Source organism: Perna viridis, chromosome 8 (assembly GCF_037379345.1).
Source record: "Perna viridis isolate PV_CMFRI_1.1 ecotype Kerala chromosome 8, ASM3737934v1, whole genome shotgun sequence".
NCBI lineage: Eukaryota > Metazoa > Mollusca > Bivalvia > Mytilida > Mytilidae > Perna > Perna viridis.
In genome coordinates, this window is record NC_142452.1 from 7,142,185 (window position 1) to 7,256,191 (window position 114,007).

At 32.8% G+C, this 114,007-nt stretch overlaps 1 protein-coding gene and 1 long non-coding RNA gene across 6 annotated transcripts; one reads left to right on the plus strand and one right to left on the minus strand.

Annotated features, from left to right (window-relative positions):
- The first annotated feature begins 26,255 nt into the window (after window positions 1-26,255).
- Window positions 26,256-70,945, plus strand: LOC148609141 (uncharacterized). Of its 3 annotated transcripts, none has more exons than XM_088540384.1 (4): window positions 26,256-26,486; window positions 59,114-59,243; window positions 64,624-64,901; window positions 68,583-70,945. In XM_088540384.1, exons 1-4 carry the CDS (start codon window positions 26,408-26,410, stop codon window positions 68,648-68,650), a joined length of 555 nt encoding a protein of 184 aa, XP_088396510.1. In that variant the 5' UTR covers window positions 26,256-26,407; the 3' UTR covers window positions 68,651-70,945. The 3 variants fall into 3 exon arrangements, with proteins under 3 accessions (XP_088396510.1, XP_088396511.1, XP_088396512.1); XM_088540385.1 differs by lacking the exon at window positions 26,256-26,486 and adding an exon at window positions 54,156-54,354; XM_088540386.1 differs by lacking the exon at window positions 26,256-26,486 and adding an exon at window positions 58,503-58,620.
- Window positions 70,946-76,084: 5,139 nt separating this feature from the next.
- On the minus strand, window positions 76,085-90,053 carry LOC148609142 (uncharacterized). Of its 3 annotated transcripts, XR_015914657.1 has the most exons (5): window positions 89,945-90,005; window positions 87,326-87,504; window positions 79,738-79,846; window positions 79,168-79,271; window positions 76,085-78,704 (listed from the first exon to the last, which is right to left on the minus strand). It is a non-coding gene; the product is annotated as an uncharacterized LOC148609142 (long non-coding RNA). The 3 variants fall into 3 exon arrangements; XR_015914656.1 differs by lacking the exons at window positions 87,326-87,504; window positions 89,945-90,005 and adding an exon at window positions 80,878-80,938 and having other exon boundaries at window positions 76,087-78,704; XR_015914655.1 differs by lacking the exon at window positions 87,326-87,504 and having other exon boundaries at window positions 76,088-78,704; window positions 89,945-90,053.
- Between the last annotated feature and the right edge of the window lie 23,954 nt (window positions 90,054-114,007).

Here is a 114,007-nt window from a genome sequence, read left to right on the forward strand (position 1 = left end):
CGTTGAGAGCTGGTATGTAGCTGCAAATAAATTGATTCTTTAAAAAAATATTAATAAAAAATGTATCGTTTGTCATATATTTTTATCCAGAGTGAAGGTCTTCAAATGATACACAGGAAGCAGTGTCAGTAGTCACTTTAATTATTGATCTGTTGAATATGTGGAATCGTTACCTAAAACAACAAACTTGTCAAGATTTTTATTCTAGCTATTGAATTGTGCTTTGTGAATTCTTCTTTTTAAAAAAAAAATAATTCAAAAACATTTCCTATTTTTTGAAATCTGCAACTGTATGAAATCAAACAGAACATCGAACTGGTCACAAAAGAAATTGATAAGAATGTTCTAAGTCGGCCAGTGGTGGCCATTTTTTTTCACACGTTGGAGCTGACGTAACCATGTATATTTAAGTTTTTTGAAGATCCCAAGCGTTTTGTTGGAATGATATCAGTATAAAAATTTGAAATAGTATTTTATTTGACCAATGATCCTGATCGAACCATTTACATCTTCCAGGTTTTCGATATAAAATATGGGTATGATAAAACAATTCCAAATAATCTTATGTTTTACGGTGGTAATAGTTACCTGGGCTTCTGAACCGTAAGTGTACATGACTCGTGGTAATGTCTGAAACATTTTTTTTTTAATTTTATTTCATCCTCTAGTGATTTTGTCTTACAATAATTTATATATTCATATTCCACTGATGACAAAATAAAAATACGATCTTAAACGTTTTGAGCACTTTCACAATAAATTAATTAGCATTAAATAAACAAATAGTTAATATTTTTTGCAGATTGAGCTTACATAATTTTCTTGGTTAACACCTTTATTTTATTGACAACAAATTTGTTAGGATAACATATCAATTAATAGTACACTAACTTTTAAAAAAGTGTGATATATCTCATCTTTTAAAATATCATCTACCAATCTCATACAGTCTCAAATTCTTAAACATATCACAACACTTAACATTATCAAAATCTTTTAAAAATCTATAATATATGTGACAGAGTCATCAAGGGAACAAAAATTGTTGCGACAATCGAGAGCGCCATTCAGGGACAAAGGCCAGATTGGAAAACTGAAAAACACAACAAAGACCTTAACAACATAAACAAAATAATACGAACAAAATGTTTGAATTCTTTATAGAGGTGCTTTTTCATTACAGATGATATAATTAACTTAAGGTCAGTAGTTCTTTAATTAAGTAAATCTATCGGTTTATGTAAAATAACGTGCTTGTCACATAAAAAATATCTAATCAAGTTTCTGGACTCTAGATAACATCGCTTTTAAATACATGCATTGTCAATTTCGTTGTATAGTCCAATTATAATTTTCACGATCCTGATATTATTTCTTATAATGAAATTGGCTACATTATTGTTACTACTTACTAAGGTAGACATCATCGGCGAATTTGGCTAATTCTAATGCCACTGATGAGCGATGAACATTAATTGCGGTTTTTGCAACTGTACTAGTAATTTGGTGTTAATGGGTTATTTACCTATTATTGTTATCCATCAATGAACAGGTAAACTAAAACAATTACACAAATGCTGTACCATTCTGATAAATGTACTTGTAAGAAACCTTCCATGCTACTCGTTAAAGGTCACATCCAGTAAAACAGAAAAAAAATATCTAGTGCAGACGATGCTGTACCATAGAGTAACATTTTAAAGTATAATGAACCTGAAGCTATTTTATATTAATTGAATTTTCTCATCGCGTCTGTTTTTACGGTGAAGTCTTATTCATTAAAATGTAGATTGTACAAACGTTCAAGGCGCTATCATATCATTGCCTGTTTTTTGTACAGTTCTACAAAATGCCTTAACCATTTTTCGTTAGAAATTGTTGTTTTATTATAGTATTGGGATTTGATACTTTCTTATTCACTGATTTCCATTATTTAATTGGACTTAGTTATGCAATTAATGTTTTACCTATCAAGTATTGCTTTAACGCTTTTTGTTTCATTTAATACAGTTTTCTGAAATGCTTCATATAAAATACATAGAAAAAATCTCTATTCCATTTAAATTTAAATTTAATAAACTGTAAGTCATTAATCGGAAAAGGAGTTAGAACAGGTTTTAATCGTTTTATAATTTATTAAATCACATTTTTCGGAAAATATAAATGTAAATAATACAAATAATATCCGAGCACAAAAAGGCATATTAGAAAATCAATAACAGTTGCCTACCAAGAGGTCTCAGACACGGAATTGTTATTCCTCTTTATAAAGGCTAAAATAAAGACAAGTCAAACCCTAACAGTTACCGTGCTGTGACACTTACATGATCAATAGGGAAGTTATTCAAAAAGGTTATCCTGGGTCGTATTCAAAACCATTTAGAAATATCTAAGCTTATCATACCTCATCAGCTACAATTTGGATTTGTAAAGGAACAAGGAGTGATTCCAGCTTTATATGCATTAAAAGAAGTGATTTGGTATTACAGAGAAAGAAGCTTTTGTGCTTATGCAACTTGTCTTGACAATGAAAGGTGTTCAATAAGGTGTGACAAGATGGCCTCCTGTATAAACTTTAAAACATTGGGATGAAAAGAAAGATTTTAATTTGTATACAATGAATACATTGCTTTGTTTGTACCACAATTAATTCTGTCCCTTAAACATCAAATATGCGGCTATGGAGGAAATAAAGATCATCAACCAATCATTCAATCAATCAATCATAGATACCAAGCACAAAAATCATGTTCAAAAATCAACATCAGTTGTTCACTTTTGCTTTTAACAGTCATTGCTTTTGAAATACTATAGTTACTATTTTTCATGTATAATTTATTATTTGTTTCTTGATGTAAATTCACAATCATGTTTGATACCAGCTCAATATTTTTAGTTCAAGCTCAGTGTACTTTTCGATTCTACCAATGTCTCATTTAAGTTGTGTATATCATACATTATGTTAATGCGTGATTTAGAAATATTGGTCTAGATACAGAACGACCTCATTTGTTTCAATGGTACTTCACCTTTAAGCTATAACTTCTTGCTCTTAATTTTTTACATTGCATTTACATGTTCGCGACACGTGAAACTATAATAAAACACTTGTTTTAATTTCTTAGTAGATGGATGATGACATATAAAAGTGCCTTTTTAGAGATTATCATTGACTGGAAAACTGCCTAACATATAAGCTTCAAACATTGCATATCAATTCTAGTATTTATGTTTCATTGCTGAGTGTTAATATACTTTGACATTTCTAAATGTATTGATATGAATGAAATATTGCTGTCCAACATATATCAAATACAAAAAAAAACCCGTTCTTGGTAAAGCCTCTGATTTAATTAGCGGTGCTGTTTAATTAAAAAATAAAGTCAATAAAATTCACCAATTACCTATTTAAGTGACAAAATCAAACAGTCCACTTAATAACGTTATACTTATATTCAATGAACTACAATATGTCCCGATCAGATTACATTGGTTAACCGCTTTCTTTCAATTACCCAACGCCAACACAGAATTATTTCTCGAATTGTTTCACTCTTTCGCACCATCCTATCCAAGAACTGTTGAATGAGTGTTTTAACAGGAGTGATAAAGCGTTATAATTCTCGTATGACTCTAGACGTGGTCTACGTCTCAGTTACCTGACATTGACCCTAATCAAACTTAAAAATGGTTTTTAATTCGTAGTTTCCTTGACTTTATTTTGTAAATCGTACATCCTTGCTGCATTTTATGACAAAACTCTCCTGTAACTACTAACAGAGTCGTTCTCCTTACAAGCATGTATTTGTCAGAACAGAATGCGTTTATATTGCGTGTATAGACTGTAGGACCTTGAAAATTGGCTGATTTACCTATTTCAATATTGAATATACATTATGTCTAGAATTATGGGAATCATTTAAACTTAAAGATTAAAAATACATTTATAATTTGTATCATAATAGGATTGGTTTCAATGAACGAACTGTTACTTTCTTAACTCCCTAGACGTGCGGAGTATTTCTGAAAAAAAGTTTAGACATGATTCTGGGCACTATTTTTCGGACTTTCATGTTTTTGCAATGTTATCGTTATTTTATTTTGTATTTTTTTTTCACGAAAAAAATCTGTAGATACGTTGAAAGTGGACATTCAAAGATAGGTCTATAATACAAAAATCATATACATATTGCTAATTTCAGTGTGCTGTACACATGGTTCTTCTCATCAGCAGCATTAAAACCAAATACAAAGCTCTATATCCAAAAAAAATGATTGTATACAAGGAGAAGATGATATTATAGTAATTTGTGGAATCAAACAGTTCAGTGTCTTAAAACGATCGTTGGTAGAACAATTCCCTGCAATACTGTGCTATGCAATTAACGCATTTATTTTTAAATCTTATCAAGATTACAGATAAGTATCTTCTATTTCCAATGTAACCAACTTCGTCTGTACTAGATATTTTTTCTATTTTACTGGATGTGACCTTTAACGAGCAGCATGGAAGGTTTCTTACAAGTACATTTATCAGAATATGCTCAATCTTCCGAAGCACCTGCGTTTACTCCCTGTTTTCATGGGTGTCATCATGGTTTGCCTACTTTTAATGAAAGGTTTTAAAAAGGTTTATTGGAGGTCATGTTAGTTTCTTTCTAAAATGTAGGTATTTAAGCAGAATTTGCATATCGTTTTCAGTCGTAACCCAAAATATGGTTTTAACGCTAAACTTAAGCCCTACTGGACCACTGAAGTCAAAGCTGCTCACAAACATAAAAGGGCAATGCGTCGAATCTGGTTACCTAAAGGCAGACCAAGAAGAATGCTTCACGAATCATACAGAAACCACAAAAAGCTTAAAACAATTTCCGAAACGTTCAGTGATATGCATCCGAAAAGTTTGTGCTAAAATCATTAGATGATATCAATGAAGCAGCAGACTGTGATATTCGTCTGTTTTTGGAAGATAATGAAATGTTCAAGGCCTACATCGAAACGAATTTACCCTGAAATAGTGTTCAGTGACAAACTTGGTAATACTCCGGAAACAGTAATTGAAGCTTTCAAGGAATATTTTACAGACTTGTATAGCAAAAGTGAAAATATGAGAACTTTGACGCTGAAAACAAACGTAGGGTAGAAGAGACTTATGAAAACATTCACAAATCTCTAGTGCGTGGCGACACTCTTTCAGGTGGTTCTATCACAGAGGATGAGGTAGCCAAAATAGCTAAAAATCTTAAACGAAGAAAAGCTAGTGGTATATTTTGTACGGTGGTAAAACTATTATTAAATTCTAACCTGTTTTTTTTTTTCAATACTATTGTTGAAACCGCTGAACTACCTACAGCTTGGAAGCATGGACTGATTGTTCCATTGTATAGAGGCAACAACAAACCGAAATACTTACCAGATAGCTACAGGCCTATTAGCCTTCTTTCCTGTATTCTTAAAATATTTGAACGTGTCTTATAATCTCGAATTCAAGATGTAGTTTCAGAAAACATTACCTTTCCCAACCCTCAACAAGAGGGGTTTCAAATAGGGCTCAGTTGTCTCACTGTATCATTTAATTTGCAAGAAACTGTGTATTTTAACTTAGAATTATCAAGTAAAGTGTATGTATCCTTTAGTGATAGTCGAAAAGCCTTCAACACAGTATGGCGAAAGGGGTTATTAGTCAAATTAGATAGATTAGGTATTAAAGGTAAATTATGGCAATTGTTAGATAACCTTCATAATAATACATTTAGTGCAATTATTGTACATCAATGTCAGCCTGACTTTTTTCTTGTCAATGAAGGTGTTCGAAAAGGTGGTACCTTTCAGGTTTACTATATGTAGTGTTTATCAATAATTTGCTAATTGATCTTCAGAATGTAAACTCAAATATTGGGGTTAATATTGTTGTAAGTTGTACCCCATCATTAGCTGACGATACTGCTTGTATTAGTACAACCCCCTTTATGTTACACCGTATGCTTGATGCCTGTTATAAGTTCTCACGAATGTGGTGATTTACATTTAACGCACAGAAGTCATACATAGTGATATTTACTCTTAACCCGAGGTCGACTACATCCAACTTTAACTGGACTATAGGACAGGAGTATATTCCTATTTCAGACAACGTAACCCAACTTGGTAAAATCCTAAATGCTTACATGAAGACTCACGAAAGAACTAATAAAGCCTGTCAAAAAGGAAAGAACTCGTTTTTGCATTAAATGGAATTTCTTCGGATACAACAAACCCGAGTGTTCTTGTTACATTATATTTCGATGTAATCCTTCCATCTACATTGTATGGGTGTGAACTTTGGTCCAACCTCAAAGCGCAAGACTTGTTTAGTCTTAACCGATTTCAGCACCTGATAGTCAAAAACATTCTGAAACTAAAAATTAATACTCATTCGGATATGTGCGAAAGTATTCTAGGCTTCCATGCTATCACAAGTGAGATTGATAAACGCAAATTATTCTTTCTTCAAAAGCTGTGCACTTGGACAACAAACGTTTATCTAAAGCAATCTTCCTGAATCTATTATTTTCATATTTGATTGACCCAAGTCGTAAACATCTTGGTTGTGTTCCTGATGTAGTTACTTTACTTCATAAATATAGTTTATATGAATATTTACTTGGATTTATTCAAGATTGACACTTCCCCTAAAAACAAAAATGGAAAAGAATCATTAAACAGAACGTGCCTAACGTACAAACCAGCGAATGGTCTACTCGCATAAATAACGATAGTGACTGTTAAATTTCGCGAAATACATAATACTGTCACATTTGCAAAATATAACTCCAAACAGTAAATGAAATTAAAAGGTCATACTTTGTAACAAAATTATTGACGGACGTTCCCAGTGGTTCACCAATGATATGTTTAATATGTACTAGACAATACGTAGACTTTTTTGCCATATTTCTTGTACATATTCTGCAACCAACGTCTTGAGACAAATCTGGTGGGACTTGATAATCGAAAACTTCGACCTAGAACTGTTTACAGAACTTGGCTCGTACTCCCAGGATGATCTTTTTATTATTCTATTTAGGAAAATACCAAACACTATACAAAGCAGCAATCAACTTCACTAAATTGTGCCACGCTCATGTTGTACAATGCGCCGCAGAATACAACCGCCAATTTAGACTTGTTCGTGATAACGTTAACGTGGAATATACTAATACAGATATCCTCAATTGCATGTTTCATGAAATAATTGTAAATATTTGATATCTTTTTCCATTTTTTACATGTAATAATGTTTTGTTACTTGCTATATATATAAATTGTTTATATATATCTCATGTATTCGAGGAAATAAATGTATGAATGAATTATCAATAACAAAACAGATAAAACGTATTAAAATTTGTTTAAGTATTTGTTTCTAACTAATTTCAAAAAATGTTTACTTTTTGTTCAAATATGCAACAAATGTGCAACTCATTTGGGAAAATATGATAAAATTGATACAAAATTGAGCTAAATACACAAAACTTAAAAGATGAAATGAAATTAGTAGTACCTTTTTTATTTTTTTTTATTTTTAATTATATATTTTTTTTAAATTAGATTTTGTTCAAATATATCTTATTTTCAATTACAATGAATTTTACATTTGAATATTAAAACATCAGAATCTTTAATTACCTCTTTAATATTCTCATAAAATATGAACAGTTACAAAGGAAAAAATTAACATAAAGTGCATGTTAAAATAACCGTGCATGTATTGAATTTACCAATCGTGATAGCGAGCACAGCAAAGAGGTTAGAGCTCTACGGTTATTACGTGTGCTTTCTAAATTTCCCTTCAGGTTCCCCAATTTACTAACGAAAAAAAAGTCATGTCCCGGAAGTAACAAAAAGTGATTGACCTTACGGAGAAAGTTCATCATTTCCTTCAATCAAACAAATAAAAAAGATATAGGTTAAGATTACATTTCAGTAAAAATAAATTCATCTTTTCGGATTGTTTTCAAGTCCTTTTCTATTTTTTTTTACTTATTTAAAGAAGTGAATGTGATGTTTTCAAGAACTCCGGGAAACACGTGGATGTAGGTACGTGTATCTCCGCTGTTCCACTGTTGCTGTTGTCAAGAACCTAACCCGCCTTGGAAAAAAATATAACTCCAATTGTATTATCCAAATCGAAGCATAGCTTTTCTAAGATAGAAAAGACAATCATTTCTTGTTTGGAATTTGCAGCTGTCGTCAGAATTTAGTTTACGTCACATGATATGTGTAAAATCTTCCCACCATCCGTGGAGAACTGTAATATTTCCGGTATCTGTACATATTGATCTGACCAGCCAAAACTGAAATGGATGTTAATGGAGATGCCCTCAAGGGATAAAAATGTAAAGTATTGCAAGTGCTATAAAGTTATCGACCATTTTGAAAGCGAGCTGAGAGGGGTATGGGGTTGGAAACTTGGGGAAAAAATTCAAGTTATTCATTTATTGAAAAAAAAACTATCCCATTAATTAACAATACAGATATTGAAATAGAAATATTGATTTCGCTTGCTTCTTAAATATAAATTGAAATATTGCACTTGCGGAACAAACAGTTTAATACGGGTCAACCCCCACTCTTTGGAATGTCCTTCATTATTTTTACGAGTCTCGCACAGACGGTATATGTATGGTAAAGCTCACGGTGCTCGCTGATTTAGGCATTGTCTACGCCATATTAATTAACATAATCTGAATAATACCAACTCACAAAATTGCTTTTAAAAATGCCTTGCCAGTTTGTTCAAGTTTGTTGAATTCCATTTAAAAAGTATAAGCATTAATAAAGGAGCTCCTGTAGTTTTAAAGCATTAAATCCAAGTATGACAAATGCTTAACTTCAAGCACTTCAGTACATCACGAACATGTTGGCGGAGAAAATATTACTTTTGGAGTTTATTTGATAGAATGTTTAACGTTGTTACATGTATACTTTAATTATGCTCAAATAAGATTTTTTGTAATTATCTTATATGCTGTTACATGTATATCTATTGTTAAACATAGTGTAAGCAATTATCCCATATAAGTATACACAGACACATACATTATGACACCTATAATTCGGGAAATTCATGGTCAGTGAACCCTCTGTTTATTTAGTTTATATATTACTGATTGATGATTGGGGTAATTAAATATAGAAAAAGCAGGATTAAAACTTCTTATTTTTCTTTTATTTCCTACGTTTTTTTTTTTTTTTTGTTTTTTTTTTTTTGTGTTTTTTTTTTTTGTTTCGCTTTACATGTGTTCTTTCAATATTTTGTTCACGGTTTAATGTTTACAATAATTTTATTTTTCCCTTTCATTCTGTCATTGTCCTTGGGCTTCCGAGCTTTGCAAAATATAGTTCTAATCTTGGCTTGACATTATTTCACTTTTGATTTATGAATTGTGCACTTTTCAGATGCAATTAATCAAGAAAATATGAGTCGGTTACATAACATTGATTCGTATTTTAAGTAAAACCAAGATTTTATTCTGCTTGCTTTGCATTTCTGTTTGACTTAGTCCTTGAACAGTCAACAGTACGCTTGGAATTGATTTAGCTTTTAACCTCACATGCCAATACTGACGAGGATTAAATAATGAACTCCACCAGTCTGTTTGTTTGTTGGTCGGGCATAAACTGACATGAATATTTGTAAACTTTACAAAATGTAATTGTGAAATTAGTAAAAAACAAATTCCAGACTTTTTTATTGTTGAGTTTTTAAAAGACGATTATTTTTAGTTTTTGTACTATAACTTAGAGCCATAAGGAACTGGTTTAGTATATTGTCATCATGTGTCGACTGCTAGTGGTAGAATTTAAATTATTTCATAAATAAATATATAGATTTGGTACAATTTGTAAATTTAACTTGTAAATTGAAAGTTCAACTGCTAAACTGTACAAGGCAAATCAACATTCATAAATGAAATCACGCTATTTGTAAATGTTAAAGTCATGATATTTGTACTTAGTAGTCTAATATTGGGTAAGATCAATAAGATGTGCCATGAAACTAAGCTGAACTCATTCAGAAGTGTTTTGTGACAACTTATAAATAAATATGATTTATCTACTTTATTAACCATTTTGTTTCCATCCTTTTGGTTAGAAATAACGGAACCATTGACCATTTTGTTTTTAATTTGAAAAATATTTGATAGTTTTTTAACTTTTTATGACACGTTTATTTCATCCCACTGATTACTTTTTGTTGTTTTCCTTTATGAAAAGACAAACCTGTAAACTCTTGTAGAGTTTTAACATAATATCTTTTTGTATAAAAAATGAACTCTTATTTTAGTTAATTGAACATAATCGAGATTTGATATGCACACGTTAATCATACAAACTGTTGTAATCACTCCCATTACCATCCGTATCACATACATATTTTATTTTTTATACTACGTGATAAAACATGGCACACATTTGTAGGTTTACCCTCTCAGAATGTCTAGTATACACTTTGGAGTTCTATATACATTGTTGTAAGAATTTATTTTTGCAGAAATAAGAGGACGGAATAGTGGTTTCTGCCAAATTGCCATTATTTTATTTAACTTAAAGTTTTTTTTCTTCAATTTGTTTTATTTTAGGATAAAGAACTTAATGCAACTGATATATGAATAAAAAACAGGAAAATATCAGTCTGTGATAATATTATGAGTGTTTGAGTGAGTGAGTATGTGAGCATCACGAACGAGTCAAAACTATATATATTCCGTCGACAGTGGGTTGATAGGTTGATATTTTTGTATATTCATATTTAGGTATTATGTTAATCATACTTCACACATAACGATGAGTTCGTATTAAATCGAGGAAACTTCATGTCTAATATAGCTGGGTGTATACTTACTGTGAATAAAATACATGCTACAAAGTATTTTGATAACTGGTTAAATTTAGTTATGTATAAGCAGGATATGTTGGAAGATAGAAATCGAAGTCATAATGGATATGTTTAAAGTGTGATTTACCTAGGTGTTTATTTTAAATTATAAAATGGATGATGTATTAAATAGAGAACGCGCACGGCATTACGTTTTGTCAACGTCATAATACGATGATCTCGTCACGAGCGTAAGAAAAGTTGTCTAAGAAATCCACACCAATAAAAAATAATAAAAAAATAAAATAAAACAAAAATAATAATAATAATAATAATAATAAAATAAACGCGAGATAAGTCTTTCGCGCGTGTTTTATTCGTGTAATCTTTATCATTTTCATTATTTATTTCTTTGCGGTGTTGATTAATAAACTTACTTTCTAACGTGACTGCTATTTTGCTTTTGTAAGTCTACGTGCACTTTGCTATCTGAACACGTGAGTAGCATGATTTACACAAGTGTAAGTTATAACGAGACATATCAATCTCGCATGATATAATCCCTAACTGTCCATTACAGTTATATTTGTCTTGGCCAGACTGAAAGTATTAAGTTATACTACAGGTTACATTCACTATTACATAATTCAACGAAAACATAACAATCAATCATTTCTCACATAGAACAGAAATATCGGATAAATATTCGCTGTATGAAAATATGGTCTTATCTTATCTATACTGTTAGTGCTATCAGGTCATTTAAATTTACGGGGTCAAATATTTCTTGAAGACTGGACATGAGTCGACCAAATAGATTTTCGGTTTTTGTCTATATATGCACTTATTTCCAATCATAAATTCTGAATCAACATAGGTGCATTCGTGAAGTATCTATATGTCTTTCACTGCTTAACATATAAATCGAAATTAAAGGAAATACTTTTCGAGTACATATTATATAACCATCATGAAAACAAATTTCATTATGCAGACCTTAAGGACGATTTGAAATCGCACTAGTGCATATATTGGTAAGTATCATTTGCTTCCGTACACATTAGTTGATAATTTACAAAAAAAAACATATCAAGAAAAAATGTAAAAAAAATACCAATCATAAATATTGCGAATTTCGATATGCTGTACACGTATTTCAGTAAGTATCCTCTCATCAGCAGCATTAGAATCAAATATATAGGAAGATATCAATCAAAATTAATTGTATTCAAGAAGTACATTCAAGTAAATTCATCCCTGAGAGGTTCTACCTTGTGCATTACAAGAAATAAAGCCTCCGTGTTATAGGATCTGAAATATATCGGGTGGGTCAGACAAGTCTTACCACCGGGAATGTGAATACCATCGTGGACCTTAGGTCCACCAGCAGTGGCATCGATCCAGTGGTTATAAAATACAAAAAATACCAACCACATGTAATTCAAATCTCGATATTCTGTTAACATGATTCAAGTAGTAACCTCTAGACAAGTCTCACCACCAGGAGTGTGAATACCATCGTGTACCTTAGGTCCACCAGCAGTGGCATCGACCCAGTGGTTATAAAATACAAAAAATACCAACCACATGTAATTCAAATCTCGATATTCTGTTAACCTGATTCAAGTAGTAACCTCTTTAGTAAATTTGTATGTATGATTTCAGTTACTTTATGTTCTTTGTTGTGTATGTCTGTTTTCCATGTCTGGTATTTTTGTCCCTGGATTACATTCTTTTGATTACCGCTATCAACTTGGTTCCCTTGATTATTCCAAACTAAATTCAGCTAACGCACGATATATAAAATATGAAGGATAAATTATATCCTGCAAAAAAAAGAAATCGTCATTAGCTATAACGGTAAAGAACTGTAGGAAAAAAAACTCATGTTCAATGTCTATCACGGTGTTTATTTACAAGATATTTCTTTTTTTGGATCCTGATATCGGGTCTGTATTAGAATATCTACTTCGAGTTCAACATTTTCTGATTGATCTGTAAAATACATAAAATAAATGTTTAACTGTAAAGGGGTTGCTGCTAGGTTATATTTTTTTTACAAATGTTATATTTGGGACCATACTAAACGTTAATCATTATCCACTGATTACTCATATCTTCACCTACACATAGAGATCGATGGATAAGGAAAGCTATTCTCAATATACACAGAATTAACTGAACAAAAATATGTCCAGTATTATTTAGTTATTCGTTGCTCAATCGTTTCGAAAATTTGGTTCCTACATATATTGTAACATTTAAATCTTTTTCATGCAATCTGGTTAGAGTTTTATCAAGTTTTAATTATATTTAACTTCAGTTTTATCTGTTTTTTTTTTAAGTACTACTCCATCTAAGAATCAGGCAAAATGTATAAAAGGTGTGGCACATGAAGAAAAAAAACGCAGAGAAGTGTTTGTAAAATTTGCCTTTTTAAGATATTGATAGGTAAAATTTTGTTGAAATGCACTATGGAAAAACGGCTTGAAAATTTTCCTGTTTTGTATACGTTTCTGTATATATGTAATTGTGTTGTTAAGCGCCTAGAGTAGTTCTAAAATTAATTTGGCGCTGTACAAGTAGTGTTTGATAAAAAAAAAACTACTATTATTTACAGTCATTGTTATATCGTAACATTCGTATACTGAGTTTACTTTGTTACAATCCTTGAATTTGAAAAAAAAAACTTCATGTCACTTGCTTGATTGGAATATATAAGGTGGAATCTAAGTTTGGAACTTGATGATTTTAATGAATATGATAAATAATTTGAATCAGTAATGGACTGATTGAGAATCTGTTTCACCCTTGGAATGGAGAAAAACTTAAATTTTAAATGACAGGAAAACTCTCGTAGAAATCTTATGCGGTGGTTAAAAAGTCAAATACATTTATATTAATCGGCTTTGAATGGGAGAAATGTTAATTCTATAGGAGAAATGTTAATTCTATGGGAGAAATGTTAATTCTACTCTTATGTCGATGAATCAGAAACTTCACAGCTTGAAGAATTTTTTTTATTTAGATGAAATGACACACATATAATTAATTTTCTCATTTTCAGGTTTCCGTTGTCGCTACACATACAATGATTAATCGAGTTATAATTCTAATCATAAGATTCTTCATGCTTGTAACCATTTTTGATTGGTCGAGAACGTCTTTGCCAGAAAGTTCATACATGCATGAACTTCCCCAGATCGTTCATACTTGCATGAACTTCGCCAGATCGTTTATACTTGCATGAACGCCAGTCAACTTGAAACCAATATGGTGGCCGTGGTAGTTCGAAAGAGTGAGTGTGGCAACGACCTAAATGGCATATAGTCGTAAGAATAGATTATTACATCTACGTTGATTTTACCAGTACAGTTTGTTTACAGAGAGTAATTTTAAGCTCGGGGAAGAAACTTATAAATGCTTAAAAACTACACGTAAATTTACCCCAAAATTAAATTGTCCCACAACTAGATTCTATAAATATATTTACCGGTTCAAGACATTTCCAAAAATAAAAATAATTCCCAAATGTCTGGATAGAATTATAAGGATTAAAACAGCTATTTTTGGTCCATGCATGTATGAACGGATCTCTCCAAACCCAAACATTAGATAAACGGACTTTCAAACGCTTTTATATCAAAGTTTTGGCGCAATTCTAAAACCGATGTGTACGTTGGACCCCATGAAATTGTCAGCGTTTCAATTAAATATTTACATTATACATATAATTGATATTTTCTATTTCAAACAAGATGCATAGACATCACTGTGATATTTAGTTTCAGAATTAACATGAAGATAATTTTGTTTGTTTGTTTGTTTGTTGGGGTTTAACGTCCGAGCAGCAATATTTCAGCTATATTCAGACGATAAGATAATTTTGACAACCTAAATAATTTTATCATTTCAAAACATACAATATCAAATATCGAACGATATACTATTTCCTCTATCATTTTATCCCGTATTTGACACTATAGATTGTTAGTTTAAACATATTTTATCTATAAATATCAAACATGTACAAAAGAGATCAAACAAAGATTGACAAACAGGATTCGGAAACAAGCGCTAAGCTTTTATTAATCCGTATCCGTATCAATACTGACAATTTATACATTTAAATATACATCAAGCATGCGTAGGAAATAAGAAACAGCATGTACTACTATGTCATACAATATAGATATTGATAATGAAAAGAAATTATATATATATATATTTGTGTGTCTCAGAATGTGACGACTCTATTCGCTACACTGCTCCATCGGATCAAATTGATACAGGGAAGATATGTAAACGTATAGAAAGGTCTGAAAAATTCCCAATGATGTTAAGACTGTCAAATTTGCGATGCAAATTTTTTATCGTTCCCTCCGCGGGACTCCAGTGACATCTATGACAACACCGCCTGCACAAAGTCCAACGCCCTAGACCACTCGGCCAGCTAGGCTATATGAAAATATAGCTTTCGTTGGCCGGGTCATTCCTCCTCGTAGGATTAATCTAGGGCTGTAACTTAGTACACGAAGTATGGTAGTACGGGACAGTATATATATCTGACCCATACAATAACAAATTTATATCGATAGGATAATTAAGTGCAGATACGTTGAAATGCGAAGCTGGTAATACTTTTGACACTGAACAAGAAAATGGTAAGTTGATTCGAAATGACCCCAAGAACAGTTAGGAGAGTCTACAAGATTTCACAGGAACAAATGCTTGTCAAGAGAGCTGCTGCCCGTGCAAAGCATTGCACGTAGAATCTGTCCTTGGCTTGTCCCTGTATAATAATATTTTGGACATGAATTTTTATGTGTTTCTAGTTTTCTTTTAAATATGCTTAATGAAGCAGACATTCGTGTTTCCAATTGCAAACTATTCCACAGGCGGATAGTCGAAGGCAAAAAGTATTCAGAGTACAAGTTTATGCGTGTACGAAAATGAACAATGTTATGATCACCAACTGAACTAAGAAGAAGGTCACAAAAATAACCTGAGGATTCTAATGACGTTAATTTTGTCCCTCCCGTGATGATGCGCATAGGTACTACCTGAACAATCTCTAATTTGTTAACTAGATGTTGGGTGTGGGTTTGCCAAATGACGTCACCATATTCAAGGATAAGTTTGATATAAGAAAAGTACATTTTCTCCAAGACATACCTGTCATGCACAAAACGTACCTTAGGCAAAACATTTACTCTCATAAAAGCTTTCTTAACAATATAATGTGATCATGCCAAGAACCATTACTTGAAATAAAAATACCCGGGTGTTTATGAGAAACAACCGCTTGAATGTCAAGGCCATCCATAGAAACAGGCCAATAAAATGGCTTAACGGTTTTACGAGATATGGTTATTGTTTCCGTCTTGTGCGTGTTAAATTTTAAAAAACACTTTTTTTACCAGTTATGAATCTTTTCAAGATCTCTATTTAGTATGTCAGCAGCGATTGCGGTAGTGTCAACTGTTATATATATGCTCGTGTCATCTGCAAACAGTTTAGCACAGGCATTAATATCTTCTACAATATCATTAATAAATAACAAAAACGCAAGGGTCCTAATATGGAGCCCTGGGGAACACCAGCTTCAACGGATATCCAGTCAGAATTTCCACCATTAAGAACCACCCTTTGTTCCCTCCCGGAAAGACAATTTTGAACCAGGTTATCAGATCCCCAAAAATACTGCAGTTTTGGAGTTTAAATGAGAGATCTCTATGCCATACGCGGTCGAATGCCTTACTAATGTCAGAAAAGACAACTCTTATTTCTTTCCCATTATCTAGAGCTTTCCCGATATCGTCAGACGTACATATTAACTAGTTAATGGCAGAGTCGCTTCTGGTAAACGCCGACTGGCTGGTTGTAATTATTTCATTTTGTATTAAAAAATTCATATACAAGTTTGTAAACACATCCCTCCATATATTTTGAAAGAGTGATCAAGGGAACCAAGTTTATAGCTGTAATCAAAAGAATGTAATCCAGGGACAAAGACCAGACATGGAAAACAGACATACACAACAAAGAACATAAAGTAACTAAAATCATACATACAAAGTAACAAAAGTAAATGAGCAACTCGGACTCCACTAAAATGGACCAGGTGCACCGGTAGGGTAAGTGTCCTTTGCTTTTCTAGAAACACCCGCCAAGTTGCTCATAAAAAGTCAAATCCGGGGTAGACAAACGAGAAAAGGAAAACTATGACCCGTTGAATAAATCATTTTTCATGGTGCAGATGGATACACCATATCGATCCACTAGTTCATGATGACGACCATAAAACTTCTGTAGTGATGACTTCAATCTTGTAGCAACATAACTCTGTTCCACAAGCCTATTTGTTGGAGTTCTAGCGTGGTACAAAAAGTCACAATCCATATGCAGGTGCTGAAGGGATGTTGCCACAGACGAAAGGAAAGTTGACAGTTTTGAATGAAAAGTCATCACGCTTGAAATGACGTTCAGTAATGAGATCGGTCTACAGTTTTTGACTTCGCCCGGAGAACCATTCTTAAAAACTGGTGTTACGTTCGCCCTCTTCCATTCATTCAGGAAGTAAGACGAAGATAACGACATATTTAAAAGCTTACAAAAGGGTTATTTTAAAGTAGACGACGCCTCCCTAAGAAGTCGAGGATTTATTGAGTCTGGTCCAGAGGCTTTGTTAATATTCAAAATAGAAAGTATATCTTCGACATCACTTTCATTTAAAACTATATTTTCTAATTTATGTTTTCGATTGATTGTAATGTAAGGTAGTGTAGCTTTTGTGTTATCTAATTGTGTCTGCAAAGCAAAGTAGTCATTAAGACTGTTTGCTCTGTCGACGTCGTCGAAAATTAATCTATCACCAATTAGTAATGGTGGTACGTCTGAATGTAACGGTTTGACACCGATACCTTATTGCAGATTGTCCAACCAGATTTGAATGAGCATCTCTCTGCTGATAAACGACTAAGAAAACCTGAACGATATTTCTCACGGGCGAGCCTAAGTTTTGACGTCATATGATTTCTTATATTTTTAAATATGTTCCTGTCAGCCGGTCTACCAGAACGTTTTGATTTAGCATGAATATGGGTTTTCGACCTAATAAGTTTTTTTTAGATCACCCGTAAGCCATGCAGGACACGCTTTCCGAATAGTTACAAAATGATTCGGAAAAAACGCGTCCGCTGCATGTAACATACATTTGGTTACATCGCTAACTATAGATTGTTGCATTTAACCTTATCCACGAGCAACTCGTTCATAATTAATGTTTATCTATTTTCTTGTTGTGGTCCCTGTCTTTTACTTAAACATAGTCTCCTTGCTTGAACCTTTATAGAAGTTAGAGAATCATTTATTGCTTATCGTGAAATGAATATCAAACAGTTTTAACAAGAATTTACTTTTTTAGATGACCTTGAGAAAACCGTCGGATTAGTTAATACCTGATATTATATTCAGACATCTAGTATAGTTGCCTTAAATAACCTTAATGCTTGATTTGTGAGATTGAGTTAGCGTTAATAGCTCTTTTATATAATCAATATTCATAATTAATTAAGTATAAATGACACGGCATTTGAGTAGATTCAGGAATTGATTTTTCTAACAATTCACTTTTTCCTTACGTCAACCACGACAGTACACATTACGGCTAAATATAAAACGCATTACATAATGAAAAAAGATTTGTGCATCCTGCCTTATTCGGTGTACAAATTTGTTTCCAGTGTTTTTATTCTCACTTCACTTACTTTATTCCTGATGTCGCAACTGACACAATAAGAACGAATGAAATATTTGATTGTCCATGTTTTTAAGGAAATAGCAGAGCGGTGATGCGTTTTGCTAGAATGAAGTTTCTTACTTCTTCAGCGTCAAAGACATCATCACATTGTAAATTATTCTAAACAAAGCCATGTTAGATCAACCTAGAGTTATGTCCATAATATGCATGTTCAACAATGGCGTCAGAACCGCAAGCCAGATGGCTGACTCTGTCGAAATATTCTGTGCTATGTAGCTATTTTATCGTCCGTCCAATTGAATCCACAAAAAAAGTTAACTGGATATTTTTTTTTTTATTTGCGCTGTTTTTGTGGTAGATATTTAACATGAATCCTCTATTCTAAGGACCATATAATCATACATTGGGATCAGAAATTAGAACTCCTAGAAATCGTCTTGTTGGTCATTACTTGACTGATGAATCATTAAAAAACAATAACAGCATGATTTTATTCCAGATATTTTCCTGTTGCTTTTGGTGATGGGATGATGCATCTTTAGTGTCATTTTGTGCAGTTCCAACCCCTTTCTAATGCTTTATTTCTTAAAAAAGATCTACCATTGTGTACAACAAAAACACCGATTCTAACTGTAAAAGTACGACAAGTAACTAATATATACAACTGTGTATTCAAGAACCATGCACAGCTTGAAAAGCATAAACTTCGTAATGGAATTGCAAATGAAATTAAACAAGAAACCAATGTAAAGCCAATCCTATAATTTGCACTATTCAAATGGCAATAGTCTAGACGAGATGTAAGAATAAATGATAGAGATGTCATAAACTGACGGCAGAGCACCTAGCAGAGCATAAATTAATTCTTTTGTGCAGATAATCGAAACATCATCAAGAAAAAATAACATCAATGTAGAATATACGATCATGAATAGGAAATAACAAAAATATATAAGAAAACAAATTCTCAAATTCTTCGAAACTTGTGTGAATACGCGTTACGTCTGGATTCTAACAAACCTAACCACCTAAAAAAGGAAGCATTTAAAATAGTTTACCATAAGCTGGAATTTTGTAGAACTATATAGGATTAATCAGTCCTTTTAAAACACTTTATTGTCTGTTTGCCAACATATGAGCCAAGAACTAAGGATTAAACAAATAGTAAAGGTGGTGAGCAATTGAATCGCGATATTTTGGAAGATTTAAGGAGGTAGACCTAGGGTAAGGGACACACAAAAATCATTGGAACGTTTGTATTCAGCATTTAACATCAATCTTATTTAAACACCTCATTAACTTGGATTTATTTTATTCTGCTTCAAATGAAAGCTTGAGAGGCTTTAGTGAAATTGAATATGATACAAACATATCACTGATTTCATGAGTTATGCCCCTTACCCTAGGTCTACCTCCTTAAGATACCTGTTTGATAATAAAAATTAAAATTTCATTCAAGATTTTTTTAAACCATTGAAAATTGCAATTATCAAGATTTGGGTTGATTTATGTTTTAATGTTTTTCTTTTTCTTTTCAAATACAACAAAATTTCGAAAAAGTAAAAAGGAAAAAAAAAAAAACGCTGAAAATTTTCGAGATGACTAAAGGTAAGGTTCAATTCAGATCAGTTTAGATGACTACCAACAAAATGGTCTATTATAATTTACCACTTGTGTTACTATGCAGTAGATATTTTGTTAGGAAAATATCAATTCGATATAAGCACATTTCTACGAACGCTTGTTGAAAACTCATATAATAATTTGTAGCTAAAATTCTTGATATATGAGGCTATCAATTAAGTAAAATAGCATGAATGTCGTTTTATCTATTCTTTAACGGTTATATATTCAGTGATATCATCAAGGACAAATTTGCCGTTTATGATTGGTCGTTGTGAGATTTTGATACATTGTCAATTAAATTTGATAAATCTGAGGCGATGTTGTGACGTACTACTGGTGACGTCATAAAAGAACGATAGCTTAAATTTTCGTCATGGCAGATGCGGATAAATATTTCAAAGGAACATAGGGAAAACAAACTCGTGAAATTTGAATATAACAAAGTGTAAGTTGGCGTTATTTAATTTCAACATAATAGTCGAGGCTCGTTTATTATGTTGAAACTTGGATTGATATTGTTTTATATCCAACTTTTAATTGATATGAAACACACTATAATCAAAGTTTACTTGATATCACAGTGATAGAATAAATGTGCTGGATCGTACTGGGAATCAGTTGTATGAAAAGCATAATTTTCTTTTCAATAATTTTTTTATTAAAATGATAGATGAATCATATGTTTTATATCTAGAGTTTCCCTGTTAGTTCGGTAAATTTTTTTTACCCATCCATAACATATTTTTGTATTGTCGTAGCTTATTTTTGAGTAAATATCATTGTGAGGTAACCATGATCATATTTGATGTCATAGCAAAGCCACAAAGCCATCCCAAAACGATGAATAAACAAATATTCAAAACATTGATCTTTTTCGACAGTTAGTCACAACTTTGTTCTATGAATAAGACTTACATGTTTAATCAGTCATTATTGATACACCAAAATGTATCAAAAATTTTTTTTTGTTTATTTTAGGCATATTTGAGTCTGATAAATCAAACTTGTATATTTATCATACTTATATCATTTTTTAATGGGAGTATGTTTTCTTCTGGTGTCATTTCTATACACGTAAATCATTTAAAATATTCCGGTGGAAGCACAATTTGAAATTATTGAGTTGAACGAGGCGATGGTCAAAAGAAAAGTCTGTATAAAAAATAGCAGTGTCAGGGTAAAAATCGGAAAGTTTGAAATGTGGAATGAAAACAATTTCGTTTATGTTTTATTTTGTTTTATCACGTATTCTATTGAAATTACACTTATTCTTAATGTGCTATAAATAGAAGCATTTTTCTCTGCATGGTACTGCCAGTGCAAAAAAATTATGAAAGCAGATAACATGTTATCAGCTCCCTTTTGAGCTTTTATCATTTGATATTGTAGATTTTGTTTCAGTATAACGTCAATAGCACGCGATAGAAAATATGAGGCATCATGATCAATAGGGAAACGATCAGTTACCGGTGAACAATTGTCAGCTGTTTTAATGGAGAAAGCAATACTGCTATCAGCACAGAGAAAAGTCGAATACAACAGAAAAAGGGGAATCAACAGAATACACCACAGACTTTATTCACTAGCCTTAATTTTTTTCAAAAGAAAATATTGGTAAATAATTCATTACTAATGCAAATATACGTGATAAAGATTAATACATAGCCATTGTCTGTTTGATACTTCTCTTGTTATCATACCGAAATTCTGATCAAACCCAGGGCTTTAATGATGTGTTCATCTATAATTATTTGTATTTTATTTGTATTCAGTCCCTTTAGAATGTGGTTCTTTTATTGTTTACTTATTTATTAAATTCGGTTATAACTTCCCTTTGCTGTTTCTATCCATGAATAGGTCAGCATCATATCTTGACCTAAACTTAGAAATCGATGGTAAAGGAAAACTATTGACCAATCTTTACGACAAACGTGATGACTTTTCATTCAAAATTGTCAATTTTCCTTTCATCTGTGGCAACATCCCTTCCGCACCTTCGTATGGAGAGTTCATATCACAACTCATACATTATGTGGAAACTGAGATCAAAGGATCTAGCCAAACGATATTCTTTCTTTCGGATCAAATCAGCTATAAAGTCAGCCTCATAAGAATGAAGGAACAGGTCAGCAAGTAAAGGACCACAATTTGTTCCCATTGGAATGCCGATCGTTTGTTGAAAAACAAGTCCACCACACTGGACAAATATGTTGTCGATTAAAAATTCCAGCATTTTGTAAACATCTTCCTCTGTATATTTGGAAGATGATTTGGAATTATTTCTCACAAAGTATGAGGAATCTCTACCAAGAACTATATATTTTTATCTAGGTGTACCATCGATGTATAATGTTTTTAAGTCGGGATTTTAACTGAGTATGGGGAATAGAAATATACAGTGTTGAAAAATCATAGATTTTAATGCTATTATATTCGGATAATAGTCTTGAACTGATTGTCTCCAAACGATCTTTCGAATTTTTCAGGATCCACATAGAATTAATACCACTACGGGAGTAAAAAGTGTTGTGGTAGGACTGCAGAACCTCTTTGGCAGTTGTGAGTATAGAAGTTAAAAGTTTTGAAAGAGGCTGGATTCTTGTGGAGTTTAGGAATCCAGTACGTAGACGGTAAATCACAATCATCGTCCTTGGTAGAGAGACCAAAAGAGGATAACACTGATTTATGGTTTTCCACAATCTCTTCTTTGAAGAGTGTGGTAGCAGTATAGGTCTTGTCACTGCTATTATTTTCTACGTCTACCTCTGATAATCAACATTGGATGTACAACGTTTTGCAGACAAAAACAATGTTGTTTTGGGTTTTGTCTGCTGGTACGACAACATGCTTTTCATGTATAGTAGACAATGTTTTTGCTACATCGGGGTCTTTGAAAACTGATGTAGCCTTGGCACTCATTGACCTACTTAAAACTTTCATTCATTTCAAAATTAAAGACCTCACGGCCTTTAACCACTCTGACAGAGAATCAATGTCTTCTTGTTCTCGTTTTATCCATTTTCTGCATAGTCTTCGACGGCATCCATAAGAACTTTAAAATTATAATTCCAATTTATAGAGCGTGGTTCTCGGTACCTGGGACCTTTAGAATGGGTATTACGCAGAGATTCGTTTTCGATGATGGTTAAATCTCCCGTAACGACGTGACCAGAAGGACCATATTTGAATGGAGAGCTTTTGCAAGAATAGACAGGTGGTTTATCCTTGAAGTCCTCAATCTCGAGGTTGTGCAATTACCTTTTATAATTGAAAATTTGGATGCAATGGGCGAAGTAAAGGAATATGAAATAATTGGTATGGATATGTCTTTGAAATATGGGAGAATTTTGTTGGTAACGTTTTTGTGATCGAGGATGTTAGCCAAATTAATTGCACCTATACCTTTGTTGACAAACGGTAGTGGAAGAAATGATCGTTTTTCTTCATCTTGACTTTTCACACAAACTGGTTTAAAGAGTCTGTGGAAATCCAAAATGATGGCAACAAGTCTGTATAATGGTGAGGTGGGGTCAGAAACAGGAGTGTCAAGACTTGTTTTGTAAAGGGAGTGAAGTAGAGTGAGAGGTATAGAATAAGGTTTGGTTCTAATGTGATGAAGTCCAAGAGGTTTTTGTATGAAAGGAAGGAGACCATCTATGGAGACATCATGTAACTTATGTGACGTATAGTGGCGATGGCCATGACTCCTTTCCCATCTTGGATTTTTGTCAAATAAATTCATCACATTTAGGCTATTGTTATATTGGCTTGAAAGGTTTCCTATACTTTTGATGTTGTCATTGCATCACGATGATTCTGCACGTGAATATATTTTGACAATCAAATGACGATATAAAAGTTCTGCAAAAAATATACCATACTTTAGGAATCTGTAGAGTTCTCCAGTCAGTTCATGGGAAAGTACTTTAACTAATATGTACTGCAATAACATATTCTCAAATAGTTCAAGAACATTATTTTAAGCGATAACAGATTTTAATCTTAAAATGCAAAATAAAACACATAATATACGCATTGTCTGATTGTTATCCGATAGCACTAGTTAGTTGTGGAAGCTCTTACTGTTTTCTTTACGATGATCGCACGAATACTCTTGATAAAGTAATGCAGGTTTTACTTGGTTTTGACCAGAGATAAGATAAAAATATCTGTTTGACTTTGCCGTCGTATAATACATGCTGTAGTCCTTGACAAAATATTAGCAGTCGTTTAAGTGGATCATGCTGGCGTCAATGTCAATATTGCATCCCAAGGTCTCATACCAGAAAAAAAAGGCTGAGATTGATATTGATTTTGGATGAGAGGCATGAATCGTGTAGGCATGAAGGGTCGAAAATAGACCAGAAACAAGCATTTCAATAATGTCCGGGCAATAACTTTATCTTATGTTATTGAATCTCTTTGAAATTGAAACACACGATTTAATACCACAAACGAAAGACTGGGATTTATTTTAGGGGTTGTTAGGACTAAAAACAAGCATCTCCCCTATGAGCCAACAATACCGAGACCAACATAATTTTATCACAAGGTTCCATACCTTCAAAGGAATTGGGTCAAAAAGGGCCACTTTAATTCTGGTCAAATCCTCTCTTGTGACAAATATTTGTAATCACAACTAAAATTTACAGCTGTATCGAGCTGGTATGGTGTGTCCATACTTGCTCTAAATGTTCAAGGTTCAATGTCTGTGGTCTTATCTAACTGCTTTATCTTGGCGAAGCATTTTTAAAATTTTGGAATCAGAATTAAATGTATGTCCTTGCTATGGTTTTGTAGATTTCAAATATTACAAAAATCCATTTATGAAATTTATACAATTTAACCAACTACGATAATCAGTAAAATCATATCTTGTCCTCCCTCTGTTTTGTTTCCCTACTACTCTACTTCAAAATTTTGAATCTCTGAAAAGAATTTTAGCTTGTGGTTTTTTTTATTACACTTGAATACTTACATATTCGAATGTAAAACACTAAAATATTTGTGAGTAGATTTATGTTTAAATAAACGATACAAGGCCTTTAAAAGATATATATCTATACGATTTGACAAGTGACCATAAACAATTGCTCCATTCAAAAAATGTTTTTATCATATTTTTTTTACAATGCATGAACATTATTTTAATTAATTTAGTTATACAAAAAAATAATTAAATGAGTCTACGATGTGTTTTTTTTATCAGAATTGACGTGCCATTTTAAGGCTAATTTGAGGATATGATCAGCCGGGATGGTATCGAATGGCATAGATATTCGAGTTATTCCGCCCAACTTATAAAGTTTTCAGGTACGGGTTTGCGGCAGGGAATTCATGTGTACTGAAAAGAAAACCTGACATCCGTTCATATACATCATATATGTCATGATTTTGTGTTGCACTGTATTAATCTGACATCTGAACATTTCCGTGTTAGTCTTTATTTGACTTAATAATATTACTTGGGGTTTCGCAATATTAAAAACAGCTTACTAAAAAAGATATAAAATACTGCTGTCATATATTTGGTGATTAGCAGTTGTTGAAATCTCAAGGAAGGTGTAGTAATTACTGTAGGTAAACACGTTTTATATGTCTTCGAAAAATAATGTATCATTCTCAGTCTTTATAGAAGTCGGTTAATATAATCCAAGTTTAGCTGTTTCAGCGTTTCTTTCAGGTTATCATAAGATCAATCACAGACTGTTAATATATCGACTTTTTTCAAGTAACAAACCTCCCCGGGTATAATTACCTAATTAAGGACAGTAAAAGATTTAGCCTCACCTTCCATTTCAATTCAATTGATTAGCAACAATATATATACACATTTCAAAGCATTACAGTAAAGCTAGTGTCGCAGAAACTCCAATCGATGAGTTGTCTATTGCAGTAGAAGCTAAAGGAAGCTCCATTATTGACTGCTAGCAGATGTTTTGTCGCCCACATTTAATTAAGATATACATTACAACAAGGCTCATTTCAAAATCATCTTTTAATTGCAGCTCGGGAGTGAAAACCTTCACCATGAAACAGCTTCTATGTGTTCTGTTAAATCGGTATTTAATAGAAGCGAATAGGTTGTGATTTAACAATAATGCTTACAATACTATGAAAACTGAATCGAAGGAAAATGAACATATTTAAAATGACGAATGGGTCAATGTAATGGATTGTCTATGGAATGTGCCCACGGAATATTAGTTATATTTCTTTGCTGTAGCTTTGTTAATGGTGAGTGTATTTTATTTATATTTCTTAAATGTCATAACGTGTTCCTGATTTCGGTACATTTAACATTTTCGTAGTAAACGACATGATTTTTGTTTCCATGCTCATAATTCATTTTCAGGTTACATACAAAGACGCAGATAGAGTGGCTATCCAAAGTTAAAAAAACAAACACACACATCCACAAATCTGTTTATAAAGTTGCAATAAGGACGCTTTCTATCATTTTCTGTGCCTCGACAAGTCAAGAAAAACTTCTGGGTACATGTTTCTTTAACATGATGGGAGACACTGAAATGACTAAATCCTGGAAAATAAGCCATTTTATTTTCTTGCAAGCAAGATGATTCAGACTTTTGTATTGTTTTGCACTTGCAACATTGACACTTTAATGCACATTCAAACGACAAACGACCTTTGTCATAGATAGGCAACCTATTTGACTGGACTCTATGAAAAGAACAGCGGTTGTCACTTCTTTGATGTCGACTGGACTCGACGAATAGATGAGCGATTATCAGTTCTTTCACTTGACTCGACAAATAGAACAGCGGATGTCTGTTCTTTGACTGAACTTGAACAATTGCAAAGCTGTTGTCAGCTCTTTTGTGTTGTACTATTATTTTTCCAATATTCTTTGTTGCTATGGCGACATTTTTATTCGTGGATTTTCCCACGTTCAAAATACTTTTAACTGGGGTACGAAAAAGTATAAAGAAATGAACTACCCCCCCGCCCCCCCAAAAAAAAAAATAAATAAATAAAAATAAAAGCAAAACAAGACAAGAAACAAAAAACACTAGATTCATTTGCACTTCCTGATCAAACAGTTTATAAAAAAAATTAAAGATATTAAAGACATTCCATCTTATCACGATGTACGACACATTCGTGATCAACTTCTAAATCAGAAACGAACGAACGAAAACTCAGCATCGAAACATTAATTTGAATAAAAATTGAGTGCATAAGTATCAGTAGACTGTCCATAACCACCTGAGGAAACGTTATATTCACTGCTGTTGGTCGTTTTTGTGAACGATTTCAAATGTTTTATCTAATTACAACGCTTAAGCGTATTGGTCACAAGCACTGTCAGAATATATAAATAAATCACTGCTTGTTTATGTAATAATTATTTCTAGACTGTTGACGGTCAACCTCATATGCTCATGTGCTAATAAAGCAAATCACATTGTCACTGTCAGAATAGTGCTATTTTAATTTTAGAATTCATCCTGCCATATTTTAATAAAACCAAAACAAGAGTTTCAGAAAGAAAGATATGACTCTCCTTTTAAAGTTTGAAGGGCTCATATTAGTTTCAATGTACAGCTAAATTGAATGTATTTTTTAAAAGTATACAAGACAATAGACGATTGATTAAATGACCCGTGTGTCTAGGTATTTTGTCTGAAATTGCAGAACGTCTATTCTACTTGAGACGTTAAACGTTATCACATTTCTGACTAAACATTAAATCTTGTTAGTGATAAAATGAAATTGTTGTTAATTGATTCAATGATGAGTAGTACACACCATATCACAACTGTCTCTGTTGATTAGAAAGATAAAGTATTATGTGCTTAATATATGGACCAGAAAAGTACAAATGCATCGGTATTTCTTCCGTGTTTTTTTCCTTGTTCAAAACTCAAACTACAAATGCTTTATCAACATAATGACCTTTACCAGTAGGATATTAATAAAAGTGTTTGATGACAATTACCAGAATTGTTTTGTCTTTAAGTAAGCAATTAAAACTGTTGTTTTGTCTCTTCTATACGGAGTTAGACTATATAAACACCTATTAGTAATCGGCTATCGTGCTGCTTACATAAGTTTAAGAACGTAATACTTAAGTTCATATCGACATCAATCTACACAACGTAAAGAAAGACTCTTTACGTTACAGCTGCATCCTGTTGATATAAACCAGTGATGAAACAGTCAACCTCTGTTACAGTTTATTCTACCGGCTCATTTTGTGTCATGCTATATCACAAACTTTCGTATTTTTGTGTTTTTGTGAAATAACTTCTACATTTTTATTATTGGGATATTATTCTCTCTTGCTATTTTTTGTTATTTGTTTTGTTTTTTATTTTGTTTGTTTTACGTTTGCATCGGTTAGGTATTACTTATTTAATTAAGACTCGCCACAAAAAGTGTCGACCTCAAGACGATGTGCCGCGTTCCAGCATTAGTGGCCTTAAACTTTTACTTTAAAATTAAATTTGTGTTTTTAACTTCCTTCGTGTATCGAAGTGTTCGTTTTGTAGCTTTTTTGGTCTTCCAGTGTATTCTTTTTTTAATTTTGGTACAACTGGTCGTCAAATTGTGTTTCAATCAGTCAAACCAGTTTTTTTTTGTGGTTCAGGTGAACTCTTGTGTCTGTGGTTCAATGGCCTATGAGTGTGAAATAGGAAGAAGAAAGAAAAAAGAAATGAACAAATATATATATAAGTTATATTTTTTATCTGGCCGAGTGGTCTAGGACGCTGGATTTTGTGCAAGCGATGTTGCCATAGATGTCACAGCCGTACGAGTTCGAGTCCGCGCCGAGTGTACGACCAAAAATCTGTATTGCAAATTTGACAGTTCTAACATCTTTGGGAATTTTTCAGACCTTTATATATATATATGCACTATTGATCTGCAAGTACTTTCTAAACTGATCATGATGTACGACGTGTTCGTGATCAGCGACATATTCAGAAACGATTGAAGCATCTGCAATACATCATAAATAAAATATAAACTGCGTTTTTTTTTTATATCTGTTGACTGTATATCAACACCAGAGAAAATGGAATACTTATTGCTGTTAGTCGTTGCTATCATAAATTTCATAAACTTCTCAATGCCGCCTTATCTAATTACCATCAATTAATATATTGGCCCCAAGCGCTAAGTTGGAATGCTTTTTTGTGTAATCATCATTTAAAGATCTTTTTTTTTATTTACTGGTCAGTCTCAAACGTGATATGAACTCAAACACCCTTGACACGCCTTCAAGTTCAAATAGATTGAACTGATACAGCAAATCACATTGCCACTGTCAGAGTTTTAAATTGGAAAGATGCTGCCATATTTTGATAAAACAAAACTTGTGATTCAGAAAGGCGACTCATAATAGTTAGATATTTTTGAAATTGAATGTAATTTCTTAAAGTAGAAGTATCTCTAAATAAGACAATAGACGATTGGTTCAACGATCCGCATTTCCAGGTATTTTGACCGAACTTGAACGCCTCTATTCAAAAATATATTATTCCACTTGAAATGTTAAAAACTATTGCATCCGACTAAACTTTTAATCTTATAAGATATTTTTATTAAGCGATTTAATGATGAATAGTACATGGCATATCTACAATTGTCTATTTTATTGCCTAGAATGAAGTGTACTTAATATATGGGCCAGAAAATGTACAAATGCATCGGATTTTCTTCTATGTTGTTTATGACCCTTTCAAGTAGGGTATGACCAAAAATGTCAGAGATCAATTAACAAAATATTTTGTCCTTTTGTGTGACTGAATAATTGAAGTCATACGATAGATGCAGTTAATGAATCATTAAGACATAGTGTATCAAACCACAATATAATATTATTTTATTTCAGTCACTACCCTTATTGTTAAGCCGTTGTTTAAAAAAATGCCTTAAGCATGATGTATGTATCAGCTCTGAAAATATACCTAACTTATCATAAGGTGATAACCTTCGTTTAATGTTGGAATAAAAATCATAACATTCACGTAAGAATTGCTTTGCAATTTATTTCAAAAATAATGTAAATCTAGAGCTTTTATGTGATAGAGACAGGTTTTTGTAGAACTCATGGGATTTTATTTATTTTAACCAACAAGTGTGAAATGTATATGCAGTAACACTTAACTTCATTATTAAGAACAAGCTCCCCACCATGAAACTAGACTATCTAAACTGATATTTATTACGCAAGTTTGGAATGTCTTAACCAGCTGTCAAAACTATCTCAGTAATGACAAGAAGAACAAAGTTGTTATCCAAGAGATCAAAGCACTAAGATACCTTATAGTCACAATGAAATAGGTACACTAGAACGTTTGTCATTATAACATATCTTTGAAGTCGTGTTTTGCATTCCTCGTCGTTGGTGATTAAAAAAAATAACTTTAGACATATCATGCTACTTTATCGAATTAAAATGTCTATTCCAACAAATATACTAGAAATTAAAATATTTTATTTGTTAAATGACAAAAAAAAAAGGAAAGAAAAAAAAAACAGAAAAAAAAGAAAGCAAACTTAAACGATTTAAGAATCCAACATATACCAGGTGTTTGGGTAGTGTATTTTTGTCTCGATTCTCTAGAAACAGTCACATATATAGATACTCCGTTATTTTGTTCGGCAGATTAATAATGTTAACAAGAGGTTCCCCAAAATAAAGAATTGGAAATTGCACGAAGGGTTTGGTTCTCTCTCACATTTTGTATGACTTAAAATACACGTACATGAATTGAAAAGAAAAAATCTAATTTTTGTTTGTTTGGTTTTTTTTTGGTTTGGTTTTGTTTTGTTTTGTTTTTTTTTGGGGGGGTATCTTTTGTTTTTGTTTTTGTTTTTGTTTTTTGTTTTTTTGTTTTTAAATCTACCATACCATTTTGAAAATTAGAAGAATAGAATTGAAGGATTTTCAGACTTCATTTGTTTGACGCTCTTTATATTTCGTAATATGTACTTCAGTTTTCGGTACAACTGAATCAACTTTAGATAAGTGAACTGGATAACAGAAAGTATTTGATCTCTAAGACTTTTTTTTTGGATTTAATGTGAATTTGTTTAAAAGAGTAATCAAGGGAACCAAGGTTATTGCGGTAATCAAAAGAATGTAATTCAGGGACAAAGACCAGACATGGAAAACAGACACACACAACGAAGAACATAAAGTAATTAAAATCATACATACAAAGTAGCAAAAGTAAATGAGCAACTCAGACTCCACTGAAAACTGGGAGCATGGACCAGGTGCACCAGTAGGGTAAGAGTTCTTTGCTATTCTAGATACACATGCCGACATGCTCATAAAAAGTCATGTCCTGGGTAGACAAACGAGGAAAGGAAAACTATGACACGTTGAACAAATCAGTTTTCATGGCGCAGATGGATACATCGTAACGATCCTCGAATTCATGATGACGACCATAAAACTTTTGTAGTGATGACTCCAATCTTGTAACAACATAATCCTGCTCCAGAAGCTTATTTGTTAGAATTCTAGCGCGATACAAAAAGTCTGCGTAGTCTCGACAAGCTCTGGCATAACGTATGAATTGCGATATGAACATTCCATACGCACGTGCAGAAAGGATGTTGTCACAGATGAAAGGAAAGTTGACAATTCTGAATGAAAAGTCATCACGTTTGTCGTGTTTAGTTAATAGTTGTCCTTTACCATCGATTTTTAAGTGTAGGTCAAGATATGAGGCTGACTTCACACTGGACAAATATGTTGTCGATTAAAAATTCTAGCATTTTGTAAACATCTTCTGTATTGGGAAGATGATTTGGAATTATTTCTTACAAAGTATGAGGAAGAACACAAGAGAAGTAAACTGTGATTCAACTTAGTTAGTTTCCTGATGAAATTGTTATCAGCTAACTATTATGTTTCATGCTTTAATAAGAACTAATTACTCTTATAATTTATAATTAAAATGCAATACTTTAAACGAACCTCGGCATCATCTTTTTGACTTCCTAAAAATAGCACAACTGCAATCGATATTACTCTTTAATCACTAGTTATCTCAATTGTTATTGATTCCATGATATATGCATATAATGATGTCTTAACCATATGATATAATAGATGATAAATAATTTGCAACCCAGTTAAAGTGGAATTATATCATCATAATGCAGGTTGTTCCCCTGATAAACATAGATATTGCGAAATTTTCATTTTTGTATAGAAGAAAAACACCTATAATAACCTTAATTGTTGTCATTAAAACTGGCCATTGATGGTGCGTTGTTAAAACTTTACAATACGTATTTCATCCGTTTTTATTACCCCGCTGAGAGACGTTGAATACGTTACGCCACATGACTTGATGAATTCATGAAAATGGGTTCTTTACTCCAATTTAAAAGAAAGGAACTGTTTATTGAGAAACAAACCTACAATCTGATGAATGATTGTGTGTAAATACGATGATATTTTATATCACAATTAGTTATTTCTATACAGATAATTTCTATTAATTATGCATCATATTAATGAACCGGATGTGGCAAACTAAATACAAATAGGCTGTAGGTTTTAATGTTTTCAACAGAAGAAATACCGGATACAAAAAGAAATCGATACTATACTTATAGACCATACTCAACGGGTGTTTTAAAATTGAAAAAAAGGAAAATAAACATTTTTTACACGTAAACGAAGATATTCCCATCAATAAGACTAGAACATTTTTTGGCGACATTAACCACGAGGTTTTTTTTTCTCTCCTAACTTTGTACCAAGCACTTGGTCTAGTTACTTTATTTTCGTAAAAGACTTCAAACGCAACTCATAATATGTATCAATAACTTAAGTTAAGAATTCATGACTTCAAAGTATGAACTTTGTTTGAATAAAATCCTGCTGCAAATGTACACATTTTTGAAAAAAGGTCACATATTTAAGAATCACGAAATGATAATAATTCATGCATGAAATCCAAATTGCATAACAAATACATAGGAAGTTGCGTAACGTTAAATTCTTGAAATATATTGGATGAAATAATACTTTTATTATTGTTTGAAAATTTATAAATCTCTAGACGACTGCATATTCTGTATTTTGGCCTAAAAGAAATAACCGGAGTATTTTCGTTGGATAGGATGAGTTCTGTTATCAATCGGAACCAATGTATTTTATCAACAGAACTATTTATGTTCGTTATTGTAGCGGTAACAATTGTGTTTTTTAGATACCACCACTTTCATGGTAAGTACAAGTAGTCTGTGGTGAAAACGAGTGCATTTAATCTAATCACATTAAATCTAGATATACAACAATGGATTCTGATTTATTTACATTTTTTTTAAAAAAAAGCTAACATAATTTGTATCAAAAGAAACTCTTTCCTGCATTCTGGAATACGTGCTTGTTATTGTAAAGAACACACGTTAAGAGTCTTTTCTTGGTACACAAATTTACCTATAATGTATTCTGTCTTTCTTAACTATTTGCTGAAACAATTTTTAAAATAATATTGACAACTTATGGCGACAATCAAAGGGTATTGTTACTTGAAATGTGTAAACACAAGTCTGAATAAAATCCCATACTAAGAATACATTAAACAAAATTACATAAGTTGCATGTCCTTGGGTAAACAAGTGGTCTCCTCATCCTTCTCAAAGAAATTAAAACTGATGTTTTGTCTATTTTTCTTCTTTACAGAGTTAAATAAGCTAACAATCCTGTTGCATAAGAATATACAATCGCATATAGTACTGTTTATATTAGTTGCAGAGTATGTTACTTACGCTTCTACGGACAATAATCAATGAATAGAAATACACTTAACGTTACAGATGTATCTTGTTGATATAATCCAGTGATGAAACAGTCAGTTTTTGTTACAGTTTTTTCTAGCGATTCATTTAAAGCATTGAACTTTAATATATACAATACTATTTGATTTGGTGTAATTACTTTTACTTGTATATGATCGAGTAAGTCGTCACCCTTGTTTTTGGACGTTTTCATCATAAGGTATTACTTTTTTAATTAGGACTCACCATATACATTTGTAAAGTGTCCATAACAAATTTGTCTTTCAATATGGATTTTTGAACTTGAAATGTAAATTACCTCAAGACGATGTGCTGCGTTTAAAGATTAGTGGCCTTTAACCTGATATTTTGACTTTGAGGCTACACTTCCTCGGTGTACCAAATATTGTCCGTTCTGTTACATGTTATTATTATTATTATTACTATTATTATTATTATTATTATTGTGTGTTTGTTTTGTTTTTTATTTGGTCTTCAAGTATATAAAAATTTAATATTTGAAATGATGGTACAGAACTTTATGATGACGTTCTAGAGTTCGTGGCCATATATTTTACACTTAAAATGTTGCAGTTGACCTTTTCCTAATAAAACAATTTGTGCTTTGGTAGTTTTTTGTTTTTGTTCTTGTTGTTGTTGTTTTTTCTTTTTTGTTAAAGTTCGATGTCAGTTACTTTTGTAGACAAACTCAAGTGAATGTATCTTTTTATGGGTTGTTGACTTTCGACTTCCTGATTTTTGTTTTTGTTTACATATTGTATTTGTTTTTGTATTGTAATATATCGTGGATTTTACTGTTTTATATTTGACAAGCTAAGCTGGCCTTTTGGTATTGGACATAAAGTTAGAAAACTTCAAGTTAATTTGTCACTTTTCATGTTTGGTGATTTTTTACTATGAACTGTAACGTTGAGATAAATTTTTTGGGTTTATAACTTTGCATTTTTCACTGTAACTTATCGTATGCTGTTTGTATTATCTTTTGTCTGTAAAGCCGTGTGAATAAATACTTCCATTACACTTTGTCGCATACCAGTGGTAGTGACCTTTGATCTTGAGCCTCTACATGTGCACTTTTAGGTCAAATTTCCAGATTTTGATTTTTCGTGTAAAATATAGCGTCTATACTATAACTATAACGGTTTTATCTTTGAAAATAGTATATAGAAATTTGACATTTTGTTTGTTGTGATAAAGCTGTCTTTACATTTTCAATAACAATTTCGTCACGTCTCCATAATTTAATAAAGAAGGAGCCAACATTAATTTCATGAAATCTATTTAAAACGGTTTAATTAATCAAGTACTCAGTGTATAAGTCTTTATCCGCCCATTTCTTAGATTGAAATTTGAAGTTGCAGATTGCTGTGTGGTTCATTACTCGAGGTATTACAATTATACTGAAGCTTTCATCCTCTTACTTGATATCAAATGCATAATTTCAAAACGCCTATTAATTTAAGATAAATTGTAATTTGTGAACATAATATAAATAATTGAACACTAAAGATGTTTTCGATGGGTGAAACACAACACTATGACTTCCGGTACATTTCAGCAGAACTTCGATAGATTCACATACGATCGTCTTTTCCTTAAGGCCCTTTTTGAATAATAAACCCTTATAGTATTTGATAAAAAAAATTGATAAAGTTTTAAAATCATTTCAAAACAATGTTTATAGTATATAGTGCGTGTGCTTTTTGTTTCCATTATTTTATTCTACAATTTTTTTATAGATTCTGGATGTTCAAATATTTCTGCTCATTTCTTAAACACCTTGTATTTCATAAATTTCATTTCAGAAATGTTCAAACCATTGTTTGATGATTTGATAATTTTATTGGAGAAATATTCGTATAAATTAAGTTAAATACAGTAAGAATCATTAACTGGTAGAAACCATGGTGATAATGGTGATCGGCTAAACAAATGACATATCACCGGTAAGAATTATGGTAATCTAATGAACCTATTATTTTAACATGTATTTGTATAGGGTAAAACAAAAATAGTAATATATCTTACTACGATAAAAGAACATGTATGGCAAGTGCATCCTGCAGGCATATATGGGTGACTTAATTCTTTTATGTATAAATTTTGCTTACAGTCAAAATTGATAAGTCGACTATATCAGGTACCGAACCTTTTACTTCCGTTCCAGAAGAGAAGCACCCAAATCTCGTTTGGTACGAGATTGGGGAAACGAACACATACGTTAAACTTGTTTTAATTTGTTACCAAATAAAATAACATGTTTTTTTCATCTTTGACAAGAACTTTACGTACGACATGTTGCGTACTAACAAGAAATATTGGTACTTCTCCACCAGTACTTTCATTACATGCATATCCAATCTCCTTTGTTCAAATTAAAATGAAGCATTTAGATGAAAGTAGTTAATTTGTAATTCTGATCAGGCTTAAAACAGTAATTGTGATCGGCAACTGAAATCCCTATATAAAACGGGTATTTTGCAAATTGTTGCAAAGATATGAAAATGTTAAACTGAAAGCATTGACTCTGATAATTTACTCAAGTATGCTGACGATATGATTATTTTACAGAATATGTAGAAGGTCTGCTAAATATCCTGAATGTTTTGTATGAAAATAACAGAAAATGGAAACTGTCCTTAAATGGTAGCAAAACAAAAATTGTAGTTCTTTTTTTCTTTTGAAATGGTGGTAAAACCATAAATCATGCAATGATGAAATGGTGGTATTAATTAAGTTACCTATTTAGGTGTTAAATTTAATTACGATGTCACGAAAAAATGTCACTGAGCAATGCATAGTAAAAGTATGTTTGCTCTTTTAAGAAATTTTAAAAAATCATCATAAAACATGTATGTGAATAGTGTATTGTGGTATTAATCTGAGATATGGGAATTTCACAAAGCACAAGATGTCGGAAAAAAAGTCATTTAAAGTTTTGTAAAAGAGTTTTGAATGTAAAGTCAACGACATCTAATGTTATGGTTTATTATGAACTGGTGAGATATCCATTATATGTGTATAAAAGGGTGCATATTTTTATTACTGGTTGAAATTGTAATCTGTCTAATTGTTATAAATTATTATTTGAACAGACGATAGAGTATCCTAACAGTAAGAATAATTGGGTGTGTTCAATAGGAAATGACCTATGTAAACTGGGCCTTAATGCTATGTGGAATAGTGGAGGTGGTGTTAACTATATACATATTGTAAAGCAAAGATTATATGTTTGTTTACAAGAATTTAATGCAAACTTAAATACTGCTAGCATGATTTGATTTCTACTTCTTGTCTTTAACCATATTATAAACCTACACTATTTATGTATAAGAAATTCTTAACCAAGATGGGGTTATGTTTTCATAGTCTTGCAATCGATGTCAATAAATGAACTAATGGCAATAGAAGTCTGGGTATGCCAATGTTTTTTTTAATGATATTAGAGACAAATTCCATTCTATACTTGCATGTCCTTTTTAAACCTTATTTTTTGATAAAAAAAACTTTGTGTTTGCAAGTTACTGCAACTGTTTAATTCTATAAAGTATCAGACGAATGTTGAATCTTGGAAAAATTTAAAATTCGAAATGATCTTTACTTGTTACCTTTGTACTACATTTACTGCCTCTACTTGGTAGATAATTAAACTGTATATATACACGAATAATTCATGTTTATATGTTAAAATTTCATATCTGCTTTAATACTTTTGTCATGCCAATTGATCTATATACTGTATGCCATTTGGTATAATATGGACACAGCGTCTAGAAAAGCAGAGGACGCTTACCCTACCGGTGCACCTGGTCCATGCTCCCAGTTTTTAGTGGAGTCCGAGTTGCTCATTTGCTTTTGTTACTTTGTATGTATGATTTTAGTTACTTTATGTTCTTTGTTGTGTGTGTCTGTTTTCCATGTCTGGTCCCTGGATTGCATTATTGTGGTTGCCGCTATAACCTTGGTTCCCTTGATTACTCTTGCAAGAAAAGACTATATCATAGATATGTTTCTAAAATCAATATGAGTAGACAAATTGCACTAAGTTTATTTTGTGATTAGATTAGACTTAATACAGCAGCTGAATCATGTATTGACTGACTACTTCGATTGCATGTTCAAAATAATTTACTGTGTACTAGATGATGTCATACTATGATGTTCTACCACAGCGATCTTCGTTGAGTTAAAAATAGCTGAATGGAACAAGAGCTTGTGGGAAAAGTTAAATGTAAAGCTTCATCAATGAAATGATTTATATTCCCAAAGCAAAATCTCATAAATTTACGACGAAGGTTGTCAATTGAATTAAAGAATAACCTAGGGAACGAAGATTCTAGCGGAAATCGAAAGAATGTAACCCAGGGACAAAGACCAGACATGGAAAACAACAAAGAACATAAAGTAACTAAAATAATACATACAAAGTAACAAAAGTAAATGAGAAACTCTGACTCCATGGAACATGGACCAGGTGCACCGGTAGGGTGTATATTATTTGCTTTTCTAGAAACACCCGCCGAGTTGCTCATAAAAAGTTAAAAGGAAAGAAGAAAGGAAAACTATGACACGTTGAAAAAATCAGTTTTCATGATGCGGATGGATATACCGTAACGATCCACGAGTTTATGATGATGACCATAAAACTTCTCTAGTGATGACTTCAATCTTGTAGCAAAATAACCCTGTTCCAGAAGTCTAATTGTAACAAGTCTAGCGCTATACAAAAAGTCTGCGTTGTTACGGCAAGCTCTGATATAACGTGCAGGTATGAGTTGTGATATGTAAACTCTATACGCACCGATGAAAGGAAAGTTGACAATATGGAATGAAAAGTCATTGCTTTTGTCGCATAATTTGGTCAATAGTTTTCCTTTACCGTCCATCTCTAAGTGTAGGTCAAGATATTGCAGTCTCTGCAAATGGATAGTGAATGAATATTTGATAGTAATAATATTAGTTTAAAAGAGCATATATATTATGGAGAGACTTGAAGCAAGTATAAACAGAAGCTTGAATAAACCAGAAAATGTAAGACCAAAAATAGTGTTCAGGCTAAGCCAGGCAACCAGAATATCTAGGCCAAACCAACTCTATTTTGTGTTTGGCCTGACCTAGCCAAATTTAAGACCAGGCCAGGCCATGATCTAGAGTATGCCGAATGCCAAATGTTTTTTTTTTCTCATAATAATATTGTTTTAATCTTTGCCTCTCTTTTCATCTCCTTTTAATAGTTTTGTTAAAAATTGGTCAGATTTGAACTGACACACTCTTAATTTAGAAATATGATCGGTACGGTAGAATTCGTCTGAACTCTAGAATGAGATAAAAATGTTTCTTTTAAGTCTTGATTTGTTGATTGATTGATTGATTGATTGATTGATTGATTGATTGATTGATTGATTGATTGATTGATTGATTGATTGATTGGGTTTAACGTCCGAGCAGCAGTATTTCAGCTATATTCAGACGATAAATATGAAATGGATGACATGGAATGATGACGAAATGAAAATTGGGATGGGACACAAGGATAATAGGGTCGACAACTTTTGATTGCCACTAGAAAAAGGGAGGGATGGGTGAGGTCGGGCAATTTAGCTCATGTGGCGGAGCGCAAAGGTTCCTACTATATAATACCACAACAAGGTTCTTTAGCGTGCTAGGAACGTGGCATCTTTCCCAACACGGTGCACCACTGTGGTTTGCGGTCAGGTTTTCCGTATTATAGCCTGACAACCCCAGCATGCAACACGCAAGGGGTATCCCATTCCACCACCTGGCGCACACAACCCAGTTTTTCTATGGGCAGAGCACCTAGCCCCCAGCTAGGTTCCTGAGCACTATTTAGTCGCCTTTTACGACAAGCTTAGCGCTGCTGCAGGCCTATTCTTTTGACACCCGGACCTGCACGGGACGTCTTGATTTGTCAATTCACTACAACTCTTATATAATTGATTTGCTATGGCTTAGGCTGTTCAGTCTTAACTTATTTCAAGCCTTACACAAGAGATATACTTGGCATAGCTTGCAAAATATTGCAGGCTACATGATAAAAGCAAGGTAATGGTCATGTTCTATGAATCGCGATATAATTAATAATTATAATTAGTAAGGGCTTAGGACAACGTTTTCGGTATTTTGTTCACTGAAATGCGTTCACATGTACCCCCCCCCCCCGCCAAAAAAAAAAAGAAGAAGAAAAAAAAAATTAAACACAAAAACAATATCGTGCCAGAGTCAGGCTCGAAATATTAACCTTTTCATAAAATAACAATTGCATAGTACGACTGGCAAACCATTTGTAATGAGTTACATAACGTTTCCTACTTTCGTATTTTATTATTTAACCATAACGTTATTTTTTCAACTAAAAGCACCTTACCAGTCATCTTTGTTCACTGTGTCATAATTTCCTTTTCTCTATCGTCTATCCCGGGCGTGACATTCGGTAGGTGTTTCTTGAGAAATTGGTTCATGCTCCCGGCTTTTGATAATTATTTTCTTTTTGTTGTACGTGTTATTTCGTTTATTTCATGTGTTTTTTTGTGTTTGTCTATTTTCTAATTTTCTCATCGTTATACTTATTTCCCGTTGACAATTACTGTAATACTGTACATTTTTTCACACTAAGAAGAAAGTAATTTTCTCCGATAAGCATTTCTTAATCACAACCGTGGATTGAGACAGGACACATGAGCTGTTCAGTTAAAAACTAACACAATAGACTGAAGTATTAGTGCAAGAGAATAATGTTAGAAACGGAACAGAACAAAATTTTGATTGGGTTTATTTAGTTCAATCCAACACAATAAATAAGACAACATACAAATGTGCTATTACAAACTAAACATTATAAATCATATGCAAAGTTTCATTAAGGCATACACTAGTGATAAGCTATAAAAATTAGAATGAAAGTGCGTAAATAATAAGGTATTATTAAAAAAAAGTTAGGTATTAAAAATTTATACCGATATAGGTCAAAATCTATCGCCACATAGGACCAGTGCAAATAGCAGTAGGACAGATACTTTTTTAATGTAATACTTTTTTTGGGACACCACTTTTTTTACTGATAATATCCATAGGACACATATTTTTTTTACGAACAAATACTTTGAACTAAATTTTTTAATAACTTAAAAAAAACTATAATAAAAATAGTCTACATTATATAAATGCAGTAGAAAACACAACTATTTAACATAATTCAATGTAATTGGAATAACTATATGTATTAAAATAGAAATAGCTTTATATCAATACCTCATTGGTTAGATCTTTAACACTAGTACTGTATCTGTTAATATATTTTCAAATAAAAACTATATACGATAACCATGATAGGACACCCAACTTTTTCTAAGTCAGATAGCCATGGAATTGCAATTTTTATTTAGGCTCTTATTTTTTTGCACCGGTCCTATGTGGCGATAAATTTTGACCGGTCCCAATTTTTTTATAGGTACATTTGTACTTCCACTATGATTTCAAAACAGGCGTCAGTTTCACAAAAAGTGGTAAGTGTAAAATGGATCGCAAGTTATGACGTAACAATGCTATTTTCTGTTATTAAGTCATTACTTACGATCAACTTCACGCTTACGACTTTTTGTGAAATGGTCGCCGTTTATTCTGATGGCGTATTCATTTGTTATGTTCTTTATGCTTGTTCGGAGGAGCTTGGTCTTCTTTCTGTTGATGTTTAATCCAACCGTTGATGAAATGTCTGCTACTTTGTTTTTTTTCAACTGTATATCTATGAAAGGAAAATAAATGGTCTTTTTTTTTTTGGTCGTTTTGGGAATAAGACCTTGGATCCTGTGAGGATTTTAATTTCTCTCTAAAGTGACACAAAAATTCCTATTTTAAGATGTTCGAAATTTCATTATCTCACCCACGCATTGAAACAGAACATGAGCGCTTGGCACAAATTAACGATACTATTTTACCAATATCGAATATGTTTTTTAAAATTCTTTTAAAATAATATTTTATTGAGCATAAGCGGTGGTTGGTTGTTTCTTACAGTTTGTTTTATTATATACTGGTTTGAAGTGACTTCAATTTCACACCTGGTCGAAACTTATCACTGGCCTGATACGACACGATCAGCTGTTAAATGCTGGTAATATTTCATTCTAACATTGTGTCGGAAAAGTAACTCATTATGAGAAAAAGAATTAAACATCCGCTTTTCTCATGCGATTGTGAAATCACATACATCTTTGGATAAATGAAATTTAAGAAAACCCTCGGGTGGCTGAGATTTCCCTATCTTGCCCTTGTACAGGTGTAGATTCTTAATATCTCACCCATATGCGCTTTCCCGTCATAAATGTATAGAGAGTGAAAGATTATATCTTACCAATTTGTGTGAAATGCGATTTTTTAAAATAATAATTTTATCAAGAATAATCAATGATTGATTAGTCTATATTGATTGTTTTGAATTGACCAGTGTTTTACAACCAGTCATGGCGTATCACTGGCTATATAGGCTTTTTTTAAATGTAGGTCATTTCAAATCGAACATTTAATCGAAAACAAACTCGAATTTAGAAAAAAGCAAACACCAACTTTTCTCTTGCAGGATTGGGAAATCTCAGACATCCGAGGGTAAGATGGGGGAAATCTCGGACACCCGAGGGTAAGATTAGGAAATCTCGGACACCCGAGTAAGATGGGGAAATCTCAGACACCAGGGGGTAAGACTGGGAAATCTCAGACACCCGAGGGTAGTATTATTATTGATCATCTTACCAAAGGTTGTCTGAGATTTCCCAATCAAACCCTTGGGTGTCTGAAATTTCCCTATATTGCACTAGTGCTTCAGTTAAATTCTATATATCTCACACAGGTTCTATTGGTTTTTATATTGTGAATTTTTTCAGCCCTCGTTTTTCATTAAGCTTATATTGCTATAAATGTAAGACCTTGATATTGAGGAAAAGATCAGGCAATCATTTTACCTAAATAAATTATGTACATTTGTAACGAAAAAAACCAAACTGAGATGTTATGTAATGATATAATTCTGAATGAAATGTGTTTCTTTGTTTTGTTCTTTAATAGAAGATCGATTTTATTCCCTCTGTAATTCTATTAATTGAGCTCTGTCAAGAACAGTTCTACAATTTTCGTCTACCAATGATATGTGATACGTAGCTAGAACTGTTTGAGCTACAGAGATGTAAATTGGTTCAAAACTATTTACATATCGGTAATAAAACTGTTGTCTTTACCATTTAAAAAAGATATTTGAAACTCTATTTTATGCATGTATTCATTCATTCGCATAGAATGGTTTCAGTTTAGACTGAGGCTATAGCACTGTCGTCGCTTGAAAAATCTTACAAGTTTCATATCACGTAAAACAGTTCATAATTCATCATATCTTATCAACCGATATATATTATTAACACTGCAGGAAACCAGTTACTGAATTTGTAACAGTATAATTTTTGTATCCTCCGCCAATATTTAAGTTGATTTTTTTTGTTGAAGAATTATTTCTTACAATATTATCCATACATTTTAATCCATAAGTGATATATAACAAATTGTTTTAAAATTCGAGGAATTCTGAACTTTTTGCATTATTTATGTTAAGTTAAATTCTAGAATCCCGTAGCACTTACATATAGAGCCGTTAATGTACATGTGCATGTCCAAAAACTGTTTTATATACGACTTCGTAAAATTTATGACTTAAACAAGATGCTTCCAGGAGCATGAATCGCTCATCCGGTTAAATTTTCCCCCTTTCAAGGGCAATAACTCTTACAAGGAGTTTTCTGACAATTTTGACTACAAGAAGACTTTGTAGGACTTATTATAAGGATCATAAGGACAATAACTCTGACATGGAGCTGTCTGACAACTTCGATCCCTAAAGACTTGTAGGCCTTATTATAAGGATCATTTCAGCAATTGAAAGATATTGGCTAAACCTAACGGTTTTGGATATATATGCAAAAAACTACTGTCTGACCTCTATCTTATATTTTTAATAACAGCGGCCTTTTTCTTCAACAATCTAAAATCAAAATGGTCATTTTGTTCAGGATGCCATAATAAAAACCAAAAAATCCAACTTTCATTGAATTCTGTAGATTAGTTTCAGAAGAGAAGATTTTTTTAAAGTAATAACATCAAAAACAGCGAAAAACGTCCAAAAAAGGGCAATAACTCCAACATAGGTCAACAGATTTTCACCAAAATTTGAAATGTTGAATACTTTGTCCATGTCATTTTTTGGTTAAACCTAACGGTTTTGTAGATATATGCAAAAATTTACAGTCTGACCCCTATATTCTATTTTAATAACGACGGTCATGTTTTTTACCCGAGCAAAAATCCAAACGGTCATTTTGTGCAGGATACTCTAAGGAATATTCATCTTAATTTTCATTCAAATCCATTCAGTAGTTTCAGTGGAGAAGATTTTTGATAGTAATAAGATCACAAACAGCAATAAACGTCCAAAAAAGGGCAATAACTCCAACATGGGTCAACAGATTTTCACCAAAAACCACAGATAGAACTCATCATGTTGACTACTTTTACCCCGTCAGAAATTTGTTAAACCTAACACTTTTGGAGATATATGCAAAAATTTACAGTCTGACCCCTATGTTCTATTTTTAGTAACGGCGGCCATGTTTTAAACAGATAAAAAATGCAAGCAGTCATTTTGTGCAGAATACTCCAAGAAACAATCCTCTTAATTTTCATTCAAATCCATTCAGTACTTTCAGAAGAAAAGATGTTTGAAGAAATTGTTAACGACGACGGACGCCAATTGATGTTTATAGCTCAGCTGGCCGAAGACCAGGTGAGCTATAAAGTTGATCACATGTCTACTCTGTAAATGAATTTAATTCTTATATTAAATATTGTTTGATCTCATTGGTTTGTACACATAATAGGTCTTTGAAAATAAATATAAAAAAATCTTTTTTTTTCTTGTCTAAAACATTTTTCGAAAGTCTAATAAATGGCAAAATGAGCAGATGATTCTCTCTTTGTTGATAAATTAACTCGGACAGATTCGGGTTTAGAACACATAGTTTTAGCTGTTTAAATCTGTATTAGTAATGTATTTCAGACAGTAAGAGCTTGTCTTCCTGTATACTTGAATACATTAAACTTTGAATTTAAATTGAATAGTAAACTTGATTTCTCTGCATCTTTTCCTTCATTGATTTAATATCTTCTAGTAACCTTGATATTTTTTCTATCATTTTAAATTATTGCAAACACATATTTGAGTCAAGTTGTTTGTTTAAATGATTTTTGGAAATGCCATGAATGACAAAAAAAAACCAGATTATTTCAAAAGATAACTCAACCTATTAACTTTTCTCTTCATTCATTTATTTCTTATCATTGATATAAGATTTTGTTCTTTAATCTCTGATCTTGCAGAGAATCTATCTAGGGTATAGAGCACCTAATTTAAGCTTGCTGATCACCATACAGTTTGTCCCCTTTGTACATCAAAAGCGTTATGTTAATATCGAATCGAGATGTAGCCTCGGTTTCTCTTCACATCTTTTCCGTAATTAGTTTGATGTCCATATGTTTAATAAAGGATAAATTGAATTTGTAATCTCTTTGACATGAGGTAGGTGTCATGATGAAGTCAATGTATCTGCATAGAACACTATTTGAAGTCATTATTGGCGACATAAAAATGTTAACTTACACTTCGCGTTTCTCTAGTTTACACTTGAGTTACGTCCTTACCTCCAAGGTCTATCAACTCATTTGGGTTAAGAGCATATATTTAAACAGGTTTACATATGTCATAAATTTCTTCTTCCAGACAGCTGTAATATTAGGCCTTGTCCTCTTTAGATATCTGAAACTTTTCCATTGCTTTTTCTTAATTTCTCATTATTTTTTTTCAATAATTGGTTTGATCTGGCATTTTTACTGGAAGGCATTACTCATCTCACTCTAAATTTTAGATTAGTATCACTTTAAAATATTGCAGTTTTATATGGAAAATGGAGTCAAAATGTTCATCTATAATATATCATACACACACAATATAACCTTCCCACAACGGGAATCCAATTATATAAATTTAAACAGTGCCGATAGTAAATGGTTTTGTTGTATTTCCTGCACTAAATTGGTCATTTCAAAAGGACTTGATAAGACAAAGTACGAGTATAAAATCATTTTTGTATGAATTTTTATACAATTGTATTCCACATTAAATAATCCTAACTTCGTAAACGACGTTCAAGATATCTAGCCAAACGAACTTGAGCTGACTAAGTCTAACGATGATATTACTCGTACACATTTTCTTGCCTAAGAATTTAGATTTTAATGCACGCAACAAATTCCTCTCGGTAAAGCTTTTGCACCAGGGATATCGATATCACGAACTTCTTAAAATATTAATAACTGTTTTTTAACGTTACAAAAGTTTTATACAAAACTGTAATAGCAGTTGCAGGTTTCAATGAAAAATGGTATTTTACGGAAATATAGTTTATAACGCACATTCTTTCAAGGAAAATGCATTTGGTTTTATTGACTGTCATCTATAGATTTATGGGTAGAAGATCTGATTTTTAAACTATTGACTTTTCTTTGAACCTTGATTCACAAGTTAGGATATTTGTCCACTATATACCTACGTTTTTTATTTTTTAGAATTAGTTTACATCGAATCTTGCCTATGTTTTTTTTTTTGTTTCTATTCATTTTTGACCTAACATTCAAAGGGTTATTACATGTAAGACCTTATAAAACTAGTATAACCACAGACATGCACCTATCCATATAATCTACATAATAACACCTAGATGAACTGTCCCGTACTACCATACATCGTGTACAAAGTTACAGCCCTAGATTAATCCTACGAGGAGGAATGACCCGCCCAGCAAAAGCTATATTTTTATATAGCCTAGCTGGCCGAGTGGTCTAGGGTGCTGGATTTAGTGCAGGCGGTGTTGCCATAGATGTCACAGAGGTACGAGTTCGAGTCCCGCGGAGGGAACGACCAAAATTTGCGCAAATTTGACAGTTCTAACATCGTTGGGAATTTTTCAGACCCTTCTATAAGTTTACGTTATCTTCCCTGTATCAATTTGATCCGATGGAGCAGTGTAGCGAATAGAGTCGTCACATTCTGAGACGTTGTATATATATATATATAATGATAAAGAATATATGAACATAGTTTCCATGAAAGCATAGGTCAATATAGACAGAAAGTTTTGACAAATTAAAAAAGTCGTGTCCTCAGTAATGCCATTCAGGAATTGTTGTTGCTATCAGAGACAAGTAATCTTTAGAAACTGTCGTTTTAATGACAGCTTGAAGGTATTTATTTCAATAGCTGCACTGAATGTGATCAAAAGAGTAATCAAGGGAGCTAAGAGCGGAAATCAAAAGAACAGGAACAAAGACCAGACTTGGAAAACAAACATGCACAACAAAGTATATAAAATAACAAAAATAATACATACTAAGTGACAAAAGTGAGAAAAGTAAATGAGCAACTCGGATTAAAAACTGGGAGCATGGATCAGGTGCACCGATAATGCAAGAGTCCACTGATTTTTTTAGAAACACCCGCCGTATTGCTCATAAAAAGTCAAGCCCGGGTTGACGAAAGAGAAATGGAAAACTATGACACGTTTAACAAAGCAGTTTTCATTGTGCAGATGGATACACCGTTACGATTCACGAGTTCATGATGACGACCATAAAATTTCTGTAATGATGACGTCAATCTTGTAGCAACATAACCTTGTTCCTGAAGACTAATTGTAAGAAGACTAGTGCGATACAAAACGTCTGCGTAGTTACTGCAAGCTCTGGCATAACGTATGAGTTGTGATATGGAAACTCCAGAGGCAGGTGCTGAAGGGATGTTGCCACAGATGAAAGGAAAGTTGACAATACGGAATGAAAAGTCATCGCGTTTGTCGTATAGTTTGGTCAATATATTTCCTTTACCATCGATCTTGAAGTCTAGGTCAAGATATGTCTGACTTCACAGTATCTGTAGTATCCTTTATCTCAAGTTCTTTGAAGATGCGATATATCAAATCCCAGAAACTAGGATTGTTTAATGATATAGCGGAAACTGAGATTAAAGGATCTAGTTAATGGTGTTGAATATGATTTTTGTACTAAGGAGCTTCCATAGATTTTCAATTTCTAAAGTTCAATGCATAATTAACATTTAGTATAAGAATTTAATATTACGATATCAATAACAAATGATTATATTGAAGTGCATGATTTTTTGTTTAAAATAAGCGCTGTATAAATATTCTGCGACTGGTATTACTACGTTACTGCACAGTAGGCTGTTCTAGAGATATGCTAAGGGAAATTATAGGTGACTACTTATAGACAAACAGAAAATTGAAATATAAATTTGACAATCAACGCACAACTACTTGCAAACATGTATATTATTATGAACATTGTATGTGCTTCACTTTGAAATATTCAAATCAAAGGGAAATTTTCCAGACTTGATACGATTGCCAGCAGAACGTACTTATAATGGGCAATATTTCATAATTAACCTAATGTAAATACTTGATTGTAATTAAGAACATTCCAACAACAAAACGTCCGGCTCATGGATAGGTTTATGTAATTATTGGGGCATGTACTACGTAGCAATGCCCTACTGAAAAATGTTGATTGATACAACACAATATACTGGCTTGAGAATTTTACTGAAAGAGTTCAGATTTTTTTCAATAATATACTTTGTAGATATAAAAAAAACATTCCACTGGAGCTAGAATCTGGTTTTTCTCTAGTGTTTCCTTTGTGAAATGATTGATAGGAAAGAAATTAATGGTTCAGTTTCTGCTGAAAACAAACCTTAGAGCAAATCATTTAAATAATCACAGAAAGCTGTATGTTTTAATATTTAAGGTTCATCAAGTTACTTGATGTTGTTCATACTGTAATCTCCAATCATCGTTTCGCCATCCTAAAACTAAACATTATAATTTTACTACTTCGATTCAGAACTCATAGCGCCCCGTGCAGGTCCGGGTGTTAAAAGAATAAGCCTGCAGCAGCGCTAAGCTTGTCGTAAAAGGCGACTAAATAGTGCTCAGAACCCTAGCCGGGGGTTAGGGCGCTCTGCCCACAGAGCAAATGGGATGTGTGCCCCAGTTGGTAGAATGGGGTACCCCTGGCGTGTTACATGCTGGGTTGTCAGGCTATAATACGGAAAACCTGACCGCAAACCATAGTGGTGCACCATGTTGGGAAAGATGCCACGTTCCTCGCACGTTAAAGAACCCTACTGTGGTATTCTCCCGGAGTAGGAACCATAGGGCTCCGCCACAGGAGGCTAATTTGCCCGACCCTACCCATCTTTCCCTATTTCCAGTGGCAATCAAAATTTGTCGACCCCATTATCCTTATGTCCCATCCCTTTTTCATTTCATCATCATTTCATGTTCATTTTATCATCAATTTCATGTTCATCGCCTGAATATAGCTGAAATATTGCTGCTCGAACGTTAAACCCTAACAAACAAACAAACAGAACTCATAGCCGTCCCATTAACGCAATTTAAAAAAAAAAATCAATTTAAAATAAGATGTATACCAACAAAACGCACACCTAATTAGTGGTCATAAATAAGCAAAATATAATCACCATTGCCAAGGACACGTTTACCGTCGTCTAATGTTAATATAACTATAGGTGTCATCTATATTAACTGAGTTAAGCAATACTGGCGGTGGTTATCAACTTTACAAAAACATATCTAATTAGTGAGAAGCTCGAACCGACCTGCAACGTGTCAGTTTTATCTTGCTAGTAAAATGTCCTGTAAACTTCGTTAACTGAGAATGCTTATATATACGTATATGTACATCAACTAGATGTATTTCAAGTGTTGTGCATTTGTTTTATCACTCTCATTGTTCTGAATGTGTATACATGTATGGTGTTCTGTTGGTGTTAAATAAACGCATAAACTGAGTTTATAACGGGTAACAGACAAATGGTGTTATACACTACACGTTGACGTACTCCCAAGTTATTAGAGATGGGAAACGCTCTCGGACCCACGTGGGGTCTGGGAGTAGGCCAGAGCGTCAACACAGCAGCCCAGCCGCTAGTAGGACATACTCTGAGTTCTTCGGTCAGGTATCCCGAAGGCTTGGCTCCGCTACCTTCTACTACTAACTGGCATTACTAACAGAATCCCCCGTATAAGGGGCGGTCGTGCGAAAAAAAAACCAATCATCATGGTGTTATAATCCACAACAGTATCAATTGTCGGTGCAAGTTTGTGCTGTGTAGAATAAATTGATATAAATTCACTGTTCACAGTCATATTTATTTTTTCTTACATTTTTTTTTGTCAGCCAACTAAACCAGTTTTAGTTAATTACATCCACCAAAATGACCATTATATATCCCTTATCAGTTATCACCCATAATGAGTCAGACTTCCTCCATCATCATCTCGACATTAAACCCACTGTGGAAAAAACTTTTGCAGAATGTTATAATGACAGTACCTCGCTATTCAAAGAGTAATCAAGGGAACCAAGGTTATAGCGGTAATCAAAAGAATGTAATCCAGGGACAAAGACCAGACAAGGAAAACAGACACGCACAACAAAGAACATAAAGTAACTAAAATCAAACATACAAAGTAACAAAAGCAAATGAGCAACTCGGACTCCACTAAAAACTTGGAGGATGGACCAGGTCACCGGTAGGGTAAGCGTCCTCTGCTATTCTAGAAACACCCGCCGAGTTGCTCATAAAAAGTCAAGTCCGGGGTAGACAAACGAGGAAAGGAAAACTATGACCCGTTGAATAAATCAGTTTTCATGGTGCAGATGGATACACCATAACGACCCACCATAACGATCAAAATGTCGTCTTCAATCAACATAGGATAATACTCACTAGACTTACAAATACACCTCCTGAAAAGTTCCCAATCCCACTCACACGAAACACACGAAACACCTCCACGAAGCACGCGATATACGAAAGACACACGAAACACGTTGCACGAAGCATGATAAACGAATGATCGAATCCGCCGGAAGTATTCTTCTCAGTAATTGGTATATTTCGAAAACTAACTTGCAAAACGAAACACATAATAATTCATGATATACAGTGTACGTGTTCGTCGTATTTTATTGATTGCTAACATCTTGCATGTAATTTTACATCACTGTGTATTATACTTTAATAAACACATTCGATATACACAATTTCTAAATGTCTATAAATGTTTTGATATAAAATCACGTTAATTTTCGTTATACATCGTATATTGCGAAAACATTGTCATTGGTCTGGAAATATGAAAATGTTGAAAGTTTTTGTTTTAAATTGAAGGAATATTCTAAAAAAAAATTAGCAGATAAAGTATTTTTACCATACAATCATGTTGCTTTGAATATGAAATTGTGAAAACATTTTGACTGGTCTCAAAGTATTAAAATTTTGAAATTTCAATAAATTGGGGTAAAATATACTCAATTTTAAGATAAAAGAGTGTTTTTTTGCATATGCGATAGCATCTTATTGCTCTAAATATGAAAAGAAAGTAATTTTTTATGTGAAAAATGTCCATATTTGTTGTCCATGGATCATTGGAAACACATTTTCCTTCTTCAAGGAAAATAAAAATACCAAAATTTCATAAAGTATTGGTAAAAAGTACTCTTTTCTTAAATAATTTAGCTATTTCTACTTATGTGATACCATTTTATTTATCTAAAAAAGAAAATAATGAATTGTTGATATGAAAAATATCCATTTTATTATACATGGTACATTGCGAAAACATTTTCATTAGTCTCTGAGTATGAAAATATTAAAATTTCATAATATTAGGGTAAGATATACTCAATTTTTAGATAATAGAGTGTTTTTTGGTTATGCGATTCCATCTAATTGCTCTAAATATGAAAAGAAAGTAATTTTTATGTGAAAAATGTCCATATTTGTTGTATATGGATCATCGGGAACACAGGAGAACAAAAATACAAAATTTCATAAAGTATTAGTAACAATACTCTTTTCTAAAATAATTTGTCTATTTTAACTAATGCGATACCATTTTATTTATCTAAAAAAGAAAATATTGCATTATTGATATGAAAAAAGTCCATTTTATACATGTAATACATGGTACATTGTAAAAACATTTTGACTGGTCTTGGAATAAGAAACCTATTAAAAGTTCAGAAAATTGGGGTATGCGATACCATCTTATTGCTCTAAATATGAAAAGAAAGTAATTTTTATGTGAAAAATGTCCATATTTGTTGTATATGGATCATTGGGAACACATTTTCCTTGTTCCAGGAGAACAAAAATACCAAAATTTCATAAAATATTGGTAAAAAGTACTCTTTTTTAAAATAATAAAGCCATTTTCAACTAATGCAATACCATCTTATTAGGCTAAAAAAGAACATTACATTGTTGATATGAAATATGTCCATTTTATTATGGATGGTACATTGCAAAAACATTTTCATTGGTCTGGGAGTATGAAAATATTGAAATTTCATGAAATTTTAGTAATTTATACTCAATTTTTATTCTCAAAAGACAAACTATTACCACTAGGGAATGATCGCCATGAAATCATAAAGTTATAGTTCGGGAATTTTTTCCCCGATCATTCAGGAAGGCCATTCAAATATTTACAGTGTTTTATTATTTGTACAAATAATGTTCGAATGTTTGAAAACAATTAATATCTACAAGTATTGATTCCTGACAAAATATCGTTTTTTTTTTGTTTTTTTTTTCAATGAAAAGGAACATTGATTTTGGCATAGAAAACGAAATTACAACGATATTCCGTAAAACTGATCTACCATAGGAGCTATTTTTATCATCCAATCAGAATACAGAACTGTTGCACGAAGAACGTTACACGATACACGAAGAACGAAGCACGAAGTGCTCACACGAAAGGCACACGCACACGAAGCCCATGCTGCACGGTACACGATTCCACGAAACACGCACACGAAGCACACGAAGCACGCTAAAATGGGAATGTTACACGTTTCAGGAGGTGTACATGTATATAGGTTCATATGTTAACCAGAGAACACAAAGAGATGGCCATTATTTGGCTTTTAAAGACAGAAATCTCGCGCATCACGACCCTCTTCTAGTATACACAGCACATTTTTAGGGTTGTCAAAAACGCTAAAGTCTACGAATGGTCAGCATATTTGATGCAGACTTTAGGAACCTGAAAAATGAAGGTCATTCGTCACTTAAGCAGCTTCTGCAAAATAAATCCGGAGAGGTTAACTTAACCTTTTCCCTCTACATACATTGCATTTTAAAATAGAAAGCCAATCAAAGGCCTGCATAATATGTATAATTAAGATTTTAGCTATATCCGACAGAAGCAGTGATAAAGACGTACAATTTAGTTGATTGGTTATGACAAGGAAAGAGCGTTTTGATAAATCACATAAATTTTGTACTTGTTAAGGATGGGACATGTAAATCAATAAACCTGAGATCAGTTGAACATTCACATGTTGCGCTAGTTAAAATATATAATAAAGACAATGGACAAATATCGTCCTTGTCTGTAAAATGTGGTTTATCATTTTGATTTACTCTAATAAACCCGAAAAAGAGATAGACAACGATTATGTATACTTAGATCGAAGTTCTGTCAAAGGTATTAAGTTGTGTTTTTGTAACAGCTTCTCATCTGGAGACGACAGCTGCTGATATTTACCGTGGTGGTATAATTATGTTTGCATATCTCGTCTCATCTAACCCTTTAATTGACGTTTTCCTGAATTGAAATCAATTTCTATGATGAAAGACCTATTTATAGGAGATTTCCTAGCGAAAGTTAAAAATATTGCTGACACGGAATATTTTCTAAGTTCATAGGAGTAATGCTATCGCCTGTTGATTTCAAATTCAATAAATCAATATGAGCATCGGTCCTGTTCGTCTGGAATTTAATGAATGGCTCTCAAATTGAGATCAATTAGTTAACTGACTCCGGAAATTCCGATATTGTGTCGCGTAGTATCGTACTAATTGCTTAAATCTATTTACACCTGTAAACAGGTGTGCTTATTTCCATATGAATAAACGTTTTATCTACATGGGAAGCCAAGGTTCACTTTCTATTCGAAGTATGGTTTGACACATTAGGATCATATAATGATTCGGAATAAAAGGTGAATAGCAGAATCACACACATGGAATATTTGCAGTTATTATATGTGTTACTGTCAATCCTATATTTTGCCGGTAAGTGAACTAACGATATTTTACAGGTACGCATTATAACACATGTACTATAAATTGTGATTGTAAATGACAGGTTGACATATATTTAAAACATTAAATGTCGATACGATCGGAAGCTTTGACATATGTTATAAAACAAAAAAATACAGTCGTTTTTTATGTTTTAATAATAAATTCTTAAATCTCGTGTGTGATCTACACCGAATAACGTTTTGATAATCATCTCCCATGTAAAATAAACTGAATCATAATAGTAAACAAGGACTAGTATCAGCTCCTCATTTTTTTACAACTTATCCAGACTTTGAAATCGGGTATCTGCTGAACCTACATTGTAAGTTCAGTCAGTTCGATCTTTTGTGTGGGTTCATGTTCATATATATATCCGGGTGGTATGTACTAAATTGTTGAGCACCGAAATAATCCACGTGTTAATGTTACATATTCATTAGTATATAGCACGCATTTTTAATATGATTTATTTTCAAATGTGAACAAATATATTGATATGCCAACACATTTTCTCTCGATCATCTAATACGAGATTGAAAAAGTAGAATCGATTAATTTCTGCCTCTCCGCTATTTTATTTACCCACTGTCGACAGACGTCTTGACGTGAATCATGATTATGATAAATGGAAAAGCCCCCAAAAAAGGGGGAGAAGAATATTTCGTTGAAAAACATACTACAACCATATAAAATCTGGCACCGGATTTCAGGGTAAAAATAATTAAGAAAATACTTACATGTACAAAAGTAAAGTTGAATTAGTCTTAATTTCATTATTTTACTCTAAATATTTTAAAACTGCAGATATTTCTTAGCTAAGGGAAACTGAATAACTTTTAGAAGTAAACTTTTCAAAACCGTTTTAGAATTATAAAATGGTTTGCTCATCACAATATATTGATTATCAATATTAATATTACAACCAACCCTGAAAATTTTCAGACTTTAATCTTTCGTAATCTCGTATCTAAATATTTGAAAGGTTCATTTATAGAGATATGGCGTAACTTTAAAACCTTAAGGCATAGAATCCAATTTGTAAAGTTAGGATTTTTCACTGTTCATGGGTGAAATTCGACATCGGATAATATTGTTATGAGTTCTGTATAAATGTCTGATTAAAGATGTATTATGAATAGATTAGTTCGCCAGACACGGTCAAACCATGACATTTAATTCAATGGACTAACCTGTTTATTAAGTATACATGTAACTAAGTTAGATGTAGAGAAGAATGTGGGGCGGGCGGACAGGAAAATGCCTGTTTATTAAGTATACATGTAACTAAGTTAAATGTAGAGAAGAATGTGGGGCGGGCGGACAGGAAAATGATATTTTGAAGAACTTTGTCAAAAGTTGAACAATAGTTGAGTAAATGACGTTTAATTTGGACGTCATGAACGAATGAAACCTTGTTCTGAAATTGCCAGGTTGTCACCCACTTCGGATCAAAATCTTCCTTTTTTCTTCCCTGAAATACTTTTAATTAGCCAAATTACAAGAACAATAACAGTAAACCTACGGATTCGCTCTGGTGAAATCATTTCGACACATGCACATATTGTTCTATGGTCGGGTCACAGCCAGTGCGTAGCTGCCTATACGCAAATACGCAGTTGCGTACTTTCGGAAAAAGTAACAAAAATAAAAACACACATTTTAAAGATGAAATAAAGGTTATTTATCACATATGCATACCATGAACGTAGTATAGGCTCTGAAAAACTGGCTCCAAAATCGTTAAAATTCAGGAGTTTCCCTCAATTATGTACGCACTCATTATACGAATTTAATATATGTTCTTAAGTCACCACATCTCCCTTTGTAATACATGTATATGTACTGCACACACAATTGATAGATAAGGAAATTGACAAAGCTAAGTTCATACTATTTTTGTCAAAAATACATATCTTCTCATTAATCGGAAAAGTTCAAATTGTTTGACTTGACTTAGTCCTGCAAGTACATGTATTACTGGACTGAACCATTCTTACCGAAAAATAAATATAAACTAGATCTTAGACTGATATATATTAATTTTATTTCCTTCATTACGAAGATATACAGTGTTCAATACAAATATATATTTGATATTGCACTATCTGTTCATGAAAACCAGTGATCAATACGCTCTAATAAAGTAATTCCAGTATATGTAAGCACCTACAGTTCATGAAGACCAGTTATAAACACACCAAGTTGTTCATGAAGACAAAATATACAATAAATCTAGAAGCGTACATGAAGACTGGAAGTAAGACACACATTTTAAAAATATGAATTGTTCAAGAACATCATGTTCAAAATATATACTCCAATATGTAAATGCAGCAACAATCAGATAGATAATTATATAAGTATTATCATCAACCTATTCGTTCATGAAGACCCTATATACAACACAAAATTATATTCAATATTATATCTAGTACAGACATATCACACGCATGCACCATCCATCCATCACATACACACACCGCCACCATCACACACACTGTTCATAAGGACCAAAAATACTACTGCATGTATATACACTCACTGTGACGAGATACCATGCCTTAGCAAAATACAGACTGAGAAGTAAGGTATAAAAACCAAATTACGTTCATGAAGACCAATGACGTAACATTTTAAACACTTATGTCATACAAGTTCTGTTTAAAGATGACCTCCTAGGTTTAGTGTTCAATCCTTGAAAGTTCTGCACATCTTGTTAATGTTTGTAATGATCAGCTGCATACAAAATATAAGCCTGGCCGTCCAAACGTTTTCAAATCATTGCTTCGGACCAGCATATTTCCGGAAGAATGAATATATTTTTTGTTACAAAAACTTATTCATGGAGAATGCAGTCGATAATTATTTACTGTAAACATATGTACACTGTACATGTAGCAAAACTACTCCAAATTTGGGACGGATCACTTATAGTTTCTAGACTAAGTTATCACAATTTATTAAAACTGGAAAAATTAGATTACCTAATATACGCATACTGGTGTCTTGACATTGATGGTACATGTACTTGTATTTTCAATACGGATATCAAATTTTGATTGCCACTTAAAACTTATACATATTATAAATATTCATGTTTATATATGATTTTTTTTCTGAATGAAACTTCCGCATCTTAAACATGTTCAATATTCAGTAAGTAAAAATGCATTTTCCCGAAAATTTAATTTGCATGCATTGTTTACTTGGAAAACCGGAAGTGGCGCTCCCTTATGTTGAATTGTCCATTTGTGAGTGACTGGGGTCTTGTCAGGGTCACACGTGTCATATCTAGTCTTTTGTTGTAAAATAATCAGTTTTACCCTAACTGTCCCTACTATCGTATAATCTCATAATAATAGGGACGTAGTAGATACAAATGTAGTGGAACATCACAACTTAAGCATTGTCTTGAGCCAGATTGCACGGTTGGATGTATTTTGAATCGCAATACGACTGATATGAGTATTAAGGTTAATAATTACTTACCATATTTAATCTATGAATTGGAACTACTATAAACGATTTGAAAAAATATTGAATTGAAAACTGAAGAAGACTGGCCTCGGCAAATTATATAGATGGTTCATTTTTTTCCTTTCAATATCGCATACCTAGTTTAGTTGGGAGATAGGAGTACCTAATATAAATAGGCTAGGTAAATATTGGTTATCGGCTTATCATAAAAGAAATTTTAAACTTTTTCTGTAAATAGGCAGTAAATTATAACAGAATAAATAAAGTCTAGTCACACTATTTGAGACATGAACTCAAAAATGCACGTATTGAAGTTACACCTTTTAAAGGTATTACTTCATATTTATGAAAAAGGAGATACCTATGTCTGCATAATAGTTTTAACACCGCTTGATTTATTCAAAAAGTATACCAAACTTTTATAGTAAATTTTGTTTACAATTTGGATGTTTAGTCAACAAGATTTTTTCACACGATTTTATCTAATACCGGAAGGATGAGGTGATTTTATCCACTCAAAAATATATGTTTACCATTCTAATTTTTGAGAAAAAAAAATTCCGTAGGAGGACAGTATTTACAATTCACATGTAATATAGATATTAATGTACAGGTAAGTGTACATTCCAAATATGTACACAACAAATAATTAGTCATTGTTCCCATTCAAAGTTCATTTTGACTTCAGACAGGAATGAATAATGTTGATAGAGTCAAATATGCTGCTGGGTTTTGTGGCTAAAGTTGTGTTTCTTTCTCTACTTAGTTGGAGAATGGGTAAGGATTTCTACCTCATGTTATACTACTCAGTTTCCATCATTAAAAATAGTGTTAAACATTAATAATTTTGAAAGGAAAAATTATAAGGAAACAATAGTGAAAAATATTGAACCTATTGTACTCTTTATAAATACAACGACATTCATTCGTGGTCCTTTGCACTTTATTTTTGTGAACAAGCAGACAATTTCACTTAAAGAAAGTTGAGGAGAAGGATTGGTTTTAATGTACACGTTGATTAACTGAAGAAACAAGTATTTAAACACCTCTCTATATATATACTTAAGATGCAATATGGAATACCAATATTGGCTTGTTGGTCTTATACCGTACATTATCTTATAATATATAATATATTATATATATCTTATAATACAACAAAGAAAACTAAACACCGCTCAATTCCAAAGATGTAGAAAATTCACATAAATTAAATAACTAAAAGAAATAATATGAAAACTACTCTTAATTTTGGTTTTTATTTTCTTAGGTGTTGATGCTTGTAGAAATTGTACACAGAACAATTTTATGACGATCCAAGAAGCTTGCAAAGACAGTAACGAAAATCTAAATAGGGCACAGTCAACATATACAAACAAAAATGAATCAAGTTTATGCAGGTAGGTACAATAGCTTACAGTGTTTCCTAGCAACGAATGTAATATTAAATATATTTTGCGTTACTTGATGACTTAACAAATCAAACATAACTGTTGTTCATAATTATTATTACTAAAATTGCGAGGCAAACAAACAAACAAACAAATAAACAAACAAAAAATCAAACAACGAAGCAAACAAAAACGATTAAATAAAGTTATTTCAAGGAAGAAGTAATATTCATTCTTATTAAACCAAGAAGAACTTGATAATTCTTCATTTCGATTTGTTTTTAACCATATATCAAATTCTGTCAAAAATATAATAACAGTTTGTAGTGCAAATCGCTATTGTAATTATGATGGAAGTACAATACTAGAAAACTGTATAACGACCTCTTCAGATAAAAGTTGACCATATGTATCAATTCCTTCCGTCGTTGCATTCAATGATGATCTTAACCTATGAATAAAATGGCACATTTGCACAATGGTGTCTACGAATGCTTACTGCAATACAGTATCCTCAGGCTACACACAGTATTTGCCATCCTCCATTTAATTGAAATACGATGGCAATCTCGCCTTCATACTGGCTTCTAATAACGTCAATAATAATTTTGTTATAGTAAGAAAACTACTAAGCTATTTTCCGTCACTGAACAAAATTATCTGTTGTGTACAATACATGTATGTACATGTAGTTTATAACATATATGTAACATGCACTAATTGTGCCTGTAAGTGTACAAAAAGTGGCTTAACATGATTTCAAATTGTACAATATTTAACCTCATCTTGAGTTTATTGCGGTAAAATAGAATTTCAGTGTGTATGTAAATGTTATACTTGTCAGGTATATATAGATGTAGTGTCTTATCCACATGATACTGAAAACACAGGAATAATGACACCCAAAACAGACTCTAGATCTGACATAAAACTCGTGTTTTTGAGATGAATATTTTTTTTATAGAGACAAAGAATACTACATCCAACCTACCAACGGCTTTACCCAAAATAAATGAATAGTCATTGATAAACAACATCTTATCCCATTTAAGACTATATGTACACTTATTACATGTAGTAAAATAGTGATGAGTGATTCAGATGCCCTCTTTTCCATCAATTGCAAACCCAATAAAAGGCTATGTTTTCATGTAACCACACTAATAATGCAATTCTTGAAAATCTCATAACTCGGATTAAAAAAGCTTGTTAGACGATAATCATGTGAATAGGCTTTCTGGTTGGTTGATATATATGTGAATAGGCTGTCTGGGTTAATATTCAGATGAATAGGCTGTCTGGTTGGTTGATTAGCAGGTGAATAGACTGTCTGGTTGGTTGATTAGCAGGTGAATAGGCTGTCTGGTTGGTTGATTATCAGGTGAATAGGCTGTCTGGTTGGTTAATATTCAGGTGAATAGGCTGTCTGGTTGGTTGATAATCAGGTGAATAGGCTGTCTGGTTGGTTGATTATCAGGTGAATAGGCTGTCTGGTTGGTTGATTATCAGGTAAATAGGCTGTCTGGTTAGTTGATACTCAGGCAAATAGGCTGTCTGTTTGGTTGATTATCAGGTGAATAGGATGTCTGGTTGGTTAATATTCATGTGAATAGGCTGTCTGGTTAGTTGATATTCAGGTAAATATGTTCTTTTGTTGGTTGATAATCAATTGAATATATGCTTACTGGTTGGTTGATATTCAGGTGAATAGGCTGTCTGGACGATTGGTAATCAGGTAAATATATGCTGGTTGATTAATAATCCGGTGAAATGACCGACTTCTGGGTTGATAATCAGCTGAATATGCTGACTGTTTGATTTATAATCACATAAGGTGAGTAAGCTGTCTGGTAGGATGATTATCAGGTGAATTGACTGTCTGGTAGGTTGATAATCAGTAGAATATATGCTGACTGGTTGGTTTATAATCACATAAGGTGAGTAAGCTGTCTGGTAGGATGATTATCAGGTGAACTGACTGTCTGGTAGGTTGATAATCAGTTGAATATATGCTGACTGGTTGGTTTATAATCAGGTGAAAAGGCCGATTTGTTGGTTGATAATCATGTGAAATACTAACTGGCTGATAATCAGGTGATAAATCTGACTGGTTGGTTGTATAAGTGAAAAGGTTGTCTTATTGGTTGATAATCATGTGAATATGCTGACTGATTGGTTGATACATAAAATAAAACGAAGAAATAAACAACTGTTACCTTTCCAATCTTTAGGTAGGGATTGAAGTATGTGATTCATTTCAATGAATAGACCTTATAAAATATAAGAGATATTTAGAGATAATTCGATCTAAACGTCTCCTTTGCTATACTGGGTGTATCAGGTGATCATTTGAGCCCCAATTGCAACGCTATGGGCGCAGAAACTAAGTCGGTTTAGGACTACACTACATCAAACCTTTTGATATACATGTTTATACACTGTTCCATCGGATCAAATTGATACAGGGAAGATAATGTAAGCATAGAATGGTCTGAAAAATTCCCAACGATGTTAGAACTGTCAAATTTGCGAAGCAACTAGTAATGTGTAGTCGTAATTTACAATGAAGACTAAACGCATATACGAGATAAAAAAGTTAATTATTGTTGATGAAATTAAGTTACAGTTAAAAAACTTTAAAGTGTGGGAAAGTCCCTGGTCCAGACAACGTTTGTAATTTATCGATGGATTAATTCAACTTCTTGTAGAATCGAAAAATGAGTTACAATGTACTTATCAAAAACGTACACATTCCTGGTATATTATTAGCTGATGACACAAGTTAATTATTGTTGATGAAATTAAGTTACAGTTAAAAAACTTTGAAGTGTGGAAAAGCCCCTGGTCCAGACAACGTTTGTTATGAACATATTATTTATGGCGGAAAATGAGTATTAGAACACTTGTGTAAACTCTAGAACATGATTATGTTTTCTAAATGTATACCGGCTTCGTCACGGTATTATAATAACTCTGTACAAGAGAAATAATAAAGACAGAACTTTACCTACCAATTACAGTTACGCTTACTTCGGTCCTCAGCGAATTATTAGAAAAAATAATTTTAAACCGTATTCAAGTGTATCTAACTCAGCAGAACAAAACAATGCCTCATCCTCTTCAATATGGTTTTGTCAAAGACCTCGGTTCTATACCAGCAATTTACACGATAAAAGAATCTGTAATTTTGTACACGGAACGAAACTCAGTAGCATATTCTGCATTCTTAGACAACGCAAAAGCGTTCGACCGAATTTGGCAGGATGGCCTGTTGTACAAAGTTTTGAAGTTAGGAATATTTGGGAAAATGTGGAGATTAATATATGTATGATACAAATTTGCAAGTGCTAATGTTCAATACAAGTCAATATCTAGTGAATCATTCAAAATTTGTTAGGGAGTAGGGCAGGGACGTGTTATTTCTGTCTGGCTCTTCTCGTTATTTATCGATGGATTAATTCAACTTCTTGCAGAATCGAAAAATGACTTACAATGTACTTATCGAAAACGTACACATTCCTGGTATATTATTAGCTGATGACACAACGTTATTAAGCTTTTCTAAAAAGGGACTATAAAACTCGCTTTACATTGTCCACAAGTATGCGAAAAAATGGCGTTTGAAATACATATACAATGCTTGAAAAGTTTACTTCTAAGAGACAATTAGGTTTTCAATTTGGTGATCAAATTATTAACAGGATAGACAGTCACATATGCTGGAACTCTCATAGACTGTCATGCCCGAACGTTTGATAGAACTGATAATGCATGTAAAAAACTGAAACGTAACTTGCACTCACTACATACCGTAGATATAAACTCGAATGGCATGTCATCAGTGGCAAATACCGTTGTATGGAAACGTGTAATTCTAAATACAGCTCTTTACGGATGTGAACTTTGGGGTCATCTGAACAAAACTAAAACATCTATGTTAGAACAGACTCAAAGATACTTTACTCGGTTTATATTGTGTTTTGACAAACGTTCACCAAGTGCTTCTTCTGTAAGTAACTTAGGACTGTGGTCTATAGAGGGGTTGATAGACAAGTTTAAAATGATATTCTTTGATCGGTTGTGTAGAGCGTCTGTAATGATAACTCATAAACAGCTATTTATTCTAACGCGCGCTAATGTAATTTCTGGCAAACCTGACAAGTCATCTTTGACTTACAATCTCGTTATCTCTCGTTACGAACGTTATTGAAAGATGACATGTCATCATTTCTTGAGCACTTCATTGAAGAAACTTTCATTTCGGACAAGAGACTGGTCAAAAGTCGTCAGTCAAACAATAACTATTTATGAAGAAAGCAAATTGAAAATTGGTACAACAACGACCTGACCTTTGGCGATTTTTCAAAATCCACTATTCTTTAACAAAACACAGATTAGTTAAACTTTGTTCCAAACACCATTGCACACGCAATGAACTCATGGTATTAACTTATCTAGGGTCGCTAGCTATTATAAGTGGACAATGCTCTCTTTTTGACGGATTTGCAGACGACATAGTCAAACATTCCATACTTCATTGTGAATTGATTATGAACGATAGAAACTCAATGTTTTACGGCATTGTAAACTTAAAAATAAAGAAAATCAATCAATTAATCAATCAATGCGAATTACTTGCAATTACAATTAAAACAAGCTCAGAGAGAGGAATTTTCTTAAGATCGAAAGCAATTATATGTAGACTGATATATTGTTGTCAAATAGTATTAAAAATGTCGATATGCTGCTTATGTGTTTCAAGAGGTAATCTCTTATCAGCCGCATTAGAATCAGATATTTAGGAAGCTATAAATCCGAATATAAATTGTATACAAGAATTACTCAAAACCCAAAACTACCGAAATAGGAAGCCAAATCCATCACCAAGTGGTTCGTTCTACCATGTGCAATACAAGGAATGAAGCCTCGATGATTTAGGTACTTTGAAATTTGTTGTACTGTAAATTTTGATAACTGAATTCAGACCAATTATATGATTTAGACACAGTCTACTATCGAGCATCGTACTTACACATTGTTTACGTTTGTTAAAGTCATTGGAAAAAAGGATGAAAAAGAGTAAACTGTCCATTAAAAAAATAATTAAGCATACAGGTTCACACAGTATAAACATTTTTTTAAAATTATTCTTATTAACTGCATATTTTAATTTCAAATCAATTTAAAGGCTATTTTCACTTTGAATTTACTTCCCTGGCCCATTTCTGCGGACTTGTCTGATACCTTTCCGGTTGTCTGAACGTATATCGTTAGCCTTGCGTCTGTTCAGTAACCATGTAACGGTCTTATATCGTTGTCGAAAGTAATATAGAACAAATGTATACACTATAAAATTATTAGTATGACAAAACTCTTTTTTTCTTTTCAGCTACTTATTCGAGTTTTATTTTTGTGTCGGGGAACATGTTCCAGCGTGTTTAAGTAAAGTAACAGAAGGGTACGCCAGTTACTACTCCTCGCCTTACGATTGTCATCCTCCTCCAGAAGTGACATTAAAATTACAAAATTATGTAAACAAGGCACGGGATTGCTCAATGAAACCAACAAAAGATGCCGAAACAACAATCGAGTACAGTATTATTACCTCTACTTTAAATCCTAGTCATGCTGAAAGACGGAATTCTACAAATAGTGCTTATTCACATGGTAAGCAGTTTATATTTCTATACATAAGTGTTTGAGAGAGTAATCAAGGGAACCAAGGTTATAGCGGTAATCAAAAGAATGTAATCCAGGGACAAAAGACCAGACATGGAAAACAGACATACACAACAAAGAACATAAAGTAACTAAAATCATACATACAAAGTAACAAAAGTAAATGAGCAACTCGGACTCCACTAAAAACTGGGAGCATGGACCAGATGCACCGGTAGGGTAAGCGTCCTCTGCTTTTCTAGAAACACCCGCCGAGTTGCTCATAAAGTCAAGTCCGGGGTAGACAAACGAGGAAAGGAAAACGATGACCCGTTGAATACATCAGTTTTCATGGTGCTGATGGATACACCATAACGATCCACGAGTTGAGATTTATCATTTTTATTGCCATCCCTTGGCGTCCGTCGTCGTCGTTAATAATTTTTCAAAACTCTTCTCCACTGACACTACTTGACCAATTAGAACATAACTTCGTCTGAATGTTCCTTAGGCTATTTTGCATAGAACTGATGTGGGCATTTTTATCTCACGAAAAACATGACCATTGTTACTAAAAATAAAACGTAGGTGCCAGACAAGTTTTTTGCGTATATCTCAAAAACCGTTAGTTTAGCCAAATACTGACATGGTAAAAGTATATATCTTCAAAACTTTTAGGTTTAGCAAAGTTCTAGCCAAGATTAAAGTGCTTAGCATGGTGAGGTTTTTTTTGTAAATCTGTCCAGTCATGTTGGAGTTATTGCTCTTTTTTTTACTTTTTTTCTCGCTATTTTAAATGTTGTTTCCTTCAAAAATCTTCTCCTTTGACATTGATATGATTGTTCCTTAGGCTTGAGCGTTAGGAATTTTTATCCAAGAAAAATATGGCTGCATTTAAAACAAGAGGCTCCCTGGAGCCTGAATCGCTCACCTGGTTGTATTTTGCCTTTCATTTAACTAGATATTGTCCAACAATTTTGACATTGGTAGGACTTATCATGATCAAAAATACCTACATCAGTTCTATGCAGGATACCCAAAGGAACATTCATACCAAGTTTAGTTCCAATTGGTCAAGTATTGTCAGAGGAAAGAGTTTGAAAAATTGTTTGCAAGGAAGAAGACGGACGCCAAGTGATGGCAATAGCTCACCTGACCATAGGCCAGGTGAGCTAAAAATAGAATGTTACCTATCGAACAAGGTAAGCGATTCAGGCTCTTTACAGCCTCTAGTTTAAACCCCTTGCCCAATTTCCAGGACTCGATTTTCAATGTCAGTTCACCACGCTTCATGGAAAAGCATTGGCTGTTCCAGGGGGTGGGTTCTAGCAGTTGAAATCTACATTTTTATCCATTTTAATTCCATGCGTCTTTAGGGCAAAAATACACTAAAAATTGCCTGGAAACTCCCTTTTAAGCTCACCTGGCCAAAGGCTACGTCCGGCGTCCGTCGTCGTCGTCGTCGTGGACAAATTTTCGAAAATCTTCTCCTCTGAAACTTCTAAAACCGACAAGATGTAAACTTTGCATGATGTTCCTTAGAGTATTGTGCACAAAATGACCGTTGGAATTTTATTATCCGTGAAAAAAACATGGTCACCGTAACATCTGTACGTGTATCCGTTTCTCCGCTGTTAACATGTGCTATATTGGAATTTCCACAAAAAAACGAGTGGATGTCGGGTAAATGATGTCAACCATATACTCTTCTAGAACATTAGGAAAATGCAACAGTACCAATATACAGTACACGCATTTCTACCATGGAAGTACGCATGTATACACTTGATAACCCCAAGTAGAAAAGATCCATAAAAATATGAAAATTTACGATTCCACTTTCGGTGTGTTTGATTCAAATTGATGCCAGGTTATAAACAAATTTTAAACCTTTGATGATGGAGTAAACAGCTGCTACTGTGGTAGTTAAACCATAATTATCATTATAAGTTAAGTAATGAAATTCTGTTTTTATGTAATCGAGCACACAGATTATCTCCTATGTTGACTGACAATGTATTCAGAAGAAACACTACTTGTAAAACTGATACATTTATCGAAGTATTTGATATCTTTATAATATATCATTCTCATGGTAAAAAGCTGGCTTTTCAAGTGCTAATCCGCGAATAAAAAAAACTAGGTTTTCTATGTAAATAATGCAGTGTTCTAATTACTTCATGAGCTACCGAACTGTATGATTTTAAAAGAAAACAAAATTGAATAACTTTTTATTTAATGAACACAGATTAATAATTAAAAACCGAATATACCATTGTGTCCACGAATGACTGAACCTTCAATATGTCCAGATACAGATTCTTTTATTCCTTCTAGTGCATGACTTTTTTCATTAATTTATCTAATTTTAAAGGACTAAATGCGATAAAAAGTTTCGGTATTGGCATTGTGTATTGTAATACCATTTGAACTTGGTTTCAGAGAATCCCGTTGGGGATAAGTAATTCCTAGAATTCTTGGTATTAAGTTAATGGAGAAGCATTGATCATGATTTCGACGTCTGTCTTTTTCTCCATAGATCGAGATTTTTCTACTTAATGAAAGCTTAAAGGTTTTATTGCCTAACACGACAATTTGCAATCTCTCCATTCCATCATTCCTAATATCGTGGTGTGTGGTCGCTGCACACATTTTCCTCGGAGAAATATTGCCCCTTAAAATGCTGAACGTGTCGAGAAAAAGTTGACTTTTTTAATACGGGCGCCGAATGGGACCTGATCTTTTTGTAATCAAAATCTATTTTGTGTACACTAAATTGAATTCTGTCATAACAAAATCATTTTGTCGTACAAAACTGTATTATACAGGCTTGTTTTATGATCCCTTCTATATTATTATGACAAAATTCAATTTTGTTGACAAATTCAGTTTTGTTGACAGAATTCGTATTTTGTCAAATAGGGATGCAAATATTAACTTATTTGCATGACTTTTGTTAACTGATTTTGAAATTAAATAACAAAAGTTAATCTTGTGAGACAAAGTCAAGTTTGTATGCAAATTAGTTAACAGAATCCTTTGGATATGCAAATGAATTCTCTCATCACGATTTTGTATTTGACTTTATTGACACCTACCGTCGTTTAAATTGTCTTAAATGACGTGCTCATTCGTTTAGCCAAACAGCTTCTCCCTAAACATTGAATCGTTAAATTCCGGTCAGATTTTAATTCTCGGTGCCAATATTTATATTGTAAAAAGTCGGCCATGTTTATAGTGATCGGGTTGCTAGGAGATGTTGTTTACATTTAAATGGTTTGTCCAAAAACCGAAGAACCCAGAATGCATTTCGGCGTTATTTCGGATATCTCGGATTTATTTTACTCGAACAATGTACAATACCGAGAAGTTAATCAAGCAGACGATTGTCACCGGAGTTCGACGGGAACTTACGAACTTCGTTTGTAAACAAATCGTCCCGTAGAAACCAACATGGCGGATATTAGTATGGGATTTTCCCGTAAGGATTTGTTACGCATGATTCAAGCTAAAAGCGACTTGTTCAGGGAGAAGCCGTTTGGCTAAACGAATGAGCAAGTCATTTAAGACAATTTAAACGACGGTAGGTGTCAATAAAGTCGTAGAAAATATTTTTATTCAAATTTTAACAGTATGTTATTTATGTGACGCCGAGTATACACAATTGATAACAGTTTTTTTTCCTTTCAGATGTGAGAACTGGAACATTCCTGATAGTATTTAGTTCTGTCCTGTCATGGTATCTTGACAGTTTATAACAGCAGCTGACGTTATGTCAATTACTTCACTATCAGTAACAATCAATCAACTAGTCTTCAGAGACTTCAAGTAACGGCTCATGGAGCAGGTTGAGATTTCCAAATGCATGAATAGAAGCCATTTGTCCAATCTTAATTATTAATTCATTCTTTATATGGGAACACGATACATTACTATTCTTTACATTGGATATTAACACCAGTATGCTGGCCTAAGATAAAAGTGTTTGTATTCAGTATGCTATTTCCTTCTTGGTTTAAAAGCTAAGTAGATTATACAGCTGGTGATTAAATGTCATTATAGAACCATATGTCTGCTTTAGATCTTCCTTTAATACATTTGGGTACGATATTGTAAATGCTAAGAGTGTAGAAAAATAAATGAACAAAGCTCAAGCCAGAGTCATCATAATACTTACTTTGACTTTTTTTAATTTTTAAAATGTTGCTTTGATTCTGGTTAACAATATGTATGGTTGTGCAATGCCAAAACTGCCTGTTGTGGTTTGTAAGCAGTGTGTTCATTTTGATATTTTTCTTTACAATTTTCTTTTAAAAGTTTCCTCTTCTACATCTTGTAGTACTATTCGCCTAATGTGTTTTGTTATACTATAACCTATAAAATAATTTCACGTTTAAGTTCAAAATAAGATTTCTGTGTCCAGTGAATTCATGAAATGTTGAACATTCCAGTTCATGTACGTGTACTTGTTCATAGTTATATATGTCAATGTTCGTCCAATATTGCCGCTTCAATCAAATTCAAATTGTACATGTAAATAGTTATTTTCGTAATATGTAAATGTTTTCGCAGTATGTGATTGAATGGTGTTTGCATGAGTTATCCCCCTTTTACCTCTTCAAACAATGCGATTCATCTTAAACTAGCTAAACAAGATAGTGCTAATCGGTAAAAAATGATACAAAATTAGAACCAAATTAACTTCAAGTGAGGTGGTTTTTTTTCATTACTTTTACTAATTTTGGTTACAGTGTAACTTAAAAAGACTGAACCGCTTTTACTAGATGTATTTGTCAGCATATTTCGTAGAACTTTCTCTCCCCCTTTTTTTAAGAAAATATTGAGTTAACGTTCTCGTAAAAAAATAAATTGTCCTCAATTTACCTCAATGAAAGGCTCCCAATTCATTCATGAGTTATGTCTTACGGTAATTCATTCATCAGTCACAACATCAGTCCTGATTTATATAGTAAGGGCAAACTATATAAACTACATGTACATGTATTATACAAGCTATTGTTATGGTGTATGTTTATTGAAAGTAATATGGATTTTTTATTAAAGATCCAGCTCTGTTATGATCTAATGAGAGAAAACCAGTTGTTATTGTTGATTACATGTACTTTTGTAATAGTGTTTATGAAAGGTAGACTATATCCTATTCCATCTCATATACTGAGTAGATTTCTACAATGTATGTCAAAATACATTACATACAAGGCACTTCAATATTCGAGGATGGTGTATATCTCCTTGTTACTTATATCCCCCCTCAAATCTGCTGTTGGTACTTTATTTTGGAGAACGAATAAATTTATTAATAATCATACACTGTTATTAGGGGTTAGGTGATCTACCTATTATATGTTATAAATGTCCATTTGGTACTATTACATGTAATCAAATCCATTCAATTGATATCTTAAACTATACCGATGCAAATTGCAGAATAATGTGTACCATATTGTCACAGGCCATTAGAACAATGGAAATCACTACCTGTCGTAAACATCTCCACTTTTCTTCTGGAAATACATCTACAGAATAAAACGATAATGTCATGAACTTCACATTTCGATGCATTATTTACTTATTCACATGCTAAATAAATCTCCTTTCGTTTTTTTCACAACTATATGAATATGTCTTATATTTCCAGTCTTTCTCACCCAATTCTTTCATGACTGACTTTTTCACGGTTTCGTAGAAGGGAACTGGTTCAAAATCTCTTCATTTTTTGTAGAATACGTACAATTTAATTTACTCAATGTTGCCATATCCTTCCTATTGCATTGTCTAAATGATTTTCAGCATAATTTTCATAACACTTTTTGTGATGTGTTCAGGTTGAGCGAAATATGACGTGGGATTGTTTAACAAAATACCCGGCATATAACATTGTATGCTTTTTTATATCCCCCCCCCCCCATTGATATCTAGTGCTATATTGTGTGTATGTTTGTGACGTTTTATGCTATTGCCCCGTGATTCTGTTGATTATTGTTCAAATTTTGTTTTGTTAATTATTTTTGTAATAAATTTTATGCAGCAATGATGCCATTTGACGTGTCATTTAAAACCAGTATAGAAGTCATACGGCAACAAACATAACTGAACTGCCTATGAAAACAACAAATATAGTTTTAATGATTTTTTTTTTTAAAAATCGGGCTAAAAATGGAAGCTTATAAAATACTTGAGTAAATGTGTGGACATTGAATCTCCGTCGTTACCATCAATAGGTTAATACTACAGGTACAGTAAACACATGTTTGTTTATTTAGTGATGCTAAATAGTCCTTTTATGGCCATTTGCAAAGTTAAAAACCGGAAAATGTATGGATATGATTAGTTTTTTTTTATATTGACTGGATACCATAAAAATAAGAGTTCTAAATAACTTCAATGTTGACAGAAAAAAACAGCATAATCATAAAACTCTAAGGGGAACAACTCTTATAGAAATCATGATTACGGAATTTCGACCAAATTAAGATTACTATAGATCATGAAACTAATATGGAAATGCCTTGATAATCGTCAGTTAGTAATGTTCAATATAGTCATTTCTAGGTTATTAAGATTATATGACTGCTCATTTAGGTACGGTAGGTACTTTCCATTGATTGCTCATTAAGGTACGGTAGGTATTTTCCATTGATTGCTCATTAAGGTACGTAGGTACTTTCCATTGATTGCTCATTAAGGTACTGTAGGTACTTTCCAAAATCTAAATCAAGTTGACAAATTTGCTTAGATAAGGATAGTGTCTCGGTAATTGAATGTAAGTCAATTGATAGTTTCTCTTCGTCTGTCTTGGTTATCGAGATTAAAATAGAGCAGCAATGATTGTCGAAGTTGTGCTTTCAGATATACTAATTCCAATAATTCTTTAACAATTTCTACCTAATTGATGTTTACATGTATGTATGACTGGTGTTGAAGATCGCTAATTTTTACTGAAAATTTCTTTAAAAGATCACATCGTTGTGGAATAATGATCGTAAATGTAAAAGTAAGTGCAGTAAGAGTACTTAAGTGTCGAATAATAAAAGAAAACAAAACAAAACAAAACAAATGGGTAACACCAAAAGAAAAGAAAATACGGACACGTCATGCATTTTCTAATGAGACGAACAATAGGGCAACACAAAACTACAAATCCGGGCAAAATCTCAATCTTGTCGAAGTTCGCTAAGCCTTTCCTAGACACCATTTTATGTACTCTATACGTTGGGCTAAACGAATGAGCAAATCATTTAAGACAATTTAAACGAGGTAGGTGTCAATAAAGTCGTAGAAAATATTTTTATTCAAATTTTAAAGTATGTTATTTATGTGACGCCGAGTATAGTCACTCACAGAATTTTTCTCAATAAGGTCTATATACTTTGTAAAAAAAAAACAGATATCAACCAGCATGGTATGTAGTAACAATAGCTGTTCTGGCGAATTGAGCAAATCATTTAAGACAATTTAAACGACGGTAGGTGTCAATAAAGTCGTAGAAATTATTTTTATTCAAATTTTAACAGTATGTTATTTATGTGACGCCGAGTATAGTCACTCACAGAATGTTTCTCAATAAGGTCTATATACTTGGTAAAAAAACAGATATCAACCAGCATGGTATGTAGTAACAATAGCTGTTCTGGCGAATTGAGCAAATCATTTAAGACAATTTAAACGACGGTAGGTGTCAATAAAGTCGTAGAAAATATTTTTATTCAAATTTTAACAGTATGTTATTTATGTGACGCCGAGTATAAACGATCATAACATTATCAATCTTTTGAATACTGATTTTACCAACTTTGCCCGGTGGCAATTTTACACCTTGTTTATATAGCGATATACCGGAAACAACAAACCGGAGACGGTAGTTTAGAAACAAAAATCTGGTTTAATCGGAAATACCTGTATCAAGTAATGACAATTACATGTACTATTGTTTCCAAATTTCTGTTTTTTTTTACCTTGAGATAGCCATTTTCTTTTTGTCTTTGTGTCTATTTTTTGAAACTACTGTTTATTAGTTCAGTAATTTTGTAATTACCATTCTTGATATAAAAAAAATTATTTATAGATTGATGGTAACCAAACCCCAAGAAACAAAAGTGAAGTGTTTTGTTTTTGTTAGTGCACTTGTATAACGGTATTACTCAGTATTATTAAAGCGTATAAAATGCACTTTATCAGAACTATCTGGTTGATCTTTAAATATTTTTGTAGGTGTATACTTTGCATAAATCTACAATGACTGTAAAACCGTAATCCTTCTTAGATACGAAGGCAAGACTTCTCGCTTTTCTTCTGAATCAGGAGATTCTTGGGAAAAAATCCTATAAACTTGATATATTTACATGTTCTCTATTTCACTGCTTCATAATGCAGATACAGCCCTAAAAATAAATGTGAAAGAAGATCGATATCATTTCTTTAGGGCAAGTGACTCTAAAGAGCCAATTTTAAGGTAGAAGTTCTACTAGAGTCAGCACTACGAGAACTGATATACGAGCGCTAACTGTGCGAGGAAAAAACTTAGAGCTGTCTCTGCTAGAACTGTCAGAAAGCTGGCTTTACCAATGTCCCAAATGTGTAAAAGAATTATTCTTCTAACACGTTGATGACGTTTAGAAATGATATCATTTAAACTAATGACGTCATATATAGTGACGTTAAATCCCGGCAAAAATAAAGCTTCATTAATAGGACAATTCAGTTACATCAAAATCTTACATAGCCTAAACGTGAAATCGGTAGTCAGAGAAAATCCTCATGTATATACACAATGTAACAGAGAAAACAAGAGAGCACACAAAATTTAAACTATATGTACTTATTAGCAGTACTAGCAATTATGAACTTACACAAAAAAATCAAAAGTGACATCAGGTTTCTTCTGAAGGGTAACCATGCCCTGCGTCGCCAGAGGCACATATCACATTGCAAGTGAATAAAAAAAGTGTAAATGTAATAATGGAACTCCCTGTACATGTCCTCTGTCGAGGCGGAGTCACATGGAAGTCCCATCAATTACTATGCTGCTTTGTAGGCGATTCATATTTTGGCAGTATCATTATATTCAACAAAGTTTCAAGATGTAAATAATATGGAAATGTCGGAAAACCATCCAAAATAGACAAATTAAATGTAGAACATCAACAATCTCCTGAATTCATAGGACTTTAGAAAAAAGAATTAATAATCAGTTCATCACTGTTTTGCTAAATTGTAAGGTATTAGTTTTCTTTTAGTTTCAGTAGTCCTGACATAAATATGTCAGTTTTACAAGCGCTGCAAAATTTCCTTTCGGGGCTATATTTCGGCGACGTGCTACGTGACGTCACATATGTTGTGTAGCTGTGATACACATCATTTGAAGAAAAATCAGTTAACTATGACGGTCGCGTTTAAAATTTGCAGTATAATTTAGGGATTCATTCATTCTAATAGGGTAAGTTACTGTATTTAATCATTTTCCATTGTAGACAAGACAATATTGCTAGTAGTTAGCCATTATTTCATACGCAGTAAACAAAGAGACGGTTATTTGGGTCGTCAAATATTCTTACGCTGTTGCTTGTATGTCACGCGAGGACATAGAAACTAGCGATAATTTTCATTCTCACTCGACTGGCGTGAGATTGAAAATTATCGTATAGCAAGATCAAAAGGATTTTAAACAAAATAGCGATAATATGTTGTGATCATGTTTATCAAGTGTAAGACGTTCGAGAACAGTTCACCTTAAACTTGATAATAAACCATGAAAAAATTAGCTAACCTAGTACATGTACCAAGAACTTATTCTAGCAAAAATAAAAATTAAAATTACATGTACCCCTGACTTTGAAATTTACATTTGTATTTAACAGTAAACGTGTTCTATCTAAACGTTTGTCATCAAGTTTTGATTACAACCGTTCTGTATCATTTATGCATAAGTTCAGATCTAAGTATGAAGCAGTGGGTGTTTTAATTGTCTCTTTAATTTCTGGAAACTATGATTATTAGGAAGAAAAAGAAGAAGGAGAGGAAGAAATAGAATATTTAGATTCGGCATGTACATAACATATTAAACAAATAATCTTTAGTGAACCTTTAACCCAATACAGACAACACTTAAAACAGGATACACGAAACAATGCATGCAAACACTAAGGCATATCAGGACATAGCAAAGCATAGCAAACAAAACAAATAAGTTGTATTTAATGAAGACGGGTATCCAGGTGACACAGCTTCAACAGACAAGTTAATAAAATATACAAAATTATTGATTGAGAGGTACCGTACAGAGTAAGTGTAGATTGATGAGAGCAGAGGCCCAGGCGGTAAGCGCCACTCTGTGATGTCACTGCCATCTACATACAACATGAAACAAATAGCAATAGAGTAGAAATACAAATACATATTCTAAAAGTAGAGCCAAATAATAACCCCAAAAAAAAGCAAAACCAGAAGCCGAAATATAATCATCTACATGCAGAACAGCGACAGTCAGGACCATTCCAAGGCTGCATTAAGCTCTAAAAACTTTTACAAAGTCGTTTAGATATGACGGAGATAGTTCATGTATAATTGTATATGTTTCGATGGCCATGGTTCTCATTCTACGAATCTACAATGAAAAGCATCTTTGCTTTAAGTAATAAATTCGTAGTCTTCATATATAAATCGAAGCGCTCTTTCTCGCACTTTTTCTCTTGTTTAGCTCACCTAGTCATAGGCTATGTCAGCTATTGCCATCACTTGGCATCCGTCGTAGTCGTTAACAATGTTCAAAAATTCTTCTCCTCTGAAACTACTAGACCAATCAGATTTGGTATGAACGTTCCATAGGGTATTCTGCATAGAACTGATGTGAGGATTTTTTTATCAATATATGGCCGCTGTTACTAAAGGTAGAAAAAGGGTTAGTCAGAAGTTTTTCCCATTTATCCCCAAAAACCACTAGGTTTAGCTAAATATTTTCGATTGTCGAAATGATCCTTATTATCAGGATTACAAAAGTTTGTAAGGATCAAAATTGTCGGAAGACTCCTTGTTAGAGGCATTTGTCTATGAAATGTGAAAAATGATTTTTTTCAGTTTTCAGTCTATATCTTGAAAATTGAAAATAATGGATGTTGAATCCATCGATTGGTTTAAATCATAACTTTCCGAAGGGTACAATTTGTATCTTGTATTAATACATATATAATGTTGTGTCCCTCAATGTAGCATATTGGGTCCTCTTTTATTTTAACTTATATCAATGACATGTCCGCCAGTACTGACAATGAATATAAAGTAACTTTGCATGCAGATGATAATAAAATTTTATTTATTCATAAATATCCAATAATTACATCTAATAAATAAGGGAATGTTTTGAAAAGTTAATTTCTCACTCTCAATCCATCTACGAAAGACTATACGAGTGCTGTCCGTCCCACCAAGGTAGATCAAACTTGCATGTATGGAAGATTTCTGAGTTAAATGTTACATTCATGTAACCAAATCTACTGACTATGTAAAGTAAGCTTCATCTATAGACAAGTACTTTAGAATCTGAATTGTAATTATATCATTACAAACAATGTCCAGAAGATTAACTCAAGACTTGAACTTTTGTGTATACATGTCAAGTGCCTAGACTGTAGATCAAGCTTAAAATCGACACTCGCAACTGTATTAATACAGACTTGGTAATACTTTGATTATTCCTGGTATAATATTGGGGGTGGCAAAGAAACTACAAATGTTACAATAATAAAGTTGTGAGATTCATTCTTGGTCTAGAGCTAGCATCAACTGTGATGTATTAGAGTAATTAAGGAAATCAAGATTCTAGCAGCAATCAAAAGAATGTAATCTAGGGACAAAGACCACACATGGAAAAGAGACAAACACAACAAAGAACATAAAATAACTAAAATAATACATAAAAAGTAACAGTAGTAAATGAGCAACTCGGACCCCACTGAAAACTGGGAGCATGGGCTAGGTGCACCGGTAGGGTAAGCGTCCTCTGCAATTCTAGAAACATCCACCGAGTTGCTCATTACAATTTAAGTCCGGAGTAGACGAAAGAGGAAAAGAAAAACTTTGACACGTTAAACAAATCAGTTTTCATGGTGCAGATGGATGCACCGTAACGATCCATGAGTTCACAATGATGATTAGACAGTGTTAATTCACAATTTTATGATTTTAATGATAGAACACAAGCCAATTTAAATTTGCAAAACACTGAATTGCAAATCTTGCGCCGCTTTTTCTTCAACCTACCATGTCATGTGAGTAACCATTGGATGCAGATTCGCATGGGATTTAATGCAATGCATTTTATTTTACAATTTTTGATAAAATAAACTTATAGTTTCAATTTAAAAATCATGGAGTTAATTTATCCCATGGGATTTTTTTTGTGTCCCATGGGATTTTTTTTCTCCCATGGGATTATTATTGTCCCATAGGATTTTTTATTTGTAAATCAATACAGTTAGAAACATATAAAAATGGGTACATGTGTATGAAGAGGTATTATGATAAGATACCAGAAAGTACAAATGTGTGTGTAGATTGAATAAAGCTATAGAATTTAAATAATTTTACATCTCTATTATTTATAAGCAAGTAATAACCAATGCATTCTCACATTTAGTAAGTATATTTATTACTTTATCAAATTTTATAAGGAATATGCATGTTTTTATGTATTAAATTATTCAACTTAAAAAAGAATTGAAGCTAAATTATCTTGATAAGTGTTATTTCTTGAACATGCTTTATAACAAAATATAATTCTTTTTTTTTTTTGCATTGCAAAAGTACTGATATTGTTGATAAACTACAAAAAGGTTAGTCTCTCATTATATTTCATAACCATATCCACATTCAACACAAAAGTATCTGTATTTTTTGGCATTTTATGTCCATTCTTAAACAAAAAGTGCTAAAATGCAAAATCAACTTTATTTAATACACCCCCCTTTTGTGTAAAAATTGGGTTGATTTTGTGCAAACTTTTGGCAAAATTGAGCAAATTAACGCCTAAACCTTCTTTCATAATTTCCAAGGATATGAAATAGATACCAATGCAATTTGACAGGAATTAAATGTCTGAATCAAAGTCTAACTTATCATTTTGAACCTTATTTCATGGGCAAGAACCACAGTTCATATAAACTATTCCAATCTGGCTAACACAGACATAATAAAAACACCTAATATTGTCATGAATGTAAACAGATATAAAATTACATAAACAGAAAATGATTGCTTGATATACATTACAGCACATCAATGTATGTTCTAAGTTTTTCCTGAATCGTCAGACATTTATTAATGATTATTTAAAAAAATTAAAACCTTTTTTGCAGTTGTGGGAATTTGAATAAAATGAATTGATTTCTTCTGATGAATAAATGCGTAACTACATTCCTATTTCAAAATTTACATGTTTGTTGCTTATGTCTAAACCCCTACAGTTTCCTCCAATATTACCCTTCTGTGAATGAGGCTGATATATCTAAACTATTTCTTGAATGTCAACACTTTAGCTTCAGTGGGAATAATATTAGCAGTCACAAGTGATTTCTTTACAACTGTACTCCAGTATCACCAAAAGAAGATTCTCAATTTCTCATTTGATGGTAATAATAGTAAAAGCTCATGTTATGTACTGCACACTTTGTAGTGATGATCTGATCATGATAGTGTTGCTCTTAAATATAATGTGAAAATCCTCCTAAAATTTTGCAGGAATTTCTTGCTGTATACCAGTAGCTATTCTGACCATAGAATCCCAACCAATAATGATACCTATAAAATAGTTAAGAACGAAAAATGTCATAGTATTGGGTAGATTTTTAATTTAAAAAAATGCAAACAAAGCACAAAAATGTGATGTCAAGGTCAATGGTAATTAACCCTAGAGCATGTAGAAGGCTATACATCTTAAAAATGCTTAACAACATACCAATTATCAAAAACCTACCTTGAAAGATAATAAAGTAACAACCTAATGTAAACATAATTTGTGTTACTGGCTGACTAATTCCTATGAGGGTGATTGGTCAGTTTCATCCGGCAACAACCACCCCCTCACTTTTCAAAGCCATGCAAAGCATAATCTGTAGGTCTTCAACTCTTAAAGGTTTTTTACAAATATTTATAACTTATTAATGTATTCTGATTTAAGTAAATTATTGAAGTAAGCAAATTACCTAAAAAAACATCAAAAATCATGTACAAGTAATGCTTTACCATGCATATATAGGAATACCTGTAATTACAAGTTATCACATGTTGCTCTCACTACAGGATCCAAAACCCAATCCATCAGGTTGATCAATGTAGTAATAGTCATCTGGTATTATCAGGTTGTCCCTACAATATACAAAGCTAAAAGTACTGCATTGAATCTCTACTGATGCATTTCTTCACATAATTTTTTTTAAAAACCTTGGGTGGTTTTGGAGGAGCTGTGCTAACTAGGTTTTCACATTAAAAACCAATCAGTTTAATTATCTCCCTTTATGGGTCTAGTGCATATATTATATCTTTACATAAAGCCTAACTTTCCAATTTTAATAATATAAAACAGTATGCGTGAAAGTTTCTGATAGTCTGTGAAACGAAAAACAAAATCAAACATCTCCACTACTATTTTGCGAGTTTAAGTGTGCTTTCTATTAAAATGTGCGTCATGAAAGCTTCCTGTGTATTCAAAGCAAAACTGTTTCAGCCTATTGACAATGTCATCAAGATTATGTTAACAAATGCATACCTATGTATGAAAAAAAATTGTTTAATTATTTAATAATCACTGGGTATTGCATGTATAAGTACTTACTGCTACAGTAAATGTGTCAAATGATAATCACCCTTTTTAATTGGTCAATATTCTTCTCTAAGAAATGTGTAAGTGTCTCTCTTTTAAATACAAGTCTTCACTTAAAGTTCTGAAATAATAAAAATACAGCTAGACAAATTTAGTTGTACAAGTATTTTAATGCCAGCCACATGTGTAAAGATTGAGTTAAATATGGTTCTGTTGAAAAATTTCTGTTGGTATTGAACCCTCCTCCCTCCAAAAAAAAACAAAAAACAAATGCCAATCAACATATTTCAATCTTTGCACACAACATATCTTATTTTAAGTTCTATTTAAGAACTTTTAAGAACTAACATGTATTAGGAACACATACTAAGCAACAAATCCAGTTAAAACTTTTTGCAGGATTGTCAGGTAGTGCCTGCTTTGTACTATAAGTAAACAAATTGTAAGTCTATTCTACTGACTGAAAACTTGTGACTTGTTCTTGTAATTAATGTTCAAATGAGGTTGAATTGATTACAAATACTTTAATTCTTCTTTGACAGATAAGTAGCTATATGCTGGGCAGATCCAGAAATTTGTAAAAAGGACTGGGTGTTCATTTTTTCACTAAATAAGTATAGCTGAAAAAGAACTCCACATTAATTAACAAGACATATTTTCAAATAGAAATATTGATTTTGCTTGCTGGTTAAATATAAATAAAAATATTGCACTTGCGAAGCAAACATTTTCATCCGGGTCGCCCCCTCCCCGCTTTGTAATGTCCATTATTATTTTTATAAGTCTTGCACAGACGGTACATATACAGTAAAGCTCACGGTGCTCGCTGACTTAGGCTATGCCTACTCCTTATTATGAACTTGGTGAGGAGTGACCATTCCCTGTAATATAAATTCCCTGACCACGGTAACTTTAATCATTAAATATTACAATTACAGTGAAACTAGTTCAAAAAAGGATTCTTCAGATACAATAAATATTCCCCCTTCAAATAAAATACTAAAAAAAATTCTAATTTTATAATGGATAAACACCGCACGAGAATTCAGCTGTAGTTCCCAACCTGTGACTGGAAGGAGGAGACTGTTTCAGGAGCAGAGTAGTCAGAGCAAATCATGCAGATTTTCTGGAGCAGTACAACTCCTAACTTACTGTAGTCGGAACTTGACGTATGCATTCATTGCTGTATTGAATTCGTTAGTTTCTGAACGACTCCAGCATATTGAAAAATCCCATGGGATAAAAAAATCCCATGAATTTCAAATTGTGACTACAAATTTATTTTAGTAAATATTGTAAAACAAAATGCATTTTATTAAATCCCATGCAAATCTGCATCCAATGGTTACTCACATGACATGGTAGGTTGAAGAAAAAGCGGCGCAAGATTTGCAATTCAGTGTTTTGCAAATTTAAATTGTCTTGTGTTATAGATATTATCATAAGCGATACTACTCTCATCTAAATTGTGGAATTTGTCTGGATAAGCCTGCATTTTATTGATTTTGAACCATTTTTATAAGTTGGTTTGAGTCAGACTTCAAAGTGGAAATTAGTTTATTATAATCTTGACTACCAAAGATCGTGTAAAAATTATCATCAGCATACAATGTAGTTATGCATGTTCAGAGAGCTACGTTTAATGAACGAAATGTGTCATTTAAGAACTTTGTGGAAATTTTTTATGGATATCAGCCCAGTCGCTCATAGCAGTATTTAACTTCAATCGTTTCTTTCTGTTAGATAAGCATGATTTCAATAATGAAACAGAGTTATCTGAAACAACATAAGCTGAATATTTGTCTAGGAATATGTTATTTGGGTAGGCATTCAAACGCCCAAAACCAACCGCAGATTTCATGCTTCTGTACACAGTTAGGAGATGTTGGTCATTATTGTGTCTTTGTGTACTTTTGAATTTTATTTTGAAGAATTGTCATCGTTCATTTGCCATGGATTTTATTACTTTGTTTTCGGCACCTTCAATTGGAGATCCGACTTTAGAAACTGAGAATGGCCAACTAGTAGTTTGTAGTTCAATTATGCAGTATGTTAAATAGTTGTGTGTTAATTCCTCTAGGTGTTCCATTTAAACCAACAACGAAACTGAATATTCCGCAAACTGGCCCACTGCATGCTGGGATGCATCACAAATTTTGTTTTATGTTTATTACATGTCCTTCGAAATCAGAATGGTGAATTTAAAAAATAAATCAAGGAGTTCAATACCTACAATTTACAACAATAAGCTTGTGTTTTGATACGTTTGAATTCGACCCCGTACTTTCCTTTTGTCCCTGGTTTTATCCCATATTTTTGCAATTTGACGATCGATTATTTGAGGCGTATACAAATTCAAACGATCGATATGAATTGATTTAGTACATGAGTACTTTGATTTAGAGAGTATGGGAACTAACAACTTTATCAGCTCAGCAGTGTTAAGTGATTTGATACTGCGGGTTACTGTTTGATAACTTTCGTCTGAATATTATCAAAAGCAGAGGCTTTTTTATATTAATTTCATCTATGATCATTTCTTTTATTTTGTCAGATGTAATATGTTTGTCAATGATTTTAAAATTTTGATTCAAATCTGCATGATTTTTAATTTTATTTCCTGTCTGGTCTTTGTCCCTGGATTACATTCTTATGATATCACTAGAATCTTTTAAACGGTTTGCCATGAATTTCGTTTTTCCCCCATCTATGAAGCGTTCTAGAAAGAAAGTTATCATAGAACTTTTTCAGTTTATTTTTGTAACCAGAATTCGCTGCTTTCCGAATTTCTCCCAGGTTTTATTGTTGCAGTTCTTAATATATTAGGAATAAAACATATGTCGTTTATAAATATATAGATAGATATATTCCTACGAGGAGGAGTGACCCGGCCAGCGAAAGCTATATTATTATATAGCCTAGCTGGCCGAGTGGTCGCTGGCGCTGGACTTTGTGCAGGTGGTGTTGCCATAGATATCACAGCGGTACGAGCTCGAGTCCCCGGAGGGAACGACCAAATTTTGCATCACAAATCTGACAGTTCTAACATCGTTGGGAATTTTATATACCTTTCTATAAGCTTACGTAATCTTCCCTGTAAAAATTTGATCCGATGGAGCAGTGTAGCGAATAGAATCGTCACATTCGGAGACGTTTGTATATATATACATATATATATGGCTCATTTTATTAGGATGATAACTCACTGTTGGTACAGGGAGTGGATGTTCACGTGGTTGGTGCATGTTTGTCACGTACACATTTATAAACATTATGGTATTTATCATTCACATTGTTAATTTCAGCCGATGTCAATAAATTATCAGTTCATGTTTCAGGAAAAGAAATTTTCTCAAGATTTCACTAAGCACATTGAAACATTCTTTTTCTCAGATAATATCAACCAATGATGGATAAAAGTTTTTCGTACAACATGTTGGTTTTGAAAGAAACTGTGAAAAATCAAAAACACTACAAAGATCTGCTAAAGGTTGAAATTTCAAATTTGTGTCTCCCATTACTACAATATTATCAAATTTTACAAAACATTTCTCTTTGTTTTAAAATTTGATAAAAAAAGTAGAAAATTCATTGTCTGACATTGAAGGAGGCTTATAAATGTCCATAACAAGCCATTTGTTTTTAACACTGTTATTCTTCAGTGACTTGGACTGTAGGTCTGTTTTCTGTTTTTCTAGTACCTGGGAAATTGTTTATGTAAGCAAGAATTCCCCCACATTTGAGTTCTTGTCGCGTATTAATAATCAATCCTTTTCAACCATTTGCTGTGAAAAGATTGTCATTATATGAAGACGCATCGATTTTATCTACTATTTTTCAGTAAGAGTTCTTTGATTTCGTCGAATTTATAGTGGAAGCTATTAATATTTAGGTGAGCTGTCTTAACATTTTACGGATGTAACCTTCTTGACTCTCTTAAGCTTTCTAACAAAGAGTTTGTATCATCTGCTTTAGTTACGTATTCACTGTTTGTTGAATTTTGGTGTTCTGTTCATTGTCATATAAAGATTGCTTTGAACTTTGAGATAATAAAAAAAAAAGAATCAGAGAAGTAAAAAGAGTGACAATGCTGACCCAGGTGTCCATAGATAAACTAAGATCGAGATATTTTGACATACTCAGGGGTCCACAGATGAACTGAGGTCGAAACATTTTGACATTCCCAGGGGTCCTAAGGTAAAAAGAGTGACAATGTTGACATACCCAGGGGTCCACAGATGAACTAAGGTCGATATATTTTGTCAAACCCAGGGGTCCATAGATGAACTAAGGTCGAAATATTTTGACATACCCAGGGGTCCACAGATGAACTATTGTCGATATATTTTGCCATACCCAGGGATCCACAGATGAACTAAGGTCGAAATATTTGGACATACCCAGGGGTCCACAGATGAACTATGGTCGATGTATTTTTTGACATACCCAGGGATCCACAGATGAACTAAGGTCGAAATATTTGGACATTCCCAGGGGTCCACAGAGGAACTAAGGTCGATATATTATTCAGGCGATATTTTTGCACATTTCATATGCATATAGTAGGTGAATATTTGATTTAGACATACAGTTTTCGATAAGGGAAGTAGTCTACTATGTTTCAGTTAGTAAAAGATGACTGTTCAAAGTTCAATATCTAAGACATTGACAAAAGTCGTAAATTGTGTTTGTACTTCTCAATTCTGTTCTTTCCGAATTTTTACATTTATTATTGACTGTCTCGGCAATCGTTATGACATGTTAAGTAGCACTCCAGCTACGGATCATGCAAAATGTGATTCATGGGTAAAAAGCCTACATAATTTTTTTTTGATGTTTTGTTTGAAATGTCATAGTAAACAGAAATAAACATGTAGTTTTTCATATAACCCGTGCTCTTAGGAGATAAAAATTATATAAAATGCTGTAGATTTCAAAATTAAGGGAGATAACTCTGTAAATGGCGCTCAAATACAATAGAATCTACTGTATTTTCAATGTGCATTATCCCCTAAGAGCAGGCAGATTTGAATGAATAATTACACATTTCATAGTATAGACCCATTAAACAACTTAATTACAAAAACAAAAATATGTAGCCTTTTTTGGGGTATATCACATTTTTCAGATTTTGCATGATTCTTACAAAGACAGCTACTTAAATCTAATAAAAACCAGCGCTTGATGCATGTACAAATGCATCGTGTTGGCTTCTGCATGTTATGATCCCTTTCGTACACTCGCAATGTAGTGGCAAGTTGTTTACACTGTCAACAACTGACAAAATAGTCTAAAGTTTGTTTTGCACTATCCAGGTGATTTAATGGGAAAAAACCATCAATGAAAGTTCAAATAGTTTTTAAATCCACTTTGGTACATTTTGATATTGGTGATTAGCGAAAATATCCAGATTTCTTTAGGAGTTCAACACATACCGACGATGTTTTTGGCATGCGTTAAACAAACTATTATATAATACTACATCTATATAACGGAAACCGTATTGAAGGACTGGGATAATTGTATTTCTGTCTTATCCGCTTTTAACCATTGTAAAAGTCTGACCGAATATGGGAATAAATTGGCCAAGAGTGATACACAATTCGTTCCCACAGGTATACCAATCGTCTTCTGGAACGCTGTTCTCTAAGTTCGACAAAAATATTGTCGACCAAACCTTCCAACATTTTTAACAGCATCCGACTCTTGCAAAAAATAGATTTAAACTTCTCACAAAAAAAAAAAAAAAAAAAAATGCAAATAAAAGTACTTAGAGGGTGTTCTTTACTTTCACCAATGTCCTTAAAAGCATCTACATGTAACTAGAAACTTAATACACAAATGCACAGATATATTTATGTTTAGACATTTGTAAATTATCTTTTGGGGGTAGCTTTTGTAAGACAGCTGACTTTGATACTGTATGTGCAGCTTGGTAGGCAATATTCCATAGATTAAAGGGATACGTAAAACCTCAAATTATATAAAAATCATCATATTTTAATAATTTGTACCATTGTTGTTTGTTCAATAATATAAAAGTTTTAAAAAAATTCGTGCTTAGCACTTTGAATTATACGAAATTCCTTGAGCTCCAAATACTCCTTATTCCTTATTTCAAAAAGGCCTTGGTTAAGTGAATTGGTTAAAATCATTTCTAAACAAGACACTTATATTATAAACATTAGATAAATCGTGCACTTAACTTTTACTGAAAACAGCACAGAATTTGTTACCCTTATCATTGTCATTTTCATTTCCGTCAAAAACATTAACAGTCCCTCTAAGTCGGAGTTATCATTTTAGCTCTTTTTCGCGTCACAAACCTCAAAACCAAAAGTTATATCTTCATAAATATTAATCATCATTAATCACTTGTTACAGTCCTTGGAATTACTCCTAAACTTTTATTGTTAGCTAGTTCTGCCTGGTGGGGGGGATGTCAGCATGATGAGTGCTATACATAATAAATTTTGGCGTAAATCCATTAAAGGATTTGGAAGGTTTTTTTTCCTTTTTTGACGTTTGTTTGCTGATTTTAATGTTAATATTTTCAAAGATCTTCTCTTCTGAAACTACTTAATAAAATTCTAGGATACTTGGTATAATTGTTCCTAATGGTATTCTGCACAAAAACGTTTGCTTTAACTTTTTAACAGTGGAAAAACATGACCACTGTTACTAAAATTAGAACATATGGTCAAACAGCAGTTTTTTTGCAAATGTCTTATAAAACATCATTATCAGTAGGATAAGCTTAATTATGACTGAGGGTCATACGTTCAGCACGAAGAGAACTATTTAAAGGGAGAAAAAAACAAGGCAGCTGCTACAACAAAAGAGCGCGGGGTTCAAACAGCCAGGTGATCAATTCTTCAGACTCTCTAGTCTCTAGTTAGTTCCATGATATTAACCAAAGTACTAAAGTACTGAGTCAATGAAGCCTTCATAGTTTGCTCTGTTTCTTACTGCACAATCACATTGCTAATCATAAAAAAGGATTGTACTATTTTAAACTAGGGAAAGTAATATTTTTACCATTCTTTCTCTTAGAAGAACTTTTTGTCAATGACCGTTTATTAGCAGCCATGGCCTCTTGAGTTGATATGACGATTTCTCCCTTAGTCAAACATGGACAAAGACTCTGTAGTTAAACCATTGTTGAATCCTGTGTTCCTGTGTCAAAGCATGTAAGTTTGCCGTTTTGGTTGTCTAATTACTTTCAAAATGCTCGTCTGTTGAGATGCATACGGGATGACGCGAAAGTATACTGTACTAACGGGCTGACTGACATAAAAAGGATTCATTTTCCCTTCAATATTGAAATATATAAAACTTTGTTTCTCAAATACTATTTTCAGCTATTTTAAGTCTACATCTAAAAATTGTCAGGCAAATTAAAGGATATATTTAGATTTGTCATGATGCCCAACAGGAGAAATCCAAGATGGCGGGATGACGCGAGGGTACTAGCGGGGGCTACAGATACAGAAAAAAATATCCATTCTTTCCCTCAAGATAATCAAAACTTGTTCGCTAATAGTATCTGTAATGAAAGAATTGTGTCTATATTAGGGAGTGTTTTCGTGCAGTAACCCACCTTATTTAATCAAACTATTTCCCGTTTGGCGTCCCCTTCAGCTTCAGAAACTATTCTTTTAAGGTCACGTGAGATATTCATACGCATGAGATGGCCGGTGACTGTAACAATTTTTCACCACGTGATCAGCAGTCCGAAGAAGCAAGTCATTTAATAATGCGTAAATATTACACGGATTCCTATAAATAAAATGGAAGATGCGAAATTTCCCTTGAATGCTGTTTGATTAACTATCAATTTCATGGTTATTTCACGTTTCACTCTTTTCCATTCACAATGGTATTGATCGCGGATGCATGTGACCGCTACCACAAATTATGATATTTTACAAGATTTTCATGTGATGCCTAGGTCAATTTCAGCCACTCTTGTGACGTTATTGACAATAACTCACTTGCCACTTCATGTTCAAATCGCCACACCTCCCCCTGTAGTACCAAAACACTGAACCTAGATCTGTGATTTGTAAGAGCATAATCTGCGGTAAAAAGTAGTCAAAATAAAGCTGAAAATGTGTACTTTAAAATCATATTTGTAATGTACTACGTATAAATATTGTTTACATGTGTGAGTTATTTGCATATATCGCCTGAATATAGCTGAAATATTGCTGCTCAGGTGTTAAACCCCAACAATCAATCAAATTTGCATACATACTGTCAGTTGGCAGAAAAGGTAAAAATGTGTACTTTCAGTATTATTTATTCAAGTCAATTTTGTGAAAAAAATTCTACAATCATCGTACCATTAGCATATATATTCCAAGCTTCGAAATTGATATGCAGCATTATGATGTTAATTTTCCTTCGAATTCAGTGAATATTTGAAAATTACTTTTTTAACATGTGAAGTAATGAGAACATTAGAAGTGAGACCAAAGGTAGAAGACAAGGGGTAAGGGAAGTAATCAAATTCTGAAGATTTTCGTCACTATCCTTTTTAACATCTTCCATTTCACGAAAAGCAGCACTCTATAGGTATAAATATAGTAAATATATTCATGACGTCACAAGGACCGCCCCTTTTGGGGAGAACAATCTGTCATGAAGAGAAGGGCAGTGGCCATGGGATTGAAATTTTTTTAATTTTTTTTTTTAAATTTAAGATATTTTGAAAGGAATTTCATTTTTGCACTTCAGAATATGCCAGTCCTTCATTTTGCTATTCGATTTCTTTCACAGCACTTTAAACTGTGGTAGGAGCTGGGGTCAAAATTTAGCTTATTTTCAAATTGTATATAAAGAAGCCATGACAATGTCAACAAAATGCTGCATTACCCTATGTTTTGAAAGTTGCAAAAGATAGCTTGGCTCATGAACCTTAAAGAGTGATAAAACTGCTTGGTTTCTAAAGGTTTATTCACAAGGGGCATCACATAAAATATGGGTTTGCATTGGAAGCAATTTTTTTACTGAATTTCTTCCTATACAATTATGCAGATGACAACACGTTATCCTATGCACATCACAACATAGACATGGTTATACAAAATCTAGAATCTGACAGTTAAGGACTTATTGATTCATGTATTCAAATGAAGGCAAATCTAGAAAAGTTTCAGGTTTTGGGGAAAAACAAGTGATAAAGATATAAGTTTTTTTGGGTGGAAATACAATGAAACATGAAAATGAAATAAAACGAATTGGGTTACCAGTGACTTTGAGCGGAAATTCAACAGTCTTATCTCAAATATTTGTAAAAAGGCATCAAAACAACTTAATCCACTCAAAGAATCGAAAACTAACGAAGTGACTATGAACAACTAATTGAAGCATCTAAAATAAAATAAAATAGAAGTCACATACAAAAGAAGTCCATCATACTCACACGAATTAATAAAAATTAACCAGAAGCTCTAGAGACCCCGCTTTATATGTACCGACTTTAAAGGAAGCTTTTGAACTTTGTACTTTGAACACTAGAACGTTGGAGTAACCTTCGATATCCACTTTCAAAGCCAGACTGATGTTTAAAGGGAATACAGAGAAGGGGTTCAACTTCTAGGACACAGATGTCAACCTCCTGCAACATTGCCCTTTGTAAGCTAGGACAGTAATGTATTTATTCAACAACCTTGTCAGTTTTATAACCCCTTAACTTTTGTTTTCTTTAAAAAATATACATTTTTATATACTTCCTTATAAGATTTTAAAATTTCTACTGTGTTCAGCATAAAATTATGACTCTTTCCAGCATGTAACTGTACACAGTAAACTTATATGCAGTTTTTTTTTCACATTTAATACAGGCAAATAGCTGAAAATTGCCCCTTTTTGTTATTTTGGGAAATAAAACCCAGTTACTCTTCTACGACATGAGTACAATAAAAAAAATCATGTTAACTCTCATATATGAATACTTTTTAAGTTAATTTGACTTAATATTCAGTTGTTTATTAACGTACTTTGTTAAGAAAATGTCCCTTCAAATTTATAAATATTGCAATTTTTAGCCCTTACTGTTTAAAATCGGCAAGGTGAAACTACTTCAAAACTTGTCAGAAGATGATATACTACAGTTAGTGTTTTGTTATATGTAAGAGCTAAAAGAAACTTAAATTGTGGAGAAATTGTGGGGAAACCTAATATACGTAAAGACTTTATCTACTATGACACTGACCTCGATTGTTTTGGCCAAACCATCCTGAACTTCTTGGCCGAAGACACCCACCATATTTATTCATCAATTTTAATCCCAACATTTATGTAATTTTGAGATAATAAAATATATTTGGAACAAGTGTTTACACATCGTCCATCTTCCTAGTTAATTTAACTCCCAAGTTATTTACTAAAGGAAAACGAAAATAACAAATGTTACTTTAAATGAGTTGTTTTAATGTTTGAAAGTCTGTAAACATTGATGATTGTCATGAGCTTACTGAATTATTTAATTATTGTTTCATGGATTTGATTACTATTCGTGAATTATGATATGAATTAAAATGTCTATTCATAGTTCATTAAGTAGGAAAAGGTTATGAAATTATTTGTAGAAGCTTTATATTGTTTATTATTTACTGACCACCATGATAATGAAATTCCTTAAATTGACCAGTAAACTGGACACAAAAACATTCTCAACTTAAGACCTCGATGAAATCTTAAACCCTTTCCTATTATAGCTACAGTATTACGCTTCTTAGCATCATAATAACGGAAAGCAAGTAAGTTAATCAATGTGAGTATTTTCGGCAGCTGAGAACAAGGAGTAAATGTATGTATACGTTCTTAGAAAGCAGATTTTAAGGTCTAATTTTCGAAATAGTGTTGTTTCAACTTCTATCTTTTACATAATGTACCGGTGTAGTATTATATTTTGTGGTTAATGGAATGTATCAATGATCGACAAATCCTCAAGAATTTTTTTTTGGAAATAAAATGAATTAAGTAGGATAGATTTAAATTTTGCATAGTGATATAGTTTACAATTTATGAATGCAGCTTTTCATTTCCTGCGTACATTTGTGACGATGATCAAAACATTCCATCACGTAGAGTACAGAATAGTCTCATTTCATTCCAGATAATGACGAAACAAGTCCTCGTGCTTTTTATTGGTTGTTTATTGTTTGGGACTGTGTCTGCAACATGTAGTACTAACTGTGGACGCACATATCAAGTGATATTAAACGATTGCCTATCCAACAAACATAATACACAGTCTCAGTGTGAAGAAAGGTCTACGAAACATATGCTCCAGTGTATTGCTCATTGCCAATCTCATGGACGTAAATTTGAGAACAACGAAAGGAATAGCATGGAAGCTGTGTAGTATCATATTGAGACATTTGTTTTTTCTTTCAATATAGCCGTCAAAAATTCTTGTAAAGCATTAACTAAAATAAGATATATTAGGCTTACATGTATCGTTGATTTTCTTAGGTTAAAAAAATAAATACGATAGATACATCAATTAGTTTTACTTTTACTAAATTATTTCATAAATTTTTGGTTGTGCTTGTTGTAACTTAATCTAAAATGGTATTTCACATCCTAGTTTTTATTGTAGTGTATAGATAAACAGAACCCTTTTAGACTGAAAAAAATATTTGAATAAACTTCTCCTTAAGGGTTTTCTTCAATGCACCATTGTTTAATCTTTGAATTATATTTTATTGGTTCTAATATTGACTCTCTTCTTAATAAATTAAATATTAATTAACTTAATTACATTTCGTCCGACTTCCTGTCAATTATATTTATCTTGGCATTTATTTGTACGAAGACCTTGTTTTTCGTAGCCAGTTTATATGTTTTCACTATATCCTGTTGAATGTGTTTTTTGTTGTTGTTGATATTTTTGCCTGAGTAAACTGGGTGTGCTTATCAGTAGTTTTAAGATTTAGAACCAGAATACAGAAACAGTGAGTACTCTTTCGTTGTAGGTACAGTTTGTTGTCTCTTGTTCTAATTTTTAAGGTGTTTGTATTCCCAATCGATCTCAAGAGTTGATAACGAATTCGACAGATTTTTATAGTTTGTTTAATTGTTGTATTTTCCCACCCCTGTCCCAGTTGAAGAGGAGGGGTTTGCGCTCTCAAATGTGTTTAACCCCGCCCATACACTTTATTTGCCTATCATAAGCAGTGTTGTCGTTGTTGTTTTATATACATTGTTATTCGTTTTTTTTCTATAGATTACGTCGATTTTCGTCTTTTATGAATAATGTCTCATCATTTTTTGGGCCATTTTACAGCTTGCTTTATGGATGGGGTTTGCCCATCATTGAAAACCGTGTGGAGACGTGTAGAAGTTTTATTGTTCATCGCTTGACAATAAGTGGATGTCTATCTCATTGGCAACCATACCACATCTCCTATTTTATATCTGTATATAATCCGAATATTAGGGATTCGAACTAGTTATAAGTAAAATATACAATTGTGTTCTTCAGTACAGTATTGCAGTATTGCTTCAAATCTGAATTGTAGGATCTTTATGGAGATACCTGAAACTCGAAAGAAGGGTCACATAATTTACACTTGATTCATGAAAAATACTGAATGGAAGGACTAGAAAATCAACACTACAAGCAGGTAAATCAAAGCCCTAAGAAGAGCAAGTAGTGTCAAAACATTAAGTAAGTTAAGTGATCCGAAGTTATCTCATTTCATGTGCAATTGGACAATCCGAAAACGTAGTGTGTCAAAACTTGTGTCTGATTCAGAGAATAAACAACATTACAATCACAAAAAATATTAATAAAAACAATCAAACAGATTTTACAATTTATTACATACAATTATGCCAAATGATTACATTATAATCATTTGGTCATTATACAGAAACAAATTATTGCTGTGCTGAGACAAATAGAACTTAAACGATTTAGATACATAATTTATTGAGCTAAATACCGGTATAGAATATGGAATGTACAATGTATTTAACAATGTATGACATCGAATCACCGGTCATGTGTTTTCTTTGCACAATACAAAAATGTAACTATTATATACCGCTAAAAAGATTTTTTAAACAGGGTAATGTTCACCAGGATAAAACGGATGACCGTAACGGCCGTTACGATCATCTCAAGAAGGAGGATGGGAATTCGGGTCAGAATATTTTTCTTTAATAAAGTTGTATATTCAAGTTACTCAAAAAAATAAATATGACAAATAGATAGTCATTCATTAATGCTTGATATTTGAAGCGGGAATCTTATTGGTAAAATGTATGATTAATCAGAAATTACAAGGTAAAAATATCGGTGGGATGACCGTAACGAAGAATATTCTTTTTCAGAGGATGACCGTAAAATGCGAGACAAAAATATATCGTGATGAAAGCTGTATTTACCATAATAACAAGAGTAATCAAGGGAACCAAGCTTATAGCGGTAATCAAAAGAATGCCATCCAGGGACAAAAATCAGACATGGAAAACAGATGTACATAACAAAGAACACAAAGTGACTAAAATCATACACACAAAGCAACAAAAGCTAATGAGCAACTCGGACTCCACTAAAAACTGGGAGCATGTACCAGGTGCACAGGTAGGGTAAGCGTCCTCTGATTTTCTAGAAACACCCACTGTGTTGCTCATAAAAAGTCGACCGTTTGTTGAAAAATGCGTCCACCACAATAGACAAATATGTTGTCGATTAAATATTCCAGCATTTTGTAAACATCTTCTTCTGTATATTTGGAAGATGATTTGGAATTATTTCTTACAAAATATGAGGAATCTCTACCAAGAACTATATATTTGTATCTAGGTGTACCATCTTTTTTGGATGATAAAATGATCTTACGTACCTACCATATTTTTTATATGAAACTTTAAACAAACGTGGTGTTTTTCTTGGCCTTAAAACAGAATAACACCTATGTACAATGATCAAGAAGGGGGTAATTAAGGTTTTCATCAATTGTGAACCATTCACTTGACTAAGCTGCCAACTAAGTTACATGTAGATAATTTTCTTCGGCTTTATTCATTTTTCGTATATTATTGTTATGTACCTTCCTTATTACATAACATAAATATCTACAATATTATAATATGAACCTTTAATATTGCACTTAATTTGATACTGAGGTTAACATGTAGGGAACAAAAGAGAAAAAGGAAGAATGATTTTTTTTTTATTAATTTAAACGCACAAAAACTCTCAGATATTAACTTCAATAAATATAAGAATGATGTAGTTTCTTCTGTTTACCCAGTCTATTTTTTTTATTTATTTATTTATTTATTATTTTTTTTTATAAACACCTTAAAATTCAGTAACTATTTAACCCATATCATTATCTAGAATTGAGGTTCCTTGGATTAATCTTACAATATTTTGGTCAATATTTCGTATTTCGTATCAAATATACCCGTTACTGTCATCACACCGATATTTTTACCTTGTAATTTCTCATTATTCATACATTTTACCCACATGTTTCACGCTTCAAATATCATGCATTGATAATTGACTATTTGTCATATTTATTTTGTTGAATAACTTGTAAAAACAACTTTATTAAAGAAAAACATTCTGACCAGAATTTCCATCCTCAATCTTGCGATGACTGTAACGGCTGTTACGGTCATCCGCTTTACCCCAGTGAATCTTGCTACAAGTTTCAAATCACCAATACGAAAGTTTTACTGTCGTCACCATCAATTCGTGAATCGTTTTGTTTATCCTTTTGCACCATAAAAATCGATTGGTAATATTTTTCCATTCCCTTTTCGTCTACCACGGACGTGTTAATTTATAAGTAGTTCGGTGATGTTTCTAGAAAAGCAGGGAACGCTTATCCTACCGTTGCATGTAAGTGCGTGATATTGTGTTTTTTTCATATTTATTGTTGTTTGTGTCTATTTTCTTTACCTATTTGTATATTCCTATGTTTGTTTTGATTACCCTTACAACTCTGATTCCCTTGATTTCCTTTTTATATATAGGAATTGTTAATGTTCTAGAACCAAAACACTGAAAACAATTACATTGTGATAAAAGATTTTAAGATTTTTAAGACAAAGTTGAGAACGATACCATTGAAATTGATCATCTCTCATATGGAGTAAGCGCTGCCTATAAGCGAACACAATGTGTTTATGCTCTGGAAATCAAATGCATTTATCCATTTACCTTTCAGCTTTACTATTATAAATTTTAGTATATACATATTGTTGGTCTTCCGAAATTAAGTTTGATACGACAGAAAAAGGAGAGACATTTACTCATTCATTGGAAATACTGTTAATCTTATTATGCTGTTAAATTTTGAATTTTAGAAATTAGTGACATCATTATCAAGGTTTTCGGAATATAACTAAATACTCTAATTGTAAATCTTTTCCTCAACATATCACGTCTAAACGAATACGTTTTAAATTCATCATTTTGCCAGCTCAATGAAAGAAGGCCATTATTAGAACGAGAATTGTGATATACCTGGAGGAAATATGGAAGTAAAACACCAATAATAATACAAACAGAAACGAAAAAATAAATAAAAAACTTGGAGTCTGGATCAAAAGAATTAATAGGGTAATTGTCGCCTGCTTTATTAGGAGGAAACAAAAAACAAACACAAAAATATGTAAGCTGTTTTAAATGTTGGAGTAAATAATATCGATATTAGACCAATATTACATATTTATATATTTCGGCAATCTGTATCATATGGGTTGTCTTTTTGGAACTGAGAAATGTCTCGCATCAATCGAGAAATGTGAAAATAGTCATGGCAGTACATGTACCGGTCTTTCGCAAGTAACCCTTTACCAATTAATAAACTATCCAGTACATATCATCTATATAGCTAATCATTAAAATTGCCTTTTTGAAATCCATTATACACATCCTTTTTAGCCGGCTAGTTCTTGATGTATCCAAACTCGATGATGATTGTGGGTTTTTACGGTCTTGATTATCCTTACGGATCTCGCACGACGGCCCCTTACGGGGATTCTGTTAGTGACTGTCTGTTAGTTGTTGGAGGTAGCGAAGCCTATCCCAGCTTTCGGGATACCTGACCGAAGAACTAACTAGCGGCTGGGCTGCTTTGTTATTGCTCTGGCCTACTCCCAGAGCCCACATGGGTCCGAGAGCGTTTCCCAACGCTATCTGTTTTGGAGTACGCCAACGTGAAGAGTGTGTCCAATCTCGATGTTTATTAAAATTGTCATCTAACGTAAGTGACTTAGGACAAATTGCAATAACAAAAGCGTAAATGACTAACTATTATGCGAATCTTCACATGAGAAATGTATTTTATTCAAATAATTTGATTTTCATGTGTATAGGCTCACCTTTCTATAAAGAAACGTCATCTTCCACTTTAAAAAAAAAAGTATAACCGATCATTTTAATATAACTGAAAATGGTTATTTTAAATATGTGTTTGAAACTGATCACATTATGGTTGATCTTGTTTTAATTTCGAACTGTCCTACAATTATGAGCTTCCAGTGACTGTCTGTGGTTATGGGATCTTATGAAATTTTTGTATGATTTTGCTACTCTATATTATGGAGAAATAAATTAATCTCTGTATCGAATTATATTGTCAAATTATTGAATAATAGTCAGATTCTGCAACTAATGTTATCATAGTAGGATGTATTTTCTTTTTATAGTCATTTGCATATTTTTCTTTCAAATATTTTCATCAATGGCAGACGGATTTTCTATGTATCATCTTCATTAGCATATTGCTGGTTCGGTTATTTGGACGATCACAAGTAGTCAACTCAACACAAAATCGTACAAAAACATATACATGTAACTTATACACGTTTTAAATCAGACATGCGTATGGATTAACCTTATTGAGTTCGGTATTGAAACTTGGGCTGCAAAACCGATAAGACAACCCCCACGCACAGTTCCTTTAGCCTATGCAAATGAAGAAAAGAAGCTTTTCAAACAAATGGAGAAACAAGAAATAACCCGAAAATCTACCGTACTATGGTTCAGCCCATTAGTTCTGGTTCGTACATGTTTTGATTACCGTGAACTCAATTGCTAATTCCCAAAAAATGGGCATGGCCTCTCCCAAGGACTCAAGACTGTCTAGATACTTTGGCAGTTGCTTCAACATTTAGCGTCTTTTACCTCACCAACGGTTTCAACAAAGTTCCTGCCAAGGAAGATTATATTCCTTAAACCGCATTCGCGACAAAGAATGGGTTATATGAGTATACTACTTTTACCCTTAGATTTATCAAATGGACCAATCTGTTGCCACCGGCTGCTTGAACTTGCCCTAAGTTGATTACAATTGCAAATTTTATTAATTTATTTGGATGATATAATCCTGTTCTCTTCATTTTTTTTAATTCCTTAAACGATATCGTTCTTAAGAATATCATAGATGCGGGTACAAAAACTTAGAATTTTTCTAAATGAAATATTTGGGTCATACTGTTTCGGCACAGGGTGTATAACCTGACCCTGACAATTTAACAAAAATTTTGCATTGTCCTGCTTCAAAAACTGAAATACGTGAGGCATATTTTAGGCCTAAGTAGTAATTACAGCAGATTTATAGACCACTTTCCAACCTTTGACTGAATTAACAAAAAAAAACCTGAATAGTTTGTTTGGACAGAAAAATGTCAACAGACTTTTGAAAAATTAAAAGATCATTTTGTTAATACTGGAATATAGGACTGAAGGTGCATACATACTGGATACTGATGCCAATGATTGACATAATCTGTCTTGCATCAGATTCAAGATGGTATACCTAGAGTCATTGCCTATGGCAGTCAAACCTTGAATAAGGCGGAACGAAATTACTGCATTACTGATAAAGCATTGCTTGCAGTACGAGCCTTGTTGATTACTATCGACAGTACAAAGAACCAAAAAACCAAAGGGTCGCATAACCACACGGATGGAAGTTTTGTCTGCATTCAATTTTTCAATACAGTAAAGATAAGGCACAATCATGGTAATGCAGATTTCATGTCTAGATGTTCCGATCCTAGGGAGTGTGACTGTCCAATGAACGATACAATGGAATACTTAAAAAATGTACTCTGTAGAACATTAAAAAAAGAGCCTTTGAAATGTTTATTGACTAGAAAATGTCTACTGAAGAAAATATAATAGATGAAATTGACCATAAACATGATGAAAGCAATCCTTAAGTTTTGTTGAATACAGTAACAACAAGAAATCAAACATCACAATAAAATGACTTTTCAGCATGAAATATGGGCCATACTATTAAACATTTAAAAAAGCTACACGCCCCAGATGATGACATTAAGCACCTTTTACATTTAAACTATCAGGTTCAAAACTAGCAGAAATTAAATTTCGAGTGTAAAGCCTTACTGCTAGACACTATTATCACTTGTGGGATAGTTTGGTGCTGAAAGATGGTCTTTATTCAACGAGTTTACTAAGCAGAACAATACAGGTATATTTTACGGAGCTAAAGTTGTCTCCTTTTTCCTTTTTCAACATTCGAATACAAAATTAAAAGAGTGATCTAGGGAACCAATGTTCGGACTCCTCTAAAAACTGGGAGCATGGACCAGGTGCACCGGTAGCATAGGGAACATCTCATAGGTTTTTTTCACAAATGATAAATTTTTATATTGCAACAAACCATTTCAGGCGAATAAGTAAATGAATGTTGAAATGAGATCTCTGACCCCTCTCGAGTCGATTGCGACCATTCCCAACTCTGTGCTACCTAAAATGGCGAAAAAGGAAATTAATGTAATGAGATCTCTGACCCAACCGAGTCGATTGCGACCATTCCCAACTCTGTGCGACCTAAAATGGCGAATAAGGATATGAATGTTGAAATGGGATCTCTGACCCCTCCATAGTCGATTGCGACCATTTCAAACTCTGTACGACCTAAAATGGCAAATAAGGAAATTAATGTTGAAATGAGATCTCTGACCCCTCCTGAGTTGATTGCGACCATTCCCTACTCTGTGCGACCAAAAATGGCGAATAAGGAAATGAATGTTGAAAAAGGAAAAGAATGTTGAAATGAGATCTCTGACCCACCCGAGTCGATTGCGACCATTCCCAACTCTGTGCGACCTAAAATGGCGAATAAAGAAAAGAATATTGAAATGAGCCCTTGGTCCCTCCCGAATCCCTTCTTACCATCGTGTCTTAAAAGATGCTTAATTGTTTGCTTAAATATAAAAAAAAATTATCATTTGTGAAAAAAACCTATGAGATGTTCCTTATGATATTTTCCAATTTTGTATTCGAATGTTGAAAAAGGAAAAAGGAGACAACTTAAGCTCAGTGTCAATTTTTACCATTTTTGATCACCAGCAAGATCAAGGCTTAGATTTTACAGAATATGCATGACTTTCTAATTTCTGGTCAATTTTTTAGGAAAAAGAAAAACAGTAGATTGATTGATTGATTGTTGGTGTTTAACGCCCGAGCAGCAATATTTCAGCTATATTCAGGCGACGAACATGAAATGGATGATAAAATGAACATCAAATGATGATGATGAAATAAAAAAAGGGATGGGACACAAGGATAATAGGGTCGAAAATTTTGATTGCCACAAGATAAAAAAGAAGGGATGGGTAAGGTCGGACAATTTAGCCCCCTGTGGCGGAGCGCAAAGGTTCCTTACTCCTATCGAATACCACATCAGGGTTCTTTAACGTGCGAGGAACGTGGCATCTTTCCCAACACGGTGCACCACTATGGTTTGCGGTCCGGTTTTCCGTATTATAGCCTGAAAACCCACTGTATGTAACACGCTAGGGGTACTCCATTCCACCACCGGGGGCACACATCCCAGTTGCTCTGTGGGCAGAGCGCCTAGCCCCCCAGTCAGGTTTCTCAGCACTATTTAGTCGCCTTTTACGACAAGCTTATCCCTGCTGCAGGCCTATTCTTTTGACACCCGGACCTGCACGGGGCTAAAAAAATATCTCATAAAACCACTCGAGCTCCACTTGGTAGTATGTCTAGAGGTGTCCCTTGGGACGGACTAGCAATGGAATCAATTCCCTATTCCACGTAAAAATAGATATATCTTTACAATTTACAAACTCAGATTATGAGTCATTGTCATCTATTGACAGTGCTCAGTATTGTCTATCTCAGCCATTTCCAGTCATTTCCCTCGAACCTAGTGTATCTCAGTCTGTTTCTGTTATTTCTCTTTACCAGCAATGTGTGGCTTCCTGTCAAAACTGCAGTTCCAGTGGCTCTCAGCCACTATGGACAATGCTTTGCAAAACATTATACACCTCAGTACATTGTGCAACCTTGTCAAGCTTTCTATCCAACGTACACGCCAACTCCTGGGATTGTACAACTGCAACCACCATATCTAGGATCACCACTGCAATCACTTCAATGCCTCATGCCGAGATGAACAGTAGTATGCCAGAACAGCCTACTCATTCACCAACACTTGATGAGTTCACATTAGTGGTGAATATTCCCCTAATGTAGGCGCCTGGATGTAACCAGGGGGATAAATTAACTGTAGTTTTATTGCCTCAGTTTTAGGGGTAGAGGAGCCGACCTCCAGCCCCACCACAACCTGTTGAGCAGACCTACCAGTTACGGAATCTCAACTTTCTTACAGTGAACCTTTACACCAGATGGAATTGATCACAGCCAATAACAAAACTTTAGTTCATGAAATAAGGAACCTTACGCAGGAAGAGCATTAAAAAGAAAAAAAAGTAATTTAAAACAGATTACTTTATGTATCATTGTTAACATAAGTCATAATTTTGAAATTTATGGTTTTGCATTCTACTTCGTCAGGAAATAGTCAATTTTAAATTTAAAAAAAAGTGTGTCAAGGATAAATCTCAATAGTAACAAACAAAAGTTTTATTATTATTTTTTAAAAGATTCTAAATTTTGGTTAGTTTTGATTCAAAATTTTGATGTTCTCATAATTGCGGTGATACTTGTTTTCTTTTGACATTACTGAACTCGATTTTCCGAATTTCACAATCTTCTGTTGAAGCATAGTTGGTATCTATCATTCACTGCTGGACCTGTAAAGATAGAAATAGCTTTTCTTCAGATATTGTCATGTGATTAAAAATAATTTGTGAGTTGTTATTATCATTTCATTCATAATTCATATTATCATAGTTACAAATATCAGTATTGACTGGCACTATGATATGCATATAACATGTGTAAAGAAAGTATTAATTTTACTTACTAGTTCTTATGTGATAATCAGGGTACATATTTACATTGATTAGTTTTCAGTTACCAAATCACAGAAATAGAAAACCATACATTTCACAGCATTTAAGTATCTAATAAGGTTAAAGATATATATTTTTTTCTTCATAGAGAAAAGAGGGTAAAATGTAGTGTATGATATGAAGTGTAGCAGGTGAAGATTATTGAAACTTATATGGAAGTGAAGTCAGATAGGGATTTATAATTTATTGTAACTGAGTAAATAATATCAATGAGTGCTATGTAGACAAAACAGTTCATGCATCCATTAATTGTTCAAAATCTGTTATTTGTAGTATTTTCCTTTGAGTTCTACAGTTTTTCGAATATCCTGTCGCAATAAATTACATTTTCGAGCGTTCCTATTTTAAGTCGTTTTTTTTTGTCCTCATACGTCTTGATTTTATGAATGAAACAGTATTGACTTATCAATTACAGCTACAATTACATTTCAATTTTTCTAGCAAAAGTCACGATTCTATGTAATCTGTTAATCATAAATCTGTAAGGTTGTGTTGGATGAATCATTCACTTTTTATAGATGTCAATGGGTAATAGCGGCAAATTTTGCCATTTCCAGCTAGCCACCTTTCCAGCATGAACTTCTATTTTTGTTCGTCAAGGTACTTCCGGTGGCGCTTCGATCTTAGTGATAATTATAATTTTATTGATGTACGTCATCAAACGCTGATTCTCTTGATTTTGAGTCACTCCTTCAAAAAACGTGGTTAGTATTTTAATTTTTCGTGATTTTCTAAGATTTTAACTTATTTTTTTAACTTTTATTTCATTTTTGATTCTCGGAAAAAACACTTAAGCTAAATCCTTTTTGAGTTTGGAAAGTAAACTTTTTTCGCGGACTCTTAGGAGCTGGTTTTCTATATTTTGATCAGTTGTTAAAAATATTTTGCTTATTTTCAAAATTTAGGATTTTTTTCCTTTGAAATCTCTTGTAAGAGTTATCAAGGGAACAAAGTTATAGCGGAAATCAAAAGAAAGTAACCCAGGGACCAAGAAAAGACGTTGAAAACAGCAAATACAACAAAGAACATACAATAAATGACTCGGACTCCACTAAAACTGGGCGCATGGACCAGGTGCACCGGTAGTGTACGCGTCCTTTACTTTTCTAGAAACACCGGCGAGTTGCTCATAAAACGTCAAGTCCGGGGTAAACGAAAGAGGAAAGGAAAACTATGACATGTTGATCAAATCACTTTTAATGATGCAGATGGATACACCGTAATGATCCATTAGTTCATGATGACAACCAGAATTCTTCTGTAGTGATGACTTCAATCTTGTAGCAACATAACCTTGCATGTTCCAGAAGCCTAATTGTAAGAAGCATGGGGCGATACAAAAGGTCTGCATAACGTATGAGTTGTGATATGAAAAGTCCATATGCAGGTGCTGAAGGAAAGTTAACAATTCTGAATGAAAAGTCATCGCGTTTGTCGTAAAGTTTGGTCAGTAGTGTGGTTTATGAAAATCTTCACTGTTTGCTGGTAAAGGTTTAAATATTTGATAATAAGAATTAAATTTTCTTGTTAAAAGTTTCAGTTACGTTTTTTAGCTTTGCTAAGTTCTCGTTTAACATTTCTACTTCTTTTAAATAAATAATCATAAATAGGAACCTTTGGCACTCAGGGAAGTTTCCTTGGAGGTTAGAAAACTTTTTAAATATAAATATAGTCGGAGGTCGAGCTATGTCTATATTAATTACATGCAGCAATACCCCAAGTTTGCGAGGAGTATACGTAAAAGCTATAGTTTTTTTATATTATCAAAAATAACTGGAGGGCCCACTAGTCAACGGGGGTAGCTGACTATATTTTCCTGAAATTATTCAAAAGGATTAATTCTTGATTGTTAGCAGGACTCAACCTATGGTACCTTTCATCCATACATAACAGTACAAGGTACCTATGAGCTGGAACTCACAGTTTTAGTGAGTGTTTTAAATTTTAATCGCAAGCCTGCGATGTTGAGAGGTAAGACTATTTGTCGATCAAATATAGTGGTATATAAATTATTGTCAACCCTTTCCAATGAAATGTGAACTGAGTACTGTTATATATATACAATTACGTATAGACGATAAATACTAGTGTTCACACACACACAGACCTCTACACTAAGTTGGAAATTAAACAAAAATACATGTTCAAAGTTTCTGACTTTCAAATTACTCATAAGCTAAATTGAAATTATTGTGTAGGTCTGCAAGCGATGGTTGGTTTTTCATCTTTAATAAGCATATTAAACCAGACCAAATCGTCACACCGTACTGATAAATCCCAAGTAGGAATGCAAACCGAAGCGATTGAAAGACATGTGCTATGAAATGTATCACAAGCGCTGTCCATGCTACTGGTGTCTGTTAGATGAGATTCCAAATCTGTGTTTTCTATTTCAGTATTCAACATCTTGTAATCCCCTTTTTTCTAATCTCATATCATCCGTGTATATGTTCGATATCTTGTATAACTTGATTCATGCCCAAATATAGTCTGCTGTGCTGTGATCGTTAATGTTACGATCACTAGATATAACACCTTTAATCAATGAAATTAATTGAAGTTTTTGTTAAGATCCCCCAAACAAATAATATTGCTCTTTTCATCTAGCCTGTTTCGCATCATTATATCAAAACTATTCCAAAAGATAATCGATGACTGTTTTCCGACCGAATATTACTGAATGAATGAATGAATGGCTGACCCGAAGTGTTTACACAACATTTGGAGTACATTATAATGCTCACACCATGCGAGTTGCTGTCTTTACCTACCGGTTATTCAAAGCCCTGGATTGAAATATAAATTAAATGTAGGAAGGACAAAAACTCGATTAGGGAAAATGACAAGCTTACGAATTAATTTTGTGAGCATCAGTCTCCAGTTTTACAATAAAACAGAGACATTGTTCATTCTATAATTATATAAGCTGTTATATTAATTACCATCGTCAAACGGGCAAACAGCAAATAACATGGCACCTCAAAATACATAACGAAATTGAAGAATGCCCAGCAGATGTTCCTTCTTGGAAAATTTCAACATAGAACACACATAAATATAACAGGCGGTTGTCTAGGGCGCTGGACTTTGTGCAGGCGGTGTTGCCGCTAAATTTTTTATTTAGGCAGTACAATGTATAAAACAATGCATTCCTGATGAATGTAAAATTTTAGTAGAAAATGTTTGTAGAAATCTGTTTGAATATAGAATGCAATGTTAATAATAGAAATACTCTTTTCTTAGTACAAGGTTATTTTATGCTATGCTGTTGAAATCATTATCAAAAGAACCAAAATCTTTCAAATATTGTTATGAAATGTTTTCTGATTTTGATATTCAATTAATTTTAACTTGAACTTTCCATTTTTACCGAGTGATTGCATTGAGTTATCATTTAAAATATTCCATTGAGTTGTATTTACCAAGAAGAGGTTATTGAGATATCACGTTACTGATGATTCTTTGCGTCCAGTTTGTGATGATATGCATGAGGACTCGAAACATCTTATTATTTCGTGTTGATATTTGACTCGATTCAATGATTTGTTTTACATAGTATATTGTGTAGTAGTTAAGCAAGCTTTATCAATACTATAGACTTTAATTATCTTTGTTTTTTGGTCTACTCAAGAAAGAAGAAAATACTAACTTATTTTGTTAATATCGTTTTATCTGCTAGAAGGTTTTAAGTAGTAAAAAGAAGAAATTTAGGCATAAAAGATGAGAAAGTTTTGCACATTATTCCATATTTTAAAACTCCTCCAGAAGCATGTTAATTATGCTTACAAGTATTATGTACAAAAAATATTTTCTTTGTGTCAAAAATATTACTTGAATGAAAATCCTGTTTTGCGTATATGTGATGAAAATGTTGTGATAGATTTTAGATATAGACTTATTCATGTATAATAGATACTTTCATTGTGATTTAAAGAAAAAATGTGATCTTTGATATGTGAATTATTGGGAGACTAGCCCAATTATTCTTTTATGTGATGTGTTTCTGTGAATAAAATTGTATCAAGATAAAAATAGTGCGCTGGACTTTGTGCAGGCGGTGTTGCCATAGATGTCACAGCGGTACGCGTTTGAGTCCTGCGGAGGGAACGACATTTATAAATCTGTAGAACAAAGCTGACAGTTCTAGCACCGTTGGGAATTTTTCAGACCCTTCTATGCTTTCGTTATCTTCCTTGTATCAATTTGAGCCGATGGAGCAGTGTAGTGAATAGTAGTAGTAATATTCTTAGACGTATGTATACTCTACATTGGTCCATCGGATCAAATTGATACAAGGAAGTAAACGTAGACATAGAAGGGTCTGAAAATTGCCTACGATGTTAGTTAGTGCTGTCAAATTTGCGGAACAAATGTTTGGTCGTTCCCTTTGCGGGACTCCAACTCGTAAAACTGTGACATCTATAGCAACACCGCATGCACAAAGTCCAGCTCCTTGTCCAATTAGCCAGCTAGGCTATATCAAAATATAGCTTTCGCTGACAGGATCATTCCTCCTCGTAGGTTTAATCTAAGGTTGTAACTTAGTGCATGATGTATGGTAGTACGGTACAGCTCATATAGGTATGTTATGTAGGATAGAGAATGAAATTATGATACATGTCACAACAAATCAATATTATACAAGCGTCACACAATGTGACGACTTCATTCGCTACACTGATTCATCGGATCAAATTGATACAAGGAAGATAATGTGAGCATAGAAGGGTCTGAAAATGCCTACCGATGTTAGAACTGTCTTAACATAAGGGTTTGAGAATTGCAACCATTTGGACTTTTGCTTTGGGTGCAAGATCATATGGTTGAAACCTGAGAATGGTCTTATATAATGTAAATCGTACAATAGCAACTTCTTTAGAAAGTGGTTAAGTATATTTTCATTTTAATAAATTCTGAAATGCGACAAAAGCAAAATAATAGTTTGATCAATCAACTAGCAGATACATGTAGAATGTACATGTGCATTGAATCGAATTGCCTAAAAACAACCACACGCTTATTAAGGTTCCGATGGGAATCAAAAGGGGATCGCCTTATATGAATGGGAGAGATAGAGCGAAAGATATTTTCTCTTTTGTCCCCTATTTCAGCAATTACATTTAGCAGCGGAGTGTATAAGTTTATTCGTTTATCGGCCATTCCCCATTTTGTTTATCTGTGCAAACATGCCTGTAATCAATACACCTCAAAACCAGGTGAGTAACCTCTAGCTAAACAAACGTGTTTACCGGTTTTACAATACCAATAAAGTAAGGAATACCAATACCAAAGTTGTATAACAGGTATAAACAGTACTGTATCTATTAACATGGTATGATCTAAAGTGCATCTGAGTAAACTTAATTCTTATAAAGTATTGTGCCCTGGATTTCATCTTTTTTTTATTTCTTATAATTCTTTATCATTGTAAAAAGTTTACTGCATTCGTTCATTTAGAGTTATCTTTCGTTGTAAGTTATCGTTATTAATATATGATATTATTTTTGTTTCAGAATGCATTCAATATGGTTTGTATTTGTGAATATTGTATTGTTTCTAATTTGGAATTGCATTTCAGATTATGTTAATTTGTGTATTGGAGATTGATTTATTGATTGACTAATAATTGTTCAATATGTAGATTAATTATTAGTTGGATATTATTTTAGTTACTTTAATTCATTTGTTGTATTTGCCTGTTTTCCATGTTTGGTCGTTGTCCCTGGATTACATTGTTTTGATTTCCACTAGAATCTTGGTTCCCTTGATTACTCTTTAATTTGCAGGTATCAATCTGGAGTGATTACTTTTTACAGGTCATTTTACATGTGCATTGCAGGTCACTGTTCTTACCATATTTGGTTATTTGCATTATTCATTTGCATATCTTTAAGTTATTCTTGAGTATTCTGTCTTACTTCTCCTTATTTGGATATCCACATATGGTCAGTTTAAGTTAGTAGGTTCATTATAATTCTTGCAGAACTAGATTCTGTGGTTAAGATATAAAGAGTAGTACATGTATTTTTGGTAACTTGTTATATTGTTGTTTTTGAATTCAGAATGTAGAACTGGATATTTATATTTTTATTTTCTTAAACTGTAGGTACTATTATTGCTTTTCATTGTTTTTTGATAAATCTTTTTGCATATTTTATTTTAGTTCCTTTGGTTAAATATCCTTGTTTATAGAGTCTCCATATCATTTATTCACTCATATTTGATTCATTTGTTATCAATTAATTGTACAGTTTCCATTTTTTGTATTTTCCATTTTGACGTTCATTGTTTTGTTAAACGCATTTTTTGACATTTCATATTGTTAGTCTAGACAGTTTATTTATTTTAAGGTTGGTGATATATATTTGACATTTCATATTGTGAGTCTAGACAGTTTATTTATTTTAAGGTTGGTGATATATATTTGACATTTCATATTGTTAGTCTAGACAGTTTATTTATTTTAAGGTTGGTGATATATATTTATTGGGAAACAGCGATCAAATAGTAGACCCAGACTTGTCACATTAATAGTATGCTATATTTAAGACAGTTACATGTACTTATCTTAGTATATTGTTTTGCTTTTGCTGTTTTGACAGTTATGCTGTTAATTGTTAATTGTTATTTCAGAGAAAGTTTTATTTAGTCTAACTTTATAACAATACATTAATCCATTGTTTATAAAGATACAGTCCGAACCCGGTAACAGTACGTATGAGACACTATCAGTTGATGCCCTGAATGGAAACAAAAGCAGACAAAAAGTTCAAGACTTCATTTAATTATGAGAATAATTCATTATCGAAAGAAAGATTCACGGTCGGACTCTAATAAGTGGCAGTAATCCAGCTAAGGTGGCTATGGCCAACTTCGATCAGACGGAATTTATTAAACAGGACGTTAACCTTCAGTTTCTTTCACAATAATGGTTCCAACCTTAGTCCAGAAAGAATGAATTGTTTTCCTTCATACATAGTGTGTTCAATTTATATATTTTGTAAGGTATTTGTATTTTTCCTGTAAGGTTTTCTACAATGCATGTTTTATGATGATTTTCTTCACGATTTTCCTTGCTGTTAGTCACAAGTTGGTGCTGTCTGTGCTGACAAGAAACATACAAAACAGAATATCCTTCAATTTGTGTGAGATCTACCAACTAGACTAAATGGCATAGTTGAAAGTTCATATTGTCCGTATTTTGTACGTTGTCTTGGGTATGTCTTTTTTCAGGAATTTGTAAATAATCGCTGGTGAGGTCCATACAGCTGCATAACGTTAAACCTGCAACTGCATCTATGCTATCGGTATTTGTAGGTAACGGGAACGCTGGGGTATTGTGTGTTACTAACTTTAAGGAAGTCGACGGCATGCATGGACACAGAAACTATATGTAGCTTGATTCTTCTAATTTGATTGTTTGTTACTTCTTCAAGTCCAAGGTGTACTGCATCAGATGCTCTCTTTTCAGCTATGGAAATAACTGTATTTTGATTTATTGAGGCTTGTCTACTATTGTTCTAGCCCTCTGTAGTGAATATGTCTCTAAAATTGTCTGTTGGTTTCAAAATAAATTCAGTTTCTGTATCGTTGTCATCCCATTCATATCTTTGAATGTATACATCTATGTTGGCTTCAGTATGTTCAAGAGTTATATATTCTGATGTTACTCGCCATGTTGATTCAATTCCGACTTGTAAAAATGGGATTTATCACCCTTAAGTTTAAACATGACCAGGCTCTAAAGTACATCACAAGGACCTTATGGGTAACTCTGTTATACATAAATTCAAAGCAGACGTTTATCTTCTGCTACTATATGTTCCTTGTTTAATTTGAGATCACCAATGATGAAGTTAAACTCGCCCTACCTAACTCCTTTAATGGTGTGCCTTCTGCAACAGACAAACAAGAGGACTGAAATGTTTGGCTTTTCGTCATATGAAGTAATTTTGTTGAAATTTTGGTGGACAAAGTTATCCTTGATGCACCAGTACCATTTGTAAAATGGGTACTTTATGTACCTTTCCTTTAATATATTCTTCATTTGATAGAGAAAGTTTTTGTTCTGTCAGTATTTTGTTATTATCATAAGTTGTTGGGCCATCATTCGTTTGGGCTCCTTTTTGGCTTTCGTGAGGTCGCCACTGAGAGTCTAAAACATTTGAATGTTGTTTTTCCATCTTCTATATTTTGCTTATATGGAGAATAGATATGGTCACTTTGTCAACATATACGTGACAACAATCTCATCGGAATGAAAAATGGTCCTACATGAACGACCAGGAAACCTTCATACCAGCCTACAGGCTGTACAATTATCATAACTATATCTCTTACGAATTAGCATATTCAACAGTTGTCTATTCGAGACAGAGCTCTGGTTATTGTTTCTATACTTTAAGCTTCTTGAGTTTCTACCCTGTGACCTACAGCTTCTAATATAATGACTCGATTTTTAATAAAATTAACAAACAGGTGTTTGGTTTTCTTTTTAGTCTACATTTTTGTGTTTCTGAGCTTGGTTTTTTTCCCCAAGATTACTTATTCTTGTAATTGTTGTATAAGTGTAATTGTGTCTGATTATAACTTTGATTTTTTTTCCTAATCTGTATGTGTACAATTATTAACGTTTGTAATCTTTTCTGGTTCCTTAAATGTCACCGTGTGTGCTGATTTTCGGTTAAAATTCAACCTTGATTCTTTATCCTGTAAGCTTGTTCTGCTCTTTCATTATCGGCTTCACCTCTATGGTTATTCGGACTTGTTTCTTCATTCTCCTGTCATTGTAAGGATCTCTGTAAATGCAATAAATACAAATTATAGATATTTTACAAATGTCGATATACTGTACACGTCTTTCAGGGGGCAGCATTGTAATAAAATGTATAGAAAGAAGTATCCAAAACAAAATCTATCGAAATAAGAAACCAAATGCCGGTACTTTAAATTATCAGTTAAATCTAGTGTGGGTTTTTGTGTAATACCTTGTGTTCTTAAAATATTTAAAACTTCAATTTATATCATCTTTCTCCGCAAAGTTTCGATTTGGCTTAATTTTCTTTTCTTATTTATATATTATCAATTTTCGAGCATCACGAAGTTACTCATGATTTAAAAAAAAACCGAAACTTTGTATATGAAAATCCTAGCAAAAATCATTCTAGTTTGTACGGATATTTTTCGTGAAAAGTTTATAAATATATGGAAATATCTCCCAGACATAGTAAATTGTATATTCTTTATAATGATAGCATAATTTGGACTATTTTTGAGCCTCTATTGCATCCGATCTGTGTTAAATTGCTTTAAATTATCTGTACTCTAAACTTATTTTTCCTTTCAAGCAAAAAGTCGACGTTCCTTTCTCTCAGAACTTTCTAGGCGCTATTGCCGTAATGCGATGACATTTTTGTTATCCCCAAGGAGACCTCGTAGTGATTGTTATTTGTGGCGCTAAATCTCACGATCTGCCATGGGAGCTGCTAGAATATAGTTTCCTGTGCTTTAGCTACTTTGCGAGATAATTAAAATAAATCTTTTCAAAGACCCTTCCATACATAGTTCATTATTTTATACCCCAAGCAAAGCAACATGACACAATGAATGATTACCCGTTTCAACATTTCCATAATTGTAACAATACAATTTTAAATTTTAAATGTATGCAGTGATGTACACTATGTATTTTTTGTAATTTTAGTTGTTGTTTTTTTTTATGTATTTTTAGTTGTTGTTTTTTTTTTTTGTTGTTGTTTTTTTGTTGTTTTTTGTTTATTATTATTATTATTATTATTATTATTATTATTATTGTTTTTGTTTTTGTTTTTTTATTATTATCATTATTATTGCAATTGTATGCACTATAACGGCTCTTTATATTAATTAACTAAGTATTCGTATTTGTGCATATTTTATTGGCCCATTATATGTAAAGAAACACATGAAAAATAAAAATGAATCTAGCATATTATTTGCCCAATATTGTTGTTTGTGATCTTGTTGTATTTTGTATTTATTTATATCGGTATCTTTTGTCGTTATCGCCCTTGTCACTTTTCTAGGCCTACTTTTACGGCATTTCAGAAACAAACAAAGTATCTGAATTTAATAATTATTGAAGACCATATAATAAACTCTTTTCAGTAAATAAGATACAAAAATACTGAACTGTGTTTGGAAATGTCAGGCAGATGAGACTTCCTGTCAGACTGAAATCAGGCTCTCAATGTTCTAAAATTGTGGCTTTATTTCACATTAAATACTGTTATGAGGACTTCGAATTCTAATTTATAAGATGGTTAATTTTCAATTTCACGCTGATTGTTTTTATCTTTTTAATAAGAAGGAATATTTAAGAATTGCCATGTCGTTTACCTTAACGAAATAATTTAGATCATTTTGAAACATGTGTAGAGGTTAAAGCAAATGATTTAAAATTCCATCATTTTAGTACTACTTTTGCGGAAACCTTAACCGAAATAAATATGTGAATGTTAGTATTCAACAACTCCCTTATTTGTGTTAATACACACATATATGTGTGAAAAATAACTAGAAAAAATATCAAATCTTGCAAGGTGTCTTTTCTGGAAAATGGAAATATATATATATTTCAATTATGATTTTAAAAAAACCTGATCATGAACAAAAAAATGAATTTTGTTATATAAAAAATACTATATTTCTTCTAATTAGTTTCAAACGACAAAAGATCTGATTAAAATTTATTATAAAGTGAAAGAATCATCAATTTAAAGCAATTATTTGAAGTCAGGTTTATAAACAAACTTTTAAGATTTGAACTGTGCCTATTTTTCACAATTTTGCTTTAACTTAATGTTTTATATCGTAAAGTTATACATTTATTCCTCTTTCGTGTACCCTGGACTTGACTAATAAGCAGCTCGCCGGGTGTTTCTAGAAACGCAGAAGACGCTTACCCTATAAGTACACCTGTTCCATAACTCCAGTGTTAAGTGGAGTCCGAGTTACACATTTACTTTTGTTGCTCTGCATGTATTATTTGGTTATTTTATGTTGTTTGTTGTTGTCTGTTTTTCATGTCTGGTCTTTGTCACTGGATCACATGCTTTTTATTTCCGCAAGAAATTTGGATCATTTGATTACTCTTTTCTATATTCAAACTGAAGTTTTTTTTAAAACTGAATTCAATGTTTTCATTTAAAGTCATAAATACTACAATTTAACGTTACAAAATATAATTAGTTTCTAATAAAATCACTGTTTTGATATGGGGTAGGGGTAGATTTTTCATTTCAACTGTCATAAGGCATAGTCAATTTTAAAGTGTTTGGACTCAACGTAAAACAGAAATGCTTTAAGTGTATGATAACAAAACTGTAATTAAAGTGATTAGTGAGTTCAATAATATTATTGAAAGATACAAATTTGTTTTTTTTAAATTACGGCAGTGGTATACTTTGAATAGAATTTTTTCGTACTTTGCAGTAATTGCTAGTTGACAAACAGGTCAACTCTCGTTCTATAGATATTAAAAGTTTTTAAAATGGGAAGTCCATAAAGGAATTCACCTAGGTTGTATATGGCCGTTAGACTAATAGGTAAGCAGAGGGAAAAATCCTGTTTCAATTATGATAACCGGACTAATTACAGTTGGGAACTTATGCTTCTAATCGGATAATTGAAAATAATGATATTAAAAGATAAAAATAAAAAAATAAAATATCCGTTCAACAAACCAATCAAAAACTTAAGAACAGGTAAGCCGACAAAATTGATATATTTTCCGACAAAATACGGATGTAATGAACCGTAAAATTTGCAAAATTATGTTTACATGTATATTAAGCGGTCTATAGTTACGGATGTGAAATTAAGCTTTGTATAATGAAATGCACAACATCCTTTCGTTCATCCAATGGGGTTTCGATATAGTTATTAACCTTTAAGACTACTCAAATTATGGTATTTCCTGTTCAAATACGGATTTGAAATTGCGCCCCGAAATTTATTATTTCGGTCATCCAAAAAATCAAACTAGAACTATGCAGAAAATATTTATCATGATAATTTGTAACGCTATAAAGTACTTAATTAAATCAAAACATATGTACTGAATATTTTTCTCTCAAATAATCGTCAAAGTTCCCCCAAAAATGGCATAATTTTAAGATGATCGGAAAGAATCGGAATCTACTTCAAACGTATCTAAACACAAGCTTGTTGTTGTAAATTGTTGACTCTGAACGTTATTCTAACGTAGATTTGATGAAATATGGTACATACATGTATCATCCGGTACATGCATTTGTTTTCTTAACAAACTATTTGATATCCATAATATCAGGAGGTCAAACAAGATAGGTCTAACCGTATTAGTAAAATAATGAAGTATTTTTACAGAAATAAGAATTAAACAATTACAACATACCACATGGACAGACTAAATTCAAAGGAAATTTGCTGAGCCACATAGATGATTCAGGAATAACCATTAGCAAATAGTGAAAAGCTGATTGGAAGAGTAATCAAGGGAACCAAGGTTATAGTGGTAATCAAAAGAATGTAATCCAGGGACAAAGACCAGACATGGAAAACAGACATACACAACAAAGAACATAAAGTAACTAAAATCATACATACAAAGTAACAAAACTAAATGCGCAACTCGGACTCCACTAAAAACTGGGAGCATGGACCAGGTGGATCGGTAAGGTAAGCGTCCTCTGCTTTTCTAGAAACACCCGCCGAGTTGCTCATAAAAAGTCCGGGGTAGACAAGTACTTATTTATAGTAGTGGGAAAAAACATCAAATTTTACAAACAGTACAAGAAGTTGAATATCAAATTCTTTTATCAATGCTCTTGAATATAAGATCAGATGGACCGAAAGTCAACAAGACCATTTGAAACTGTCTGAATGAGAAGAAAGTACTGATGGAGATTCCTGTATTAATGTAATTTATTCCTTGCAATCTATATATTGCAAAAAATGCATTCAA

Excerpts from the sequence above, each read along its gene's own strand:
- LOC148609141 (XM_088540384.1), top strand. The coding sequence starts at position 26,408 with ATGGGTCAATGTAATGGATTGTCTATGGAATGTGCCCACGGAATATTA. Across the intron at positions 26,487-59,113 it reads TTGCTGTAGCTTTGTTAATG|GTGTTGATGCTTGTAGAAAT; the intron begins GTGAGTGTATTT and ends TTATTTTCTTAG. Across the intron at positions 59,244-64,623 it reads AATGAATCAAGTTTATGCAG|CTACTTATTCGAGTTTTATT; the intron begins GTAGGTACAATA and ends TTTTCTTTTCAG.